The 144,179-nt window shown below is 37.7% G+C and overlaps 3 protein-coding genes across 7 annotated transcripts; 1 reads left to right on the top strand and 2 right to left on the bottom strand.

Annotated features, from left to right (window-relative positions):
* Positions 1 to 56,030: 56,030 nt before the first annotated feature.
* On the bottom strand, positions 56,031 to 77,172 carry ARMC1 (armadillo repeat containing 1). Of its 4 annotated transcripts, none has more exons than XM_070942252.1 (7): positions 76,902 to 77,172; positions 74,071 to 74,270; positions 67,419 to 67,510; positions 63,849 to 64,038; positions 58,950 to 59,066; positions 58,773 to 58,847; positions 56,031 to 58,204 (listed from the first exon to the last, which is right to left on the bottom strand). In XM_070942252.1, the coding sequence occupies exons 2-7, from the start codon at positions 74,242 to 74,244 to the stop codon at positions 58,013 to 58,015; spliced, it is 840 nt and encodes a 279-aa protein (XP_070798353.1). In that variant the 5' UTR covers positions 74,245 to 74,270; positions 76,902 to 77,172; the 3' UTR covers positions 56,031 to 58,012. The 4 variants fall into 4 exon arrangements, with proteins under 4 accessions (XP_070798353.1, XP_070798354.1, XP_070798355.1 ...); XM_070942253.1 differs by having other exon boundaries at positions 74,071 to 74,267; XM_070942254.1 differs by having other exon boundaries at positions 77,008 to 77,172.
* A 2,416-nt stretch (positions 77,173 to 79,588) lies between these two features.
* On the top strand, positions 79,589 to 99,265 carry MTFR1 (mitochondrial fission regulator 1). Its single transcript, XM_070942251.1, has 9 exons — positions 79,589 to 79,793; positions 82,874 to 82,934; positions 84,208 to 84,351; positions 84,853 to 84,951; positions 92,983 to 93,110; positions 94,910 to 95,145; positions 96,557 to 96,800; positions 97,202 to 97,352; positions 98,166 to 99,265. Exons 3-9 carry the CDS (start codon positions 84,286 to 84,288, stop codon positions 98,223 to 98,225), a joined length of 984 nt encoding a protein of 327 aa, XP_070798352.1. The 5' UTR covers positions 79,589 to 79,793; positions 82,874 to 82,934; positions 84,208 to 84,285; the 3' UTR covers positions 98,226 to 99,265.
* A 3,220-nt stretch (positions 99,266 to 102,485) lies between these two features.
* PDE7A (phosphodiesterase 7A) lies at positions 102,486 to 142,025 on the bottom strand. 2 transcript variants are annotated; one of them, XM_070942248.1, is made up of 13 exons: positions 141,471 to 142,025; positions 136,178 to 136,238; positions 127,482 to 127,565; positions 118,696 to 118,847; positions 116,775 to 116,838; positions 114,561 to 114,656; positions 112,865 to 112,965; positions 112,186 to 112,317; positions 110,723 to 110,814; positions 109,207 to 109,351; positions 108,122 to 108,218; positions 105,385 to 105,465; positions 102,486 to 104,164 (listed from the first exon to the last, which is right to left on the bottom strand). In XM_070942248.1, the coding sequence occupies exons 1-13, from the start codon at positions 141,606 to 141,608 to the stop codon at positions 103,953 to 103,955; spliced, it is 1,455 nt and encodes a 484-aa protein (XP_070798349.1). In that variant the 5' UTR covers positions 141,609 to 142,025; the 3' UTR covers positions 102,486 to 103,952. The 2 variants fall into 2 exon arrangements, with proteins under 2 accessions (XP_070798349.1, XP_070798350.1); XM_070942249.1 differs by lacking the exon at positions 127,482 to 127,565.
* Between the last annotated feature and the right edge of the window lie 2,154 nt (positions 142,026 to 144,179).

Genomic DNA, 144,179 nt, shown 5'->3' with positions numbered 1-144,179 from the left:
TTAATAGCAATAGTATTACATTCTTCAAACAGTAAGAACAAGTTGTCAGATAATTCAGTTCAGGTATTATTGATATAATTAAGTGGCATCAATAAGCAAATGCCTCAAAGAAGAATTTTATTTGCTACTATGTTTTCTAAATAAATCCTGCAATAATTATGACTAATATTAAAAGATGGTTGTCATCAGATATTCTGTTATGTTTCAATTGTTTGTTTTTACTACAAACATTATGTCCTGGCAGATCTATTACTCTAACACAAGTAATGCTTTATGTGCTCATGTTCCATTTTGGGTAGTTTCCAGATGATAAATGAGCTTCTCAGTCTTTATTTTCATTTTCAGACTGAAGTTGCTAGCATAAAGAATTAGTTATTCAGAAAGCAAATTTTCTAACACATTTTATTCAAATAAAAATATTTCTACATTATTTATGTATGAATTGGAAAAATCAGATGTTTTCCTTCTATCGCATTATCTTACACAAAAAATGAATATAAAAATTAACACACGTAGGTATTGTAATGACTATTTTTCAAATGCATGTTAATATTTATTTTATATTGGATTTCTATACTGCCCTTCTCCCTGAGGACTCAGGGCGGTGTACAGCCAGATTAAAAAACATGCAGAACAAATATTAAAAACAATTAAAAGATATATAAATTTGGCCCAATTAAAACTCATTTACCAATTAAAAACGTTTAAAACATTTAAAAAACAGTTAAAAATTTCATCTTAAGCCAGCCCGGCTTGTTTAAATAAATGGGTTTTAAGGGCGCGACGGAAGGCACTGAGGTCTTGGATTCTCCTTATCTCTGGGGGGAGCTGATTCCAGAGGGTAGGTGCCCCCACAGAGAAGGCTCTCCCCCTGGGGGTCACCAGCCTACATTGTCTGGCTGATGGCACCCCGAGGAGGCCCTCTCTGTGGGAGCGCACGGGTCGATGGGAGGTCGTTGGTAGCAGCAGGCGGTCTCGAAGATAGCTAGGCCCTATGCCATGGAGCGCTTTAAAGGTGATAACCAACACCTTGAAGCGCACCCGGAAGACAACTGGGAGCCAGTGCAGCTCGCGCAGGAGCGGTGTTACATGGCAGCGCCATGCTGCTCCCGTCACTACCCGCGCTGCTGCGTTCTGGACCAGCTGGAGCCTCCGGGTGCTCCTCAAGGGGAGCCCCATGTAGAGAGCGTTGCAATAGTCAAGGCGAGAGGTGACGAGGGCATGAGTGACTGTGCACAGGGAATCCTGATCAAGAAAGGGCCGCAACTGGCGAATCAGGCGAACCTGACAAAAGGTCCCCCTGGTTACAGCCATCAGATGTTCCTCCAAGGACAGCTGCATATCCAGGAGGACTCCCAGATTGCGAGCCCTCTCTGTGGGGGCCAATGACTCGCCCCCAATAGTCAGTGATGGAGTCAACTGACTATATCGGGATGCCGGGAGCCACAGCCACTCAGTCTTGGAAGGGTTGAGCTTGAGCCTGTTCCTCCCCATCCAGATCCGTACAGCCTCCAGGCACTGGGACATCACTTCAAGGGCATCGTTGGGGTGGCCTGGGGTGGAGATGTACAGCTGGGTGTCATCAGCGTACTGGTGGTATCTCACCCCAAAGCCACGGATGATCTCACCCAGCGGCTTCACATAAATGTTGAACAGGAGAGGCGAGAGGACTGATCCCTGCGGCACTCCACAAATGAGAGGCCTCGAGGTCGACCTCTGCCCCCCTGCCAACACAAACTGCGACCGGTCGGAGAGAAAGGAGGAGAACCACCGCAACACGGTGCCTCCCACCCCCAACTCTTCCAGCCGGTGCAGCATGATACCATGGTCGATGGTATCAAAAGCCGCTGAGAGGTCTAACAGGACCAGAACAGAGGAACAACCCCTGTCCCGAGCCCTCCAGAGATCATCAACCAACGCGACCAATGCCGTTTCTGTGCTGTGCCCAGACCTGAAACCCGACTGGAACGGATCTAGATAAGATGTTTCCTCCAGGAATTGCGGAAACTGTCGTGCGACCACACTCTCAACAACCTTCGCCATAAAGCGAAGGTTGGAGACAGGACGATAGTTGGCCAATATTGCCGGATCCAGGGATGGCTTCTTGAGGAGAGGCCTCACCACCGCCTCTTTCAAGGCGGTGGGGAAGTAACCCTCACTCAACGAAGCGTTGATAACACCCTGGAGCCAGCCTCGTGTAACCTCCCGGGAAGCCAGTACCAACCAGGAGGGACACGGGTCCAGTAAACATGTGGCCGCACTAAGTCTCCCCAAAATCCTGTCCACATCATCAGGAGTCACAGCATCAAACTCCTCCCAGATAACATTCTCAAGACTATTCCTCGTCACCCTGCCCTGATCTACCCAGTCAGAGTCCAAATCCCCCCGGATCTGGGCGATTTTGTCATACAGGTATTGTCCGAAATCCTCCGCCCTGCCTTCTAAGGGATCCTCCCGCACTTCCAGATGGAGCAGGGCGTGGGTCACCCTAAACAGGGCGGCCGGACGATTCCCTGATGACGCAATAGAGGCGGAAAAGTAGTTAGACTTTGCCGTCTCTATCGCCACTAGGTAGGCCTTAATATGCGACCTTACCAGTGTTCGATCAGATTCAGCGAGACTGGCCCTCCAACCGCTCTCCAGGCGTCTTTTCCGGCGCTTCATTTCCCTCAGCTCCTCAGTAAACCAAGGAGCCGCACGGGATCGGCATCGGGTCAGAGGCCGCAAAGGCACAACTCGGTCCAAGGCCCCACCAGCCGCCCGATCCCAGGCGGCTACCAGGTCCTCAGCCGAGTCATGTGCTAGATCCTCAGGAAATGGCCCAAGCTCCGTCTGGAACCTATCAGGATCCATCAGGCGCCTGGGGCGGATCCATCTAATTGGATCCGCCTCCCTGCGGCGAGGGGTCACGGTTCGAAGATCTAGGCGAAGGAGTGAGTGGTCAGACCATGACAAGGGTTCCATGTCTATATCCCCTATAACAAGACCACTCAACCACTGGCCAGAGACAAAAATCAGATCCAGAGTGTGACTTCCCCTGTGAGTAGGGCCATGAACTAACTGGGTCAGGTCCATGGCCGTCATGGAAGCCATGAACTCCCGAGCCACCTCAGACGTTTCACCGACGGATGGCAAGTTGAAATCACCCATGACTAAAAGCCTGGGTGTATCTACTGCCACCGTGGCTATCACGTCGAGTAGCTCAGGTAGGGCTGTTGCCACGCGGCAGGGAGCCAGGTACGTAAGCAACAAGCCCATCTGAACCCCACGGCCCCACCTCACAAGGAGGGACTCACATCCGGCTATCTGAGGCACAGTGGTCTCCCTCGGACCCAGATCCTCGTTAATAATAACCGCCACCCCCCCCGCCCCTCCCCTGAGCCCTCGGCTGATGGAATGCTCTGAAGCCTGGTGGGCACATTTCAACCAGAGGGACGCCACCCTCCGGGCCCAACCAGGTCTCCGTAATACCCGCCAGGTCCGCTCCTCCCTCTTGTATAAGATCGTGGATGAGGGGGGCCTTATTGACCACGGACCTGGCATTGCACAGCATCAGCCGAAGGCCCAGCTCCTGAGTATCTAAGCCACCTAGTATCCAAGCAGAGCCTTGGGGACCGGGGCAAGCAATTGCTCTCAGACAGCAAGTGCGAGCCCCCAGCACCTGATGTGGTCCCCAGCTCCCGCCATATCTGCCCCTCCCATTCACCATGCCGATGGTACAGCCCTCATAGATATCGTCCCCCATCCCTTTCCCAATCCCTCGTCCGGTGCCCCCCGGATCGTTACCCTGTGCCGGGCACGGCTCTGACCCTGGTGGATTTCCCCCCCAATCCGCCCTAGTCGTCTTCCCAATATCTTTAAAAGAATAATTACAACCCCCTCCCCCAGAACCCCTTAAAATCTTTAAAAATTTCCCTAAAAAGCCCCATAAATTCTTCCTTGCTCCATGCCATCTCTCCGGACTCCAAAGTCCGTCATCGAGATAGGCCCTCGATAATGTGGGGGGCCAAATCTGCGAGAGGGGAGAATCTCGCAGGGCGAGGAGTTCCGACACCGAGTACATATAGCTATCAGGGGAAACAGTCCAAGGGTTGCATGAACAACTAATCCAGTTGTTCATGCAACATGGTCCTTTCAATAGTTAAAAAAGCAGACAGAGGTGATGCTAAGATTTTCATCCATTCAGCTGATTTACCAGGACCAATTTAATTTTGAACATATTTTTCTATATTCAACCATTTTCTACATTTTAGAAATTCAATTGTTCAGTAATGGACATAATTATTTAGACTGCAGTCATTTGCACCGAGACATTAGAACGAATGTGTGATCCAGGGGTTGGTTCTAAAATTTTTTACTACCAGTTCTGTGTGTGTGGCTTATTTTGTGGGCGTGGCTTGATGGTCATGTGACAATTATTTAGGATTTAGCAGAGGTACTGGTCTACCAGGCTTTTAACTGCTTGCAGAGCTGTATCGATTTACCCATTTATTTTTGCAGGCATTGATCTACTCATGTATTTTGGCAGGCACTGGTCTACTCATGTATTTTTGCAGGCACTGGTCTACTCATGTATTTTTGCAGGCACCGGTCTACTCATTTGTTTTCTTTTAACACTGATCAGCTGTAGGGCGGCCCTTTGAAGCCCCACGGCAAGAGTTTAAACAGTTTTTTTCCCACTAGCCATCAGCTGGGACTCAGGAGGCAGCAATAGATTGGGGTTGAGGCCATAAAAGGTAAGAATAACGCAGGGGTGGGGGGGGCGGGGGCGGGGGGCAGAACCAGTTCGATGATGTCATATCGTCACCACTACCAGCTCGGGGAACCGGGTCGAACCAGGAGGAACCCACCACTGTTGTGATCCTATGAAATTGTTTAGAGCTTTAAATAATTTAGAGAGTAACTTGAAGGTCTGTCTTCAACCATGTAGCTTAGCCTTATATTATGATCAGCAAGCTTTCTTTGCTCACCTGCCCATGATAAAAATCAAGTTGGTAGGTTAGGAGAAAGTCTACTCTACAATGGTCTACTAGTCTCTATCTTTTTGTCGGAAATGTTGTCAAATGTGCTGTGAATAGAAATAAATACCTCTGATTGAAAAGTGCATCATAATAAACCAATATGTATTTGAAAATCTAACAAATTTTATAGAATACAGAACAAAGTTGGAAAGGACCTTGGAGGTCTTCTAGTCCAACCCTCTGCTCAAATAGGAGACCCTATACTATTCCTGACAAATTGCAGTGCTCAAAAAAAAACACCAGTGATGAAGCACCCTCAACTTCTGAAAGCAAGTTGTTCCACTGATTAATTGTTCTCACTGTCAGGAAATTTCTCCTTAGTTCTAGGTTGGGTGTCTCTTTGACAAGTTTCCATCCATTACTTCTTGTCTTCCCCTCAAGTGCTTTAGAGAATAGGTTGTCCCCTTCTTCTTTTTGACAGCCTCTCAAATATTGGAAGACTGCTGTCATGTAACCGTTGATCCTCCATTTTGTTAGACTATTGCATTCATTACTTTTCTTTCAGAAAGCACTTAAGGCACAGTGCAATCATTCACAACCAAAAGACACTAAAGCTGACAAATGAAACAACATTACCCATATAAATAAATGGATTTTATCTGTATTCACAAGAACTATCAACAAAACCCTTGAAGAATCATGTGAAGGTCTTTTTGTAGATAAAGACAAGATTAGTGCAGTCAGGAACTGGATGATCTAATTAAATGGCTTAAATACACTAAATAAATTCCTTAGTTAATAACTTATAAATGAAGGTTTTCTATTTGTAAGAAATATTTAATATTAAAATTCCAGTTTCCTACAAAGTAATTAAAGTCTTAAATCTTGATATGCTGCTAACCTGAAAGATAATAATTTAACTGGCAATGTATTTACGTGAGGTACTCTTCATATCTGTTTTTCTTCTAAAGCAGAGGCTTGAATTGTATGGTTATTTATATAGAAGTAAGAAAAAAGCAAAATAATTATTTCCTAAAGAAAAGAACAGCAGGTTAAGATAGGACTGAATATAGTATTCAGACATTCCAGATGTCAGGGATCCAAGTAACACCCTCAATGAAAGAAAACTCCGAGGCTAGAAGTTCCTCAAAGTTCCATTTTACTAGAGATGTCATATTGGCACATCTGGGAAAACCCAAATCTGAAAGCTTCCAGGTTTTCCCCACCCAAAAAAAAGTCCAAGTCCCATCCCCTGCACCCACATGCCCATCACATGGTCCAATCAATCCACTGTCCCAATTGAAGATTCCTCCCAGTCACGCCACTCCAGGTGCATGGCAGAATGTCCTTGACTCAGAGAAAAGAATGTTATTATGGGTAGATATCTCTCCAACTCCATACAATCCCCCCTCCCAGTTTTTCACACTGCTAAATGTGGCAGCATTGAAGATCCAAAGAAAAGATGGCTTCCAGGGCTGACACTAGAGCTTGTACATCACTCCAGGAGCAATTGAAGAATATCTCCCTTATTTTGCATTCTGCTAAGCTAAAAACTAGTTTGATCTAGAGTCGTGATGGCGAACCTATGGCACGCGTGCCCAAAGTGGCACACAAAGCTATGTCACCAGCACGCACAGCATTGCCTGTTTGTCTTCCAGATTTCTAGTGTGCGTGCGTACTTGATGATCAGCTGTCCGCGCGTGCAGCAGTGCCAAATACCAGTGTGTGCATGCACACCTGCTAGCTGATTGTTGGGTGCACATGCACGCTGGAACCCGGAAATTCAGCTTTTTCAGAATGCAATCCCTTCGCCTGTGTGGCAGTGCTGAAAACAGGCCTGCACATACGTGCCAGCCAGCTGATTGTCAGGAGCACGAATGCACGCTAGAACCCGGAAGTCTGGCTTTTTCTGAACATGGCCCTGATGAGCGTGCACGACATTTCCACGCAACCTTTTTGGCACTTGGCACTTTGGCACTTGGTGCCGAAAAAGTTCACCATCACTGGTCTAGAGGCCAAGGCACCGGACTAGAAACCAGACTAATGTGAGTTCTAGTCCCACTTTAGGCATATAAACCTGCTGGATGATTTTGGGCAGTCACCTTCTCTCATTCCATGACATCAGCCTCAAGTGAAAGCAGTTCAGTCAATTCATGTCACAACTAATGGATCAATACTCGGTTGATCTGATAAAAGTGGACCCTGTGGCATGTGGGAAAACACTAGGAAGAAAAAAAAGTTGCAGTTCACTAAACTGTGTACTTCAATGGCAAATAGTAACAGAAGCAAGGGGGGGAGGAGCAGCCAGTCTGAGAGCAAACCCATAGGCAACAACAATTAGTAGCTCTGCTTATTTGAGGCAGATGAACCAAAGGAGCATCTTAGCCAAGGATACCCACCTCAAAAAACTACCTAGAACTGACATTGAGTAGTGGTCCAACAAATTATGCGGTGGATCTCATTCTATTCTTGCTTGCACCATATGTCCATAGAAAGGCATCAAGGAGGTTTGTTCTCACATTCTCCCTCCTAGCAAATGTGACTCAAAGCTCAATATGTTACTAACAGGAATTGCCAAGAAAGGCCATTTGGAATTGTGAACAACCTGGCCATTAAATGGCAGCAGTATTTTCCATAGGTACATTTTATTAGAATAATCTTTGAACTATTCCACTACATGAACTTCAATATTACTAAAATATCTTTCCATCTGTGCGAGTACAGGTTCAGGAGAACAGGCTGGCAAGAGATGGCAGGCAGTGTTATTTTAAATAGCTGTTCAACCAAATAAATACTAAGCACATAGTTCAGCATTTCAAAAATTGTAAAATAAATCATCATCAAAAGCCTTATTTTATGAATCTATAAATCTCTGGAAAATAAACGTTTTCTTCATCTTGCTGTGTTTTAATAATGAATCCTCCCTTTTTACTCACTCAATTACAATATCACTATCAGTTCAAATTACAGGTCAGAGATACGGAGCTTAATGTATGTACAGCCAGTTCTCTCCTCCTAATAACCTGTCATTCCTGGGATTTGAATGTCAGAATGCAGCCTGCTGTGGTAATGCTCTTCGGCAGTGCTGTGATGAAAACTTTGGACAAATCATGAAGAACATTCCAGATCGAAATCATCAGAAGGTTACTGGGGAGAGCTTTTCATTCTGCTTTGACCCCTTGATCTGACAAGTGACACCTACAAAATGAACAGCCCTCCAACTTAAATTGTTTAACTGTAGCCTGATCAGTTTTATTATCTTGCTAATCCGGATATCAGCCGTTTCATCAGAATGGAAGATATGCATATCATGAATTATTTTGACACCAAGACCTTTTAATTTTTGCCAGCAATATTTCACCGCACCAATCAGGGCCTGCAGTCAGTGATGCTTCTCACCTCCTGAGATGTCAAGAGGACAGTGCACTCCTGACAGTACCAAATCATCGGGGAGCTGTAACGAGCTATTGCTGCAATTATTATTATCTCCTGTAGCCATGCATTTCATTACAGAGCAAGCAGGCAGAGGCTTCTCTCGTCTTATTGAGGAATCGCCGCTGTTTTATGTGCTGCAAGGCTCTATGGTGTAATTTCTTTTCTCCTCAGCAGACAAGGGTAGGTGAATTTCTAATAAAAACAAAACATTGGCGAGGTGAAAGGAAAAATGATCACAATACACTACATTAAGCAGCGGTGAGACTGTTTAAATGGCCCACTTCTAGTTTATGAAAGCAGTGGTTAATCAGCAATATGGTTTGCTACAGACAGAAATAAAATACAGTTTATTTGTAATACATATATTATTCCGCATATTCCTCCTTATCCTTTGGTTTAGCTTTCCGTACTTTATACTTAGAAGCCTAGAAAAACCTCTGAATATTAAAATATTAAAAATATAAAGATGAAAAGAAATTAATGTTGATTAGACAAAAAGGCTGTGGAGCAATTTGTTTATGGTGAGGGAGAGTGTTTATATATGTGGCCTAGAGAGCCTTCCATTTCATAACCATTTCATAACCAGGCTTCCCATGAAAGCTTCATTTGACTTAGGACACCCATTTCTGTCACAAAATATGCTCTTGCATTTTCTTCATTTCTTCAAATATCCTGAAGCCATCGTATCATTCCATAATCTTTGTCTATTAGACTTTTCCATTTCTAGTTTCAAGAAACCAATCTAACCATAATATCATAAGGATTAAATAAATGATATTGATCAGGGAAAACCAAAACATCTACTGCATTTGATTTCCAGGATGCAATATTCACTCTTTCATTGTTTCACAAAATGTTTCAACTTGGAGATCATTTCTATATACAGAATTATAATGTACCCTACATCAGTGGTGGGCTGCCCCCGGTTCACACCGGTTCTATAGAACCGGTAGTAAAATCGGCAGGCGGCTCCGACCACCAGTCCCAACGTCATCAAAATACTTCTGCGAAGCAAGTGCAGGCGCCCGGCCCCGTTGCAAACCGGTGGTAAAAGTAAGTAGAACCCACTCATGCCCGACATGTATATATTGAAACTGGGCGTGCTTCCAAAAATATTTAGAAAAAATGTTTTTCCTCATATGAATACAAGCATAGCATTTTCCTCTTAGAAGAAATATGTTACAATTTTAAAAGCTTCTTTAATGAATCAGTGCGCTAAAGCAGCAGCATCTTTGTTCATATTTACACAAAAGCCCACAAAGGACATTGCTGCTTTAATTAGAAGCAGAGAGGTACTGTGTTTGTTTTTATACAAGATCCAAAGATTTCTTCTGAGTTATTTTTTTAAGCATACATGATTCTAATGTACAAGATCATAAGTGACAACTACATATATTTAATTTGGTATGTATGTTCACAGAAGCTCCTCATATATGAAGCAAAATAAACATGTATGCGTTTATAACTATTGATAATACAAATACATTTGTAATTTTCTATATGGAAGTACAGTAATACTGATATAAAAAATTCATGATATGATCATTCCCAAGTAAAAGTCTATTCAACTGCTGTAAACATTGATATTTAAAATGTTGATATCTGAATACTGTCCAATGGATTATCAGAAACTTAGTGGGTTTAATTTTTATCAATTAAAGATGTTAATATTGATAAAATATAATAACCTAAAAAAAAGCAACTGCCCTTTTTTAAAAAAAATAATATTTTATATGGTTATAACATAGTTATAACCAATTGCATATTTTTTATCTGTACTTGATCTTTGACCTGAAATCATAATTTTTTCTTCCATGCATTTCAAAACAAAAACTAGATAAGTATGGATGTTCATACAATATAGCTGTATGTATGTCATTGAAAATAAATCTCTAACACAAGCACACACAGTGCATCAGTTGTTTCAATTGATCAAACAGCTGGCTTTAGTTTACTGAGCTATTTGTATAGGATTGATCTACAGCAGACAGTGAAATAACTCTGCTTGCAATATACATCTATTTGAAGTCAAGGTTGAAACTCCCACTGACTTTCATTGAGATGGATTATATTCCAAATAATTGCACAAGATCATTTTTCTCTGCAGGAGGATTTTTTTTTTTTAACCAAATATTTATCAATCACAAAATGGTCTATTCCTAAAGTATAGAATTGAAGAACATGAAGATTCTACATATGTATCTATGAAGTAGCAGACTCAAGAAGTAAATCTTTCCCTGGGCTGCATATCAGCAGGATGGAGGGATTACAGTATTTACGACTCCCATATGAGTTTTCTTCCCCAAAACGGAATGCTAGTCAAAAGAGAGAGATGTCACAGAAAGAGATTCAATTATCCTGCAATCTGAAATGGTCCAAGACAAGAAAAGCTTTTTCATCTTGTCCATGCTTGTAGGATAGATTAGACAACATTTCGACATACATTAATTTCCATCTAATGCATACAGAAAACATCTCTGTAACATTTTGCATCATTAGAGAACTCAGTCTTCAAATAATAACTCAATCTGGTCCACATTAGGGGTTAAATCCCAAGAGTTTGCATTGAGTTTGTTTTCTTTATAACAATTTATAAAATGCTTATTTCAAACAAGGTTCTAAACAGCATACAGAATAGTACAAACATCAACATTAAAAATCAGTAACATAAAAGTTATAACATAAACCAGACAAATAACATTCATCATTATCTTGCTACTCATGATAGGACCAAGGGATGATATTGTCAATAAAAGGTTATAAATGGGAGAACCTGACATTGTAGGTTCCTGTACACAAAGGCTTTCTAAAATAGCCAGTTCTTATTGCCTTTTCTCAATGCCAGCAGGGTTAATGCTGGTTTAATCCCAGATCAAGCACTCTTTCAAGAGAGATGGGCAACAACAGAAGAGGCCTTCATGGTTGCTTCAAGGATGAGAATTCCAGAGCTTCCAAAGCTTTTACACAAAAATCCACTCCTGGTTATCCTCCCCCATCCTTTCTTTTTTCATTTAACAGTATAATTTAGAGGAGGGAAAGTCCTTTTGTGCTGTCATTGCTTGATAAGTAAAAATCAGAGATCCATGTGAAGCAATGGCAACCAAAATAAAGCAACCAATTCTCAGACTCAGATATACCTTTTACATGCATGTGTGTGTGATCACACCTAAAAATGCTCTATCTTGGCTGGAAGCAGCTTTGTCACAATTATAGATATAACATTATTTTCCAGTGCAACCTGGAATTGCTGGGATTGACCCTAGAATCTAGACCACTTCCCCTTGATTGCCTCATGGAAGCTAAGGTAAAGAGATTTTTTTTACAGTTATTTTATTCTGGTGATATGACTAATTCAGTTTTCATTATTAAAGCAACATGTTCTAGTATATTTTTTATGAAGAGTAACAGCTGATACTGTTTGAAAGTTTGGCACCAAAGAAACAGGACCATATTTTGCAATCACACACACACACATACACACACACACACACACACAAACACACGTTATAATAAATTCATTTTATTTGACAAAGACAAGTTTAACAGTGTTTTTATAAGTTATTATTTAATCAAAAATTAAATAATGAATTTTATTATTAAAATGCATGTCCTGCTTTTCCTAAATATAGTCCAAAGTGCTCACAATGTAGATAATCCCCATACCATCCAGATCAAAGCTCAATTTAAGAACCACAATATTAAAAGATAGTCTGTTGTCAACCAAACAATCTTATTTGTACGTTATGACAAAAATGAGGAAACATTATCCACACTGTTCTCATAAGAAGCTTTCTTTTTGCTCAGTGAACTCTACAGTGTCATGTACGAGTCTAATTATAAATAATATTTGGAATCCGTTTCTCAGTACACTTTGATAATATTACACCTCTGAACAATTTTGAAATATATCAGTGGCTACTTCTTGACAAGCTGAGATCTTCTAGTGTTACATTGCATTTCTCAGAAATTGGGCTGTTCTAATGGGTAGAATCAGCTGCAGCCTCAAGCACCTGGTTTGAGGAAATTGTGGTGGTATTATTATTATTATTATTATTATTATTATTATTATTATTATTATTATTATTATTATTATTTATTTTGTATACCGCCTTTCTCCTGAAGGACTCGGGGCGGTGAACAGCCAGCAGATAAAATACAGAAAATACAAAAATTAAAACAATATTAAAAATGAATTAAATTAATTTGGCCCACAGTTAAAACACCCCCATATTAAAAAACCCATAATTTAGCAATTTAAAATTAAAGCAACTTAAAAAATATGGTCAGGTCAGCCCAGCTTGATGAAACAAAAGCGTCTTTAAGACATGGCAGAAAGTGCATAGATCCGGGATCCACTGGCAACTCGTTCCAGAGGGTCGGTGCCACCACAGAGAAGGCTCTCCCGCTGGGGCCACCAGCCAACATTGTTTGGCCGATGGAACCCTGAGGAGTCCCTCTCTGTGGGAGCATACTGGTCGGTGGGAGGCTACTGGCGGCAGAAGGTGATCTCGTAAATACCCGGGCCCTAAGCCATGGAGCACTCTAAAGGTGATAACCAATACCTTGAAGCGCACCCGGAAGACCACTGGGAGCCAGTGCAGCTCGCGCAGGAGAGGTGTTACATGGGAGTGCCGAGTCAACCCCATCACCACCTGCGCGGCTGCATTCTGGACCAGTTGGAGCCTCCGGGTGTTCCTCAAGGGGAGCCCCATGTAGAGAGCATTGCAGTAGTCCAAGCGGGACGTGACGAGGGCATGAGTAACCGTGCGTAAGGCATCCCGATCCAGAAAGGGACGCAACTGGTGGATCAGGCGAACCTGATAAAGAGCCCCCTGGCCACAGCCGTCATATGCTCTTCTAAAGACAGCCATGTATCCAGGAGGACACCCAAGTTGCGAGCCCTCTCTGTGGGGGCCAATGACTCATCCCCAAAAGTCAGCGATGGTACCAACTGACTATATCAGGATGCCGGAAGCCACAGCCACTCGGTCTTGGACAGGTTGAGCCTGAGCCTGTTTCTCCCCATCCAGATCCACATGGCCTCCAGGCACCGGGACATCACATCAAGGGCATCATTGGGATGGTCCGGGGTGAAGATGTACAGCTGAGTATCATCAGCGTACAGATGACACTTCACCCCGAAACCACGGATGATCTCACCCAGTGGCTTCACATAAATGTTGAACAGAAGGGGCAAGAGAACCGACCCTTGCAGCACCCCACACACAAGGCGCCTCGAGGTCGATCTCTGCCCCCCTGTCAACATGAACTGCGACTGGTCAGAGAGGACGGAGGAGAACCACTGCAACATGGTGCCCCCTATCCCCAATCCCTTCAGTTGACGCAGCATGATACCATGGTCGATGGTATCAAACGTCATCAAGAGATCTAATAGGACCAGGACAGAGGAATAACCCCTGTCCCAAGCCCTCCAGAGATCATCCACCAATGCGACCAATGCCGTTTCCGTGCTGTGCCCAGGCCTGAAACCCGACTGGAACAGATCTAGATAAACCGTTTCCTACAGGAACTGGGGAAACTGTCGCGCCACCACACTCTCAACAACCTTTGCCACAAAGCAAAGGTTGGAGACAGGACAATAATTTGCTAATACAACCGGGTCCAGGGAAGGCTTCTTAAGGAGGGGCCTCACCACCGCCTTCTTCAAGGCGGCAGGGAAGTTACCCTCACTCAGAGAAGCATTGATAATCCCCTGGAGCCAGCCTCGTGTAACCTCCTGGGAGGCCAGTACCAACCAGGAGGGACACGGGTCCAGTGAACATGTGGCCGCGCTAAGCCTGCCCAGAATCCTGTCCATGTCCTCGGGAGCCACAAGGTCAAACTCCTCCCAAATGACATTCTCAAGGCCCGTCTCCATCACCCCGCCTGAAACTACCCAGTCAGAGTCCAATCCTTCCCGAATCTGAGCGATTTTGTCATACAGATATTGCACAAAGTCCTCAGCTCTTCCGTGTAAGGGATAGTCCCTTGCTCTCTGATGAAGTAGGGAGCGGGTCACCCTATACAGGGTGGCTGGGCAATTATCTGATGATGCGATAAGAGCGGAGAAATACTCAGATTTCACCGCTTTTATCGCCATTAGGTAGGTCTTAATATGAGACCTCACCAATGTCCGGTCGGATTCGGATCAGCTGGCCCTCCAACTGCTCTCTCTGTATTATTTCCACAATTAATATAGTGCTTCATGCACACTCAGCTCCAGGAGATCAAAGACTAATACTGATATAATTTGGCTTGCTATGAATTATATGCACCTTTACTTGGGGAAAAAAGCAAGAGGCCGCGTGGCGCAGTGGTTCGAATGCAGTATTGCAGGCTAATTCTGCCCACAGTCTGGAATTCAGTCCTGACCGGGCCCAAAGTCATCCACCCTTCCAAAGTTAATAAAATGAGGACCCAGATTGTTGTGGGCAATTGCTGACATTATAAACCGCCCGCTGTGGGACAGTGTATAAATCTAAGTGCTATTGCTATTACTGTTCTTATGTTAGCAAAAAAGTTTGGGACAATCCTGGTTCAAGAGAAATTAAAACAAATCTATATATTCTTACTTCACTTGTGGAAGAAATAACCATGGCTTCCTGCCGATTGTCACCATTTAGCTCCTGGAATCAAGATAAAGAATCTATAGAGGGCATAGGGAATGACGTTGAAGGACAGGAAGAATGACCTTACCAAAGCAATGATCAGACAACTAAGCCATTCCAAGAAATTACTTTGAGTAAATGTCTCAGACAGATCTCTCCCTAGTTCATCTAAGTGAGGGAGGGGAAGCAGATTCCTATTTGCAAGGTTCTATTACTGTAGCTGTTACACTAAAAGTGGTCCTGACTTATATGGCATTAGTTTTTTGGTCTGGTCTTCTTTACAGGGATCACACAATCTCTCCTCGTGCAAGGACAGGACTCATCTGTCAGGTTAAGCTTGGCATTGTCCATTTCTATCTGCATGGTTCAAGGAGTTTCCAATTGTGGAAACATTTAACTTCTGGCTTAGTTTTAGATCTGAGAAAATGTTACAAAAACAGTTGTGCAGCCTTCCTTGAGGAGTTGACTGGAGTTCCCATCTCAACCTGGGATGGGAGTTCCTGGGATTTCCCCCTTCTAGACTGAACTTGTGCTATTGTGGTATCTCTTGAGTTGCTATATCAGATATACTTGAAGAAGTGGATTTGCTAGTCCGTCTATTCAACACCCTCTCCCCACAAAATACAGAGTGGATCTGAGTATGGGAATGGGCAGGTAGGGCACTGAGTAGCATGCTAATTTTCCCTTTGGACTGCTGGATGGCCCTTCTTCATCCATCACAGAGTATCCATGAGGATCCTTGCACTACAACAGGAAAATGGACTAAAAGGTAAAAGAAATGAGTCCAGGGCTATGTGGAAGCCATATTTGACATTATTCTCACATGTAGTTTTAATACCCTCAAAACCTCTGAAGATATCAGGCCATGAAGCTAATTTTTTGCATTATGGAGTGATGGTACAGGATGCAACAGGAATGAAAATCTTCACAAGTCTAGGTTTATTTATCAAATGTATATAGCCACCCGTCTGACCCAAGGCAACTCTGATCAGTGCAAAATGATAGATAAAAAGTAAGAATATAAAAATAGCAAATATAAATAGAATAAATCATAATAACGAATATTCTTTTTTAAAAAAAAACAACTGGAAATCCTATAGCTGGAGGAAATAAAAATGGCCTCCTTAACAAAGAAGCCATCTAAATATGTTTCCAATTCCCTAGATACCCCAGGCCTGATCACATAGCCAGGTCTTGTTTCAGAATATCAAAATGGATAGGATTAGTCTAATTTCAAGAGGAGGAATATTCCATGAGGCAGGTGCCACAGCAGAGAAGGCACATCCCTCAGGATCCTCTAAATGTAAATCCCTAGCTGAAGATAGCTATAGCATACTTCTCTATGAGATTTGATGGGCAGGCTGATATAAGCAGAGAAACGTGGTCATATAGCCCAGTCCCAGGCACAAAAGCACAGTTATTACTAATATTCATATTGTACCTATAGAAACTATAAGGAAATCAATATCACCAGTAAAATATAGGCTGGAGCTATACACTGCAATTGCCAAAATGCTACTTGTTTATTTATAGCTTACTATTGTGTGACCCCAACTATCATGGTTTATATATTTTGGTTTATGCCTTAAGCAAACGATGGGTTGTGACAAAGTGTGAAACAGCTCTAGATCAGTGATGGTGAACCTTTTCGGCACTGAGTGCCGAAACGCGCCCACATCTGAGCCGCAACCCAGAAGAGCTGCCCAGGGTGCATGCGCGTACCCAAAAAATGAACTTCTGGTTTCAGCTACTGAACTTCTAGTTTCACCCAGCTACTCTTCCAGGTTTCTGGCGCGCATGCACACGCAGCAATCAGCTGGCCAGCATGCGTGCTCACACAGGAAAATGGAAGACCAGATCTTCTAGTTTCCAGCACTGCCACATGCAAAAAGGCCAGCTGATCATCGTGGGTGCATGCACACCAGAAACCCGTAAGAGAAACGGGTAACGCCATGCATGCCAGGTGACATGGCTCCATGTGCCACTTCAGGAACACGTGCCCTAGGTTCACCATCATGGCTCTAGATATTCAATTAGCAAATTTGCCATAGGAATTAACTTGTAGGTGTTGGATAGGGCCTAATAACTGGTTTTGTCATATGCTAATGATTTTCAATTCTGTTTTCTTTCTCATCATGCTGAAGTATGATGGTGCCTTCATATTGTGACAATTGAACATTCCTGGAGCAAACTTTGGTAATTCAGTGTATAATATGGTAACAATTATAGCCCATGTACTTTGATGAATTTGATAATCCAGTGCATTTTATGAATTTAATATGCCAGTTTCCTGCAAGAATCTAGTGAACATCAATGCTGATTCAAGGATGGGATCAAATTATTGCAATGCATTTCTCCTTGGGCTGTTCTTGAAGATGATATGGAAACTTTCACTGTATGGTAATTCAATTGATTTGCCATTAATGGCTTTTGGATATGATTTGCACATAATTTTTGGCTTGAAATGTCTTCACTGGGTGACAGTATATTTTTATATTCAATTCAGAATGTTTGATTTGACCTTTAAAATTTGAGCCTGAATCTTCAGTATCTCAACGTGCCAATTTCCTGGGTCCCTTCATCACACTAAGATCTGCTAGTTCAAGATTTATTCCACATATAATCAGACAATAAACTATTTTTTAAAAAAGGCTTAACTGTGACAGGCATGAGCATGGAAGGTGGGGAGCAAATAATATATATGACTCCATCATAATTCAAATGTATGAACTTACATGAGAGTCTTTTTTTTAAAAAAAAAGTAATTTTATTATAAGAGATTTTACATAAGTTTAAAATCTTACAGAAACACAAAAGAAAAGGTAGGAAAAGAAAAAGTGGAAGATTACCAAAGAGAAAGAAAAAGAAAAGAAAGATATCTAAAGAAATAATTTCTTTGCAACAGTTACAAACATAACTGCCATCTTCACCCTCCCAAATTACATATCATTTGTGATGCAAGACCACCAGAGTAGCATTTGTGCATGACATCATTATTTTGGTGTCATGATAGTTTGTTATAGATACACTGGTGGTAAGTTTGTTACCATCAATAAATTCAGAAAGCATGATTCTTAATCCAGGCATTGGTAAAATGGCACAGGATATTTATAATAGTTTAACATCATCTGCATTTCTCCCAGATCCAGTCTTATCCAAACCTATTAATACATTCTCAAATAAGAAATGTGTTAACCTTTCAGATGCCATGAAACTTTTCCTTAGTTTTATTACAAGACACTAAACTGGCTAGCCTTCATGAAACCCTATTCAAAAATATCTTTATATCATTTCTAGAGCTATTGTACAGCAAACTTTCTTCTTTCCAAACAGGTAAACCTCTAGGAAACTTAAACACAGCCTTTAAAGTTTTACTATCCAGGCAGTCCATAAAATGTAATGAATAATAGAATAACAGAATAACAGCGTGTGAAAGGACCTTGGAGGTCTTCTAGTCCAGGAATCCTCAACCCTGGGTTGTGGACTGCTACCGGGCACCAAAATGGTGGGCAAGCACACAAAGCTTCATTTACGCATATGCAAGATTTAGGTTGTGTGCACAAAACCATTCCCCACCCACACCCGCCAAAACCATTGCCACTGATCCATGGAACGAAAAAGGGTTTGGAACCTCTGTTCTAGTCTAACCCCCTGCTCAAGCAGGAGACCCTATACCCATGATGGCGAACCTATGGCATGTGTGCCACAGGTGGCACGCGTAGCCATATCGGTGGGCACGCGAGCTCAGCTCTGGTGCGCATGCGCGCATCGGCCACCTGATTCTCGGGCGGGGGGAGTCCTGTTTTTCTCTCTCCTCAGGCTACAGAGCCTTTCTAGAGAAAAACGGGCCTACCAGGCCTACCGTGCCATCGCATGCCAGGAGCAGGGGGGAGCAGGGGGGTCGTGCATGCATGCGTGGGGGTGTGGTGTATAGAATTATGGGTGTGGGCACATGTGTGTGCGGGCCCCCCCTTCCCCCCTCCTGGCACGCGACGGCAAAAAGGTTAGCCATCACTGCCCTATACTATTTCAATCAAGTGGTTGTATCAGTGATGGAGCACCCACAACTTCTGAAGGCAAGCTGTTCCACTCATTAATTTTTCTAACTATCAGGAAATTTCTAGTTTCTAGATTGTTACTCCTTATTTCTAATGGAAACAAATTCCTTCCTGATATTTTGCAGTTCATGCATCCCTAAGCACTGTATAAGAAGAGGTCAGCAATCAGCAAAGCTAATAGAGTCTGAAACACCATTACCAAAGCTTTGAACCTTTTGCCTAAACATGACATTTTCAATCCTGTATTACAGATAGCTAAAAATACATGGCAAATTGAACTTAGGTATGTTGTACTTTTCCTTTTAATATACATAGACTCCAAGATCCAAGGTTTCCATTTGGGAACAGGAAGTCTCCAACAGCCCCACTGAAAAGGTTACCACAGGTTTGGTAACCACACTGAAAAAGATCAGTTTTGTGCTTCTTCTAATGAATTCTCAATTAGAAAAAGTTCTCAATTAGAAAAAAATCCTACAATAATATTTAATGCAATAGTCACATATAACCAAGGCTAAATGAAGACCACAATAACTCCTGCTACTAGTTTTGCAGGATGTGTTTTATAATTATCCTAAGACTGCCAGTTACTAATGTTTTATCTCACATATTGATCAGTCATTCATCTCTTTCCACTCTGTGTTGGCAATTAGTAGGCAGATGGCCCCATTCAAAGTGCCCCATTTGCCTGAGAGTCATCAGTTGCTGACTCCTCTATTAGACAAGTAAGTAGACAATTAAGTAGCGGGTACCACGTAATAGATAACACAAGGAGCAGGACTGGGAAAAATAAACGAATTGTTCCCCCTGTGGTGAGCAAAGATCTTTCAATCCATAGAATCAAAGGGACATTCAAAAGTATTCAGCATGATAGGAAAAAATGCTAAATTATTTTAGTGTAGGCAACTGTGGACCTTTCATTTCAGATAAGGCCTGAACACCATACAGGGCTCAATATTATAGGGATTCAAGTCAACTAAATTATCCTGGCCTGTCCTATTTTCTATTCTTCATTTTATTAAACATATTTCTGTGCCTCCCCCCCCAAAAAAAAGTTTTTTAGTAGTTGATATACAACATTCATAGAATATGCAATTGTTCATGAATTTTCTCATGCAATTAATTATATTGACCATTATATCATTCACAATCTTTGCATTCTAATTCATTTTTTGGATTTAAGGTTTGTTTGTTCTGTTTGTTTGTTTACAAATTTAATTAAGATGGCAGAACACCTTAAATAAGTGAACTCTGGTCAGTGAAGTAATATAAAATCAATAAAAACACAGTAAGAACAGCCAATTCAATACCTAGGTCTCACCTAGGTATTGAATTGGGATTTTTTTCCCCAACAACATAAATCAAATCACATCAATTATAGGCCTTACTAACATCCCAGTCATAATGTCTGGGAGACAAGCCAGGTCTTTTAGGCTTTCTGGAAGGCCTGCAAAACTCAGGACTGTCCAAATCTCAAGTGTTCACCATGCATGTGTGTCAGTACAATGCACAAACCTCTTAGTAGACAACAACATGTTGGCTTGCAAGGCAGTCTTTAAATTAGAGGTCCTAGCTTACATAGAATAGAAGGTTTATAGTATACGCATAGCAATGTCAATGTACTTTTATTCCATCCTTGAAATGGGAGGAAAGTATGTCAAGATAAAAAGCTCTGCCATCAGATCATACATAGAATAGAATAGAATAGAATAGAATAGAATAGAATAGAATAGAATAGAATAGAATAGAATAGAATAGAATAGAATAGAATAGAACAGTAAATCAGTGCTAAGTATTGAAGTTATTAGATCAATTGTCAGATGACTAAAACTTTTTTTTAAAAATAATCCATGATTTCAAGAATCTAGGGTAGACTGAAGAAAGCTGTTCCTTAAAGTCTGTCAAAGCAGGAAAAGCCATCCCTGAGGAAGAATCTCTACAGGGGTTACAGGAATGGCTAAGACATGGAAGCGGAGGTATTGGTGAAGAGACCTTATTCATGTAGTCATTTGCCTCACATCTTGCAAGCAGAGAAGAAGCTGGGCACTGTTTCCTCAGCTGCTGCATGTGAACAAGGACAAGGATTTCAAGTGGGACTATGGACAGCAAGAGGAGAGGAAGCCTGCATGTTGCAGAAGCCACTTTATTTCAGACTATAGTTGTGGAATAAGCAAGCTCTTACAAAGCAGTAAGATTCCATCCTGACAAAAATTAGTACAACAGAGAAGCATTAAAAACAATTTTAGAATCTGTGTAGAAACACAGTTAGGATAAATCTCCTCCACCCACCCCATCCTGCCTTTTTGAAAATACTACTGTTCTGAAAACTCATTTAACATTTTATGAACTGTATATGCTGCCCAACTCCTAGCAAACATTTAAAAGCAAGGAAACAAAAAAAAAAGACAGAAAATAATGATGACATAAATGACAATGGTAAGATGGTGACAAATAAAAAATAGTATTTATAATGTATTATTGATATTGCTGTTATTATTGTCTTATCATTTCAAGTTTGGCTTTAAAGCCTAATTAGAAAAGAAGAAACTCAGATACAAAAATAGGACAGCTGCTGAGCTTATTCTCTCTGGCAGCCACAACACAAATAGTCCTGGAGTTGCTGAGCCTAGCAGCTGGGCAGAAGAAATGTCCCATAGTAGAACTGCCAGCCAACTGGAGCCCAACAGATCATTGACCTCCAGAGGTCCATCTTCCATGTGCCATGGATTGCCCAGATGGAAGGCCTTCTGTTACAAGAAATGGGAAATCTTTACTTGTCTGCCACAATACCTTGGACTGCTTTCAGCCTACCTTAGCAGCAGACTTCCTATAGACAGGGGCTCCATTGGGAAGACATATCCTCAAGAAATAAGCAGAGCAAGGACACTGTGGGAATGAGCCAAATATGAGAAGACTTGGGGTAAAACTGGGCTTCAGTTTTGCTTGTGTCAAACTGACCAAAGTGAATCAAAGCTTCCTGTTAGCAGAGCATGCTGCATGAGATATGGATAGATACAGTGCTGAAATGTAAAATTTGTTACTACCGGTTCTGTGGGCGTGGCTTGGGGGTAATGTGACTGGGTGGGCGTGGCCAACCTTTTTTTTTTTTTACTTTTAAAACCATTTTTTCTACAATCTCTTCAGCTGAAGAGGTTGTAAAAAATGCTTTTAAAAGCCTCTGCCAATCAGGCAACTCAGCCGGGATCGTCAGAGCCTTTTAAAAGCATTTTTTCTACAACCTCTTCGGTTGTATAAAAAATGCTTTTAAAAGCCTCTGACAATCCCAGCTGAGTTGCCTGATCAGCAGAGGCTTTTTTTTTCTTTTAAAAGCCTCTGACGATCCCAGCTGAGTTGCCTGATCAGCAGAGGCTTTTTTTTCTTTTAAAAATATTTTTTCTACAACCTCTTTGGCCGAAGAGGTTGTAAAAAAAAATGCTTTTAAAAGCCTCTGACGATCCCAGATGAGCTGCACGATCATCAGAGGCTTTTTTTTTTACTTTTAAAAGCATTTTTTTCAGCTGAAGAGGTTGTAGAAAAAATGCTTTTAAAAATAAATTTAAAAAGCCTCTGATGATTGCGTGGCTCAGCTGGGCATGGGGGGGGCAGGGATGTTTGCTACCGGTTCTCCGAATCACCCGCCGCCATCGCTATCGGATCGGGTGATCCAGTCCAAATTGGAAGCATTTCACCCCTGGGTAGATAGGAGGCAAGTAGCCTACTTCACTCTTTTGCTAGCTTATTACAAAGCAAGAGGAGAGCACATAAACATTGATTGGGCCATTTAGAAGCCCCGCGATGAATGATGCTGTTGACTGGCAAGTACCTGGTTAGAAAAAGCTTTCTTTTAAATATACTGTTTAATCAAAACCTTATTCATATACACTAATATAACTCAGAAGTAGAACTGATTTGATAGTTCAAAATGAAAGGTTGAAAAAATTGTGATAAGAAGTTCTGAAAATGGACTGTCCATTATTTGATAGTGTCAGGACTGGATCAGTGATGGGTTGCCCCCGGTTTGGGACGGTTCGCAAGAACCAGTAGTAAAACCGGCGGGAGGCTCCGCCCACTGACCTGGACATCATCATAGGTGATCTGTGCATGCACAATGCGAACTGGTAATAAAAGTAAGTAGAACCCACCCCTGGACTGGATACTGGGGGAGAGAAATGGGGAAAGACATGGAAGAAAAGGAAAAATATATAATATAATATAATATAATATAATATAATATAATATAATATAATATAATATAATATAATATAATATAATATAATATAATATAATATAATATAATAATATAATAATATAATAATATAATATAATATAATATAATATAATATAATATAATATAATAATATAAAAAAGAAACAATATAAAAGTAAGATGACTATAGGAAGAGAAGTATAAGTCCTGTATGTAAAACTATTAAAAATATATTGATCTCAGAACAATATATTCTGAGAACTTCAGAAAAGAATGAATGGAAAGTGGGCATAAGGAAAATGAATGCAGAAATAAAATGTGACAAAGTGCTACAGAAGTGAGTGAGATGTGTAATGAGAAGTGTAAAAAAAGGATGCTTGATAGAATAACAGCAATAGCATTTAGACTTATATAGTGCCCCATAGCACTCTTTACAGCACTCTCTGGACAGTTTACAATCTTGAAGTATTATTGCCACCAACAATTTGGGTCCTCATTTTACTGACCTCGGAAAGATGGAAGGCTGAGTCAACCTTGAGCCCCATCAGGATTGAACTCCAAGCTGTGAGCAGAGTTTTGCCTGCAATTCTGCACTTTCACCACTGTGTTGCCAGGGCTATGTTACAAAAATGTGCAAGAGGCTATAAATGAGGAAAAAATATGCATTAGATGAATAGTACAAAAATAAAATGAGAAATCCTCTATGTGTAAGTATATGTATCTATGTGTATGCAAATGTACATGTGTGTGTGTATGCAGTATATATAATACAATGGATTCACTTTGGGGCTGATTATACAACTTGTATAACATACAGTATGGGTGAAGATTGAATCTGTATTTGGGCCTGATAATTTGAAGAATGTCATTATTAGTCCACTATACAAAAGAAAATGTAGGTACAGTTTGGTCTTGTGGTTAAGGTACCAGATTAGAAAGCAAGAAACCATGAGTTCAGGTCCAGCCTTAGCCATAAAAGCCAGTTGGATGCCTTTGGGCCAATCACTCTCCCAGCAACTCACCACTCATAGTTGTTGTTGTGGGGAAAATAGGAGGAGAGTGGTGTGTTGAATATGTTCAGCACCTTGAGTGATTTGTAAAAATTATAAAAGTGGGATATAAGCAATCAAATAGATAATAAATAAGATTAAGTGTTCCTGGGAAGACATTTGGAAGAATTCTGATGGGAAAGAAAGATACAAGAGGAGATCACAAGGAAAAAAAAATGGGAAATGCAGTGCTTGTCAAAGAAAATGGAATGTGTGATTGCAAGTTATTCATAAATAGCAAAAAAAAAATCTTAGAGCAAATAGATAATACTGTATATCTTGGTACAATATTTAACTAAAGATGAGAAAATGGATGGAAAAATTTTGAGATATTCAAATGCTGATAGAATATAATAGATAGTGTGAGGTGGAATTAATGTTTGCTTTAGTATATGTGCTGCCGAAGAAAGCACAAGTTAATGTTTGTAGAAAAAAGTGAAAATGACTGTTATAAGAACATCCTTGTCAGACTAGGGTATTTAGGAAGTGAGTGGGTACAATTAGAAGAGATAGAATCCAGGAATACATACTTAATAAATGAAATTTTACTTCCAAAGTGAATGACTAATATTAAAGAATAATGCTACAAAATAAATATATCAAGGAAGAGTGAATGGATGAAAATGAAAGGAAAAACTGTCTAACTTAGATGGATGTTGCTGCTGAGATTCCCAGAAGTACAGTATATCAAGGTCATAGAGAGGGTTAAAAGTAAAGGTTCCCCTCGCACATATGTGCTAGTCGTTCCCGACTCTAGGGGGCGGTGCTCATCTCTGTTTCAAAGCTGAAAAGCCAGCGCTGTCCAAAGATGTCTCCGTGGTCATGTGGCCAGCATGACTAAACACCAAAGGCGCATGGTACACTGTTATCTTCCCACTAAAGGTGGTCCCTATTTGTCTACTTGCATTTTTTACAGGCTTTCAAACTGCTAGCTTGGCAGAAACTGGTACAAGTAACAGGAGCTCATTCCATTACGCAACATTAGGGATTCAAACCACTGAACTGCCGACCTTTCGATTGACAAGTTCAGCATCTTAGCCACTGAGCCACTGCATCCCTTTAGAGAGGGATAGTTGATGCCAATATAAATTAGTCTTAGGTGTTCCTTTTTCTTATCTCATGCTGTTATTTCTTCACTATTTATTGCACAGTTTCAGTAGTACACAGTATACGGTAATGGTTATCCCAAAAGAAAATAGCGTAGTGGGTAAACTTGTATCCTTTTATGTGAATTCAAACATCAGGAACATAAATTGGTTTGTTCAGGTAGCCTAGTTCTACTAACTGTTCAGCCTAGCAGTGAATGTCTCACCTATCATCTGTTTTTCAGTCCATTTTTAGCAAAAGACTTCAGGATTGTAACATGGAATTTTCTCAAAGATCAAGATGGTCATTATCATAATTGCTATTGCAACTGAAGGAACACTATGCAGCTGATTTTTTTAATGATTGCTATTGTCTCTTATATTCACACAATTTGGAAAAGCTATAGATACCGACAGCCTATTTAATCTAATGTACATTTTTAATAACTATGTAACTTTACTAACTGTGTTAGAGAAAATAATATGGAAACATATCAGATGGTGAAATGGAACTATAATTATTTTAACTTTAATCCAGTCCTAAGGTTGCCACCCAGAAATATATTTTGTCCATATGGAAAAACTTGATATTTGCAACCATGTTTTTGGTCTATTTTTTTCTCAAATGCAATTTTTTTGCTTTATTAAACCCCATTTCTGACTTCAGTTCAGTTTTTCCTGCCTGGAACCAAAAACCTACAAATAGCCTAAGATGAAATTACCACATAGTTGTTTAGATATAGGGTTATTATGTTTCATTATTGTAAATCAAACTGTTATAAACAGAACAATTTTCTAACCTGGATCAAGCAATGTACTTTGAGCAATTTGCTTCCTTTTTTCCTGGCGTATAAAATGGTTTTGTTCTGTCCCCCACACAATTATGGTAAGACATTCTGCTAAACAAGTCAGCATGAAAACCAAATTAAGTCCTTTCAAAAGTAATAAATCAGTGCCTGATTTCACAGAACATTGTATGACTTTTCCACCTAGACAAAGGGATAGATTTCAAACAGATAATCCCCAACATAACTCAGATTTGAATTCCTGAATTACATAATAATATACTCTGAGCCTTTTCAAAGAAAGCTGCTGCTTTTCTCATCATGGTGTGTTTATTTCTATCAGAGTGTTAGAAATTGGATTTTTAAACAATGAGATATTTTGGTAATTTCACTATAACAGGATCCAATTTGGGTCAGTCACTCAGAACCAATAGCTGATCCTGTTTAGATCCTGCAACATTATCCTGGGACACGTATATTTGTCATGAATTTCATTATAATTATGCATTCTCTCAAATATTTCCAACATTAAATAGCAGCTTTCCTATTAATTTGAATTTCAAGAATTTTCTAAAACAATACTTTAAAAATAGTGCTTGATTTTTAGGTACTCAAGATTAGGCATAATAAGAAAACTAAATATTGTCCCTTATTTAGAAACATCAGCAGTTTGAGAAATTGAGAGCAATTAAACCCAAAAAAGTTGATTATTATATTTTCTTATAAAGGTTGAGTTTACATGACATGCTAAACCAAACAAATCACAACTTGGTTATATCTTCACATGTAGTGTGAAACCAGTTTACTGCACTTTATTCAACAAATAGTGTTAATATAGAAGCTAGCTAGACGCAGGTGTCCAATGTTGTCTTAGGATCTTGCAACAGATGAGGTTGGATATATATGGTTGCATGTTTCAATGGGAGCAGACAGTTTGATAAAGTTTGCCACATTCATACCTTCAGATGCCAACCTATAGACTTTCTCAAGAAATGCATTCTTGGCCTTTCACTATAAAAAAATTTGAAATACTCCAGGCTAGCAGGTGACTTTAATGGAATGAAACCATTGTGTTTTTCAATGAGAGGTAGAAACAGGTGTCTATAGAAATCTATGATGATATAAAAATTATGATAAGTTGCATGAGGATGCTATCCTGAAAATGCTACTATTATATACATGTATATTGATATCTAACACAAATATATAAATCATGGCACCTTTCATAATTTCCTTCCCCTTGCCTCGCCACATCTCTTCCTGTGGACTACCAGGAACAAAGGATGGAAACAAAATGGAAAAAGAGTTGAAGAGTTTGTTTGCCCCCAGTCCATCTTGGCCAGAGACCTTCAGAGAAACAACTGCTTTTAGGGGCAGATTTTTAAAAGTCCTAGAACAGCGGTTCTCAACCTGGGGGTCACGACCCCTTTGGGGGTCGAACGGCCATTTCACAGGGGTCGCCAAAGCCCTCTCTCGCCCCCCCACGCCTTCACTCACCCTCACTCTCTGCTCTGTTGGATCGCCGGCCGTTTGCTTACCCCGCCCACTCCCAATCTATTGCTGCTCCTGAGTCCCAGCTGATGGCTAGAGGAAAAAAAAACTGTTTAAATTCTTGCCGCGGGGCTTCAAAGGGCCGCCCTATAGCCAGTGGTGGGATTCTGCCGGTTCTAGGGGGTTCAGCTGAGCCGTTTGTTAAATTGCTGGCTCGCCCTGCCCCTTGCCCCGCCCCTCCGCACCACTATTTATTGCCAATAAATAGTGGTGGGCGATGGGCGGGTGAGCCAGCAATTTAACAAATGGTTCGGTGTTTTTTTGTAATTTTATTGGCCCGCAGAGCTTCAGCATAGGCTAATTAGCCCTTGATTAGATCGGCTCCTGACTCTCAGCTGATTTGCTCTCAGCTGTTTTGCTCAGGGCTCTGCTGCTTGCTGGAGCAGATTTTTGTTCCCCTAGCTATGCTGAAAAACGAAACTGAAAGTAAAGCAGGTTGTTAGCTTTGCTGTTGCTGCAACATTGGAAAATTAGGCAGGCAGATTTCTTTTCTTTTTCCTCACCAAAAAAGGTAGGTGCAAACAATACAATTTAGGGAAAAAGAGGAGAGTTCAAGATTTTAAAACACACACAAAAAAAAAGCTCTATTAGTTTTAAATTGCGGCCAAAAATATTTAATTATTTTTAAATTGTTTTTTTTAATTTTGTATGTTCTGCTTTATTCTGGCTGTTCACTGCCCTAAGTCCTGTTGGAGAAGGGCGGTATACAAATTAAAACAATAAATAAATAAATAAATAAATAAATAAATAAATAAATAAATAAATAAATAAATAAATATATATATATATATTGGTAAATATAATTAATTGATTTGTAAGAAATTGGATTGCATGGAAATAATTGGAATATTCATGTTCATATTGATTAATATACAAAAAAGATAGTTATATAACTAATTGATTTATATTAAAATGTTGAATTTATATTAAACAACTGTAATATTACATAATTAACCAATGTGAGGATGGATATAAAATAGATGACAATGGGAAGGGGTATAATATAGAATAGAAGGGAAAAATTGAATTTGATTAAGATTAGAGATGAGGATGAAGGGTAATATTGGTTTTTTACAAAAATAGATGAGGAATAAATATGGCAAAAAGGAAATATAGAAATTGTAAATTTAATTGAAATGACTAAACACCGTTTAAATTTGTGAACCGGCCAAATACTCTGTTCAAAGAAAATACATTGTATGTTTGTATGTTATTATTCTAATTATTGTTATTTATTCATATTTGTTCTCTTTTATTTTTTAAAGTTTAACAATTCATTCTTTTATCTTAATATCTTTATATTTGTTTGGGGTTGGCTTTCTTCCCTTTCATCTTTTTTATTGTACAGCAAACTTTCTCCTCAAACCTACCACCTCTCTCTTTTCTTTGCTTCTTACTTTCTCTTCCTCCCCCTCTTCTTCTCCTGCCTACTTCCTCTTCCTTTCTCCTTCTCCTCCTCTCTCTCTTACCCTCCCTCTCTTACCCTCACTCCTACTCTAATTTCCCTTCCCTTCCTTCATCCCTCTCTATTGCTGTATCCTTTTATGCATATGGACTACTCAGAGGGCTGAAAAAGTTATTTTTGACTGGTCCTCACACTTTTGACCGGTCCTCGAATTTACGACTATCCTCACATTTTACGTTTTTTGCCCTATCTTATCACCATGGTGAAAAGACGCAGTTGTGAAATGAGTGACATAGTTGTTAATAATGCTGCACGGGCATAAATGTGAGGATGGTCATAAGTGTGAGGACCAGTGAAAAGTGTGAGGACCTGTCAGAAATGACTTTTTTCAGCCCTCTGAGTAGTCCCTATACACATAGCCACGGCCACCCGGTCACATGACCAGCTAGCTACGCCCACCCAGTCACATGACCTCCAAGCCACGCCCACAAAATAAGCCACGCCCACAGAACCGGTAGTAAAAAAAATTAGAACCCACCCCTGGTTGGGGGTCACCACAACATGAGGAACTGTATTAAAGGGTCGCGGCATTAGGAAGGTTGAGGACCACTGTCCTAGAAGGACTGAATGTTAGCAAAGCTAATGTAAAGCAGTTCCATCAGCATGGGATTTATTTTGAATGCCACTTTTGCTCACTTTAAGTAATTTTACATTGGTTCCCATTCTCTATTCCTATATATCTCTGTCAACCCAATTGTAACAATTAATAATTGTTCCTTTTGCTGTGCAGATTTTACTCTCATGTGACATGTACAGCTATTTTGTTTCTCCTATTCTTCTGTTGCTTCCTTTATTAAAATAAATATTCTTTCTTAATTTTACTCCACACACTCTAAACTGCATGGGCCTAAAAGCCCTCCTTAGAAAGAAAATCTTTTTAAAAGCTTTCTCCTGGAGAAGATAGATTTCATGTTCTGTCCTATCTAAATGTATTTATTATTTGTTTTATTAAGCCTGTCCATCTATCCAATGGAGCTCTGGAGGCAAACCAGAATACATACAAAAATCTTCTATGGGGTTTGGTGAAAGAAGACATCTCAGAACATGTTGTGGCTTAACTGACCTCTGGATAGAAATCTTTCACTTGAGAAGATTGTCATATCCAACTTCCATAGAACTCATAGAGTTCCATAGAATACCTAGGAGGTTTAGAGAACCCAGAAAGGGACCTTTTAGGCACATGTTGTTATTTATGAAAAACACAGCCTTCTGTTATAATACCCTGGTCCAAGAGCTGCAAATCCAAAACAATTTTATACAGTATGTTTGTATGTTATAATCCAGTGACGGCGAACCTTTTTGGCACCGAATGCTGAAACTGGAACATATGCGCCAGAGCCCAGAAACTCAAAGACCATCTGGCCAGAGCACATGTGCGTGCCGGCCACCTGGTCTTCTGGCTTCCAGTACGTGCATGCGCGCTGGCGAGTTGGTCTTTGCGTGCGCCAGAGCACTGGAAACTGGAAGACCAGCTGGCCAGCGCATGTGTGAATCAGTCAGCTGGTCTTCCGGTTTCCAGTACGCGCATGCGCGCCAGCCAGCTGGTCTTTGGATTTCTGGCACTCCGGCACATGTGAAGACCAGCATGTGCCCAGAAAACTGGAAGAGCAGATGGCAACGGCCTACATGCCCACAGAGAGAGGTCTTTGTGCCATCTCTGGCATGTGTGCCATAGGTTCACCACCACGGTTATAATCCGAACTTCCTCTTTTCCTTGGAGAGATTCTAATACCATTTAGTCCCTTAACATAACAAGTTCTGGTCTTGCAAGTTCTTGTTGCCCTTCTCTAAACTTCTTTCAAATTCTCTTATACCTTTTTAAAGTAAGAGCATGGTACTTCTGAGGAAAGCAAAACAAAGTGGAATGATAAAATTTTATTTCTAGGGTATTAATAATCTGTCCAAAGTTGTGTTGTATGCAAACATTCAACACAAACATATGATAACATTCTTTCCAGATCATTATCCTTCATCAGTTTGATGTAAGAGTTTGACGCACAGAAAAAATTAGACCAACAATATGCTAGTTGATTGTGGAGCCATTTTTCCATACATGTTTACTCAGTAAACTTCAAATAACACTGAAGACCGAAGAAATTTGATCTGTTTATAACAAGTCTGGAATCCATCATAAAGATTTAGGATGGAATTCAGAGATTCATTAAATGGAATTTCACTGACTCTAAACACAGAGAGATACATTTTGGAGCTTTTCCTTCAATCTTCAATTTCCTCTAAACTAAAAAAGAACTATTGATGGACTTTGGAAACTCTCTAGAGAGCAAGAAACAGACTGTGGGTTTGGAAAAAAAGGGAGAATCAATAATGGTTGTCTTTCTGGTATTTTTTCCCCCACATGAACCTACTAGCTCTTTTAAACAGAACCATTTGATCCATGGAAAAGTAAGTTTAGATCCCATCCACAAATTGATGCTACAAGAACTTTAAAGCCCTTTAGGATTTGGGGCCAGGTTACTTACGGGACCATCCCTTCCCAGTTGTTTCTATCTGATCAGACTGAAGGAGCATTATTATTTTAATGTTGTAAGTTGCTCAGTCATATATTTATGATGACCAGCTATATAAATCTATTAAATAAATAAATAGTTCTTCCTTGGAGTATGACTGCTTCTGCTCCTTTTCCTATAATAATTTCCACATCCTTTCTAGAATATATTACCTCTTTTAACCTAGGCTAGCATCCTCATCAGTCTGTTTCTGCATCCTATATTTTCCCATAATATCCCATGAGAGAAACTAACCTTTTTTTAGAAAGAAATCAGCAATAACTTGTAATCTATACAGCACTACAAGATTAATAAACCCATTACCAATGTCATTTTACGCTTTATAAGGATTTCACAACCAAGGGAAAAATATCCAGGTCACAATATTCTGTCACTCATGGGAAATGTGGAAATGAGTGAACACGAGGGGATACAAATCTTTTTTCAGTCAAGATTTATATGGGGAGAAATTACCTTGTTAGCCATCTATGACTTGTTTTATTAGCATCATTTACTTCTAAGTAGATTGAGAAATGAAAAAAGAATGAATTTTCAGTTTTACCATTTTCTTCTTCAGTTCATATCCATCATGAATGGAAGCAATCAGTCACACTCCCACAATACACTTGACTTTCAAAAGCGAGGCAAATTTTGGAAATCTCTTTCTCTCTCTGTCTCTCTTTGACAGCGTGACTGACATAAGCAGCCCGGGTTTTGTATACTATATAATGTAAAAATGACATATTATTGGTTTTTAGTTGTGTGGGGCGTGAGGTTGTGCATTTTCTTGTTTATATTGAAGCTTTTTTTACAGACAGTTAATGTAAGATTCTAGTGCATCTCAACAGGTTATTAACATAGTTATTTCTACATTACTTGCTTTGTTTTGCTACTGACCACTGAAGTTGAGTTGACTCACTGGAGAAAAGCCTAATTCTGAGAACGACTGAGGGCAAAAGAAGAACGGGACGACAAGGAATGAGGTGGCTGGATGGAGTCTCTGAAGCAGTCGGCATGAGCTTAAATGGACTTCAGTGGATGGTAGAGGACAGGAACGCCTTGAGGAACATTGTCCATGGGGTCGCAATGGGTTGGACACGACTTCACGACTAACAACAGCTGAAGTTGACTAATGTTTTCTTTTATTCATATCCTTTTCATGTATTTATAATTATGTTTACACTTGTATCTGTCATAAAATAAATGTTTGACTAAATAAATAAATAAATAAATAAATAAATAAATAAATAAACAAACTTTAATATTGTAAGACTAACATAGCCAGGCTGAAAAATACTTTATTCTCATGTGCTGAAGTTTCTGATAAATGTAACACATCCTGAAGTATTAATTTGCTGGACTAGACCCTAGTTAAGTTTGAGTTAACTTTATTTTTGACTCAGGTTGAATTTGCTAAATGATTTCCATGCAACCATTTTACACCAAGAAGTGATGTAACCATTTTGACCACAATGCTTAAATGTTTAAAAGAGAACTAATTGTGTGTTTTATATAATGCTCCCATCCTAAATATATACTTTTTCCCTGTAACATCTGCAGTGATGATTTCATGATATTAACTTTGAAGAAAATAAAGTATATGATTAGATCAAAGCCGGCATGTGGCATCAGACTGTATTTGTGGATATTCTCATTGAACTGATGTATTCTAAACAGATTCTTTTGAACTGTGATGCTACAGAGTCACATAATTTCTTTGGCAACAATAGAGATGTGTCTGCCATTGCTTTATTCTAGAACCTTTTTTCCAATTTCCTAGTTCAGCCTACAGCCCTAAGATTTTTTGATGTGCTCCTATCCAAGTATTAATTAGGTCAGGGCCTGAATATTTTTCAGGAGCAACCAAGGTCAATTGTAGTCCCCCATATCTACATAAGGCTGCAAAGGATCATTCTGAAGAGAAAAAGGAAAGTTCCTTTTGACTCCTGGTGATGACAAATGCAGGAACCAGGCTCCATCAATGAATTACAACCAGGATTTTTGTGTAATCAGATTTGAAATTTTCCCTTTCAAAGTAATGGATGTAGAAGTTTACATAGAATGCAAGGCCTCTACAGTTGAATCACATCATTGATTTTGTACTGATGAGACATCAGATGGATTTCCTATTATACATCCAAAGGCTGAACATCTGTCTTACCAGAAAGCTTGTTCAGCCTCAGCCAGAGGCTCTCATATGCAGGGACACATGTCATAATTTGAGACTACTGAACTGAAGCTATGCGGGAGGAGAGACAAGCCACTAGGGAATTATTTAACATAGTAGAGATTTGTTTTACACAGAAAGGACACTGAGGAGAATTTCCCACTTTCAGCTTCATTTGTGGCTACCCCTTTATTATTTTTTTCTATTTTTCAAGGTTGTTAGTGAGTATCCAGTGAAGCCGAGAAAGTATGGCCCAGAGTCACACAGTGAATTTCCACTGCTGTGTAAAGAATTGCTTTATTTGACCTGATCTGTACTAATTTCTCTCTACAGAGAAAAGAAAGTATTTATTTGGATAGCCATAGAAATTCACAGGGTAATTTGCGGCCAGTCACTTGCTCTCAGCCCAGCATACCTCTAAGGCTGTTGTCAGAAAAATCTGGAGGAAAAACCACTGTATATGCTATAATGAGCTTCTGATGAAAATGTGGGATAGTAATCTAGCAAATGAATCAACTGTAGTGGCTTAAAATGGAGACTGAATAAATTCAGGGAGAGGAGGTCAAGCAGCATAACTGCTCAACAAAAGTCCTCAAAAAGTAGCTTTATAGAACTAATACAAATAATGCAGGAACATTATTCCTGAAACAATTAATTATTTCAAAATATTTCAGGTTTCAGAAGAACAAACAGAATGAGCGGAAATCCATTGCAACCTATGAGCATAATTTAAACTATCTGACCTTTGCAAATTTAGTAAATGGATAGATTATGCCTGGGGAGATTGTCTAATCTGTGGAATTCTAAAAAAAAATACAAAAAAACCTAACAAGTAAAGATTTATATTTAAGAGAGTTTTTGCAACTGTTGCAACTGTCTCCATAAAAGCTGTGGCTGGAGATACTATAGATTACAGTCAGGAATAAAAGCAAATGTAAGTAAGTTTAGAACAGTATGCAAACTGTGAGTTGTAAGCAAAAATGAACTATACTACAACTGTGGCAGAAGCTGATATGCGCCAATGAAGTTTTAAAAGTGAAACCTATAAAAATGTAATAAAGAGGGACAGAGACTTTCACTCAAGAAAAGCAAACAATTTGCTAAAGATAAAAAAAAAACCAAAGCCATTATTTTGAAAGAAGCATAGGAGCACATTTTGTAGATGACAAAGTTGATAAAGAAAGTGAAACAGGGTTAACTAAACTGAAAGCCTGCAGCATAAAAAATAAAACAAGACCAGGAATATGGCCCACATCAGTGGTGGGTTGCCTCCGGTTCGGACCAGTTCTATAGAACCGGTAGTAAAACTGGAGGGAGGCTCCACCCACCGACCTTGATGTAATCAGAACGCTTCTGTGCATGCGCAGAAGCTTCTGCACATGTGCAGAAGAACGTGCGCGTGCGCAAGCAAAGCAAGTACACACGGCCCTGTTGCGAACCGGTAGTAAAGGTGAGTAGAACCCACCCCTGGCCCACGTCATATGCAAATGATCATTCACAATCAAATCAATGAAACCGTATCAATGCACTTGGACACTGGATCTGCTCTATCAATTATACAGTATCACAATGCAAACTTAAGTAGTGTTTCAGAGATGGTAAAGTAAACAAATCAAAAATATAATTCAATACCTATGCAGAAAAAAGATCATACCTAATAGAATGATATCTGTACCTGTCAAAAACATAATTGGTATGGTATTTTAGATTTAGATGCTGTGAAAACAAACATAGTTATGACTGGCCGAGGAAGCTGCTGCTTTTGAGTTAAAGGTCCAATAACAAAATTCCTGTCATGGAGCACAGAGGGTAGTAAGTTATTAAAGGTATTAGATGATAATGCACCTTTGTTCAAATATGTCATCTATTCTCAAGCACCTCAAAGGGTTGTAAGAAAATGCCATATCTAAATTTCACAAAGCACATCCAGTACAATATACCAGTGGTTCTCAACATTTTCTTTAATATGGAGTCCCTTTAAATAACTTTTGTGACCACAGACCCCAAGACTTACACAAGATTTAAATCATAACATTTCTTTAAGTTTTTTTGGACCCCTGGGACAACATTGCACACCCCCCAGGGTTCCACAGACCACAGGTTGAGAATCACTGCCATATACCACACACCAAATGTAGAAACTGAACTAGACCTTACAGAGTTCTTCATGAGCTACATTTGTGGTTCCAGATCCCAAAAATAATGAAACTATCAGCATATGCGGTTATTTTAAAGTTTAATAATAATTTCAAATGGCTTGATAAAATTATACACTAAGCAACAACCCTTACCTAGAATTAAGAACATTTTGCCAACCTTATTTGGGAATGATATTTCTGCAAAATAGACGTAGCAGAAGCTTATTTAAAAATATAAGTGGAAGAAAATTCAATGGTGTTTCTCAGAAAAAAATGACACAAAATATTATGTTGTTTTTTTAAAAAAAAAATGGTTTTAGAACAGCAGGATTTCTGTAAAGAGCTACAAGGCTTTCAAAGACTCCATCTATAATTATCATCAAAATAAATGATGGGTGCCGAACCTCAAGATCGTAATGTGAAGATTAGTGGATGATATAGGCTACAAAAAATAGTTTGTTTTTTTAAATCTGGTGTTATAAACTGTGGCTCATGCAAGATGCATTGGCTTCCAGTTTATTTCCAGATGCAATTCAAAGTGCTTGTTATCATCTTTAAAGTCTTAAATGAAATAGAGCCAGGCTATTTGTAGGACTTCCTCTCCCTGAGGTTATCTATCCATTCCACCAGGTCAGATAAGGTAGATGCATTATTGGTAGATTCTTCAGATTGTTTATTCTTCAGTGAGTGGTTTAGGGGTGGGAAATTGTGATGGGTGGGAGTGTGTTTGGGGATTGTTATGTGTGTTGGACCTGGTCTTTGGGTGTTAAGTGAATTTCGTTGTATGGGTATACTGTGTATACATGTACAATGACAATAAACTTATTATTATTATTAAATAATACAAACTGCTTCCCTTTGTGTCATTATGTAATACCAAAATTCTATCTGATATTTTGGTCCCTCAAGGATCAGAGACCAACCATGTCTATGAGTAGATGCTACAAATGGACTACTTTGCTATGAATGAAGGCAATATAGGTGTCCCAGGATAACATTGCATGATCCAATCTTGGACCAGAGGTTAAGTCTTCCGAGCTTTCAGACTCATGCTGGATCCCATCCTCAGGGAACTTCTCTCTCACTAGAATCCTTTACCACGTAAGGAAGATTGAGAGTAGTGATGAGAGGAAAATTCAGGGGTGAAATGCTCCCGGTTCAGACCAGCTCGGGCGAGTAGGTAGCAATGGCGGCGGGCAGTTCGGAGAACCGGTAGCAAAAATCCATGCCCCCGCCCCCCCATGCCCAGCTGAGCCGCATGATCATCAGAGCATTTTTTTTCTTTTAAATGGCTCTGACCAGCCAAGCTTTCACGATCCCAGCTGAGTTGCCTGCTAATCAGGCAACTCAGCTTGGATCGCCAGAGCCATGTAAAAGAAAAAAACTTTTTTCCTTTTAAAAAAATTTAATTTTTTTTTATAAATCTATGTGTTTTAATATGGCTGTACAACACCACCTTGAGTCCTTCGGGAGAAGGGCAGTATAGAAATCTAATAAACTTAAACTTAAACTTAAATGGCTCGTAGCAAAAATCCCTCCCCCTCCCCCCCTCAGCTTGCTTACTTTAGCTGCTGGTCCCAACACCTTGCTGTAATCCCATTGCAAATCCATTGCATCAGCAAGCAACTGTATCTCCCTGCCTGCAATCAAGCAAGCAGGGAGTTGTGGACTTCAGCTCCCAGAATTCCTCAGCCAGCAAAGCAAAGCAAAGCTGGCTGAGGAATTCTGGGAGTTGAAGTCTACAAGTCTTAAAGTTGCCAAGGTTGGAGACCCCTGTTCTATTGGGTAAGTTTTTTCCCCCTTTGGGAGCTTTAAAATAATAGTTAATTGGGGTTTTTTTTAGTTGTTCTTTTTTTAGATCTAGCCATTTAAAGTTTAGGAAGTTTTAAATTTAGCTGCTTTTATATAAAAATAAAAATAAAATAAAATAAAATAATATTTGTGCAGCTTTCTGAGATTTAGTGTGTTTCTATAGTGTTTCACTCTAACTACACAAACACACAAAATCTCACAAAGCTGTATGTTTCTTTTTTTGTGTGTGTGGAATTTTGTGTGTGTAAAGTATGAAAGCTGGTTTTTTTGGGCTTTTTGTGGCTGTGTGAGGTTCCTGCTTGTTGCAGGGGCCATTTTGGGTCTAGCACAGCTGCTTTTATATTGTGGGTGAGCCAGTTGTGTTGTGTTGTGTTTTGTAGGTTAAAAAAGGGCAAAGAAGTGACATTGACTTGGCCATGCCCACCTGACCAACAAGCCACGCCCTCCCAGTCACCTTACCACCAAGCCATGCCCACTAATTAAGCCACGCCCACAGAATCGGTAGCAAAAATATTTAGATTTCACCCCTGGGAAAATTCCCTTCTGAACAAGCATTGGTTGAATGAGGGGGGGGGGGGAGAGAGAGAGAATGAGAATTTTAAAAATGCTAACTCACTGGCCATTGATCATAGTAATCCAAAAATAAAAAGGATTAACCATTTGCTCACGTAAGTTGTGTGCCTTGAGTTCAGCTTTTCTGAATAGATTCATCAACCAAGTTAGCATCTTAAATTATGTAATGCTGTTTGCCTAATAAGGTTGCTCCTGGCTATAATTGCTGTTCTAGGATTAGATGGTTAATCTTTTAAGTGAAGGCACTGAACTCTCCTTCTGAGAGATGAACTACAGCACCCCAATAAATCATTCATGGTTTTATGCCTCTCATACTGCACTTAAATCTATGATAACTGTTTCTAAAAGCAAAAAAAAACAAAACCATGACCTGGCCACATCTTCTACAGTGATCAGTTAATCCACTAAGTAAGAGATCAGAGATTTAAGTTCAGAAGGAGAATTCTATTTTTTTTTTTCCTTAAGGAGCAGAATGGCAAGGGAAATTTATCCCTTTAACTCAAAGGCTCTGTTTATATGACTTGTTTCGATTCATTTCTGAGGGATGCTAATTTTCTGTCAAGACAGAGAATTAGCAGAAAGTTCTGGTCCCTGAATACGTTTGAGTTCTGGGATACTTAGCTGATGACAAACTGAGTTCATCGTAGTTTTACTGATAGAAACAAATCCATCAAGCAGTGTTTTAGGGCTCTGTGAGTTTATGAGCCATCCAATTAGAGTGAACTAACAAAACAATAAGGGAGGCATAAATAAATAATAGAAGGTGCTTAGAAACAAGAAATAGAAAGTATAATTAAAGTTTTACATATTATTTCTTGGTTTGGAGGTGACAATGCCATTCATACTCTGCTTATTGATCCAAAATTTTGCAATGCATTTTGTGAGTACCAAAGTAAGTTACTAAATGCATTTTTTTTTTGCACAAAAATTAATATGAATGTTGGTGCAAGAGAGTAAAATCAACCCTCAAACTAATTTGGCCGCCTGGGATAGGGCAGCCGCCGGAGCTTTGGATTGCATTGTGCCTTTGGGGCCTCTGACCCGGTGCCGATCCCGTGTGGCTCCCTGGTTCTCCGAGGAGCTGAGGGAAATGAAGCGCCGGAAAAGACACCTAGAGAGCGGTTACAGGGCCAGCCGATCCAAATCCTACCGGACACTGGTGAGGTCTCATATTAAGACCTACCTAGTGGCGATAAAAGCAGCAAAATTTGACTATTTTTCCGCTCTTATCGCGTCAGCAGATAAGTGCCCAGCCACCCTGTTTAGGGTGACCCGTTCCCTGCTTCATCTGGGAGCGAGGGAAGACCCCTTACAGGGTAGAGCTGTGGACTTTGTGCAATATCTGCATGACAAAATCGCTCAGATTCGGGAAGGACTGGACTCTGACTGGGCAGTTTCAGGCGGGGTGACGGAGGTGGGCCTTGAGAATGTTATCTGGGAGGAGTTTGATCCAGTGGCTCCCGAGGACGTGGACAGGATTCTGGGCAGGCTTAGCGCAGCCACATGTTTATTGGACCCGTGTCCCTCCTGGTTGGTACTGGCCTCCCAAGAGGTTACACACGAGGCTGGCTCCAGGGGATTATTAATGCTTCTTTGAGTGAGGGTTACTTCCTCGCCACCTTGAAGGAGGCGGTGGTGAGGCCCCTCCTTAAGAAGCCTTCCCTGGACCCGGCTATATTAGCGAATTATCGTCAGTCTCCAATCTTCGCTTTGTGGTGAAGGTTGTTGAGAGTGTGGTGGCACGACAGCTCCCCCGGTACCTGGAGGAAACGGTCTATCTAGATTCGTTCCAGTTGGGCTTCAGGCCTGGGCACAGCACGGAAACGGCATTGGTCGCGTTGGTGGATGATCTCTGGAGGGCTCGGGACAGGGGTTGTTCCTCTGTCCTGGTCCTATTAGATCTCTCAGCGGCTTTTGATACTATCAACCATGGTATCATGCTGCACCAATTGGAGGGGTTGGGCGTAGGGGGCACCGTGTTGCGGTGGTTCTCCTCCTTCCTCTCTGACCAGTCGCAGTTCGTGTTGACGGGGGGACAGAGATCGACCTCGAGGCGCCTTGTGTGCGTTATGCCACAAGGGTCGGTTCTCTCGCCCCTTTTGTTCAACATTTATGTGAAGCCGCTGGGTGAGATCATCCATGGTTTCGGGGGGAAGTGCCATCTGTACACTGATGACACTCAGTTGTACATCTCCACCCCGGACCACCCCAACGATGCCCTTGATGTGATGTCCCGGTGCCTGGAGGCTGTGCGGATCTGGATGGGGATAAACAGGCTCAGGCTCAACCTGTCCAAGACCGAGTGGCTTTGCCTTCTGGCATCCCGATATAGTCAGTGGCGCCATCGCTGACTATTGGGGCCGAGTCGTTGGCCCCCACAGAGAGGGCTCGTGTTCTGCCCCGTCTCACACACGCACACAAGCAGACAGCCGGGGGTTAAATAAACTGGCAGACAACCAATTCTTCCAATAAGAAGCTTGGCAGCAACCCAGTAGCTGCTTGCCAAGAACTTTACTCACAAACAAAATACACACAGTCAAGAATTGTCCAGTTCGTAAAATAAATCCAAGGCCGATAATGTTGTTTCCAAAGATGCAATGTGACTCGATAGTAGTTAGTTTTGTCCATCACAGAGTCTGAATGGCCACCTCACCCCCTTTTATACCCTGTGGGGTGTGGTCCAGTGAATCAGTTTAATCATTGGCATGCCTTTTCTTCTGTTGTGCGTGCTTATCTCTGCGACGCTGCCGAGGATCCAGCCAAGTTTCATTTCCCTCATCACTGTCCACCTGTGGCTGCGTGGACATGCTTGGCCCCGGTCCTATATCTTGCCCTTCGGCGGACACCGAAGGCATTGCCAGAGAGGAGGGTCCTGGAGAGGGAGACCTTGCCAACTCCTCTCCTTCACTCTCGGAGTCCTCTCCTGCCGATGACACAGGCTCAGGTAACAGAGCCACAACAGCTTGCAACTTGGGCATCCTCCTGGATACACGGCTGTCTTTAGAAGAGCATATGATGGCTGTGGCCAGGGGGACTTTGTACCAGGTTCGCCTGATCCGCCAGTTGCGTCCCTTTCTGGATCGGGATGCCTTACGCATGCTCTCGTCACATCCCATCTGGACTACTGTAATTCTCTCTAAATGGGGCTCCCCTTGAGGAGGGTCCAGCTGGTCCAGAATGCGGCCGCACGGGTGATTATGGGGGCGACTCGGCGCTCCCATGTAACACCTCTCCTGCGCGAGCTGCACTGGCTCCCGGTGGTCTTCTGGGTGCACTTCAAGGTATTGGTTACCACCTTTAGAGTGCTCTATGGCTTAGGGCCCGGATATTTACGAGACCGCCTTCTGCCACCGATAGCCTCCCACCGACCAGTACGCTCCCACAGAGAGGGGCTCCTCAGGGTGCTGTCGGTCAAACTATGCTGACTGGTGGCCCCCAGGGGAGAGCCTTCTCTGTGGGGGCACCTACCCTCTGGAATGAGCTGCCCCCAGAGTTACGGCGGATCCCGGATCTTCGCACCTTTCGCCGTTCCCTAAGGACGTTTTTATTCCAGCAAGATGGGCTGGCCTAACTCTTTTAAATTGTTTTAATTTTTAAATTGTTTAATTATGGGTCTTAATACAGGGGTGCTTTTAATTGTGGGCCAAATTAATTTAATTGGATTTTAATACTGTTTTTAAATTTTGTAATTCTTGTGTTTTATCTGTTGGCTGTTCACCGCCCTGAATCCTTCGGGAGAAGGGCAGTATATAAATATAAACAACAACAACAACAACAACAACAACAACAACAACAACAACAATAATAATAATAATTTTACTTGTTTTTTTTACTTGTTAAGCTATCATAAAATAAAAATATAAGTACAGGTAGTCCTCAACTTACAACCATTCATTTAGTGACCATAAGTACAACAATGGCACTGAAAATGTGACTATCCCTGCACTTACAACTGATGCAGCATCCCTATGGTCATATGATTGGCATCAGGTGTGTATTTACAATGGTTGCAATATCCCAGGGTCACATGATCACTATTCACGACCTTCCCAACCAGCTTCCTCTTTTCCCATTTTAAGTTCCAGGTATACTGTTTAAATAAGTGTTGCTCTGAATGTTATAGTTTATACAATTAGCAAAGGTTCCTATTGAGGTAGTCTTGAAAACTAGGTAAATGGTGCAGATAAAGAGTCAACTCAGAGGTCTCTAACCTTGGCAACCTTGGCAACCTATGGACTTCAGCTCCCAGAATTCCTCCGCCAACCATGCTGGCTGCAGGAAATCTGGGAGTTGAAGTCCACAAGTCTTAAAATTGCCAAGGTTTATTTTTATTTTTATTAGTTTGTCAAACATGTGCAAGATAACAGGTATAAGTATAAACATGGACATGAACACAGGAAATGAGTACAAATAAATGGGGACAGTAGGACAGGGATGGTAGGCACGCTGGTGCGCTTATGCACGCCCCCTTTACGGACCTCTTAGGAATGGGGTGAGGTCCACGATAGACAGTTTAAGGTTGAAGCTGTGAGATCTCTGAACTAGATAACAAATGAATTGGTGGAGGACAATTCCAGAGCTTTAACATTTTGATCAGGATGTACTGAAATGCCTTTATGTGGAAAATACAATGGGATGAAGGGGAAAGTATTTTGAAATACTTTTGAAATACTGATAGGCATTAGTACTAGACATCTAATAAGCCAAAGATACATTTTATTGTTCCTTAAAACTACTTAAAGTACAGCTAAAAAGTTTGGGACAAGAAATCCAAATAAATTTGTAGCTTTAGAGTTCTATTGCCATTTGGATAAAGCCTGCATTCAAAGCACATGTGGCAATTCAGGACAGATTTCTGAAAGCTCAAGAGACTGTGATTTCCTACAATGTCAGTCATTGAAGTTTTAATTTTGTTCCTTTTTGCTACACATATCATTGCACAAGGCTACAGAATGATACTTATCATTTGAAGAGATTGCTCTTGCCAGTGTTAAACCAACCACTTTTGATTTGTTTGGCACAGGGATAGTCTGTCTGGTGGCTCTCACTAAACCAATACAACCCTCAACAGACTCAACCCCAATGGAAAATGGTCAGGAATTACAGAAATTGTTAACACTGAAACACTGAGAACCACACAACCTGTTTACCAGAAATCATATTGGTTTATTATGTGATTCTAAACAGTTGTGGAGCAAATGTAAAACAATTTTTAACTGCAAGTAGGTGCAGAGAAGCCATTTTTCTCCTTTTCTGGGAACGATCATACTGTAACTCATTGTATCCCAGGAAAGCAAATCTGCTGATGAGTTATACTCAGGGGTGGGTTCTACTTACCTTTACTACCGGTTCGCAATGGGGCCATGCGCGTGTGCTTGTTTCGCTTGCGCACGCACACACTCGTCTGCGCAAACACAGAAGCTTCTGCACCTGCGCAGAAGCATTTTGATGTCAGGGTCAGTGGGCGGAGCTTCCCACTGGTTTTATTACCGGTTCTATAGAACCGGTGGGAACCGGGGGCAACCCACCACTGGTTATACTAGTAGTTCATCCTAAAGGAATAAAAATAAGAAGTATATCACATTGCCAACAATTATATATTATATTTGAAGATACCACTATCTAAAAGGGATTTATCTATTGCACATGCAGATCTAATGTTTGTACTAATGCTTGTACAAATGTACATATACATACATACAGTACATACACACATACATAATATGAAAGAGAAAATAATACATGCATGGCAAAAAAAATTAAACAAGGCAGAATTCGATAGAAATAATTTCAAGAAGGGCTGCTATGGTTTATTTTGTAACTAAGGCATCTTCCTAGCCGATGAACCTTTGTGAAAGATTAATGTAGTTTAAACTTTTATAGAGGAATATCATTTGTGCACTGTCACATTTAGCACAAATGGTGCTTCAGTCACAGTTCAGTAATATTCTAGCATATTATTTCCAAGGCATTTGAGAGTTTAGAGAATTATTGAAGGGCATGCTGTACTCATTTGGTAATAAGGCAGAGTGCAGTTGCAGTCTCCATACAATTCCAACAAATGGAATCTCTGTTAATTTTGTTGCACATAGAGGATGACTATGATAATTATCCAAGTGATATAAACCTGACTCAAGAATATCAAATGTATGAAGATCTTTACAGGAGGTTTTTAAAAAGGAGGGAGCCACATAGGCATCAGAAATAGAATCTCTCAAAATCAAGGACTAGAGACCTCCCATAGTCAAAGTTAACTCAAAGTCAAAATAGGTCTATGAGAGACAAAATCTCCTTTACAGTGTAGTGAATGATGCTTTTTTATCTGGCAGAAGAAAGTGAACTCAGAACTCATCAGTTTATCTGAGGCAGAAGATACAACACATCAGTAGAGAACTGCAGAGTTCCAGATGTTATTGATTTATATTTCCCAGTCACTCTAGCCATCATAGGCCCTGATGGGGAATGCCAGGAGCTGTATTTCAACAACATCTGGAAGATCAAAAGTTCCCTCATCCTTGATAAAATGCACACAAGCCCCAAGATCATTTTTATGCAGCTTTCTTAGCTTTGAAGAGTTGTGGCTGGAGTCTATAGCCGGTCCAACTTCAATATTCAGAATAAAAAACCTTGCATTTAGACATTCGCTTCCTTTGCCCAAGTCAAAAAGACAGTCAATTTTGTATTTGAAAATTATTTTTAAAAGACATCTTTAGTATATGAGAAGACGCATGTTCCTTTGTATTTGTTATATAATAGTGTGTGCATGTGTGCACACGCACAGACTAAATGTTCTATGCCAGTGTTTCTCAACCTTGGCAACTTTGAAGATGTGTGGACTTCAACTCCCAGAATTCCCCAGCCAGCAGTTGCTGGGGAATTCTGGGAGTTGAAGTCCACACATCTTCAAAGTTGCCAAGGTTGAGAAACACTGTTCTATGCTATCCTGAGCATTTTTTCATTGTCATATCTATACATTTTAGACAGGAACTATACAAATGTGATAATGGAAGGGAAGAAAATACCATACCCTTTCTTGTCTCAGAGGACAGGATAAATTCCCACTGTGCCAACCTATTATCTAAATATGGCAGGTACTTATAAAATTCTTGAGCCAACTATAATTCTTAATCTACTTGCATTTTACCTTTGTCCTTCTGTCCCTTTTGCTTATTAATGTCAATGAAGGCCTTAAGCTAAGCTAATGAAACATAGAATATACTATGCAGAATATATTAGCCCTTGAGCTTTTGCCTTTTTACTTGTAGATATTCATCAAATCTCTCCTTCAAACTGCATTGCTGTGTGGCCACTGACAAGGGCCCTGCAGTAAAATTAGAGCAGTCAATCTTTCACATAGGAAAGCAGGAGAGGACATTTACCCAGCCAGGATCATCTTCTTTATTCCTCGTTTCTGTTTTAATTTCTAGCAAAGCCAACGTCTTTTGATCATCCAGTTCTACAGTAAATGCAGTCAGAATCAAATCAGTACTTCAGCCAATACAGAACTAATAACAGCAGATGCACTTCTGTGTTTCAAAAATCTTTCTTTGATGCCAGAAATGTTTCAGCTCACTCCTGGGGAAGAAGAAAGCTTTCTGACAGTTTGAAAAATTCAAACATTATCTGCCCTGATGACACTCCAGATTCTTAATTAAAACAATTAATCTCCAGATGCAACTTTTTTTTTATTTTTAACATTCATGAATTGCTTTTTTTGTCACAAAAAATATGAATATGCCACAAATCATCTAACATAACATTAACTAAATTTGCCTTAACCAAAGCTAAGTGTTTTTTACTAATAAAGTTAGCTTACCTATCTTGTTTATTTAAAAAAAAGCACAATACAACAACAGGTATACATAGAAAGGCTATGAATACATACAGTATGTTCTATCTGGAGGTCAAATACTATTTCTATTTTAAGATTAAGCTCTACTGAATGCTAAATGCATTAGGGATGATATCAGTTTCTTAAAGTTTATTTAAGGAGAGATACTAAGAAGAACATAGCTTTCATTATTATTTATTTTACAAATTGCAACAGTTCTTGAAAAAATTCTAGTTTTATTCTGAGTTCTTGTGGTAAGACACAAATTCATTCTTATTCATTGTTGTCAGCTATTAAGATACATCCAACAAGAAAAAGCCACAAGAACTACTGAAGCTCTGCTATATTGTTCTGGAGTACCAAGGCCTCTTATACTAAAGAGAATCATGTTGGGATAATCTTGAGTTTCTTTTTCACCTCCCTTTTCTTTCTCAGAGATGACCTAGTGTTTACAAAATTGCATTTTCATTCCTCCTTATCTCTACTATGCACAGAGATGGTATTCAGCAGGTTCTGACCAGTTCTGGAGAACCAGTAGTGGAAATTTTGAGTAGTTCAGAGAACCAGTAAATACCACCTCTGACTGGCCCCGCCCCATCTATTCTCTGCCTCCTGAGTCCCAGCTGATCAAGACGAAATGGGGATTTTACAGTATCCTTCCCCTGCCACGCCCAACAAGCCACGCCCAACAAGCCATGCCATGCCCAACAAGCCACGCCCACAGAACCGGTAGTAAAAAATTTTGAATCCCACCACTGACTATGCAACTACTTCAGACCAACTGTTACCAACTGGCTCAAACTGTATCTCCCTCCTCACAGAAATGTTATCCTGATGGAAAAGGAACAAAGATACTTACTTTGAAAAATAATGCCCTCTCAATCTCAATGAGTAGTCCACTTCCATCCAGCAGGCCATTATATGAAAACTAAAGCATTAAGAATTGTCTGATTTTTATCACCTTCTGCATCCCTTATTCTTTCTGTATCATGTCTTTGAATGTCATGAGGCTGTTGGTGGGGACTTTTTATTATTATGGAAGTTGTTCTGAGAGCATTTCAGGCTTCAATTAGGGGTTCAAATGCTATAAATAATAACTCATTTTAAAAAGAAACAAAAATTTCATAAACTCCCAAATGAAAGAAAAAAATTAAAAATCCATTTTTGATGCCTTTTCTCCCTTTTATACTCAGTTTTGTTTCAAACTTCTGCTTTGTGCCAGACCTCTTCTCTTTTTAAATAGCCTGTTTTGGAGCTCTGGGTCAAGGATAATTCTCTCTGTGTCTCTTTTTTTGCACTAGTATAACTTCACCATCCTAGTTCAATTGAGAGGGTTGACTTCTTTATCTTTTTTTAAAAAAAACTAATATGTTAGTTTGGCTGGTGTGTAGATAATTTTATTTTATTTTTTTTAAGTAAATGAATTTTAAACATTTTTGCAGGCTTCATCCAAGACCCAGATGGAAAACTGTGAAAGCTAGATTTTGAGGGCACTGAGGCTGACAGCTTCTCAAGCAGGAGGCTTCATCCAACTTGTTTGAAGCTTGTATTTGTACAGAGGTCTCTATTAAGAATCCCAAACTACTTTAATCCATCCAGGAGATCTGTTTCAACCTCTAACAATAAAGAACATGTCAGCTGCTTAACAAGGGACAGGGCAGAGTGTCGTCGTCTCTTAGAAACTGCAAGAGAAGCTTTAAAGCATAGAAAGAGGGTGGTCTCTCAAGCAAGAGCTTTAGCCAAAATGAAATCACAAATTATACCTTATCCTATGGAAAGCATAGTAGCCATTTGACTGTGATAAGAAATGCCACAAGAGTCTGCTCAGCTTTCCCAATCATTGATGAGGACAGGAGACACACACACACACACACACCCAAAAAAGGAAGAGAACCCCAGGGAAGGGGCCAAGATGAAGAGAATATAAACACAGGATACCAAGTTTCAGAAGAATTCCAGTTCTAATCCAGGTAGCCAATAAGCAAGGGAAAACTGGAGTGTTCATTTAATGCCATAATTTTTGACACTTTTGAAAGCATACATTCAGAATTGGGTAGAGTGATTTAAACCAGAGCTCCCCAACCTTTCCAGCTTTGTCAGGAAGGGAGAAGAGGGGATGGTTCTGTGTGAGTGGCAGGCATGCAAACGCGCTGTTTGAATAAATGGAGCTCGCACACACACATTCACCTGCTGCTTGCACACGTGGTGATGTGCCTTGCCTGCCACTGCACTGCCACTGCCACCAAACTGCACAAGGCCTGGTAGTGGACCATAGCCTGGGAATTGGAGATCCCTGATTTAGGCCATCAGTTCCAATCCTCTGCTAAGCAAAAGCCCACATAAAGCAACACAAGCAGATATATCCCATAACAATAAACAGTAGAAGGCTGTCCTTAAAATTCATTTTTTTGCCCTGGAAAACAAAGGCAAGACTACATCTCTTTGTCTAGCCACCTTTCTCTATCCCCCACATGCAAGACATTAAGTCATCACCATCATATAAAATGCAGTGTTGTGCCTAGCCTCACTGATTCACAGTCGGCTATACATAAGTGTCTTCTGTTATACATCTGCTGTGGTGCACATTTCTGCACTTTTATGAGTTGACTCAGTATTTGTACTGCTGCCTCATAATTGCACTGAAAACATCCCTGGCTGTACCACTCTGTAAATGGTAGCAAAATATTTGATAGCAAAATCAGCAACACCCACCACTTTCCTCTGTGCCTTCTGGCAATACGGAACTTTACTGTCTCCATAGCACTTTTGTGGGTAGCACTGGCATCCTTTTTTTAAAAAAAGACTCTTAAGGACTGAATAACCACTCTATGGGTTAGTAATGATTAGACTTAGTTACAGCTTTCACGAGCACCTAAAAACAATCAAGTTTTATAAGAAGACCGCCTTGAGGGATCCTGGTATATTCAGTAGATAGAACCTAGCAAGAGATAGGAAAAGAAACATTCACCCAAAAGGGAAAATATATTATGAGGTTGAAACAGCACTATTTTAGAAGATGAACTTTTGAGTTTTACAAAATAAAGGCTAAGTGCACTCAGTAAAACATGGTAAAAACAAATACACCTTTTTTCTGACATGTAAATCTAGTCAAAGTTAGACAGAAAAAGAGTAAGAAAAGTTGATATTGTGTATTAGCCAATCTTCCCCAAATTAAGGTGCCTCAAGATATGAGGTACTGACATACTTCAGCTTCAACCACAACAATACACGAGCACACAATAGATACAAACTTAAAGTGAACTGCTCCAAACTCGATTGCAGAAAATATGACTTCAGCAACAGAGTGGTGAATGCCTGGACTGCACTACCTGACTCTGTGGTTTCTTCCCCAAACCCCCAAAACTTTAACCTTAGACTGTCTACTGTCGACCTCACCCCATTCCTAAGAGGTCTCTAAAGGGCGTGCATAAGCGCACCAGTGTGCCTACCGTCCCTGTCTTAATGTTCCCTTTTATATGTATCTATTTCATGTATTCATCATTATGTTTATACTTATATCTGTTACCTATTACATGCTTGACGAAATGAATGAATGAATGAATGAATGAATGAATGAATGAATGAATGAATCTTCAGAAATCACCATAGAGGTTTGGGAATTCTGAGTTCACTTAACTATCTGGACCATCCCCAGTTTAGGGAAAGCTGACATTACTTCACTGACTTCCTTCAAGAATGACTCCATCTTTCTTCCACATGATTAATCCTTTTATTAATAATCAGATTAGCTTTTACATCCTTTGTGCTGTGGGGCATATTGGTTAGAAATTCTGGGAACTGCAGATCCAATAAATCTGTAATCCAATTGGATCCTATCTTACACATTTCCACATGCAAAAGAAAGCACTTGAGGATTGCCGGAAAGAGAGTAAATGCTGGGATTGTGGTGTCATTTACTGCCTCAAAAGCATGAATGTTTTTCCCATGGGTGAGTCCTTATGTTATTCCCATGCTTTTTCTGTTGCTGAAAAAACTGGATATCTAATCTGAAAATGGAAACATTACCTATTGCAAATGATTCGCTCTACTGTAACTCCAAATTGAAAGAGTAAAGGCATATTGCAACAAAGATGAAAATTTAGAGAGAAACAAGTTCACAAAGTCGATCTAATGTTAGCATATTACATAACACTTAGAACATTGGTCAAAGAGTATGTCCTTCCATATTAAAGTATATACACTAACTCGATTTTAAAAGAGTTCTCCTGTAGTGCTCTTTTTGCACTTTCATTGATGAAAGGATTATTTTTTGAAAATCAAAATCTTACCTAGTTCTCCCTGTTGTTGCAACAGAGGGATAACAAATGCAGTGTTAATGTTGCTGAACCAGGTCTCTACACTATGTGATGTTCCTAATCTCTTACACAAAGATCAATCTTATAAGCAAATAGCCACTTAATTCTTAAAAGCCTTTGTAAGCATGATTATTGGAGCTAAGTGTCATGCATTTTTGGAGTGTTGACAATTGCTTATATGTGTCCCCCCCCACACACACTGTCAAGGAACTTCTGGCACTCCAGAAACTGGATGTGATTTTGATACTGGTAAACAAGTGAAGAAAACCAAAAAAGTTATAAGGGATGGGAATTCCCGAGGGATATATTGACTTTCCCCAAATTTGTGCTTTCCAGATGTGTTGTGCTACAAGTCCCAGAATTTCATACTCTGCTCATCCTATCTGAAAATCTTGGAGATTTTGTCTGAGATGGAACATTGTTCCATATGAAATAGGAGTTGGATTTTGAAAAAAGTAAAGGTAAAGGTTCCCCTTTCACATATGTGCTAGTCGTTCCTGACACTAGGGAGCGGTCCTCATCTCCGTTTCAAAGCCGAGGAGCCAGCGCTGTCCAAAGATGTCTCCATGGTCATGTGGCTGGCATGACTAAATGCCAAAGGCACACAGAACACTGTTACCTTCCCACCAAAGGTGGTCCCTATTTTTCTACTTGCATTTTTTATGTGCTTTCAAACTGCTAGGTTGGCAGAAGCTGGGACAAGTAACGGGAACTCATCTCGTTACGCGGCACTAGGGATTCGAACCGCTGAACTGCCGACCTTTCGATTGACAAGCTCAGCATCTTAGCCACTGAGCCAAAAAACCATGTCTTTTTTGAAAACCAAAGAGAACCATTATTCACTGTGTCTATGATAATAAAGGCATATAGGAAAAAGCATATAGGAAAAGGCATTCTTATTCCATGTAAGAATCTCCTGTGGCATCCTTCAAAATGGATAGTCAACACACACCAATATAAACTGTGGCTATGCATATACCATATAAACCAAATTTGCAGAACCAAGTCTTTTTAAAGAATGTAGAATGGCTAGTATTTATGAAATCTAAACATGCAATCTCCATCTTCAGATCTAACAGGCTTTTGATATGTCCTGTGGTCCTAATCTGTCTAACAAGGAGAGACAAGAAACAGTCAGTTAGGCCAGTTCAGCATGGTAGCGGCTTACATTCTGAGCTAGTTTAACACTATCAAGCCCAGCCGAAAAGCATTTATTCTGATCCAGTATTTCATAGCCAGAAGGAAAGCCAAAACATTTTCAAAAGTCATAAAAATGGTCTCACAACATTTGATGCAAGACATTTGGCCAAAAGTAACTATTTATGGAAATCAAGCATTATGCTGGTAGATCTCAAGTTTCACAAATCATAAAATTAAGAACAATGATGCATAAAAATAAAACATAACAAAATCTGGTTTTATTACCTCTTGAGGATGAATCAGTTTCAAAAAGTATTTTGAAGTGAGATGGAAAGAAAGCTATTTTAAAAAAATAAGGCAGATGGAACTGGATCTCACTCATTTTACTGTTTTACTGATTTATAGTCAAAGACTATGGAAGGTAATTGAATGATAGTTCCTATCAAGTTTCTATGTTTTACACTTTATGATTTCATTTTTTGGAATCTTGATAAAACTAGGAATTTTAAAAAAATAGCAAAACGTAAAGATAATCAAATCAGCATCTACAAAGAGTACCTTGGCTTTCACGGAAAAAAATCTTCAAATCAAACTTCTTCCTGAAGACTGGGTGACACCAGCTGATAGTCTGGGTCACTAATACTGAACCAGGTGAGTTAGAAATTAACTTGAAGTGAGACTGTTGTCCATTTATCAAAATAAAATGAAATATTGAAACAATTTAAAAGTTTGATGGAAAAGTATTCTTCAGTATTATGTCAGGTACAATAAAGGAATTTGTCTGACTTCTTTAGGCAAAGAATTGAACTGCTTTCATTGGAAAGGCCCTGTCCTGAATGTCCACCATCACTAAGAGCTTGCAGGGGATGGGGTTGGAGCAATGTAAAGCAAGTTAAATGCTGGAATGTCACCATGCTTTTGTCTAACTCTGTGATGGCGAACCTATGGCCCACGTGCCAGAGGTGGCACACAGCGCCCTCTCTGATGGCATGTGAGTCATTGTCCCAGTTCAGCTCCACTGCGCATGCGTGCACACCTCCCACCAGCCAGCTGGTCTTCAGATCTCTGCCCACATGCACGGGGGGCAGGACGCATGCGGGGGGCGTGCACCCATGGGCAGGGCATGTCCACGGTGCTGGGCACATGCGTGGGGCCCACATGTGCATTGCATTTTGGGGGTTTGGGTGCGTGCTTTGGACGCTCGGTCCGGAAAAGATTAGCCATTACCGGTCTAACTCATCACAAAGCAGTAGCAACTCTCTTACTTTATCTTTACAAGACCAAAAACATGGTTTTCTTATCATATACTAGGTCCCTCAGTCACCAAACTGAATTATATACAATTATATTCTGAATTATATACAATTATATTCTCATCTATCCAGCTACTGCTTGTGGCAACTCCCACTAAAAGAATGTAGAGTTATGCAAAAGCAGAGCTTGATTTTGTAACATCCTATTCATTTTACACTCTACGCTGGTTCTTTATGGCATATGCCCTTTCCTGCCCATTTTCCTTTCACCTTTACTCCACTACAAATCCAAACAAAAGATATTCTGATATTTTATTCTCCTCAAAAATGTGTCAACTATGTGGGTCTAGATGTATTAAATTTTGAAATGAATTATATTTTACTATTGTTAAAGATCGTTAAAAGCTGACAAATCTTTCTGATCATTTTTTCTCTCAGTCAAGTTTATTAAAGTCAAATAAATATTGCAGAATGTTTCTGCTGAACTGAACTCTAATCCACAAAAGTGTCTGTTAATAAAGGTGTTTAAAACCTCACAAGATTCTGTTGTTTTTGCTGCAATTAATTCAGCTACTCTTATACACTAAAAAAGTTGTTAAAATAACAACCATTTTACATTAAAACAAATAGTCTACATTAGAGATTACAAATCATATGTATTGAATCAAAGTAATCTACATATTGCAAAAGACCAAGGTAAATGAACAATTCTCACCTAAGTATGAGGCCAGCATTTGCAATCAACATCTTTAATATTCAATCTCCACAATACTATCTCTGTTCTGCCATCTGGTGTTGATTTGAGAGAACAGCATCACATTTTAAAATACATGTTTAACCAGAAAGCAAATACTTCAAAAATTATTTTTTAAAAAAGCTTTGGAATCCATCCACTTTGTATATAATAAACTAAATATGAAAACTCTACCTGAGCTATAACAGGTAGTTCAAGTAACAATGATTTTAGCCCATATATACTGCACACATAACATTTTACTTTGCAAATGATGTTGTGGCTTTGAAATTTAACACTAGGGCAAATTTTACATGTCAACATGATTTCACACACCAATCACTAACTGCTACTAGCTAACAACTAATTGCAGTTTTGGCTTCAAATAATACTGAAGGAAAAGTATCCAATGTAATGACAGCTACAAAGGAAGGAAGTAAAAATGCATTCATTCATTAAGTCATCCTAGTAATGCATTGAAACCAAACATAGCCATATTGTACTTTATGCATTTTGCTATATTTGGATTTGAATTATGACTTTTGGATTTTATTGCTGTTCATCTGATAATAGCAATGCACATCTGGCTTTTTAACTATTCCGTAGGCCAAAATGTGAGCGAACTCTCGTCAGGTTATTTATTTTCCACAAACTTCAGGAAAGGGAAAATAGAAATTCAGTTAAGGCCATGAATTGAGCACGAGAATGCATTCTCATGTGGATTGGAAAGAAGATACTGGAGATTCAACCACTAAAAATGAAAAGAAATGTGAAAAATGAATCTCTTCACTCAACAGCAGTGGGAACACTCTCTACTAATCAATCATGTGTTCTTACACAATCTAAATATCTTCCTGCAAGATATGAAGATATGACCAATCTGAGAGCAGAAACAGGCATTTAAGAGCAATTTATAACACGCTTTGGAAAATTTTTATACACGTTCAGTAATTTTCATTCTTAAATATCCAGGAGACAGTATTTCTACAGAACAACGAAGGGTCACAAAAATTAAATGTTCTATTTACTAAAAATAGAAACCAAAAGGAAAGAAAAATTAAGTTTCAGAATTTTCTTAACACATTTCACCATGGTGATGGTGATATTCTTACAAAATGAAAAGTAGAGGTTCTCTCTATAATGAAAATCGGGTATTGAAAAAACCAGCAAGAATAAGATTATCCAATAGGTAGTTACGTTTTACTATGTGCTTAGTAGCATTTTCATTTGAACATAAATGCAGAGAATTGTATTGTTCGCATGACTATTTGGCCTGTGTTCTGTCCTGATGAGAAAATACTTCTTACAAAGAACTATATTTTGCTTCAGCAGTTCAGTTCACCTGGGAAATTAATATAATGGCTCCCTAATATAGACAGCAACATGCTTCAGTTGGCTCAGCAATATATAAAATATACAATGGCCTGCCAATATCTGGAGGTTTGAGTGATGTTCTTTACATAAAATTTGAAGGGACTCTGCAATCAGATCTATATCTAGAAATTAAATTAATCTTTGCATTTTATGTGGCCATTTTTCTTATATGCTTACCTAAATTATTAGATAAGGTGTGAAGCAGTTCAGTTCCTGCTGGAAAGTATATAAATGATTTCTCCAAAGAGGAAACATCCCATTGTTGCCTAAGATTTAATAGATAAGTCCAAAATATTTCAAGATTACAACCCTATCTCACCAAAATGTCTTGTTCCAACTTTACCAGTATTGGACCAGCTTTGAAATAATAGAATAATTCAATCTTGGTACTGTCAGGGTTCCAAATCCCCAACGAAAGAAAACTCTAAGGCTTGAGTTTCCTCAAAGTTCCATTTTATTAGAGATTTCATATTGGCACATCTGGCAAAACCCAAATCTGAAACGTTCCAGGTTCTCCCTACCCAAAAGAAAGTTCAAGTCCCTGCCCTACACCCATAAGTCCACCACACGGTCCAATCAAAGCACCATCTCAACTGGAGATGCCACCCACTTCCAGCCCTCCAGGTGCAGGGCAACATTTAGAAGTCAGTTTCAAGGTCATATTTCTGCCATTAAATCAGAACAGCCATTCTTACATCAAGACACTTACAGCAAGGACGGAATAGGGCACTTTGAGGTTGAAGCATTCCATATTCTCAGTTTCTGCTAATGAGCAGCGTAAATTTTATTCGTGGTCAAAATAGCTTGAATTTTGCTTCCCTGAAAAAATATCTGCTCTTTTCGTTTTTGTGAGCAACCAGTTCACCATGCAACTGCATTTACAAAAAATCCTTTTCTGCCGATGCAAACAAACCATCATCTTACGAATTCTGAACTTCGTGTTCCAAAATGCTAGAAAAATCCTTATAAAAGTAGAAGCATGCCAGTTCATTATATTACACTTTTATTTTACAGTTTTTCAAAATCTGTTTTACAGATACATTAACTGGGACAGCTGCAATACTGACCAAAAAAAAAAGCATACCTACAAACCAAATACACATTTTAATATTTACTAGTATAGAATCACTAATATCCAAAGAGATGTGTCATGTAGTAAAGAAGGTGTGCGGCAATGCAAAATGTAGAGAAAAGATGTTAAAATGAAAAGTAAACATTGCATCCATGGTTACACAGCAGAGATCTTTGCAAACACATTTGGTATTGTAACATTCTAGACAGCAATATGCTTTGTAATACATATTGATTATAATACATGCCTTTGAAAGCTTGTATTCTGTGTGTGTAAACTTTAACCAATTAAAGATATGATAAAACAGAAAATAATCTAATCTGAAATCAAGTTCTTCATCTTAAAAAGACACTGCATTCAGGTGAATTTTAAATTATTTTTGGAATATTCCTTCTCTCTTGCACATTATTTTCATTTATATGAGAATTTCATGATGCTACTTAATTGCTGCGATTGTGCAAGACAAATATACGGTCTTCCAAAGGATAAAGCTTTGCCTCAAAAAAGTCAGTATCTGTTAACAACTGTAGCACGAAATGATTTGCAAAGGACTTAATTTTGAACAGCACTGCAATTTCTCAGCTATACTCCTGTGGTGCAAAGTAGCAGTTGTTCTAACAAACTGAGAAAAATCAGAGCCAAAATTTCAATAATCTAACTGTTGTTCTCAACATCTTGCCTACTGAAACAGCACCTGTTTTATCATTATTGGGAACTAAAAGACAAGATCCAAGCACTTTAGAACTTCTTAATAATGAGCTACGATACAAGATGGTGCTCTCCGAGTATGGGGTTTTAACAGACTAGCTACAATTAACTTTTAGAGACTCTTCAGATTTTCAAAGATGCCCCTCTACCCTAGCTATCAGGCACTAGTTTTGCCCTGCTCCTGGCTCTGACATGACATAAACTATCATACAGCTCCAAATATCAGCCCTATTGACACAGGACAGCAGCTTCTTAAAAAGGCAATCGGAATAATATATGGTTTCCATAAAGCCAAAATGTTTAAAATGTAGGGGCACAATGGCATATTCAGCATCCTGTTTCTTATCCCTTCTCCATAATCTTATATTTTCAGCTCTCACTCAAAGTTTGTTTTCAATTCAGTTCCTACTACTTCCTACTACAGACAACAAATTGAAGTTTGTGAAAAGCAATGACCTACATTCCAATCAATAGTTTCTTGTCATACTTGGAAAGTCACCGCCTTCGTCAGAAGCATTTTTACAGCAGATTATTTATAATGTGTATAAATACACATGCATTTCTGTCTTAACTTCTTTTTACTAAAACTTTCATATTGAAAGTGGTTATGGGCTGACAATTAAAAGAAAAAGATAAATCCCCAAGTTTTAAGTTCAAGTCTTCTTACTTTCCTACAAATAGAGCATGACACACTGGCTCTGAAAAAAGGGTGAACAAATCTGTCTTTTTTCCTTCTAGAGCCATCTAATTGAAATATATAATCTGAAATAAGGCTAAAAAGAAAAGAAAAAAAGGCATTTCATTTTGTAAAATCAGAGCTAACAATTTCGTTGCACGTATGTCCTGACATTTGTGTTGAGTGGGCTCCGCATCTATTTATCATGAATATTAACTTAAAGCTTCATAAATTCAAAAATGTTTGGTTGATCATGGACCCACATTAAAAAGTGAGGCAATAAAACATAAAAGGGGGAAGAGAGGAAATGAACAAACGTTGATTTGAGACTTCCATCTTCTGACTGCTCAAAAGGCCAAAATGTCCAATAAAATGTAAAACACAGTATATATTTTGTGTAGTCTAAAAAATCTGTTATGATAACTTATTGCAAATTGCACTCGGCAGTTCGCCAAAATAATGGAAAAACTACCCCCCGTTGGTTGGCACAGTCCTTTAGCCTTGATTCAAAGTCACCAATAGAAGGATCTGGAAAGAAAATTTGCAGCTGTGCTCAGCCAACTGGCTGCCCCTTCTGGGTGTGACCCAACACGGGACACGGCTTTGTCTTGCTCCTTTGAAGGACTTTCATCTTCTGGCAAGTATTCAGGGAGGTCAGTATTTTGTTCCACTTCTACTGGAGTATCTTGGAAAGGAACCAACATCTGCAAAAAATGAAACACGGTATTAACATGCATCATGGAACATCACATGTTATTTTACAAAATTTGCTTTTGCTTTTCAGCTAAGCTACATTTATTTCTTCAATCGCTTTTAGATAATTTAACTTTTATTAGCAGAAAGGATAAAAATGACTTTTTAAAGGTTTTTTTAAAAAAAAAGCTAAAACACGTATCTTTTTTTTCTTCATGCTCATGAGTTCTACAAGATGGCTTTTCTTATCCACACATACTGTTGCATTATTATGCAGATATTGGTGCGCAAAGCAGATTGGAAAATTTATCTGCCTAGAATTTCATGGACATGTGATGGATATTATTGTATCGGATGAAAAGATTACAATTATTGTTGCTGCTGTTATCTTAGTGCAGGCGTGTCAAACTCACGTTGCCACATTGTCGTCATGTGACGTATCGCAACTTTTTTTCCCTTTGCTAAAACGGGGGTGAGCGTGGCCAGCATGTGACACATCTGGCCCGTGGGCCACAAGTTTGACACCCCTGTCTTAGTGTCAACACTTTTAACAATATACTTTTATTGCAGTTCTCTCACCTCTTCTCCACTTTCACTTTTTACAACTTGCTGGGCTGTCATAACTTTGGTTGATGCTATTGCTGTGCCCAATGCCTGCACAAAAATGGAAAAGGAAACAATAAGAGCAAGATTAAAAACAAAAAAACCTCTACCTGAAGCTGAAAATAATGAAAGCAAAAAATTGGGAATGCTTACCTCTGCTTTTAAATCTGATCTGATTCTGACAACACATCTTTGAATTGCCATTTGAAACGTAAAGCTGATGACCCCTTTAATTTTAAGTAAGGCTTCTTCGCACAGGTTTCTCCGTGACTGGAAATTAAAGAGATTCAGTTAATGGGTCAATGCTAAGTAAAATAACATGAAGTTAACACATAGGTGCATGTGATGCTATACCAGCAGAACAACATTTTTAAACAAAAAGAAATATTTGTTTGCATTTGGCAGTAAGGAAATAGAAAGGTAACATTTCTGCTTACATTTTGAAAGCAAACTAGGGAGAAATCAACTGTGAATAATGATGGAAAGTGCTGAAAAGCAAAGCAGCTTTTCTTTGTTATGATCAGCTAAACAGTCTCTTGTGATTTAGTCCTGACTGACTGAAATCCTCGCTGATGAGCAGTTAGTTTTAAGTTGCTATTTATCAGACATCTTGTATCCATACTGACTGAATGCATCAAAGCAGCTGTTACATCCTTCAGCTTCCTTTTCTGTGGCAGCTCATGAACATCACTGCACTACACAACTCAATTCTGATGTCAACTGACAATGTCTGCTTATAAAATCACAAGCTCATCTTATGCTTTAAGCCAATGGCAGGGCCTCTTCTATGCAACAACACAACAATAACCTATGCTAGTTTCATCAACTCTGAATTGCCCCAGCATGTTTTAATGCTTTTAGGGACTTCTGGAGAAGAAATGGCAAATTGAAGATGGCTCTGCTAAAAACAGAGCTGACGGCTACAGTGGAAAGAAGAGCCAGCAAAAGCTCTTTGTGATTCCTTCCTTGTCCTTCAGATCACCTGCAAATGCTCCAGACAGTTGCTCTTCTCTGGCAGTTTAACAGATATGGAAGATGTGAAAATAGCCATGTTGCTCAAACCACGGTTGGTACCTTCAAAAGGATACTGGTTTCACATACTTTCTTTTCGAATCACTTTCAGAAATTGTTAACTCTTTGGATTGACAAGGCTAAAAACAATGAATGAGTTTTCTTCAATACCGTGTTTCCCCAAAAATAAGACCGTCTTATATTTTTTTGAACCCCAAAATAAATGCTTGGCCTTATTTTTGGGAGATCTTATTATTTTGGGGCGCATGGAGCAAGACGGGGCTCCTCTTGCAGTCTTACCTGATATCCAGCTCTGTCTCCCTAACCCTAACCAGAGAAAATGGCGGGGACCGGCTGCACATGCATTTAAATATTTTCGGGGAGGGCTTATTTTCAGGGAGGGTTATTTTAGCGTATGGACTTAAAAGCCTGATTGGCTTATTATCCGGAGAGGTCTTATTTTCGGGAAAACAGGGTAGTTAGTGAAAAAAGTTTTAATTGGATGTTTAAGGAGGGATATGTATACAAGTGTGTAGAATAAACAGCAAAAGTGTTAGTAAAAATTTAATTTTGGAAAGTTACAAGCAGACTGATGGAACAGATGAATTTGAAGCAAGATTTTAAAATTATTATAAAAACCTTTCCAGTGAGAAAATACTTTTGTTTTGTTTGTTTGTTTTTTAAAAAAAGATAGGATGAGATTTTGAAGGTTGGACACTAGAGGGCACCAGAAGAACTAAAGATAACAATTAAAGGAGAAAACATATAAATTTCACTTACTAATAGAGAATGAAATACTGTAAAATATTTTAACATTAGACATATTGAAGGATGTTTTTGAACAATGGACCCAGAAGTTGCACAGGTACCATATATGTGGTACCTTGCTCAATAGTAGCAACTGTGAGAGGAATCTTGGAGTCCTAGTGGACACCATTTAGATATGAGCCAGCAGTGTGCAGCAGCTGCCAAAAAAGCCAACACAGTTCTGGGCTGCATAAACAGAGGGATAGAATCAAGATCATGTGGATCAAAGTAGTTAATACCACAATATATTTTATCATTATTCATTATCTCATAGAATCATGATCATGTGAAGTGTTAATACCACTTTATAATGCCTTGGTAAGGCCACACTTGGAAAACTGCATTCAGTTTTGGTCATCACGATGTAAAAAAGATGTTGAGACTCTAGAAAGATGCAGAGAAGAGCAACAAAGATGATTAGGGGACTGGAGGCTAAAACATATGAAGAACGGTTGCAGGAAATGGGTATGTCTAGTACCCATTAAAAGAAGGACTAGGGGAGACATGATAGCAGTGTTCCAATATCTCAGGGGTTGCCACAAAGAAGAAGGAGTCAAACTATTCTTCAAAGCACCTGAGGGTAGAACAAGAAGCAATGGGTGGAAACTAATGAAGGAGAGAAGCAACTTAGAACTAAGGAGAAATTTCCTGACAGTTAGAACAATTAATAAGTAAAATAACTTGCCTGCAGAAGTTGTGAATGCTCCAACACTGAAAATTTTTAAGAAGATGTTGGATAACCATTTGTCTGGAGTGGTATAGGGTTTCCTGCCTGGGCAGGGGGTTGGACTAGAAGACCTCCAAGGTACCTTCCAATTCTGTTTTCTATTTCTATAAGTTAATTTTAAAAGTATCTGCCTCTATGTGTTTAATAAATGTTATGGGAGAGGAACAGGTTTTCCCTGTCAAGATTGAGATTAATTTTAAAGTAGACTTAAAAATGACAACCTACAAAAATGATAGGAAAATATAGCAATAGCACTTAGACGTATACACCACTTCATAGTGCTTTATAGCCTCTCTAAGCGGTTTACAGAGTCAGCATATTGCCCCCAACAATCCGGATCCTGGATAATTTTCCTACATTGGATTTACAAAAGAGTCTTGTTAAAACTTCCAAGAGTTTTGTGAGAAGGGAAGAAGAAAATAATAAAAAGTACTCAAAGTGTAGAACATTATTTGAAGGGATTAACAAATTCAACTTTGTTAAAAGGACTATAAAGTTGATGTATTTGATCAAGGTTAAAACAAATATGAAGTTATCTCTGTAATGAGGAGACCTTAAGGACATTTTATTATCCATCATCAGTGACAGTGAGTTTGGGCTTTACTAGTTGGATAATGAAATGTCTGCAAGCAAATAATCAAGTCAGAGAGCACAAAGGACTCCACAGTATTTTCTTTGCTTTTAGAAACATTTAAGACACACCAATGGGCAAACAAATAAACAATCAAGTTAATTACCATAACAGGGACAAATTTAGGGGAACTAATTAGATCTGTTTTAATGAAAGAAGGAGAAAGCAAGCCAAAAGAGAAATGTTATTCTGGAAGTGTAGGCCTGACTCCCTACTGGGTCTGAGCAAATAGTTGATTTGAAGATTCAGTCAAATCACTGAATCCCCTTAGAAAGCTGAATCGTTAAATATGTGAGATGACTTTAAATCTATTAAAACAAAATTGAATGCTTCTGCAGTTGTGAAGAAATCTTTTTTGGAATCATTTGTAATTGAAATCAACTTGTTTCAACCATTTGGATCAATTCAAATCAGATTTCATCTCATTCATACTTTCCACACTGTGCATGCTGATTGTTACTCAGATTATTACCCCACCAGCTTTATTAGTGTGGATGCATCATCTGTAAATCTACTTCTCTTACAGGCTAACTTGACCAAGATGTAAGGCAATGCAACAAAAGATCAAGTTCAATAATTTATAATGGTATAGGACTGAAACTGAAACCTAAGGGGCACTGTGGACAACCTGTTCAAACAGTTTTATATTTTTCTGGGCAGCCATAAAAAGCTAGACATGGCCCTCAGATGTTTTCTACAGAGGAATGGAGGATAAATTTATAGACTCTATTTAACATTCTATAAAAGCTCCACTGAGATCTCATTTAATATCTGCTATCCAACAGTCAAGGATATATACAATGTAAAACGACTGCAACCAAAGCCTTTTTTTTTTAAACTTACAATTTTATTGGTATAGACCAAAAATTATTCTTAATTAAAAAAAAATTTAAGAAGAATTTTAAATAAAAAAGTAGCAAGAAAAATAACTGTTCCATTATTTGGTTGTAGATAACCTGTATAGCACTTGTAGTATTGATGAAAGATTGCTGTCTCCCATACTGTATTCTTTTAGAAAACGATCACCACATCTAGATGGCAGAGCTCTTAAAGAGCTCAAGATGTGACACTGCTGAACTCCCCAAAATGAGTAACTTGTTTATCAAATAGGGCTCAATGCCGGAAGACTGGAAGTTATCAAATATGACACTAATTTTTAAGAGAGACCAGGAGGGATCAGGATAATATGGTAGTCAGCTTTATTTATTCCAGATAAATTGATAGAAATGGTCTTCAAAGTTAAAATAACCAAGAATGTTGTGTGCCTAGGCAATCCTAGTAACTTTTATATGATTAATTATGTAATTAAGTAATTATGTAATTTATAGTTTTATTTTCTATGATTGTGTATTATAAACCACCAAGTTATTGGAAGTAGAGTACACGCTTATGTGTTTTGTTTGAATATATTAGTGTAGGAGAGAATGGAAATCAGAACATGGACCTGAAAAGAATATTCTGGAAGAACGTGTAGCCAGCCAGCTGACAAGATTGGTAGGCTGGTTGGACTATTTCATTATTTTCCTTTAGATTTCCATTGTAATTGCATATGCTCAATTTCTAATCCAAGTCTTTCATTTACTTCCAGGCCCTAAAGTGGCTGAACATAGATCAATAAGTTTATATATTCAGAGACATTTCTGTGGTTAGTTTCTTCGGAAATGTAAAGTTATTCCTGAATTGTTCATTACAGTTATTTGTAATAAGTCACACCCAAGGGATTTGAAAATAGACTTAACGCAGATTAATTATATTTACATTTAGTTACACGTTACATCTAATTTACATACATAAAATATGTTTACAAAAAACAATTGTTCTCATTTTCATATTTCAATGTGAGTTATAAATTCCAAAATGTATATGAATTTCTTACCGAATCATCAAGGCCATCTATGTGTAAAACTACTGTTTTAGCACGTTTATTTGTACTTCCAAGAAAAAACTGAGCTTTTCGACGTCGAGAATTCATCTCATTCACATTGTCCATGTCAGACATATTGGAAGACTGAAGAATATCATAGATTTCTGAAGCTAATAGTTTTGTTTCCCCAGGCGTTGTGGTCCTAAGGCAAAGCAAAATCAGATTTATTTATATGTATTATAGTTTTTTCTTTCTTTTTGTAAGTTTGTAATTGTAAATTTCTTTTACAATTCTCCCAGGAAAGACAGCTGTTTGTTTTTTATTTCTACAATGTAAGCAGAACTACAGATCCTAAGACTGTTTTTCAATCTTGGACCTTAGTTTTACAAAACAATCATCCCTTACAAATATTTTTCAGAAGATGACAGAGTTATTCCAGAAAGATTTTGGTGTCTTATTTTATCATTATTGTAATTTATTATGGATGTTGGGTTAAATGATTTATTGGGAGTTGAAGTCCAGATATATTAGTGCAGGAGGTTGAGAAACACTGAGCTAGTTATTGTATGTCTATAAGAAAAAATCATAGATTCATGGTAGTCACCTGACATTCTCCAGTGAATAGTAGTAATAGAAAAACCAGAGATGAATGGGGGGAGGGGGAACATGCAATATTCTAAACAAATGAAGTACAAGGAGAAAAATAGTCTGGTACCTGACATTGAATGAATAGGTGACAATCAGATGAGAGAATTCAAAAAAAGACATTGAGCCATTCAGAGCCCCAACAATGAATTAGAAATATGACTCTTTAAATAATAGCTATTTAGGGGAAAATATTTAACACAGGATTTAACCGTAAGTGTATTTATATGTACTGTACATGTGGAAAGGAATAAATCTAAATCTACATGCATGACTGACCTGATACTCTGGGGAACTTGAACATAAAGGGAAAAGATGTGGAAGTTGCTTGGAACAGAGTAGAAATATTATACGTTGTTCCCATCCAGAGTAATATCATATAACAAAATTTGAGAAAGTAGCGCTTATTCTTGGAATAAAACAATCCAACCTTACTTGGATCTCCTTTCAGAAGGTATTATATTAAAGATAGGTGAGAAATTGCTCTTAGAAGCAAAAGATGAACATTAATGAAGGATATTAGCTTTCATTAGATAGATGGTAGCTTTGAAATATGTATCTCTGTATATTTCCTGTAGGACTCTTTGTCCAACATCTAACAGATGTTTTATAGTTTCATAGACACTCTGATAAACACAAAATCTCCAGGGTAATGAATACATTTCAGCACACATACACCTCGAAAAATGGAAAAATAGCAATCCAATGTTGCTGAAAATGGGATTATAATATTTAGAGGCTATTTTAGTTTAATCAGAACAGTGCTCCTTTGATACAATAATATTTTTAATTCTTCTCCATATTTCTGGAATGCCACCTTTGTGTAACAGTTATGAAAATATTATCAGTTCCTAGAAAATTTCAGTTGGGGGGTTTTAAGTATTTTATGAGTTTTATTACTGTTAATAACTTATTTGATTATTCCCTTTTGTCAATCAAGGTATTTTGTTACTAAGCAAATAAACATTGGCTACATCATTTGTTTTATTCTCCAATATGTTAATTTTAATTGCATAACAAAACTTGAACTATATCTTCAAAAAATTATTTAGGCATGTTCCAATTAGACACAGCAGATGGCATTGTTGCCTTTTCTTTAGGAACATTAAAATTAAACTGAAGCTATATTCCTAAACTCCATACTGCACTATACAATGTGCATCCATTGCCTTTCTACCTCAATGATAATGTATAAAATGTATAAAATGTTCACAATTTCAAAGAATTCCAGAAAGTCAAAATCAAAGAATGTGCTACCTCTCTGAGTCTTCGGAGAGGGGCAGCATACAAATTGAATTAATAAATAAATAAATCTCCTGATATTGCTTACCATTAATTATATGTAAACTTATATGTAAACATAAAAGATACTTATTATTGTTCCACAAACCATAATTTTAAAAATCCAGCTTAGAACTGAGTTGAATCACACTTGTATCATATAAGAAATGTGTATATGACCATCATGAAGAAAATACAAAATCCAATTTATAGATTCAGAATAGATTCCTGCTATCCATTAGCAGTGCACTCTGCCTCATTATCCTCTATTGTATTGAATAATAGCCACAGTAGATAAAGGATTGTATTCAATTATCATCAAGGAATTCTGGATTCATAGTATTACCATATTGAAGGATATCATTCTCCCCTTGCTTCTGGCAACTTAAGATAATCAGTTTAAACTTTTCTAATGGGAACTACAAGCAATTAAAGCTGTATTAAATTAAAACTGATGGAAATGGTTAGATTTACAGAAGTGTGGGTACGGGAGATACATACCTGCAAGGGATTCTTGTGCAATTAAATGCATATTAATTTAGCTGATTATTTTAGGCAACTAATAAATTGGAAAAATCTGTGCTGGATTTAGTTCAACATATCCTGGCAAAAGTAGACTACCATGGAATAAAAAGTGCTTCTAGCTAAATAATTAGAGTTCGGCTTTCATTAATTTGCCAATCTGCATTAAAAGTTCCTAGCTATCAAAATCCCCCTAAATTATAAAATACAAAAAAAAAGGCATTGTAAAGATCCTCAGGATTATCAAACGAACTATGAATGTTAACCTTTAGCTACTCATGGATCACTGATCTAATTAACATAAAACATAAAATAAGCTAAAACAACTGCACAAAATCTGCACTTTAGTACCTTTTAGCAACATTTAGAATACTGATGTCCTTCAGATACTTTGGACTACAATCTGAGACTCCCTTAAAATTGGCAGTGCTGGGATTAGCTGATGAAACCTGTACTTACGATACAGTGGGACTAACTTTCTGTCTCTTAGGATCTTCATACAAGTAGTTTTCAGGTTATCACCAGTCATTCAGTGTCTATTCAAAGTTACATTGGCATTGAATAAATGGTACTTATGACAGGTCCTCATAGTTCCAGCCAGTGCACTGTACCTGCAGTCATATGATCACTGCTACCTTTAAAGCAAAAGGGACGTGGTGGCTTAGTGGCTAAGACGCTGAGCTTGTCAATCAAAAGGTCAGCAAGTTCAGTGGTCCGAATCCCTAGTGCCACGTAATGGGGTGAGCTCCCGTTACTTGTCCCAGCTTCTGCCAACCAGCAGTTCGAAAGCACATAAAAATGCAAATAAAAAAATAGGGACCACCTTTGGTGGGAAAGTAACAGCGTTCCATGTGCCTTTGGTGTTTAGTCATGCCGGCCACATGACCATGGAGATGACTTTGGACAGCGCTGGCTCTTCGGCTTTGAAATGGAGATGAGCACCGCCCCCTAGAGTCAGGAACAACTAGCACATATGTGCGAGGGGAACCTTTACCTTTACCTTTAAAGCAGAGATTCATTGATCACATTGTATGGAATCAGCAAAAACAAATTAACTTTGTATATAACTTGGAAAGCAATTTTAAAGGAAAAGACAATCAGGTACATTTACCACAGAAAGCATTCTATACTTACTTCTGTACAACAGTCTGTAAACTCAGCATCATTCCCAGTTCACTTTTCATCTTTTCTCTATTGGCCCGACATTCCGCCAAATAACGTAGAGCCTATTAAAAACAAATGGATCAAAGAATCAACCACAACAAAAGACATTCTCAGCATTTTCTTTCACACCTCTCAAAAATGCATTGTAGCAATTCAGAAGATTGGGAAATATGTTATTTGATGCTTACAACGTAAAGCTAAAATACTGTTTATTTATTCATCACATTTCTATATCACCTATCTCACCTGTTAGCATATATGTGCCAGGTAAATATCAAATATAATGTTTGTCTCTCTATAAAATAAGAAATTAATAATGGACAATTCTGATATGTTCGATTTCACATTTTTCAAATTTGGCTATTTCTACACTTGGGGTTTCAATAAACACATGGATATTCTGCCTAATCCATGTTTCCCCGAAAATAAGACCCTGTCTTATATTTTTTTGCACCTTGAAATAAGCGCTTGGCGTTATTGCCATGCACTCAAAAGCCCAATAGGGCTTATTATCAGGGGATGTATTATTTTGGGGAAAACAGGATACATATGCAGTTAAGAGTACAGAGTCTGTGTTTGGGAAACTGTATATTAAAAAATAACTGGGTTTTGATTTGCATATTAATTCTGGAAGGAGAAATTAGGTAAATGCAATGAAGAGTGAAATGAATAGGAATTAGAAAGAGTGCAGAGAAGAGGGCAAAAATGGAGAGAGACTTGGAGACTACCATATTTTTTGGAGTATAAGATGCACTTTTTTCCCTCCTAAAAAAGGCTGAAAATTTTGGTTCATCTTATACTCTGAATGTAGCTTTTTATTTCTTTATTTTTATTTATTTGATTTGATTTATATGCCGCCCTTCTCCGGAGACTCAGGGCGGTTTACAATACATTAAGCAATAGCCTTCATACTTTTGTATATTTATACAAAGTCAGCTTATTGCCCCCACAATCTGGGTCCTCATTTTACCTACCTTAGAAAGAATGGAAGGCTGAGTCAACCTTGAGCCTGGTGAGATTTGAACTTGCAGTAATTGCAGGCAGCTGATGTTAATAACAGTGCTTTAGTCTGCTGCGCCACCAGGGCTCCTTATTTTTCAAAGCTTTTTTACAGCCCTAACGAGGCACTAGCGAGTGAAGGGATCTACCTCCAACTCTCAGCTGTGCTTTAGAAGCTTTTTCAGTGAAGCGATCTTTCCTGCTTTGCCTGCTCCCTCCAACTCTCAGCTGTGAAGCTTTTTTTCAGCCCTAACGAGGCGCTAGCGAGTGAAGCTATCTCCGTGGTTTGCCTGCTTTTCCCATTGCTTCTCTCTCCAAAGATCAGTTGTGCTTTTGTAGCTGTTTTTTATACCCAAGTAGGGGATAAAAACCAGCAAACTAATGTGCTGAAGCTGACCAGACTAATGACGCTAGCCAGATGAATACCTGGTAGGAGGTTTTTTTCCTCTATTTTCCTCCCCAAAAACTAAGCTGTGTCTTATACTCCGGTTCGTCTTATACTCCGAAAAATACGATAAATCCTATGAAATTGATTGAAAGCAGGGTGGATAAAAATCAGTGATTTTTTTAAAAAATCAAAAAAATCAGATTTTTTTGATTTAAATCAGATTTTTTTGATTTAAATCGGATTTTTTTTATTTTTATCTAATTTATTTTAATAAAAAACTTTTGGGGTAAAAATCTATTGTAAGATAGTTTTCTATTTAAGATACATAAATAATTTAGTTTATTCAGCCTGAAACGGAGCTTAGTTATGTATATTCTGCAACACTGGGACTATCGGTGAGTCAACAGTGGGTCAAAGGAGTAACAGTTGCTCTTTAAAAATTATGATTTAAATCGAGTTGATTTAAATCAAGCCTTTTTACTAGTGATTTAAATCATGATTTAAATTTTGATTTAAATCAACTCGATTTAAATCAAATCCACCCTGATTGAAAGTGCATGGCTCTTGGAAGCCTAGACTAAAGAAAAGAAAGTTAAGGGAAATGTGATAGCAGTCTTCCAATATTTGAAAGAATGTCACAGGGCAGAGTATGTGAATTACTCTTCAGAGCAGTCAAGAGTAGTACAAGAACCAATGGGTGGAAGCTTTGTTGACTGAAAGCCATTCAGCAGTGGAACAGTCTGTTTCCTGAAGTTGTGGGTGCTCCATCATTGGAGGCTTTCAAAAAAGATTGGAAAAAAAGATTGTCTGGAAAGGATCCGTCCAACCCTTTGATTAACTTCAGCCATTATTTCCCCAAGCACATCAATATACAAATTATAATCACTTTTCTTACAAAACCAACTGATGTATATGCAAAATACATTAAAACCAAAAACATTACTTTTAAATTTATCCACTGTTTTTCCGCTCAGGCACTAAAAATCCTGCTTCAATTCAATTCAATTCTTTGTCGGTGCACAATATATGTACAATGAGATTAGTTGAGCTGCCTCAGTGCACCCCCCCTGAACAGAATACAACTCACAGTGAAGACAGAAAATCCCTAACCCAATAAATCATATAACAAAACACCCAGTCCTATTGTACCAGTGTGAACATGTTACACGTTGCGCCGGCCCTGCAGTCCATCATACTACATAGTTATGATGTTATTTCTCATTCAGGAGTCTGACAGCCCACGGATAAAAACTGTTCTTCAGCCTGTTTGTGCGGCTGGCTATGCTTCTATATCTCCTTCCCGATGGTAGGAGGGTAAAGAAGTGATGACGAGAGTGAGAGTCGTCTCTGAGAATATTCCTCACTCTTCTAAGGCAGCGAGCCTTAGCAATCTCATCTAGTGGTATCAGGGGACAGCCCACAATATTTTGTGCTGTGCTCACCACCCTCTGTAATGTTTTTCTATCCGCAGCTGTCAGACCAGCATGCCATACCGAGATGCAATAAGTGAGGATGATTTCTATTGTTGACTGGTCAATTTTGCCAGGAAGGATTTTCAGTGAGAGAACAGAGAGGCAGCTCAGTAAGATAAGGAACATGGGAAACCCCAAAGTGGAGGAGGCCTTGAAAGACCCAGCACAAGCCACGGATGAGTGTCTCTCTGCTCAAGCAGTAAAAGTCCTGCTTAGATTTCGTCAGGGAGGATTTTCAATCCCCAGAGCAAAGAAACTTGTCCACAACATCCCACAGAATTCACACACAACTGCACTGGGCCTCCCAAGGTCTCCTCCAACGAAAGGTTCACCTTTCGTGTTCCTTACTTGGGACCCTTATCTGCATAGCCACCCTTGATATCACTTAACAACTGCAACCAAGATGCCTGGATTATGGTCATTGAGCAAAGCAGTCATGTCATCTTGCCTAACAACCATTTCACTCAACAACTGAGATTCTAGTCCCAATTCTGGTCATAATTCAAGGATTACCTATACTCCATATACATTCCAAGATTCTCAATACCCCAGCCAGCCTTGAAGCTAGCTTTCAATAAATGCAAATCATAAGATCTGTAAATTTTTTGCTACTGGAGTAGTATTTTCAGTTGTTAAGAATCTGTTTATAACAGCTGAAAAAAAATATGCCTCAGATCAGAAGAGAAGATACTATAGTAAATACTATACTTACTGTACTTTTCAGCGTATAAGACACACTTTTCTCCCCCTAAAAGAGGGTGGAAATGTTGGTGCGTCTTATACACCGAATACAGCCATTTTTGGCCTCCCAAAACCCCGCCCCCCGCATCCCATTTTTGCCAAAAACAGGCCCATTTTTCGCAAAAACAGGATGCTCAGAGGGTTTGGGAGGCCTGCAGAGTGCTCCTGGGGGCCAGGGTAGGCAAAAACCAGACATGTGGAGGCCAAAAACTTTTTTTTTCTTGTTTTCCTCTTTGAAATCTTGGTGCGTCTTATACTCTGCTACACCGCCCTGAGTCCTCAGGGAGAAGGGCGGTATATAAATTGGAAATAAAATAAAATAAAAAAATAAATCTTATAGTCGGAAAAATATGGTATTTTATCAACTACTAATTTGCTTATTAAAAGTCAGTTTGGAGTTAAAGCACAGGGCTAGAAATTGGGAGACCATGAATTCTAGTCCTGCCTTAAGCATGAAGTCAACTGAGTGATTTGGGGCCAGTGCCTTTCTCTCAATCCTAAGAAAGAGAAAGTGGCAAACTACTTTCAAAATATTGCCAAGAAAACTGCAGGGATTTCTCCAGGCAGTCGCCAAGAATCAACAATGACTTGAAGGCACACAAAAAAAGTTAGTTTACTGAATATAGTTAGACTTCTCTTCTTTTTTCAATGCTAATTATATATTTTTTTCCTAGATTCTTAAAGCAATCACTGGAATTTGAAAATACCAAGAAAGCAAAGAATTTGAAAGAGGATAGTGATTTTTTCTTAATATAAAGAATGATCATTCCTAAAATATAATAAGTGTAAATAGAACTATATATCACTTCCTACAACAAAGGAAAAAGAAAAAAAATGAATTTGGTTAAGATAGTAATGTAAACTGTTTTAAATAGATTCTATTTACCGTATTTTTTGGACTATAAGACGCACCTACCTTTTTTGGTGAGGAAAAGAAAAAAAACAAATCTTCCTCTGCCTCTGAGCAATTTTGCCTCTTTGCAGCAAACAGCCTGCTTTACTTTCATTTTCGTTTCCAGCAATTTTCGTCCTTGCAGCAAGCAGCAGAGCCCTGCGCAAAACAGCTGAGAGCAAAACAGCTGAGAGTCGGGAAGCGGATCCAATCAACTTGTGCTAATTAGGCTGTGGTGAAGCTAAAAGGAGCTGTTTTTTCTTGCTGTTTGCTGTAAGGAGGTAACTGTGGGGGGCAAAGGCCAAAGGGTGGAGGTCAGTGGGTGGGCAGGGCTACATTCGGTGTATAAGATGCACCTAAATTTTCACCCCCTTTTAGGGGGGGAGAGGTGCTTCTTATTCTCCGAAAAATACAGCAGTTTGTTTCTATTGGAATACTGCTTCTGATTATTTATGCTTGAAATAGAAAAATGAAACTTAGATTTTTAAATTCTGCATATTTCGTCCCACCCCCCAGCTCTTTTTTTGCTTAATTTTTATTTTCATTACACTTTACGTTACAGTAAACCTCAATAAAACATTTGGAAACAAAATCCCAAGAAAGAGAGTAATCTTGAACAAGTTATTGAAACTTCTGAAAATGTCAGTTTAATTTGTTGATAAATTTCATTTATTTTCATTTCATGCTGGCTTCTCTCCTTCATGAACAGTATATCAAAAGACTATGATTAAACTGCATTGATTTGCTTCTACCTTCAAGGATAATCAGGACTTAAATTTATGTTCAAAGAAATACCTAAAACATATATACAAGCTGGAGCTGTCAGGTGCAAGCTCTTTCTCTAAAGAGTTTTAAAACTTCAAGTATTATTGAAAGAAAAGACCAAACACACACCATTTGGTAGCCATGAATTCAGTAGGCCATATGTATATGTTATATGTATATGTTATATTTTAAATACAAATCTATGTATTTAAAATAGCATAGGGTCCCTCATCTTGTTCAGGGATTACTATTCTATAATTCTTGTTGAGAATAATTTACACACATATACACTCGGCATACTGTTTCTTTCTGGAATGAACATTACATAAAGTGCAGAAAAAGTGGTGCTATAGATTAAAAATAAATACTAAAATGTAAGAAAAAATCTAGATGCACACTGATGTGAATAATAAATAAATAGCCCACAATGCAATACAGAAATTAGATTTCTGACATGGGCCCTAGCCCATTGGATTTTATGCTTGCAAGCTTCATTATATCACGCATTCATATTTTTCAAGTGACAGAGTCTCTTATTTTCCTAAGACACATGAAACCAACTTGTAGACCCCTGCATAGAGTAGTAGACAGCATCTGCTCAGAATTTCTGAGTTTAGAAACATGTAATAAAATGAACAGATTGTAGGGAATACCCAACACATGTACCATAATGTATATCTATTCTGGCAAAATGTGAAGGCTAGCCATCACGCAAGTCTAAAAATATCACAAAACTTCCTTGACTAAAACAGATGTCCTACAAACTTTCAAGCCAAGAAAGAAGAACTGAAGTTCACGTGATAATGAATTAAATAACTTTAGTTGCAAAATGCTGAGTAAATACAGGTTTCCAAGCACTAAGCAGATAAGATTTTTTTTGCCATTATTCCTATGACCATATAGGTAGATGAGCTCTAATCTATATTAAGTGTGCTAGAATTTTTCCCATCATTTTCATTTCAGCAATCTTTCTCTGTTTCAGTGGAATAAAGGCAGCGGTGAAATCCAGCCGGATCTATCAGGCTCACGCGAACTGATAGCGGCGGTGGGAGCCTCCTGTCACCCACCGGGATGTTATTACATCCCATTTTTGACCGCATGCGCAGAAGAGGTGCGCACGCTCCCATTCCTGAACCGGTAGCAAAGGTAAGTGGATTTCACCGCTGGATAAAGGGTTTAACTTGCTCTAATCAGGATGTTTCAACACAACTAGAGAACTCAAATTCAAGCAATTTTCCACATGTGTAGTTACAATACTTGAGTGTAATCATGGAAACACATGATAGCAAATATGCATTTAGGTTCTTATGGTTTAGCTACCCAAAACCCTTAATGCTACAAGATGAGCTATCCAATAATACTTACAAGTAATGCTGAATGGACAACCGGTGGGTTAGGATGATCCAAAAATAATATAAGGCCTGGTAGACATCCCTGGTCCTGGACAATTGCTCTTCTATTCAAAGGATCAGCTGCCAGATCTCTCAGCTGGTTTACTACAGTGAGTGCATCAGGCTCCACATTCATTGAGGTATTCATTTTTCCTTGTCATACATACGATTCTACTACAAAGAAAGTTATCAGTAACTATAGAGATATGAAGTAATTTCATAGCTGCTAAAACAAAAATGCATGCAATGGTTTAAAATAACTTGATATAATTCATTTTTTAGGAAAAAAAGATTGTACTGTTTAGATAGTGATGAAAAAAACAAGCTGTGAGGTTTTAAAATTGTGAAGTCCTGCATCGGAATTCACAGGACTACATAAACACCACAGCAAGTTAATATATGCAGAAAATAAATATTTTAGTTTTTTATTTGTTAACATTATATAAACATAGAAAGTAAATTTTGAATATTTATTAGGTATATGCTAACCATTTGTGGATTGTTTTTTTTTTCTCAAAGACTAAACAAGACTACAATTACCCATTATGTAATTGGTATATTATTTGTAATACATAATAAAGTAGGCTTCTTAATTTAATTGCAGCTTGGAGCATTTTTTAAATAAATGAAAAGCTAGAAACACAGTAAGTGTATTACATTCCCACAAATACTGGAATTCTTAAAGTTTTTTGTAAATTTCTAAGTTTCACAGTTAATTCCATATATAATGGCAATCAACATTCCCAGAAAGACCACCACTATAAATCTTACTTTGCAGTATACATACCAGCAGGGTATATTCTCAGTTCAGGTAAACCCAAAATATAGATAGTCCTCAACTTACAAGAGTTCATTTAGTGACCATTTGAAGTTAGAATGGCACTGAAAAAAATAATTTATGATCCTTTTTCACACTTGACAATTGACTCATATTTATGATGGTTGCAGTCCCAGTGTCATGTGATCCCCTTTGACAATAGGGAAGTCAGATTCACTTAACAACCATGATACTAACTTAACTGCAGTGATTCACTTAATAACTGTGGCAAGAAAGGTCATAAAATGGGGCAAAAGTCACTTAACTGTCTCGCTCAACAATAGAACTCATTTAACAAAACTCACTTAACCACTGTCTCACTCAGCAACTGAAATTTTAGGCTCAACTTGGTGGTGCAGCGGACTAAGTGCTGTTATGTAGCACTTAGCTGCCAGCTGCCTGCAATTAGTGCGAGTTCAAATCTCACCAGGCTCAAGGTTGACTCAGCCTTCCATCCTTCCGAGGTAGGTAAATTGAGGACCCGGATTGTGGGGGCAATAAGCTGACTTTGTAGAAACACCACTTATGGGGGGCCAAAAGCCCTAATAAGCAGGTATATACAAAAGAATGAAGGCTATTGCTATAAGTGCATTGTAAGCTGCCCTGAGTCTTCAGAGAAGGGCGGCATATAAATTGAACAAATAAATAAATAAACAAACAAACAAACTGTGGTCATAAGTTAAGGACTACTGCAGAACTCCCTCTAAATAAGAAGTGACTGTCCCCATTTGAATAGGCCTTCAACCCTAACCCTACAAACTGTTGATTCTTAATCGAAGGATTGCCAAGAAGGTGAAGAATTTGAAATCACTGAACTAAAATATGGATGTATTCCTCTATTTAAACCAGCCACACTACCAGCCACTATTTTATAGCATATTTTAAATTAAATACTATTTTTGCAACACAGCACTTTTACTATATGATGCATTACAAACGTTGGTATAAGGAAACACCACTGCTTTGGAAATCTATACATTGCCATGATTGTTACTTGGAAAACATGCATTTAGGATCAAACCTAAGAAATACTATGTAAATGTGCTGTTTATATAGTTGACATATGAGCAAATTGTGTTTAGTGCTACACAAATATCACAGAAGTACTCCATAGTTTCTTACTGTAACTAAATTCAAAGCCAAGTAATTTGCTCGCACAAACTTTAGAAAGATAACAATGTCTGATGAATCCCTAGGATTTAAACTACAGAAACCCCACTATGGGAAATAGTGCCTTCAAGAAAACATGTGGTAGACTGCATTTGAAGCGCTCTTCTATGGATATTTAATTGGAAGTCTAGCAATTTCACTAGCGCTTCCAAGTACACAACCACAACTTTCAGATAAAATGCCACTGCAATGTCCAAACATGCATATTCATTCGCAAGTAGCCTGCAACTTATTTCTGGGAATATACATATTTCAATTAGGACACTGGAAATTGCGGCTTTTCTTTCGCTTTCATATTTACAAAGTCAGTAACTCCACTCAACCCCTGGCAAAGCTTGCCTTGGCCTGGTCCTTGCACTTTCTTGCACTGCAATTCTTGCACTGGGAGGGAGCACATAATATTATTAATGAAATCACTAACACTGGTTTTAAGGAAGGTCAATAGGATTACAACCTCACTCATTTTTTTTTAAAAAAAAGCTAATTACCCGATCTGTGTTTCCATTTGAACGTAACAAGATTTGAGCTGACCTCTAATGCTAAACCTGACTAGCAGCCAACTTCCAAGTGTCTTGTGTGATTGCAAATCCTTAGTCTTGGACAGGAGGATAATTTGGATCTCTAAAAGAAGTCCAGGCATTGAAGAAGTAGTAGCGTTCATGATCTTCGCCATGTGTTGTTTCCCATCCACTCCCACCTCAATTCCCCATCTCTTTTCTGCCCGGCCCCCCCCACCACACACACACACACACACACACACACACACACACACACACAGCCCCTTTCCCAGGTCCAGGGATCCCCATTACCGCCCTCACTTTCATTGGACGCAGAAGGGGAGGCGCTTTGGTACTCCCGCCCCACGGAGGAAGGACCGCTCCAAATCACGTATCGGCTAATGCCGCTGCCGCCGCCTTCGCATACCCGGAGCCCCTGGCAGAGGAGCCGCTTGGAACTTCCGGCCGCCCGGCGAAGGTCAGCCGCTGAACTGGAATCGCCGACCTGCCAAGGCAGCATTCACCCAGCAAGGCGGGCGATCGCCGCTCTCCGGCACCGCTGCAATCCCCGAGACGCGATTGGCTGCAACCGAAGGCGTCTCTTCTCCATTCGTGGCTCGTCTTATTATGAGCCCCCCACTCCGATTGGCTTATTCCGGGTCAGGGATTCTGAGGCATTGTGGGTTAGAATGAAATCAATTTTAGGAGGCATTTCGACAACTACAACTCCCAAGAAGCTCTGGTTCAGTTTCTGATGGTTACAATTTACGTTGCACGTTCGCAGGCGGATGGACGTATTTCCCACATTTGCTTTGCCTGCGGACTCCCGTAGTGTGGCTTATTCGTAGTGGGGCTTATTAGGTAGTTTAGTGAATCCTAACTGTTTTAGCCAAATCAAATAACGTATAGGATTGCGATCTTAGGGTAAATATAATGTGCAGTCATTCTTTCTGCATGAGTCCTGAAAGAAAGCTCCTAAGAGCTTCCACTGCTTGGCAGTGGAATTTTATAGTGCAATTGTATATTTACTTGTCCAAGATTTTTTGAATTTTTTTTTTCCTTTGAATCAAAAGCAACTCCATACCTGGTTTCAGAGAAACATCTATGCAATTTTGTTGGCAGCTCTACAGAAATACTTTGCCTTTGCCTTCTGGCTTTTTTCTCCCAATCTAAACAACAGCCCTGGGCATTCCTAAAGTTTTTCATCTTAAGTACTAACCTGGGATGACCATGTTTACCTGGAGGTAAATTGCATAGAGTTGGTTGAACAATTGTGTTTAAATTGCAGTTTAAATTTCGTTTTCTCAAGGTTGCTATAAAATTGAAAATGACTCATTGTGGATAGTTTTCTGATAAATATATAAGTGGTTACAAAAGGGTTACATTATGGCCTGATTTACACATAACCACAGTTTTTATTATAAATCAGAGTTTGCTTAATGTATCAGCAAAGCCCAATTACTTGATGCTTATTAAGAAACCATAGATTTGTGTGATTGTTAAACCCATCAGTGGGTTTCTTGCATAGGCTTATGATACCCAGAAAATAACTTGGTTGATGTGCAACCACTACCATAAATATAATTCCAATTCTTTAATTTCCTACTCTACATCCACATGCATGATGCTTATAAATATGCCTTTGTACAGAATTAGCATCTCTGAAGACAAATGGCTGCATCTGTAAAGTTTTGCTATAATAGATAGTAAGAATATAAGTATATAGGTGTAACTATACCTTTAAAGTAGGCAAATTCATATGGTCATTAGGAAAGGCATGGATGTGGTTAAGGGTACAATCCTGTACACATTTAATTGGGAATAGACCTTTTTAAAAATCAGTAGGTTAAGCTATACATCGGGTCCCCAACGTTGGCAACTTTAAGACTTATGGACTTCAACTCCCAGAATTCTTCAGTCAGCCAGCAGGTTATCCAACCTGCAGAATGGCTGGCTGAGGAATTCTGGGAGTTGAAGTCCATAAGTCTTAAGGTTGCCAAGGTTGTGGACCTCTGCTATACATAAACATTTACAGTGTTGTTTGCAATTGTAGCAATGACTTGTTTTATTTGTGCATCAAAATCACAGAAAGCTACCCTCTCACACAATTCAGCGTGACGTGCCTTCAAGATACTAGTCTTTGCTAATCTGGTGCTCCATAGATATAGCATTGCATCCATCCTGACCCAAAATTTGAGGATTCCAATGCAAAGGATCAATTATTAAACTTTCCAACATCCTTAACCTGTTGGTATGCTGTTTGGGGTTGAGGGTGGTTATCACATCTATAGTTCAGTGTTCTCATAATTAACCTTTGGTTTGCTACAGGTTGAACTACAGTTCCCATCAGGAACAACTAATGCACTTAATGGTCAAGGATTACAGAATGAATTTGGAGAGCTACAGTTTTGTAACCCTGAATAAGACTTTTAAGTTTCAATAAGTTGGTTTTACTCTATATAAAACATTTTGTGTAGTACAACGAACAACTAGAATTGCAAAATAAAGGGATCTGAAAATATGTTGAATGTGTGCTCTTTTTTTAAGGCTTCTCTGCTAATATCCTAGAAGAGGACAACCAGCAGTAAGGTACCGTAGATGGACACTGTTGGAGTGCCGATGAGGTACCGTTGAAAGAGCTGAAGGACCAACTTGAGGACAGATCATCATGGAGAAAATGTATGGCTGTTAAGCAGATAACGATGTAATGTCAAGTCAATAGTGCCAAAATTTACCGCAGTACAGGAGAAAGTAAACTACCGCCTTTACGCAAATTTAGGTATTTGTTACAGTAAAATAGCACTAGATGGCGCTCCTACGCGATCCTTTGATACTAAAGAGCAGGACTTTCTCAGCCTTTGTCGCAAATATCTTATCCGAAACATTAGGCGGGGTTTGAACTTTCTGAAATCATCGAGATGAGAAAGGAGATCTATGGAGCGGATGTCACTCCAGAGATCATAGAGTCCTATCCTGTCTCGATGATGTTTATCGACGATGATATATCTCGTCATCTAGCCGGGAGTGCAAGACTAAGCCTCGCCTCCCTAAATGACGGACAGCGATTGGTCAGGCCAACTGCCGGCGCTCCTCAGGATTGGTCGCTGAGGGAGACGGACGAAGAGAGTCGAGGGATTGCTGGCCGGCGGGGACTCAGCGGCTCCGAGAAGAGTCCGAGCCAAGGAATAAACCCTGGAGCGGTTTGAAGAGCAGGTGAGTTCCTCCCATCTGCCTCGGGGCCTCCCGTTTGTTGTCACAGTTCAACTCTGTCGCGAAGTTTCGAGGAGGGTGTGAGGGACGTTTTGTCCGGTCGGGGCCGAGAGAGACCGCGGCGATCGTGAGTCAAGGACACGGGCCGTTGCCGCCGAAGGTCTCGTCCGACGTTGCCGGGCGCCGCTTTTTGTTTTCCCCAGTCGCGGGGCGGGAGACGAGAGTCGTGCCTTCCCGGCGACAACTGCTTTGGCTCTTCCGCCGTGTTAGCCGGCGGCTCCCGGTTCTTGCCCGGCGCTCCCTTCCCCGCCCGTTAAGGGGCAGATCCGGGTGGGAGCAATTTCGGCGAGGGGCCGAAGAGTGAGCGCAGGAGGGCCGTTTTATATCGTTCTGTCTCCGGGATGATCTGATTTTTGAGGTAGGCCTAAAACCTGGTGGATCTCAAATTACTGCTTCTGCGCCCTTTCTAAGGTCCTTGGGGCGTAGTGGTTGTTTTTTTCCCCTGCGAGGCCCCGGTGGCTGATCAGAGTAATTTCGTCTGGTTTACTTTACACCCGTTCCCTGGATTGTCTTCTCCCTTCTCTTTTGGGCTGCTCCGGAGAAGGCAGTTTATACTCTTACAATTGCTCTTAAATCTATACAGAATTTGCGCGGCCACGTCTGTCGCTTCTAATAGTGCCGGATTTTCCTTGCTTATTTCTTTGGAAATAAAAAATAATCTAGTCATGTGGAAAAGACGCAAACTGTCTTGTGAGCGATAGGCTTCAGAACTGTCTGGTGGCTCAAAATAAATAACTCGGTAAGCCTATCCAGGATTTGCCTCTAACTAATACTTAAGTGGAAAATTCAAAGTGGGGGGCACAAAATCTGGGATCTAAGGTAAGATTCCTGAACACTTAAAAAGATTCTCTCCCCCAAAAAAGATTTCAAAATCCTTCCTACATGGTTAACACATCACTCACCCACTTTGAATCATCCCCCACTGCAGTCTTTCTCTGCAAAAACTAAAAATTTGCTCAGCTCTCACATTAGCTATGTCATTACTTTCATTGTTAGAAAAATGTGTTCATGATCTGACATTTATAGTCAAAATGCTTCAGAACTTGGTGGTTAATATACTGCTCAAAAAAATAAAGGGAACACAAGCAGAAGACATCTGAGATCTGAATGAATGAAATAGCCTTATTAAATACTTTGTTCTTTACATACAGTACTTTATACACTGCTCAAACAACTAAAGAGAACACAGAACTACTGTATGTAACAAACAAAGTATTTAATAAGGCTATTTCATTCATTCAGATCTCGGATGTCTTCTGCTTGTGTTCCCTTTATTTTTTTGAGCAGTATATATTGAAGTATTAAAAAAATGTGGCATTTGGAAAATTGTGTTGTTGCATTCAACAATATTGTGGGAAATAGGGTCATGATACACACGCAGATCTCATATAGTGATAATTGGGACCACCAACTTAGTCATTAAGTGAAGTCACTAAGTAAAACCATGACTCTGCTTATGATCTTACTTCAGCTTTCCTTTGCTTTACAAACCTGAAACGTTAGAAATATGATGATTGCTCACAAAGTTACATTTTTTACCATTGTAACTGAATGGTTAGTAAATGAGGCAGTCACAAAACAAGGATTTCTGTAATCTCTGTAATCACAATATTTGGTTTCTGCAGTTAAATGGATGCAATAGGGAATGATATGAAATAACTGACATCATATAAAACTATTTTGACACTGAATTTGCAGCTAAACTGAGCTAGATAGAAAATAATCTGATTTGGCAGAATATAGCTTTTTATGTTACAAACTGATACTCACTTGACACAGGTATAATTGTATTTGCAACAGAAATGTTTTCCCATAAATTAAAATTATAGAGTTGCAATATGTGTAACAACCATATGTGCAAAACCAGTAATTTTGCATAATTAAATATTATAACCTCTGGCTCAGTCATTTGTTTGATTCTGCCACAATTAAGTTACTTCAAAGACAAATAGAAAGTTACCAAGGAATGGTCGTGTACTCATTGTATATAGAAATGGACAAAAAGGTGTTAACGGCTATATTAGTCATTTTGTTAGCAATTTATAAAATGTCTTGTGCTAGTAATAGTTGTATTAAGTGTGTATAACTAAGCTTAGTGTAAGTTAATAAAAATTAAACACAATATAAACCAAAATAATAAGTGCATTTTATAATAGAATATAGTAAATAGAAACAATTCCTAATGGATGCAATTACAATGGTGATGAGTATACCACTGGAAAACCTAAAAGACTAGATTAGGGAAAGATCATCATGGAGAAAATCTTATCGTGGTTTGCTTATAGTTGACATCAAGTTGTTGACACATAGTCAACAGACAGTACAACTTCAGTATAAATCAATAGATAGTAATCAGAGAAAGTATTTTTCTGGCTTCATAAAGATCCTATGAAAAGAAGCATTCTAATAGCTCCTTAAAGTTCAAAATATTGGATTCTAAATTTAGGAACTAAATGGAAAAAAAGTCTTAAAATTTAGGGTATATTATTCATTATTAATTCATTATTAGATAGGCTAACCTTTTACTAATTTATTTGATTCTATACTTATATACAGGCTTTCACACAACTAGATCTCCTATCAAAAATGAAACAATAACTTATTTACTTTAAATGTTATGTCCTTAGCACAAAAAATGATTTAATTGTCTGTTTCAACTTGATTTTATAACTAGTCCCAGAACTCACATACCTGCAAAGTAAAAATTAGAAATAAAAAAATAATTTAGTAAAGCAGCCAAAACAAAATAGCTGATGCTGATTGCCCTTGATCTTGTCAATGTTAAACATTACTGAACAAATCACATTTGTTTATTTTATTCTCTTTGTAAGAGAAGTATATTACTGTTCTCACATAGCTTGGTTGTATTTGTTACAAAATAATTATACAAAATAATACATTTTGGCAATGTAAGTTCTCGTTTTAATATTATTAGAATTTATAAATGTAAGAGAAATTCTAAGATCTAAGATAAATCTAGTTAATACTCCTTTTTAAGAACAAATACTATATTTTTATTTCAGGTTAAAGGAATATGTTTACAATGTCAACTGTGAAGCATATGTCATGAACTGCTATTCCCAGGTGAGAAACTGACAACTGAACAGCCAAAAAGTTAGCTTCTAAAACCTACTACAAGCAATAAAGCTAAAACTAGGAACTGCCTTTCCAAATGAATCTCTTTTTCCTTTACTAGGAGAAACTAACTATCAACTAAAACAAGTTTATAATGCAGTATTTTATGATAGCAGTTTTGCTTGAATTTCATTTCCTTTTCTTCAGTTGCATTTTTCCATTACAAAGTTCAGAAATTTGATTACTTTCCAAAATAATCATAATTATGTTCACTTGACTAAATTGTTCTTATTCGTGAGCATTGTGTACAGAAGGAATTTTATTCTTTAGGGATATGCATATTTACTGCAGAAGAAAATTCATCTTCAGGCATTAAATTTCACACTATTAAACTATATATTTTTATTAGTTGCCCAGTCAACCAGATGTTTAGTCTGGATTTGGCATTTTTATCCACCTATTGAATCCTTCCCAAGGACTTCGGATATATGTTTCATGGTGTTCAGAGGTATCATTGCAGCATATAAACTGTACCAATAAAGTTGCCTTTTGCAATTGATGGATGCTGATTTTTGTCAGTGCTGCTGAAAGTATTTAGCATTGTGTTTTAGGATTGCACCCAAGGTACTTATTACTATTGGTACTATCTTTGCTTTCTTTTGTTCCAGTCATTCTACTTCTGTTTACAGGTGTTTATATTTTGTTATTTCCTCCAGTTCTTTCTCTTCTCTTTTGCTGTCTCCAGGTAGTACCACACTCACCATACACACATTTTAATATATTATTTGCCTAAATTATACTAAATGTTTTAATGCAGTGTACTTTCAAATTATACTTGTTTTCAGTTGCTGGTACCATAGCTGGTCCTATAGACAATTTATTGTATAAATTACATTAAATAATTGAATTGGTTACCATTTTTGTACTCATTTGAAGTGTGATCTTCAACATTCCTAAGTACAATAACATTTTAATCTGAAAAAATAATAAAATATATTGTGATTGGTCTATGGGTTCTGTCTTGTGGTATACCCTATATAACTTTAAAAGTACATTTTTTCATACAATTGGTTCTTGTTTCTGTTGTTTTCTTTCGAACCTTTTTTCCTGTTTTGAATATTAAAATAACAACTATATAGTGTTTAATTAATTAAAGGTGGTGTATAATTAAAACTATCAGTTATATACTTTTGGTGAAAAATGCTGTTATTATATTTATTTTGAGATGAATTCTCACATTGAAACAGTTGCACATTCTCTAAAGTATTTTTTTTCTCTCCAGGCTGACTATGGAGCTTTTACCTCCTAGCAAGCTGAGGTTGTCAAATTACAAATTATTGAAGGCTTTACCTTATTCTATATGATCTGCTGGATTAAGCATCTATTTAGAGTGATATTTATGCAAGTTGGGTTAACTATGGAATCAGTAAGTATATCTATTATTACAGTGATATATTTGCAAAAACTGAAAATCTGAATAATGTATAGGGAATGACATGTATAAATGCCAATGACATTAAAAGGACATGAACACACAGTATAAGATTTAAATATAACTGAATTTTGGAATAGAAGTATGGCTAAACTTCTCTGGTTTCTGTTTGAGGAATAGTTCATTACATTATAAAATATAATCAAAATAATTTTGTTGGTTAAAAAAGATATTGATTGTGAGCTCATTCAAAAGTTGTTGGACAGAATATTGTGCCACTTTATCAAATTTAAATAGCCGCCCATGTCATTTGCATGATTCTGGGAAGTATACAATAAAATAAATCTTAAATTTTAAGTCTTTTTTCTGTATATACAGGCTTACAATGCAACTTGATGCATGTTTATACAAAAAATAGAGTTTTTCTGAGTTTATTTAACTGTATTTAAAACTTCAAAAATAAAGTAATATTGACACAGACTTTTTTATTTTCAGTTGCTTTGGTCAAATAAAACTTATGGCCCAAACAGAAGTATTGTAAGAAAAATTGGCTCAAACCTTTCTCTGATACAATGTCCAAGGGTTCAGTTTCAGGTAAGAACTTTACTTGTTTGTTTTGATTTACAAAAATTACTAAGACCTAAAAATCTGGGTTTGTGGTACCTGTGGATATAAGTTACTTTCTGTCAGTTTGGAACCAAAAATAGGGACACCCTCCAAATTAAATTATTTCCTTAGGCAAAAAAGTAGTGATATTAATTTTAAAGGTTAAAATTTAATTAAATGAAAATGACATGGATTGATAAATTGGATGTACTGATACCGAAGTCTTCATTGATGAGAGTAGAAAATAATTTGAATAGCTAATGAAACTAACAGAAGTTCCTCAGAACAACATACATATCTCCTTAAACAAATACACATCCTAGAGATTTCCTGAAGTTGTTGCTGAATTCTAATTTCTTTATATGATAGAAACAGATGTGACTTTATTATATAACTATAGATAATTATTATTTTTATTAAATTTTATTTTAAATGCAACTGAACTGAAATGTTATATCCTGGCCTCACTAGTTTTTGAAGTGCAACCTGTATATCCTGAATTATAAAAGAAAACTCTCTTCTCATCTGTATAGCTACTTTCTCATAAAGCCAACAAAACTGAAGTGTGAAGCTTTCCAGAGATAAGCTATGAAATTTATTTGCAAGTTCCACTGGATAGTTATTAAAACTGCTTTCATATGATACTTTAATGCAAATACTTTCCCTTCCGAGTAGACCATTAACTTGACTGGTTTGGCATGTTATTATTTCTTTAAAACTTTCCTGAATAGGTCAGTTTACTCTGAGTCTTCAGAGTAAAATATACTTTACATATATTTATATTTATTCTGCAAGATAGTGCCATTTAAAGCTTCATTGGCATCAGTCTGAAGAAAATATCAGCCTAAAAAATCCACATGAGCTCATTTGATAATTGTGAAGTTTTTTGATACAATGCTTATTTTGAAATAGTAAGCAAAGTATGACTAAGTTATGGGCTATATTTTTATACAATAAAGCTTACAAAGTCAAAGACAAAACTGTACATAGGCAAATAATGTGTGTCTCAGATTAGAGACACAGGATTCTTCTTGTAGTAGAGTATTCCAGCCTGTATTAACTTTAAGATAATTGCTATATAACAGCATGGTCTCATTACAATTTTTGCAGTTAGTGGTTGGCTCTAAATTTCTGTAAATTATTGTAGAAACAGGACTCCTTTTGTCTACAGCTTAAGGAATTACATCTGTGAATGTAATCTTGTGGAGTAAATGGCAATTAGATGTTTTTCTCTTTCTTAGATGTTTAATATTTACTTGGACATTTTTCACTGCACCCCCAGGTTCCTATTTATACTTTTCCAAAAAAAACTGGCAGAAATGTGCAAGAAAATTGTATAGCCAGAAAATTGTAAAAAATGATAATTGGGTTTAGGGCACTGCTGATGTACACACATTTGCATCAAGAAGGAACAAAACTTACCGTATTTTCCGGCGTATAAGACGACTTTTTAACCCAGGAAAATCATCTCAAAAGTCGGGGGTCGTCTTATACGCCGGGTACCCGAATCTGAGTTGCTGGCGCTGACCGATGACACTTTGGGAGCGCCGGCAACATTGAGGGGAAGCTGTACTCCGAATTAGTTCCAACCTACAAGAGGTGCCAGGCAGTGCGCGGCCCACGAGAAAGGAACGCGTCCCCACTCTACCCCGGAATTCGGGTCACCTTCCTTCCTTTCCCAGCAGTCCACGGTGAAAGCGGCGGCGCGGTCAACCTGGGCCAGCACCTTGCACACCTGGCTCTGAGTCTCCATTATGAGAAGCTCCATGCGACTTCGCATGTCTCCGCCCCAGTCGCGCAGCTCTCGCAATCCGCTCACCGGAGGAGCCATGAAGTGCTCGCACCGCCTTGCCAGATCTTCCTCGTCCTCCTTTCCCCATGGCTTTTCCCGTTGTAATTGCTGCTGCTGCTGCCGCCGAGGCTGCTCCTTCATCTCCGTCCACCGCACCAGACCCAGCCCGGCCAGCACCGCCGTGGCTCCCGCAGTCCAAGCGGATCGGCACCCGGGCTCGCAGGCGAAGGGTGGGAGTGCGCAGCGATCGACGTCGATCGCTGCCACCCACCATCGCCCCAACGGGAAGAACCGCCCGGCAGCGATTCCAAGGAGCCCGAAGCGAACATCCTGGAGCAGCACGGGCTGGCCCAGAGGCTTAAACCCCGGGAGCCCAGGTGCCGAACCCCGCACAGCAGAAAAGACATGACAGCCGGTGCCCAGTTCGTTCTGCAGTCGTCCGGATTGGCGCCAAGCCAGGAAAATGCGCTGTGCACTCCCACCCTTTGCCTGCGAGCCCGGACGCTGATCCGGATGGCTGCAGAAGGAACTGGGCACCGGCTGTCATGTCTTTTCTGCTGTGCGGAGTTCGGCAGCGATCGGCGTCGCTTGGATTGCGGGAGCCACGGCGGACTCCTTCCCCACGAGGTATTGCTCTGCATTTCACCACCTCTTCCAGGCTCGCAGCCACCCACCATCGCCCCAACGGGAAGAACCACCCAGCAGCGATTCCAAGGAGCCCGAAGCTAACATCCTGGAGCAGCACGGGCTGGCCCAGAGGCTTAAACCCTGGGAGCCCAGGTGCCGAACCCCGCACAGCAGAAAAGACATGACAGCCGGTGCCCAGTTCCTTCTGCAGCCATCCGGATCAGCGTCTGGGCTCGCAGGCAAAGGGTGGGAGTGCGCAGCGCATTTTCCTGGCTTGCTTACCTTAGCTCAGTGGTTGGGGGTCAAACAACCCTTTCACAGGGGTTTTGATGGTGGTGCAATACAGAAAAACGAGCACAGCCCTCGCCATCCGGAATGAATGGTGCTGTTGTGGCGGTGGGGGAGGGGGCGGCAGAAGCGGGAAGAAGCGGCGTTTGCGATGGCTGGAAGCTGTGGGAGTGAAGCACTGCTTCCATTTGTACGGCAGCAGCATTCCGCCTTGGTATATTTGTGTCAGGAGTGGCGCAAGGCAGCCTTTGTTTCCTGCTGCCTGGGACTCAGAGTGGTAAATGGCGTCTGATCCGGAGAGCTGCTGGATTTTGCTCTCTAATCCGGATGCCAAATCGGCCCCCTGCAAACTCTCGTCTCTCAAGGAGCGCTCCCTGAAGCAGGGCTGGAAACTTTGGTTGGACTGCTTGAGAGAGGAGAGCTTGCAGGGGGGCGATCTGGTGTCTGCAACGGAGAGCGGCATCCAGCTTTTTCTCTCCGCTATAAGAGCGCTGTAAGAGCGGCAGCCCTCATCTCCTAATGTTTGGGACTCGGAGCGGTAAATGGTGACTGGTCCGGGGAGCAGCTGGATTTTGCAGTCCCAAGCATTAGGAGATGAGGGCTGCCGCTCTTACAGCGCTCTTACAGCGGAGGGAAAAAGCCGGATGCCGCTCTCCGTTGCAGACACCAGATCGCCCCCCTGCAAGCTCTCCTCTCTCAAGCAGTCCAACCAAAGTTTCCAGCCCTGCTTCAGGGAGCGCTCCTCGAGAGACGAGAGTTTGCAGGGGGCCGATCTGGCATCCGGATTAGAGAGCAAAATCCAGCTGCTCTCCGGATCAGACGCTATTTACCGCTCTGAGTCCCAAGCAGCAGGAAACAAAGGCTGCCTTGCGCCGCAAATATAGCAAGGCAGAATCCTGATGCTGCACTTTCAGCAGACAGATGAGGGCTGCCTTGGCCATCGGCTGGCGCAAATATACCAAGGCGAATGCTCATGCCGCACAAGTTCAAGTAGTGCTTCGCTCCCATACTTCTTCCGGCCCTCAGTCTCTCAGGGAGATGCTTGACTTCCTCTCAGCCCCAAGACACTGGCTGGCCCATGAGATGAGAGAGAGAGAGAAAGAGAGAGAATCAGAATGAGACAGAGAGAGAAAGAGACAAAGAATGAAAGAGAGAATGAGAGAGAGAATCAGAATGAGACAGAGAGAGAAAGAGACAAAGAATGAAAGAGAGAATGAGAGAGAATCAGAATGAGACAGAGAGAAAGAGACAAAGAATGAAAGAGAGAAAGAATGAAAGAGAATGAGAGAAAGAGACAGAGAGAATCAGAGAGAGAGAGTGAGAGAGAGAGAATGAGAGAGAGGGAGAGAAAATGAAAGAATCAGAATGAGAGAATCAGAATGAGAGGGAGAGAGTGGGGAGAGAGAGAAAGAGGGGGAGAGAGAAAGAGAATGAGAGAGAAAGAGTGGGAGAGAGAGAAAGAGAAAGGGGGAGGGAGAAAGAGAAAGTGGGGGGAGAGAAGGGACAGAGAGAAAGAGAAAGAGAGAGTGGGGGGGGAGAGAAAGAGAGAAAGAGAGTGGGAGAAAGAAGGGGGAGAAAGAATGAGAGAGAAAGAGTGGGAGAGAGAGAAAGAATGAGAAAGGGGAGAGAAAGGGAAAGAGTGGGGGAAAGAAAGAATGAGAAAGAGGGGGAGAGAGAAAGAGAATGAGAGAGGGGGGAGAGAAAGAGAGAATGAGAAAGAGTGGGAGAGAAAGAAAGAGAGGGAGAGAGAGAGAAAGCGAAAATGAGAGAGAGAGAAAGAGAGAATGAGAGAGAAAGAGTGGGAGACAGAGAGAGAGAGAGGATGGAGAGTGCCTGAAGGACCCCATCCCGTACTGGGAGTCCAGGTGCTTCAGCAAGCGGGGCACTGGATTCATATTAGTGGTCTGCGAAATTTAAAATTATGAAGTTGGTGGTCCCTGAGGTCCAAAAGGTTGGGGACCCCTGGCCTAAGACCATCGGAAAACACATATTTTTGATGGTTTTAGGAATAACTTTATCGTTGGGGGTCACCACAACATGAGGAACTGTATTAAAGGGTCGCGGCATTAGGAAGGTTGAGAACCACTGCCTTAGCTGCTTGCCTTGCTTCGCTTGCCTGAATCCATTCCATCAGCAAGCAACTCCCTGCCTGCAACCAAGCAGGCAGGGAGTTGTGGACTTCAACTCCCAGAATTCCTCAGCCAGCAAAACAAAGCTGGCTGAGGAATTTTGGGAGTTGAAGTCTACAAGTCTTAAAGTTGCCAAGGTTGGAGACCCCTGTTCTATTGGGTACCGTAAGTTTTTTTCCCCTTTGGGATCTTTAAAAAAAAATAGTTAATTGGGGTTTTTTTTAGTTCTTTTTTAGACCTAGCCATTTAAAGTTTAGGAAGTTTTAAATTTAGCTTTCATATAAAAATAAAAATAAAATAATATTTGTGCAGCTTTCTGAGATTTAGTGTGTTTCTGTAGTGTTTCACTCTAACTACACAAACACACAAAATCTCACAAAGCTGTATGTGGAATTTTGTGTGTGTAAAGTGTGAAAGTTGGGTTTTGTGGCTTTTTGTGGCTGTGTGAGGTTCCTGCTTGTTTCAGGGGCCATTTTGGGTCTAGCACAGCTACTTTTACATTGTGGATGAGCCAGTTGTGTTGTGTTGTGTTGTGTTGTGTGTGTGTAAAGCGTGAAAGTTGTTTTTTGGGGCTTTTTGTGGCTGTGTGAGGTTCCTGCTTGTTTCAGGGGCCATTTTGGGTCTAGCACAGCTGCTTTTACATTGTGGGTGAGCCAGTTGATGTTTTTTTAATTTTTATTTGGTGTGCGTTGGAAGAGGGGTAGTCTTATACGGCGAGTATAGCCCAAACCCTATATTTTAACAGGAAAAGTAGGGGGTCGTCTTATACGCCCAGTCGTCTTATACGCCGGAAAATACGGTATGTAAGAGGAATGTCAACATATTTAAAAGGTGAAAAAAATGGTATTTTCTGATTTAAAAATAGTTCCTTCAAAATAAGAATGTTCTAAAATCATTTTGTAATTAGGTTGAAAATGGCAAACTATGAATACCATTGATTACACAAAGGTCAAATTCAGTATATTTTTAATTTTAGGTTTATTTTCTGATCACAACACCATGTATTTTAAACAGAACTTACTTTTCAGTTCTAAGTAATGAATTCTGAAAATACTTTTTGGTAATTGTGATTTATAGTAAAACTAATCTGTTATATATGAAAATTGGAGAGAGAACATATTTTTGGAAAGATTGGTCATGATTTATTTATTTCTATTGCACTCAAATGTCAATAACATTGAATTTTATAGAACTCTTGTGACTCAGTTTTTGAGTGGAAAAGGCATTCAAGGATAAAATCATATATTTACACATAATAAATTCAGCAGTTTAGAAAAATTTTATAAGATATGTGAATATCATCATGTCCTTTTTTTCTTGGATAAAATATTGGATATTTCTTTCCTTATTTTACCTGTAGCTATATTTATTTCATTATATTACTGGTCTAAGCTGTCAGTGACTTCTGCATATTTTTTATAAAACCTGGGCAGAAATTGATTCAAAATTATGGAATAAAAGAATAACAAATAATACCTTCTATCTTAATCAATACTTTTCTCTGGAAAGCCTTCACCAATTCATTCACCAAAGAGAAATGCCAAATTTAATGGCGGACACAAATTCAGTTTAAAACCAAGCCCAAGAGAGTAGAAAGATACAAGTGTGTTCTTGAGTTGTCACGTGCTTGATATTTAAAATAATTGTTAGACCAAAAAAGTTCTCTGTCCCTGTGCTTTTCTAAAAAGTACTATCGTTTTCTGAATGATGGCAGAATAAACTCTGCTGTTTATTTTAAAATAAATAAATAAATAACCTAATAATATCACGGCTGTCTTCATGCTTTCTTGAAACTTTTCTATAGCATTCTCTTTTTCCCTTTTTTCTTCCTTTCTTGCTCTCTAGCTGTTATATCACAGGATCGTGCACTGAGACTACTGTAAGTCAGTCTTCTCTTTTTTCACTAAAGTTCACTTTAACTATTCGTATTCACTTACATACAAATCTGGTTGTTAACTTCTGTATTCCTTATTTTCTTGTGCATGGAAAATGAGCTAAAGATCTTTAATAGCAGTGACCATTGTTTTGTCGTTTTTGGAAGTCTAACAGCAAAATCTTGCTGAAAACTTAAACTTTTCTTCAAGACAAATATGCTTTGGATTTCTACTTTAATAGGGCATATGAGACTTAATTGGTATAATTAGCCAGGTATTTTAAGTGTTGATGGGATATTTAGATACTTATTTTGCTGACCCAAGTTTAATCTTTTCACAATGCTTGGGTTTAGTTGCCTATCTAATTTAAAGCCTGACAAAAGGCAAATCTTGAGTTTCTCCTATAGCAGATCTCCAAAAAAGCAAGTGAAGTCTGAAATAATAATCAATCAAGAAGTTCTAATCCACTTGCATATATAAATGTATATGGATATATAAAGTATATGGATATACTTGCATATATAAATGTTCTAGTTTCACATGACCATGAAATGTTCTCTGAATAAAGTGTTAAACAATTAAAAGACATGGTGATATGCTTTTCGTCCTTTTTGGAAATTATGTCACAATGATCCAATATCGGCCAGAGTAGTCACAGTGACAATACTGTTAAACGCTGTAGAATAGCAAACAGGCTTGATTTTCGATAGATATAACCTTACAGTATCAAGAATTTTAACTTCAGCTGTTTCTAGAAAGTAGTTCTTACCCTTTAAGTACTTTTGATGCCTCCTTAGCTGGGCTGGCAAATCTGGAAACAAGTATAGTAATATAACATTTGCAAACAATTAGTGTAAGATTTGGAGTTTCTTTCTCTGAAACTAATTTCTGTCTTTCATTGTCATCCAAATATAATGCAATATGTATGAGTTTGAAATTGATCAGATTATTCACCTATGTAACTTTAGTATATGTACATTTCCTAATCTGCAGCTAGATATTTGCTATGTAGTACCCAATTTGTGTGTCATGCCATGCATTAGGAAACAACAGTGGAAATGCTAATGCTGTACTATGTAATCTAATGTAATCTACATTCCTTAGATTTCTTAGATTGGATTCATACTAAGTTTGAAACCTTGCCTAAATGAAAAAAAAAAACACTAGTGTTTTAACTCTAGTATAAACTTGTTCTCCCTTCCATTTATTCATGATTGCACTATGTATTTTATCTTCATGTTACCTTTATAGTGATATCATACTGATCCAGGCAGTTGTTCTAATATCTAACATTATCCAATCAATCTAGCTTACTTCTCAGCCTGCAGAAAGCACTCAATCTAACCAACTAAAAGAAGATGCAGTAGTCTCCCTTGTAGATGTAGGGTGGGTTGCTGAAGAAGATAATGAAGGAGACAAAGTATTTCCACGGTTCCGGTATGTTTCTCAAAGCTTATCCTCTATTACTGGTTCTTTAAGTTTTCATAGATAACCTGTTGACCAAGGCCACTAACCAATTTCTATGAGGTTACAGTTTGACGATCAGGTTTTCTGATAACATGAAAACTGGACAATATTATTGATCAAGGAAGAAAATCTTAACAAGCTTTAGGGGTTATTTTAAAAATGTAATATGTTTTATTATCTAGCCTTTCTGTTTATGCAATAACCTCATGCTTATATAAGCATATATTTTTATAGTATGTTCCTATTTTAGTACCAAAATATCTGGGTAGTAGACAACAAATAGATGTCCAGTATTATTTTAGCCAGAATGAGTTATGAGAAAGAATGAGAATGCTATTTGCAACTCTAAGAAAGGAAAATCCATTTTAAAGAAATAGATTACAGGTAGTCCTCGACTTACAACCACAATTAAGCTCAAAATTTCTGATGCTAAGCAAGGCAGTTGTTAAGTGAATGTTAAGTTTTTAATGACCAATTTAATGACCGTTTTTGCCATGGTTATTAAGCAGATCACTAGTTGTTAAATGAATCATGTGGTCATTAAGTGAATTTGGCTTCCCCATTAACTTTGCTTGTCAGAAGCTCCCTAGAAAGGCTGCAAATGACAATCCCAGGATTCCCGGATGCTACAACCATTCTAAATGCATGTCAGTTGCCAAGCAGTCGAAGTTTGATCGCATGACTTATAGGGATGCTGCAGTGGTCATAATTGTGAGAACTGGTCATAAATACTTTGCCATTATAACTTTGAATGGTCAAATGGTTGTAAGTGGAAGACTTCCTGTATCTAGATTCTTTCCAGTTATTTTCAACTGTTTTTGGCATAATGATGACCTTTGTTGCCTTTTTACATGTAAAAGGATGGGGAAAAATATTCTATTGATATTCCAGTATTAACAACATGTGAATTTATGTATTGGCTAGATTTGTAATACTCTAACTCTATCCAGAGAAGTTCACGACTAATTTTAAAAATAACAAAGCAAAAGAAATACGAAAATGATAGTGCTGATAAAATACTATTTGATTTTCTCCTACTTTTAGTTACTGTGAAGTAGGTTTATGTAAATTCATGTACAGTGAAAGCCCTTGAAAGGGGAAAAAAAAAACCTTGACTGACGGCAGTTCTAGTACAAAAGGAAAAGTGTTTACACAAGAACTTTAGAAGCTTTAGCAGTTGCTGCAGTTATGAAGGTAGAAGAAACTACAGAACAGTCAGCAAAGCAAAATTATAAAAAGTCTTGTGACATTTTAAGCATCTGAGTACAAGACATCTTTTAAAGCTCACATAGACCCAAGAAATTATAATACAATTTAGACATTAAAAGAAAAGCTGTTAAAAATGTCATTATATTAATATCTGTATAGATGATTTTTTCTGCACTGTTTGCAGATACAGTAATTGAAAAACAGTGGTTGTGTTTAATTTCTAAACCATCTGTTCATGAAAGCATTTTATTATTAAAATACAATTTATATTTCTGTAAATGCTATTAGATTTCTAACTTTTCTGTGCTGAAGGCCAAGGAACAAAAACAAACTCTTTGCCTTTACCTTCTTTCCAACAGAACACAGTATAGTTTAATAATCTTTATAGGAACTTCCTAAATACTGTTGTATCTTAAATATAGACATGGCAAAGACAGTATTCTACATTTGCAGAAAATAAGTTATTTGGTTTAAGAGACAGAACTTTAACTTGACTCCCTTTGATCAAGAGATTTATGCTACATGATGAAAAAAATTGAAACTATTTTTTTTTATTATAGATCAGAAGGCTGGTCAAAATCCCAACCATTCTTTAAAAGTGAAGGCTCCACAGGAAGAGACTCAAGTACCGAAGAATTGTTGCCCAAGAAATCACAAGAAGTGGAAGACTCCAAAACTGCAGTAGCTAAAAATGACGAAGCATTGCAGAAAATAAATGCATTGGAAAATGAGCTTGCTAATTTAAGAGCACAAATAGCCAAAATTGTAAGCCTACAAGAACAAAATTTAGCAGCAGGTATTAAATTGTCCTTTCCTCAATGTTAGTAAGTTTTAAGTGTTATGCCTTTAGTCAAAAAATACTAGATTCAGATGTAAATATCCTTGCGTATAAATTATGACATTTAGAAAATTAGTTGTGGTAGTCTTTCTTTTCACCTTGACATGAAAGATCTGGAATGGCATACTTCTCTATTGGTTTCCCTCTGCATATATGATCTTGAGCCTGCCTTCCACAACCTGTTGCTTTCCCTTTGTGGTAGATGATAGCACACATGATTGTAAACCAGCATACTTTGCTGAGTGCATGTGATGAAAAGGGTAATCTGGTACACTGGAAAGAGTAATAGTAGTAACACTAGTAATAGATTGGGCAATGTTACATTAGACTCTTGTAGAAATCTGAATCAAGGTGATCTTGGGATTTGTATTACAAACTTTTGCTAATCGTAAAGATTTTGATTGGAAGTTCTTAAAATGAGACTTATTGTGTGACTGTTCTTATAAAATATCTAAAAACAACTTTATGAAAGGTTCACTTGACACGTGATAATTTTTTACCTGTGTTTCCAATTTTCCTTTTTCCCAACAATGTAATGTTATTTTCCTAGGGAATAATATACAAACACTGTTTCGTTCTATAATTGCTGACTGAATAGCAGTAAGTTCAAAGTGCTGGGGGAGGGAGCGTGTTAACCTATAGAGCCATATATGCTTTGGCAGCAAGATACTTTTAAAAAACCACCTTTTCCCTATAGAAGTGAAATTGATCAACCTGTTCATTGTGAAATTCTCCCAGTATCTTTTAATGGTCTACCATGTGTATAAAGTAAAAAGGACCAGGACTTGCGGGTCTTGGTTTTCAATTTTACAGCCCTCATAGTATAGAATGGTTTCCCTTTTGAGATTAGGCTGGCACCCTCATTCGTCTTTAGAAACTTAAAAATACAACTATTCCTAAATAGTTATCATTTTCTCCATTGCTTTATGACATTCTGTGTTTTAATGTTGTTTTTATATTTAGTTAACAAATTCATACAGCTATCAATCTTAATCCCTATATCTCTAGGCAGGAAACAGGAATAGAAAACACAATAAACTATGTTTATCTGTAAACAGAAGTCATTTTTTTTGTTCAGCACTATAGAAAAGTAATAAACAAATTCCATACACTAGAAAGCTGCTTCAGTACTGAGATCAGTATAACCATTTACAGCCAAGCTATATATTTCCTTAAAAGAATCATCACCTTTTTCATAATATTTTGTGTTTAAAAATGGAAACTTTCAGGGAACAGGGAGGGAATATAGTAGTGTTACATGATAGCAATCCAGTTCAGTGCTGATTCTATTTGATAATCAATAATGGGTCATTTTTAACCAAAAATTAAAGATATTTGCAGCATGTTTAAATGTATGTTGTTCTTACAGCTGGAATAGGTTCTTCTGCATCCCTTTCTGTCCTGCCGCCACCACCACCACCGCCACCACCCCTGCCTCCTCCACCGCCACTTCAGCAGAATGTTTCTGCCATTGACCTTATTAAAGAGCGCAAAGGCAAAAGAATAAATTCTGGCACATCTCTGATAGATGCTGATCCAAAGAAGCTTGAAATGCCAAATATGCTAGATATTCTAAAAGACATGAACAATGTAAAGCTGCGCTCAGTGAAAAGGTACATTTTCCCTTTCCTTATTAGAGAAAGGGTTGCAGGGAATAAGTGCAATATTTTGATTATTGCTAAGCAGATATAGATTCACATGATTAAAGTTCATAGTTTGGTTTTCAAACAGTAGCTTGTAATTTTGATGAGTACAAATAGACCCACTTAATGAGCAGAATTGGGACCCGTAACCACATAGCTAACTGACTGTCGTCAAGTGAGATATCACATGACTGTGATGGATTTACAGTGTTGATTTTCTTGGGGTTGTTAATCAAATTACTAGAATCCTTAAGAAAGAAATTGAAGTGTGAAAGCAAAAAAAAAGATAGGCAAATCATTGGTGAAAATGGCGCATGTATTTGCATCATTTGAAATCAGTGGTCATAAAGCCTTACCTTATTCTTTTGAAGGTCGGAGGAAAGCACAATAAGGAAAACTGCTGATCCAACAGATCCTGCTGCAGTAATAGCTGAAGCTCTTAAAAAGAAATTTGCATATCGATACCGTAGTGACAGTTCAAGTGAAAGTGATAAACAGATTTCAACTTCTGAAACAAATCTGGTAAGTGCTTGGTCCAAAGTTTGTATGTTGTGCTGAGCCATGGTGTGGAATGGTTGTACTAATGTCAGGAGTCAGCCGGTTTACAAGCAACGAAGGCTGGGTTCATACTTTAGGCCCGTGATGGCTAATCTTTTCTGGACCGAGTGGCCAAAGCGCAGGAACCCCTAAAGTGCAAGGGGCATCTGCGCCCCTGTATGCACCTCTGCATGCGCATGTGGCCCCCTGCGCATGCGCGGCAGAGACCTGAAGACCAGCTGGCCAGCAGGAGGCGTGCCCACATGTGCAGCGGGGCTGAACTGGAACGACAGCTCACGTGCCATCAGAGAGGGTGCTGCGTGCCACCTCTGGCATGTGTGCCATAGATTCACCATCACGGCTTTAGGCTAAGCCAAGCTACATTTGAATTGACATAAATTAAGGCTAGAGATCTCCAGAATGCCTCATCTCAAGAGATTGGCAAACTATCCTCCACTCATATTTTTAACATGGCTTATTATCAGTCCCTTATTATTTATGATTGGTTTTCCATTCCTTGAGTTAAAGGAGCAACATGTCCGGAACGTTTGTTTCCTTTCATTCTGGTGGATTTAGTGCTCCCACTAATAGAATCTAAAGCAGTGTATTTCAACTTGGCATGTTTAAAAGGCGTAGACTTAAAATTGTAGAATTCCCTAACTGTTGATCTAGGTGTTTTTAGTAGTAGGCATGAACTCTGCTGGTCAATAAAAATTCCAACTTACTGTATACAAACATTGCAAGCGGGAAAATACATGAATTTTTTTCTTTAGTTTTATACACTTTTTCTTTCCACAGTTTGGGCCACACCTGCTGAAACCTACAGGAAAAATGAAGAATCTAATTGAAAATTGTTAAGTGGAAAAATCATGCTTCAGTATAAAAGGACTGTCTCAACTGTTTTGAGAATTAGATTTATAATTTTACAATACTGAGTTATGTGCCTTGCTTCCATGAACAAGTTTAAAAACGAAAATTCTACTGTGTTCTATCACACGTTTTAGTATTTATGTACATGCTGCATTGGGCTAACACTAAGTTATAAATGTTACTCTTAAACGTATGTGAATGCAATTATAGTTTAAATTATAGCTTTGATGTAATATTTGGAATATAATAGTAGGTTATATTTAGCCTGTATTGACATCTCATTTTGAACTTGAAGTACAGACTTCACTGGAACCTCTTTTCTTTCTATAGGGTGAAAAGTGATAAGACCTAAGAATTTTATTATTCAGCAAAATTTGCTAAATTTAAAGCAAATGCTGAATTGGAGGTATATTTATATGGAAGAAACTAGCCAAAGCTTGATCATATTTTTAGATAGGATGAAACTTTATAATTGCAACTTCATTCTAGTGATAATGCACATATAATGAGCATATCAACAGCTACTATGAAACTTAATATCTAATTAGCATTGTTGACCTCCTTCATAGACCTTCAGACCTGCTTACTCACAAGTTCCTGTTGAACTGAATTGCAGATAATAACTGTCAAATAAGTCAGAAAATAATTTGAGATTGGGGGGAAAAAAAACAAATTGAAGACCAGCTTTCTTGCTGAGTAAAATATTTTACTTCTTGAACAGAATATTTTGTCACTATTTTGTCATCAGTATTTGCAAACTGCTGAATTGATTTGGTGCAACAAGGAAAAGTGGTATATCTACGAATGAGATAAGAGCAAATTTAAGCTAAATTTGATATAAATTAATTTTTTTTAAAAATGTCATGAAATGCTTAAAAGCTTTCACTTTGAAATTTGTTCAAATATGAAAATGTTTGTAATTTGATCATGTAAAATTGTTCCCAGATAGTTTGTTTATTATCAAATAGTTACACAAGTATTTTTAAACTTTTCCAACAGTGTTCAAAATTAAAAAATAGTATAATATATATTCAATTAGTCTGGTCATTTTTTGATGCTTGAACAAAGGATATTGCACAACGGGGTCTAAGAACATCTAAAGTAAATAAAATTTGAACAAAATTCATGCATTAAAAGGATTGGATATATTTAAAGATACAACCTGTATCTGATGAGTCCTAAATCATGTTTGCTTTAGACTGGAAAAGATAGTTTTAAAAATAGGGGATATGGAAAGTGTTTTAACCTTGGAACAGCTGCTTCTAATGTTCCAGCAGCTGGAAATGCCAAATTATGGCTGATTTATTATTTGTGAATAAAATATATTTTCAAACTGTCCGGCCTGACTTAAATAGCAACAGAGATGAATCATGTCCCTGCTAATAATTATTTAGATAAAATGGGATGATGTGGGAACAGAGCAATGAGAGGAAAATACAGTTAAGCATACTATCAGTCAAAAGATTTTCAACTTCACAGTGTAATCTATTACTGCTATTTTGTGCTGTTTAAGAGAACTTAACCTTCATGTATGTATATCGGTAGGTTCCATATGGGTTGTGCTGTAAAATAATTCTTTGTGTGAATACAGATAGTCCGCAATTTATAACTGTTCAACTACTATTCAAAGTTAAGTTGGCCTCAAGGGGCCATCACAAAATGTTGCATTGCTCCCAACCCATGGTCACGTGATCATATTTCAGGCAATTGGCAACTGGCTCGCATTTATGATTGCATTTTGCAACTTTTTTTGCCATTTTCTGGCAAAAACACCAGTGATTTAAGCATCACATTTACTACTAAATGGTGCACTTAATGATCATGATGACTCACTTAACAACTACCCTGACTTACATTCTCAAATTGCCATACATTGAGGACTATCTGTATGCATTACAGTGGTATGGTGTAACCAGTGCTGAAGGTATGTAAATACAAAGATTCCTGGTACAACTGTTAATGTTATAGTAAAAAGAACAGAGTATTTGCTATGGATTGGACTACTGATAACATGATTTAGATTAGTGGTAACAATAGAACCAAAAAAGTTACTAATCTTGATCTAGGTAGAGCTCAAGTAGAAAATGTTAGCAACTATCGTCTTATTCTCTAGTAAATTTGGAAATTTACTAAATTTAAATTAATAAATTGGTCCATGAGTTGCAGTAGTAGTTGAGGTAGCCTGTAAGCTGATTAAATAAACAATTTCACAAAGAAACTATACAAGCCTAGCAATATTCTTTCAAGGAATAATATTAGAGTCCCCAATAATTAAGAGTTTGAAGAGAGGCACTGAAAAAAAAAAGAGACAGGGTATCTTATTTCCATAATCAGTATTTTGCATATTTAAATCGCATTAATAGCTGTAGCAATGTCAGCATATTTCGATAGAATTAGTGATTTTGAGTAAACAAAGACTGGTGAATCTCAAAACATAATGTTTAATGTATGAAAAATCTGTTCTGCATAAATTGCATTTTATTCAGAAAAAGAATGGTCATACCCTAGATGACTGGAAGCAGGGAAAAGGTGGTTTCTGAAGCAGATTTATCCAATTATGATTGATAATTGATGTATTCAAGACGGGATAGATGTTGGGTCTCTAAAAGATCCTGCACTATAGAGATGGTACTTTTAATATTATACAACAGCAAAGCAAGGGACGGATTACATTAAAAGACTGGAATGAAATCCATATCAAGATTGCTGAATAGTGCTGAGGTTTTGCTCAAGACCACAAGTAAACCACAAGGTTTCTGTGCTCTGATGGCTGATACAACTTGGAAGAATCATTGTGTCAAGACTTGTTAGCAAGTTTCACAAGTGAAATCAGAAACACTTAAGACTGAAGAAAATAAGAACCCCCAGAAACACCAGAAAGGAGGTAGTTGCTAATGAGATAGCAGTTATAGTAGGAATCTATGGTCACAAGATTTGGAATCTGCCAAAAGGTTGTGGAAATTAAAACAGTGCCAAGAATAAAAATCTGAACAACAGAAAGCCAGATTTTGGACATCGTCTACATGCAATTGAAGAGTCTATAAGCTCTTTTTCAAAGACCAGGCAAAGCACAAAATTTTAGCAATGTATTAAATGAAGAGAAAGAGACCAAAAGAGATGGCTGCATTTCAACCAATAGGAGTTATGGGACACTCAAAGTTGAACCCACCAAAGAGTTAAAGCTGTTTTTATCCCTTCTTTCTAACCAGATGTTTTGTGCACAGTGCCAAGTTTCATAGTTTGGAACTGAAGAAACAAAGTGGAACTACAGTTGTTGATAGCAATTTTTTTTATTATTTTTGTATATCTACTGTATGTCTGGATTGGATGAAGAGAACAATGACCCTGCAATTGAGGGTTCCCATACTAGCATAAGTCTTAGCAGCCTCAGCTTTGGTGGGCCTGATTTGTGGGCAAATAATGCCAACGTACCATTTCCTAAGGCATATGAGACAAGGAACACCCATCAGTGGATAGGATTTTGCCACCATATTAATATATTTGCAAAAAGGTTATTTCACTGCCTTAGTGTTATGCTCCCCAAGAAAAGGCCATAGAATTATCAAATGAGCATTATGGCCTCAACTTCTAATCAAAGTCCATAACTACAAAGATACTAAAGAAATTAATTTGTGATTAGAAAAACAAACTAAGAGATAGAAAGAAAAATGAAGGGAAAAAAACCCTCAAGACAAACCACTGGTAGCTTTTTATAGGGTTATAGCTTGTTACAATATAAGACTTCTTAGTTTCCCATAACAGCAATCCTCTGAGGAAGTTTGGGCTGATGAAGAGTGACTGTCCCAAAATCACCTAGTGAGTTTCCATGGCTAATGATGGCCTAAAATCTTCCCCCCTCATATTCCTACCTGAGTTTATAAGAGAAAAGGCTCCTGGCACTGATTCTGTAATTGAAGAGAGTCTGAGGAGATAACTGAACCCACACCCAGGAATTTGGGCCCTAGGATATGCTTCCCACTAAAGATTTTCCTTGAACAGTTTGGTTTAAGTGCTGTATATTTCCTGCACCACAAAGAAAACATCTACAACATAAGCTCTTGTAGAGTCCAAAGCCACTAAGAAAGAAATTATCTGATTAACGTGATCTTGATTATTTCTCCACCTTTTAAACTAGACTCCAGATAATGTGAAAAGTTTTTATTATTAATCAAAGATTGACAGCAACAGGCACATTAACATGAGGATGGCAAAGCCTTTAAGAAATGGCTTTACACTGAAGCTCTCTCCCAAAAATGGCTGTTGCAAATTGTAAACAGAACAAAACAGTCTTTACAGTAAAAACAAGGAAAATACAAATGAACAAAATTAAAGCACCAGTTTCTCAAAATAGATTACAGTTGTGCTTACAGTACTTCAAACTTAAAACTTACAAAAAAAGGAATGCTTGAAGATTAAAAATTAGTCCTTAAAATTTGTCCTTAAAAACATTTCTCCTTTTCACATCAAAAAAACCCAGGATGGGTAACATTTCAGTAGAGGGAGGGAATAAGTAAACAATGCACTTTTTCAATCAACAAAATTTGGTCACTTAGCTTTGTGCATAGTTTAAGGCAGCTGTAACAACCTATCAGTTCCCCTCCCCCCTGTGGCTGCTCATGAAAATATCACATTCTAAAAAGAATAAATTAAAAAATGCCTTTTGACTTCTTTCCATTTCCTCCTTTGTTTCCCAATCCCACTAAGTACTCATTCACACTTTCACACTCACTCACTCATATTTTCTCTCTCTCTCTCTTTCTCTCTCTTTCTCTCTCACACACACACACACACACTGCAGCGTAAGGGGCATTTTGTACCCTTGTTATGAAGGACATGCTTTCCATCCCACTTTATTTTTGACTGGCAATACCCTGAGCTGTTTCTGGTAGTCATTCCACCTTTTTTGTTGCATGTGCAGTTCAAGTGTACAACAGCAAAAACAACATGCAAATGTTTTCACCATAGAATCTTAACATAATTTGAAGATCTTCCTCTCCTCCATCCCACCTCCCTTCCCAAAATTCAGAAGTATTTCTGCTTGCTATATTGCATTCCCATACTCTGGAGTAAAACATGGCTGTGCTTTATGTTAAATGTTCAATTCCCAATGTACAGCCAAATTTGTAACCCACGGCGGACTTCTCTTACTAAGAGAAAAATGAGCTGCAGTTTCAGATTTGATAATTAAAAAAAAAACAGTGGTTTTTTCACAGCCATGCAGAAAGGTTATTTTTGAATCTACAGTTTCCAAGTCTGTGTGTAAACATCAGTTCTTGCCCAAGGCAGCCAAATATGGGCGCTTCACATTTCCACATTTTGGACAAGGATTGAATGGAGTCCTGCTAAATTCCAGGAAAAGAGAATCATCCATGTCATGTGGCAGTTTTGAAGGCCGTATGTCAAATCTCCTTAAAAAAAAAAACCCAAATAATGTGGCACATAACAAATCTTGAACTTTCCCTGTCAGGACTTGTATTCTTCTCAGGGTTGCATATTCAAGGTTCCATGCAGAAGCCAACCGAGGCATATGCATATTGCTCTGTATTCAGGTCTTGTAACTGAAAACCAGTTTCAAATGATTTCTCAAAGGAAACATTTGGAAATAAATAGTGCTGGCATTGTTTACACTGAAACCTTGGCAGTCAGACAGAATTTATCCTCCAACACTGGTCTGTAGGTACCAAGCAAGAGCAGTTTGTTAAGCAGATCCTGGGGTCAGGATAATCGGTGTTCCTGAGGTACTACATCAGAGTCTGTTTCCTCACATGCAGGATCAGCATCATCACCACTGCTAGATTGTTCTCTCTGAATACCTTTCCAACTAGCTTTATTCAGTCCCATGTGGCCAAGCATAGTTTGAGACAGCTTGGTGTTTGAAAAACGAGCCCATTCTGCAAATAATGGTTCCACCAAATAGGTCATGAAACCTAGAAAGAAAAAATAAGTTATCATTTGAACATCAAAAAACCCTACCCCACACATTTTAAGAATAGTTCAGTATTTCATGGTTTTTATTGTACTGCACAGCATCTGCATATTACTGAGCACAGGAAATGTATACAGTGAATAAAATAAATTTCTAAATATAACGATATAGTCCTTGAGAAACAGTTTTATCATTCTTTCTATGAATTTAGTTTTACTTTACAACATCCCATATTGTACAAACTGGCCACAGATTGCATACATTCAGATCAATAGGTACACCCAATATTTAGACTAAAGCGGAGCCTTGATGTGGCTCTTCCCAAAGATCTAGCACAAGTTCAAAGGCATCATGATCCCAAGCAGCAGCTGCTGTAGTACTTGAGTAGGAGGGTAATATGGCATTCCTGCCCTGCTAATGGGCTTCCCCAAGGATCCAACTGACCACTATAGAAACAGGATGCATCAGGTAAGTTTTGGGTTTTATTAAGTTCTTATGTCTTTGTGGACAGTCTGTTTTTAAGATTGAGGCAGATAAATATTAATTGCAAATAACAGTCATTCTCCAACTATGTAACTAGAAAGGAGTTTCCAATTTATGGCTGGAATCTAAATATAACTGCAGTATTTATCACAGTATGTTGAATTTGGGCACCAACACATATTATGATTAATTTAAACCTTGAAGCTCAGAATGGAGCATGCAAACTTACCAAAACATTTCTTTTCCCTTCCTCCTACTTTCCTTCCCCTCCCTTTTATCCATTGTCTTTATTTCTATTTGTATTTTATATTAGGGGGAAAAAACTTTTAATAAAAATATTTCCATAACACGAATGTAAAGTATTAACGAAGAAACTGGTTTAAATTTGGATGAGCTGTTACTTGTAAAGTTTTGTTTTCTTGTTTATAAATTTAAAACTTTACTATAAATATGTATCAAATCAAAATTAGACTGAAATTTTAAGCTCATTTCAAAAAGCAATTTAACAGTATTTCAGGCAAATTATAAGAGATAGATAAAAGAAATCCTGTTTCATGAACACAGAAACTTTAAAGTCAATGAGCAAAATTCAAGCAACATTAATACACTGTAATAAAAGAAAAAAAACTTGTTTGCAATCTGCTAAAGACATTTTAAATTATTCAGACAGTTCATTTCTAGCTCTGTATTATATATTAATAAAAATTATGACAATTTTCCATATAAATCAGTAATTACCAATCTGGATGTTGGCAACGGTTTCTGTCTGTCGATCACATAGTGGACTCACACCTAAGCAGTATTTTTTCTCAATGTCTCCTATAACAGAATATTGTTTTAATCATTTATTATCCACAATGTCAGTAAATATGCCCCCCCACCTCCAAAATCTGCAGCAGACACTTGGGGACTCACAGCGCAGAATGAGCAACTGAAAGCAATGAATGAAGAAAACAAAGTTCTACTGTGAAAGTGAAACCAGCTGTTCAGTGCTCAATGTTTCATTATGCTGCAACAGCTGGAGCTTTGAGAACCAGTTATAAGTACCCTCATTGAGTGCCATTGTAACTTTGAACAGTCACTGAATGAGTAGTTGTAACCCAAAGACTACCTGTATACGGCACCTAATACAACTGTTATTATAAATTCAGCCCTATCAGTTAGGTGAAATCCATGGAACCCCAGACCCATTCTCACCAAAAATTAGCTGAAGGATTACTCAGTGTTTAGAGAAGGAGGATACACACATACTGCTGTTTGCACTCGTAAAATAAACTTTTACAATTTATTAAAAAAAAATTCCCATGAAAACAAAAAACAATGCAGTTGTCTCAAGTCACATGCATGAATACTTTGTGCTGCCTAATGTAATTTGGCGGGGTGGGGGGTGGTATACATGATCTATCCGTACATGTTATTTTAATTGCCAAACTGAAAAAAAGAAAAAATCACTATTTTCCAAGGAAAATATCACACAAAATTTGAGGTAATAAGTAATAATGAATTCCTAGACATGATTTGGATTGCAAAGAATTTGGCTACTAAGGTTTCTAAAGTAGAGACACTACTAAAGAATCCCTTGACTCATAATCCTGTGAGGTTTGTTTATAAAAGGAAATCTAGTTTTTAGATGGAGACTACAGATAACCAACGTACGACCACAACAGGGACTGGAATTTCTATTTTTTTAGAGGCTATCATTAATTCGAATTGTCATTAAGCAAATGGTCCTAAATTGAAGACTACCTATAAATGAAATGTACTAAGAAGAAAATAATGGTGGACGGTTGTAATTTTTTTTTTAATAATTTCAATAAGGGTACTAATTTAAGAATGGTTTGAGACACAGATAAACCTTTTATTAAAGGTTATTTTAGAGAACATAATAGTGAATTCAAAAAAAGTCAAAACACAAGCAATTTTGGATGAGCTAAACAGAAGAAATGAAGAAATTTCCAAAAAAGATAAATATTTCTCAACAAATTAAGCTTTTACAATGACAATTATATTAACATAAGAGAAACTGAAATAAAAATGAACTGTAAAGGAAAAACATGGTGAGTTTGCAAACAAACCAGAGAAATGCTTGGCATATAAATTACAAAAAGAAAAAGAGAAGAAAATTATTTTGAAATTACAAGAGGGAGATTCCTCATTAGTGGACATCACTAATACAAAAAAGCCTACACAAAAAGCATTTCATCAATATTATTCCAACTTTGTATAAAAGGAATGACTTCTAACTGAAAAAAATAAAGGAATATCTAAAGAAAGAAAATTTTCCAAGAGATTAACATAACATTGAGACCAAAGGCCTTTCTTTTGGGGATGATAGACAAACAATTGCAAAAAAAATCATCAAGATCTATTTTTGTATATGATAACTGCAGTAAGATTATTTTATGTGCAAAGATAGAAAGATTTCGCATTGTCCACAACTGAGAATAATTGGTGAACATGGAACTTGCTAAGATAACCAAATTGACTTCTTTCTTCAGAGAAAAGACACAATGTTTATTGTTCAGTGAAAAACCCTTATAGACTTTTTGCATAAAACACAAAAACTGAACTAATGATTTATGGTTTTCATGATTATGCAGGACAGACATAGAAATAGAAGAGTCATGAAGTAACTTACATTATACTGATGACACTAACCTAATATCCCAGATGCAAGGGATTTGCAAGCCTCAATATTAAAGGTCAAAGAGGACAGTGAAAAAAGTAGACTGAAATTAAATATAAAGAACGTCAAATTAATGGTAACAGCTAGATCAGCTTTAGAACTGAGAATGAAGATATTGAAAAAGGAATAGCATCTGCCTTGGAAAAGAAATTCAAATGCCATGAAGTCTCTATACCTACAAAGATCAGAATTATACAAGTCATGACATTCCATATGACACTGTATGGAAGCGAAACTTGGACTTAAAAAAAACAGGATAGAAAGAATATTGAATTTAGGTGTTTAACTTAAGAAAACTCCTGAAAATATCATATACAGCCATGAAAACAAATCAATGGATCATCAAACAAATCAACCCATAGTTCTGACTTGAAGAATAAATAACCAGGGTGAAATTATCCTCCTTTGGACAAGATCCAGCTATCTGGAAAACATTCTAATGCTAGGAAAGACAGAAGGAAAGAGAACAATAGGATGACTAGCAGCAAGTGGATGTTTTCAGTTACAATTACGACAAGTGCATCATTAGGAGATTTGAAAGAACAGATTAGGGATACATCACCATGGAGAAAATCTATATATATGGTTGCTAGGATTGAAAATGACCTGATGGGAGATAACCAAACAATAAACCAAAAAATAGTAATTTATTATCCCAGCAACAGTAATTTAATGAAACCATTCCAACTCCATAGAACCTCTTGCAAATAGCTCAGGTTGCTTTGCAATCACCAAAGCCATCAATGTTTCACAATCTATGGTAATAATTCTTCACTTCTCACTACTTGCCTTGATTAAAAAATTCTTCAGTTACTTTTTCACTCCACTGTTTGCTTAGCTCCCAGGTCCGACAGGGATTACAAATATCAGCACATTTCAATGCCATCTAGCAAACAAATAAACACATTATTTAGTTCTAGTTTGTCTTAGCATTCATGTTTAAATTTATAGTTATCATGTAATATTCTAAAATCAAGGTAACAATAAAAGATAAAGTAAACAATGAGTAATGAGAAGTATAGGCCACATAAAATGAGGGGTACCACTAAATTTAACAGTTTGAATTTAACTACACTTGAGTATGGAAAAAGAAAACTTTAGTATAAATGAGAGTGATTATCATTCATTACTTCAGTACTTCTGATAATAAATTAGAATTTATTATTTTGATAAAACATAGCAATCCCTAAAATATTTTAAATATTGTATCATTTTAAGGCATCATTTTTTAGATCAATCATATCACCTGATTGGATTTTCTTACCTGAAATGTTAGATGTTGCCATCATGTAATAATTATATTATTTGAAAGAAAAAAGTGGCAGCCATCTTGCCTATTAACTTATAATTACACTATTTTGCCTTTACGAGTTCAAAATACGTACATCAAGTCAAATCAATTTCTGTAGCAATACACATTAAATTCAGAAGAGGAACTGTGATCTCTGATTCTATATAATTGCTTCCCTGTTGAATCCATGCTAAATCATTAAGACTGAAAAGATATTGGTTTGTTCCTACAAAATTTTATAAAAAAAGGTTAAAGGTAAAGCCTTTTTTAAAAAAATTCAATCACAACGTTTATTGTTTTGAAAAATATAGATTCTTGTTGATATCTGCATAATAATTTCAGAACATTCAAGAAACTGAGGAGATATCAGTTTCCATCAAATGGTCCAGCCAGAAGAGGAAAACATATACTGTTGTATTACGTTTGCAATAGGAACAAATAGGAGACCTTAACTTTCAGCCCCAGCAAAAGTTTTTATAGTTTATAAAAACTATAAGTAAAGAACCAGGACTTTTTCAAACCATATATTACAAGGATACTGTTTACCATAATTTCTTTTCCACCTAAGATTCATGCAAATTACCTGAAGGACAAGATGCCGATGATCTTCCTCTAATAAGCATAAGTCTTCTTTGTCCAAATGGGTACGAAACAGGGATAGATATTCATTCTGACGGCTAATATCAGTGGCGAGAATCAATGCCCCTATTTGGCTTTCCATCAGCTGCCTGAAATTGGAGATAATAGGAAGAAATCCAAAGCAATAATTAGTAGGTAAATGTAAACATGAATCATTACACAATATTCAGCTCAACACTGATTATAAATTTGCAATGTTTAGAAAACATGGAGTTTAAATTTAGTAATTCAAAGATGTAACTCAGATCTTTAGGTTCATTCCAGTCCGCCTCCAACCCACCCATTGTCCTTGACGAAAAATATAGGAAAACCCATATGAAATCGGATACTGCCATTGTGATATGGGTGCCACAGAAACTACAGCCCAGGTTCTTCTATATTGCCAGTTCTATAGGAACATATGCCACCAGTTGATTACCCCTCTTTTATTTAAATTTCCAGGACACTCTTGCAGCTTTATCTGTACTATTTGTTAAATAATCAAGATAAATTTATTTCTCTAAAGTAGCAAGATTTCACTACATTACATGTAAGTTTTGGTTGCTAATAATTCTTTTTATTGGGAGACAGTTTTGTGTTGTTCATTTTACTGATTGTATTCTATTGATCAATCAAGTTCTGTCTATCTACAGGTATCTTCCAGATGTTTGGGATTATCTATGGTGTTTGGGAAAGTCAATCCAAATTATCTAAGACATCTGGACTATAACTTTCTACATCATTAAAAATGATGGTAGTAGCCAACAAAAAGACAAAGTCATGGAGAAAACACCGAGATGTCGCATGGAAGGAATGACTGATGTATTAAATGTTTGTGTATAAAATAAAATAAAAAATTTATTTAAAAAAATGATGGTAGTATACATGAAAGCACCATGAATCAAGAATGACTGTTCATTCATTTTTCTTATAGTCCTCAGCTAACAACAGCAATTTGGACTGGAATTGCTGTTTCAAGTGAGACATCACATGTCACATCACTTATCAACAGCAGTTCCAGCACTTTCGGTTGCCACTGTCAAGCACATCCTACATGATTGTTTCGCATTTGTGACATCATGCCAAATTCTCCATTGACACTGCTTGTGCAAAGCAAGCACTGAAAGTCACAAATGGCAGTCACATGATCATGGGACACTGTACTTGTGAGTGAGTTGCTGAGCAGCTGGATTGCAATGATGTGACTAGAGGGATGCTGTGACAGCTGGAACTTTTGAGAAATCAGTCCTAAGTACCATTAGTTCAATGCAAATTTCAACAGTCTCTGAATGAGTGATCATTGTGAAAGCCACCTGTATTTAACTTTATTTATAGGAATGTAAAACTGCATTTGGAATTATAATGCATTTTAGAAAAGTACAACTACCTTTTATTATTATTTTATCCATTTTAAATCATTTATTCTGTAATGTATTCTTCATTCTATAAAAATTACAGGTTTTTGCAAATCTGATAAATACCTGCTTTCTAGTGACATATGTGCAAATAATCCAGATTCTCTCAATAACCCCACTGCAGATCGCCAGTGGTGATTTTCTAATACTGAGGTATTCTGAAATTAAATAAAAGGTTATTGGTATTATAGTGTCTTTGAATCCTGAACTACATATAACAAGCAACATATTATACTGATTTTTAAAGAAGGGAACACAATCCTATTAATTTTCCTGGATAAATCAGCCACTTTTACCTTCCCTGACTTCTCTTTATTGGCTTCACCAATTACTCAAATTCAGCTGATTTTGAACTTGAAGAATAGCAGTTCCCCCATAGCCCAGATGAGAACCACAGCCAGTGTAAATATGCTTTCCTGGGTCTTGCTAACAGCTGAAAAGTCAGGCAACTGTTCAGATGTGAGATCTTCTTATGTAAAGTTTAGGATTATCAAAACATCTTCTCTGCTCATTTTTAAATAATGGTGAAGACTATTTTATTCAAGTAGGGATTTTTTTAAAGTATCCAGACTGAGTATATATCTGCTACTATCATCTCGTGCAGGAACTTTTAGCCACTATTTTTTGTACTTGAGATTTTTAAAAAAAAATATATTTTCCGCAGAAATGATCACTTCTTTAAAAAAATGTCTATGATGCGTTCCTCACTTTTATTAACGCTTTAATACTTTTGAATAGAACATAAAAAGGTTATTAGATCAGTCCATAAGTTGATCCACTTCAGCATTCTGTCTCACCAACCCCGGACTGTATGCAACACACCTCCTCCCCTCTCATCCCCCAATAGCCAGTATGTAAGACATTGTGCCCTTGATTCAAGAGTAATAAACATTAATCAGTATTAATAGCGACTGACAATATTGTTTCTCCATAAATCTATCCGGGCTCCTTTTAAAACAATCCAAATGGGCTGCTTTTAAAAACAGGTATCACAAACTCCTTCTGTCAGTCCAAACTCCCTGTATTTAGTTTCAGTAGATGGTCTAAGCTTCTAACACTGAATGAGAAAATGTTCTTTCTCTTCATGTTAACTATGCCATAATGATTTTATGTACTTTTTATCATGTTTCCCCTTAATCTTTATATTCCAAGCTGAATGACCCCGTTGCTAATTTTTCCTTGCACTGTGCTACACTAACATTAATTATTTTGGTTGCTCTTTTTTGCATTTTTTCTTAAGATGCAGTGATTAGAACTATACAATACACTGCCACATAAGATGCAATAATCAAAATTATATAAAACAAGTGCAACCTCAATCTAATTTTTAAGGGTAGGATTATATCCACAGTTCTATTTTTAGTTCCCTTCCTAATAATTCGAAACAGGGACTTCCTTTTTTTAACAGCAACTGCCTGCTGATTTGACATTTTCCTCAAGCTGTGTACTATGACATCAAGATTCTTTTCCTGATCAATCACCGCTAGTCAGATCCCATTAAAGGACAGAAGTCTTCATCTTCTACTTACCTTGTATAAAGTTGCTAAATAATGGTTTGTTTTAATAAGAAAAGGCTGATTAACACCTGGATGATCCAAATCATGAGTGGCAGCTGCAATTAAACTAAGCAGAATATCCCATGGAGTTAGAGATTGGAAAAGCTGTAATATATAAATTATGACCATATGAATATCTATTAGTGATACGTCCCAAAAATGTGGCTAGCATTTCCAACAGAGTTTAACTATGGCATCAAGTTATTTCTCACTTCGATTGCATTTTAGTTAGTCCACAGAATTCTTTTTTTTTTTTTTTTTTTTTGGGGGGGGGGCTAGCAATTCTAGGACTAGCAATATTGAAACAATAAGTATCATTAGTTTTTTCTTTACAAATATGCAATCTTCCATAATTGATACAATCCTGATTTCTACATTCTTAAAAGTTTCAAAAGTATTGCAAGAACTTTCCCCAATTGGAGCCCTTCCAATTTGTACTGAAAAAATTCCAAAAACTTCAACCAGTATACTCAATATATCTGGAGGAAATTATATCAAAAAATAATCTATGGTATAAAACAAGCTCTTAAAAAAAACATTTAAATTCTATATTAACTTTGCTTAATGTCACTAGTCATCAATTTCTTTTGTAATAGCAATTTTGTTATAAATACATGAAAATAATTAATGATAAGACTGTTTTTTCTTTTACCTTGGGTTCGTTTAAATAACAGTGCATGGCCTGAGTCACATCAGCAGCATGAACTGCATTGTGGTATGGGTTGTGGCTGTGATAATCTTCTTGAACCATTACTACAAATGAAAGTAAGTATTAATGTGTGGAGGAAAAGGAGAAAGACATAACCCCAAAATATTCCCTTCTGTTCTTGATTCATATCAATTAAAATGACAATAGGGTTATTTATTATTATAAGGTTATTTAGCAGAAAAAATCAAATGAAGGCAACCTCCTTTAAAATATTCAGAGATTTCTAAACATGCTGTCATCTCTAGAAAATAATTCATTTTAAATATTAATTTTAAAAAATTCAAATTGGAAAAAAATCAGAAAATTGCCTGGCATATTAATGTTTCTAAGCCTGTAACAAATATGGAAAAGTTCTTATATCTCATTAGCTATTGACCTTTGTAGTATAAACATGAAAAACTCCAATACTGTCCAAATAAAACCGAACAGCAGAAAATTCAGAAAAGCATTGCCAATATCAATCTAAAATGATAATATCTAAGATAAAACGAAGACTGATTATTGAAAATGCTGCCCTATTGACTTTATGCCCATAAAAGCAAGCAGGTTTTTCTCCTTACAGCAAGTAAGTAATCACAGAACATTTCATTAGGGATTGTTTTTGGGGGGTTAGGTTAGGAGGGGAGGATGGGGAAAATAATTTCACATTCAGGGGATGCACACTGACAATAAATGCACCAAAACATCTTTTTAACTTGTTATAATCAAGAATGTATTGTTTTGTTGTACTTGGCATCTAACCAAAATCTGATCTAAAAACCAGATCATGAGCCATGATTAAATCTTCAGACAAGGAAATCTCAACGTATTCCAAAAGACAAGTTATATCCCAGAAGGCAGTAAAAAACAGCTGTTTCCATATTGCTGCAAATATTTCATGTAATCACCAAGTACAGTATCTACCTCAAGGATGTTTTTGCCTTAATAAGTTACCTAATTAATTTGACTTGTATAATCCTGCATTTTTCAGTGACTAATTTACCAGAGAATGCCAGTATACAACATACATTTATATGCAGATTTAAGTGCAACATTAGCACAAAGGCCTTTCTAGCAAAGTGTTTCATTTTGAAATATGTAGCACAACTGCTGCAAAACATCCAGATTTCTTCAGTTGTGGGTGTTACTGTTTTTCTAATCACTTCAGCTTCAGTATTACAGTACTGGAAAATGCCTGTCACCACCCTTAATGTACCTGCAGTAATTTGAATTGCTCTGCAGTTAAGGCAGAAGAAAGGTAATCTGCTTGCCAGTATTATTAACAACCACTAAAGACAAGGTATACATTCTGCCTTCCAATTCCTCAGTAATATTTTGCAAACGACTTTTTTTTAAAAACACTCACTTTTTTTTAATCTTCATAGGATGAGTTTACCTGTAAAATCTGCCAAATATATTGGCACACATCTAGGAAAATCACTATATAGAAATATCCAGGACTACATAATCATTTCATTGTCTGGTTTACTTTCCCTATTTTCAAAGGGTTTTTTTCTTTTTTTATGTTCAACAATATTCATGAAGAGTTATCAATTCATAATATAGATATTTTTCTCATTTTATAAGGATTGCCGCAAAGTAGTGAAATGCATTTAAAGAAAAGGTTTAATGGGAATGTTTGAATTTAGGAAGTTTTTACCTAAAAATCTGCGTAGCTTCATTGTATCTAGTTGGAAGTATTCTATAAGTCCATGAAGATTAAACAGGTGAAACGTTAATGTGACCAAACTGTTTCCTAAAAATACACATACACAAAGAAACTATGTTTAATAGGAAATAGACAAGTTTATTTAAATAATTCTATTATACATAACATACATATTTCTTCTTCGTATCTGTAACTAGAATATAGTTCTCAATGTTTTAATTAAGACTTCTAATTTTTAGTGCTTTCATATCATCAAGTGATTCAATAATCTATCACCCAGTATTATAAAATGAAGCCATTAATTTTCAACAATCCTTTTACAGATAGCCCTTGTTTACCAACCATAACTGGGATAAGCAACTCTGTTGCTATGTGCTGCAGTTGCTAGATGAAAAATCACATTGACAATAATCATGTGACCACAATTTTCAATTTCACTTCTGCATTCATCATTAATTCTGCTATTGGAAGCCAGTTCTGAAGCTTGCCAATAGTGATCACATGGCTGCAGGACACTGCAAAGATTGGTCACAAAGCTTTTCAACTTAAAATGGTTTCATTTAGTGACCATTTGAAGTTACAAGGCCCTGAAAAAAGGGACTTATGACCATTTTTCACACTTATAACCATTGCAGTATCCCCATAGTCAGGTGATCAAAATTCAGTTGCTTGGCAACTGGTTCATATTTGTGACTGTTATCCCAGGGTTACATGATCCCCTTTTGGGTCCTTCTGACAAGCCAAGTCAGTGGGGAAGCCAAATTCACTTATCAACCGGGTTATTAAATTAACAACTGCAGTGTTTCAATTAACAATTGTGGCAAGAAAGAAATGAAGCAAAACTCACTTAACAAATGTTTCACTTAGCAATTTGGGCTTAATTATGGTCGTAAATTGAGGACTATCTATAACACAGTTGTTACGTGAATCTGGCTTCCCCATTGATTTTGCTTGTCAGAAGATCGCAAAAGGTGATTGTATAACCCCAGGACACTGCAGCCACCATAAATACATGCCAGTTGTCAAGCACCTAAATTTTGATCACGTGATCATGGGAATGCTCAACAGTTGTGTGAAAAAAGTCATAAATCACATTTTTCAGTGCCATTGTAACTAAATGAATGGTTGTACATCAAGGACTACCTATAAATGATAGTTTGGGTCACTAATACTAAACCAGGTGAGTTAACAGTTAACTTGATGTGAGACTGTTGTCCATTTAGCAAAATAAAATTAGGAAATATTGAAACAAATTAAAATTTTGATGGGAAAATATTCTTCCCTATTATCTCAAGTACAAAAAGGGAATTAGTCTAACTTACAAATGGTTGTAAGTCAAGAATTATCTTCGAAGATGAAATTGGAAGTTCTATCTGATTCCTCTCTCAATAGTTAAGGGTTTACTTATTTACTCGCTAACCACAAAACAGGCAGTCCCCTATACATATTTTCTACTATTCTGAAATTATCTATTCTAACCAATTTTCAGAACTCACCCATCCCAATTTGTTTATCTTAAAGTTGCCAACTTTGAAAATCACTGATACAGAACATCCTGCCTAAAGCAAACAATATATTTATACAAAGTAGTTCTTCTGTAAATCTGAATGTAAGCTCAACTTTCTGCCTTACCACATTCTGCACAGGTCCTTAATACATGATTGTCTTAAAAAGTATGGAATCAGAATTTTAAAAAGTGAAGGAACTGGCAGTTTCAAGTCTCTTGAGCCACAGACTTCTTACCATAAAATCTCTACAGAGATATTCCTCTGCTCATTAGGCTAAAGCATAACTGGAGCAATGAGCACACTTTCTAGACTTCCCTTTAACTTAACAGCCTATTGAATTGTTTTATAAATGTTAAACTGAATATGCTTTTACACTCCCTTAGCATTTTCCCATTATGCATATGAACACCTTTTCAACAGCCTGTCCCACACAAAGACATGGAGGCAATCATGGGTGCAAACTCCCTTATCAACCCTGCATGTAAACTGAAAAATGCCAACATACATTTAAAAAGAAAACTTATTTTCAACTCTATAAGCCCAATACTTAACTAATTACCAGGTTACCAGATTTCATGTTAAGTATAATATCAGTCAATTTATTTTGGTAGCCCAACAATCTAAATGAGTTTTATACACATACAGCAATTGCTCAGTTTTTAAAGTAGTATCTTCAAAGAAACAAATGGAATCTTACCATTTGTTAGCCTGTCAAAAAGGAAGATATCAAAATTCCAGTTCCCAACTTTTTCTAGCATACACTGAAAAGCAAAAGAAAACAACATTTTATTTGGGAATAAAAACCACTTCTTTCCAAATGTTATATATCTGAATCATCCTTGCTGCAATTTTATAAATCTATACAGACTAGCTGGATACCCGTGCTTCGCTAGGAAACTATGTGATGGGGCTTGATAAATTGACACTTAAAGCTTGAAAAGTAATGAGTAGTTACAAAAGTGACTGTATTATTTCGTTAGAGACGGTAAGAGGTTCATATTGAAAAACAGACAAATACTTATTAGTTCAAGGCATTGATCTCATTTATGACTGATTAACGTAGGGGTTATTAGATGTATACTTTTTTACAGCCTATCTACTGACTTGGGGATGAGTTTGATGATACGATCTTTTTCTGCATTTTTTGCCTCTTTTCCCTTTAACTGGTGTTACAGTAGAAGGAACAGATTTGTCTGAACTGAGAAGGGAAAATAAGGGGGGGAAATTCTGCCTTTGCCTACCAGCATCCATCGGTATTCCTCTGGCTAGCATCCTGTCAGTTTGTGATAGTTGATGGGTGTCTGGAAACTCAAACAGTATTTGCTGTGTAAGCAAGGAGGAGACAGGAAGGAGGCTGGGCGTGGCTTAGCTCAACTGCTTGCAGCTGTGAAAGTAAAACTGAAATGGAAACTCCTCTCCTCTGCTTGTGTTTTGCATTTGGAACAGATTTCTTTTCAGATGGGGAGGGGGAGTAGATCCTTAGCATCAGAGGGCTGTTTGGAAAGTGAAACAGTATTTGCTGTGTGAGCAAGAAAGAGACAGGAAGGAGGCTGGGCATGGCTTAGCTCAACTGTTCTGTAGTAAAGCTGCTTGCTGCTGTGAAAGAAAAGCTGAAACTGAAACTTCTCTCCTCTGCTTGTGTTTTGCATTTGGAACAGATTTCTTTTCGGGTGGGGAGGGGGAGTAAAACTCCTTAGCATCAGAGTGTGTTAATAATAATATAGGAAATACTAATGGTCATTTCAAAAAATCTTTTCTTAGTGAGCACCTAGAAGCCAAGAGGAACATACGTGGCAAATTTCAAGGCTTTACGGTTCTGGAGATTTTGTGATGATGTGTGAGTGGTATTTCGCTTCTATATATATATAGATTCTGAAAGGAATAGTAGTCAGAAGAAAAAAGCGACAATATCCCTGATCTGAGACCACATCATTGTTTTGACTTGAGAAGTTCTAGAAAGAATCATATTCTTCACTAATGGATCAGCTGTGTTGCAACTAACTTCTTACGTCAACAGCTTTCTCTCATAGAAACAAAACATCTTTTTTTTTTTTACCTAAGTAGTTCAATATTAAGATGATCAACTATTTCTAAAACAAAGCAGACTCATCTGAACCTTACTATGGACAAAGCTTTTGCCCACTGCTCTCCATGTGCCACCTAGTTAGATCTATTTCTATGTGGACATTTTTCTAGGCACAGCTAGAAGAGGAAGGTGCTGCTTCTCTGTTGCAGTGGCTGTGCTTTAGAATAGCCTGACAGCAATTAGGCTTGCTGGTCCTCAGGAAAATATTTAAACATGGTTTTCTGGGCAGCTTTCTCCTAAGTTGCATTATGCATATTTTATTATATTGATTTGTTGTTAGTGCTGACTTTCAGTGTTTTAGTTACAATTACTTGTTTTTAATTATAGATTTTTTTAAAAAAAATACAATGTATATTATATAAATTGATGAAAGCTGGCAAATTGAAGAGGGAGAAGATAAACAGAAATTTCACTTCTACAAGTCTGGAACAGATACATTATCAACTGTTAATAAAAATTATTTATTTACTTGCACACCTAAAAATTACTATTTTTTTTAGAGCAATGTTACAAGATAGCTAGAAAAACAAACCTTAGCTTGTCCATTGTAATCATCATCTAAAATGTTTGAAGAATTTGGAAGAGTAATACCACGGAAGAAACGGGAAGATCTCAAGTACCGCTGGAAACTCAGTAACCTTCGGATATTTCTTGCTGACACAGAAACTTCAAATTCAGAATTTGCTAGATGGGAGGGAAATAGTAAGATTTAAGTTGTAAAATCCGTTCCTAAAATGTCAAAAGCTGAATCTATAAAGACAATATTTATTTATGGAAGAATAGACGAACATATCCCCCCCCCCAAGATGTTAATTTTCATCATTGCTGATCCCTGATCAGACTGACTGGGACTGATGAGAACTGGTGGATCAAAAGTTCTCATCTGGACTTAACTATTTCAATTTTGTTCGGTGATCAAATAAGTCATCTCATTTATTAAAAAAAGAAAAAACACAATATAGTTTAATGCAGAATGGTTAGGGTTTAACTGTAAAATAACCTATTTATATCTAGGGAAAGGCAATTTTCTCTTCTTCAGCATTCCCTTGCCAGCCCTACAAAGTACATATGGATCAGATTTTCAGGAAGGAACTAATGTAAACAGGCTTTAATTCCCAGTCTAATTAGCAAAGTGTCAGGAACATGTCTTTTATGAGCAAATTTTACTTGATGGATTTTAAGGTGCAGCATTTAAATCCCAAACAGGACAAAGCAATAGAAAGTATTATTTAGATATCTGGATCACTTTATGCTACAATTCTCATTCAACTGTATTTATACATACATGTATAAAACCCAATTTATTGTTTGAAATCTATTTCACATCTCTGAAGCTGAATTCAATATAGTGATATATCAGTTCTTCTAGTTACTGGGTAGAGTGAATGAATACATTCCAAGACTTTTAGCAGATAAACTATTGCTATTTAAATACTGTGAGTGGACTAATCCTAAACCTTATAAGAACAATGGTTCAGGCTAGGTTCTGAAAATAACCTTAAGCTTGGCCACACGATAACAAACATTATCGACATACTCAGCCAACAACCTTGACAGTTTAGAATTCACACAATAAAACCTATGTATAATGCTGTGTAATCTGACAGTTTTATTATCTGCAAAAAGATTCAGCCACAGAAAACCCTTATTTCTAAAATGTATATCTTGCATTTTCTATTTGTATTCCTATATTTATTTGTGAGTTTTATAGCCGCTGCAGCCTCTAACACAAAAACATTCCTGATACTAATGAAATAAAGAGTATCTAGCTATTAAGATCTTTAAACTCTTGTTTTCAGATATTACTAAGCTTGTTTTGATACTTTTGTAACATAAAAGTTATAATACCCAAATTTTTCTTGCATTTTCCAGACAACATGAGAAACTGGGCCATTTTTAGAAAAGCCCACTCTGTAGATCCTTCAACACTTTTAGGAACTAGCCATCCACAAAGCCATAATCTTCTTATGTTGCCTGAACAAAATGTTAAATGGTGACTTTGTAAATAAAACTTTGGGGGAAGGGGAGGGAAACTAGAGATAGCTCTCATTTAGCTACCATAATTGGGACTAGCAACTAAGTCATAAAATAATTGATAAGTGAAACAATGAATGTGTTTATATATTAAATTTATGATGCCGCCCCTTTTGTTATCCAAAGCAACTTATGGTCTTACTTCAGCTTTCCTTTGCTTTACGGACCTGTGAAGGTTGCAAATGCAAAGATTGGTCATAAAGTTACTTTTTCATCACAGTTGTAACTGCGGATGAACAAGGCAGTTGCTAAATGAGGAATATCTGTACTACTTTTAAGTTCCCTGAATTAAGTTTCTTACTAAATAATTTAACCCTATGACATAATTACACATTTCAGAAGCACATTCAATATGATTTAATGCATTATCCTATACTATATTTAATTGTACTCAAATAGAAGTGAATACAAAATAAATATAAAATTACCATTCTTAAGAAAAATTGAGGTATTTTTCATCCAATATATCAAACTCCTACACCTCAAAATAAATACACTCATCAAACACTGTATAATGGCTTGGATATCAAAAGCATAATCCTGTAAATAAAGACATTAATTGTAAGCAAGACAGGTCTCTTCACAAGATAAGTTCGCATTCCTTTTCCAATAGCACTTTAAAGAGAAATCCTGATACTTCCCCAAAAATGAAAAAGTTCACCTCTCTTTAAAGAAGCCATGAACTGAATAAGGAGAAAGACAGTTTGTGTTTTTAGAATATCTTTTTATTCTAGAACATGTTTTTAAAAGATCCACAGAAGAGAAGGGAAAATTCATTTTTCCAAACTAATAACAATAATGAATTTCCAAGGTTGTTTCTGATCAAATTCACCAATTTTTCTCAGATTTCAAACTGGGAAAGAGAGGAAGAAAGTACATGATAGCAAGAAAAGAACACTGTTGACCAAGCTGAAGTATATCGATTAAAAGGAAAAGGAATACTAGAAAAAAAATAGATGTCCACATAAAAAGCTAATAATTCTAAAAGTTTATTTTTGAAAGTGGAAAATCATTTCTCCATACAGACAAAACTACTTTCAAATTTTCACACATACTTGTCCATTACTGTACAATAAATATTTCGGAAGTGAAAAGTGTGCATTTGTTTTAGCACACTTGGGTGCATTTATTTATATATGTATGTATCATCTTTCTTCTGAGCTTTGGGATCAGCTTATGAAAGGATTTCTCTCCATTTTATCCCTGTCCTGAGGTAACCTGAATGGGAGAAAGTCATTGGACCAGGGTCACACAGTGGGTTTTTGTGACTGAAGGTGGGCGTAAACCTGGTTTCCCCCAAACCTGTTTCAACATCTTAGCACTGGATTATATTGACTCCCCTTCCTTAATGCTACTTCCTTAACCTTAGCAGTTTTTACTGTACACTGGTATATCCATGGAATTGTTATCAGGAAAAAAAGAAGTGCTATGGTGAACACCATATCTAACCACCACCAACCCTTTACTCTCCCTGACCCAATAATTTGCAAACAAGAAAGCAGAGTAAAAGCAGTGAAACTAAAATTTTATTCCAAGGACCCAAACCAGCTGGCCAGAATTTGAAGTGCAAGAAACGTAACATTACTTTCCAAAATTACTAGCATATAATCCATGTATAAGTGTGGGTTTTCTTTCTTTTGAGTTTAGGCAGGAAGGCTTGGCATACTATAATCTATGACAGGGTGGTCAAACCCATGGCCCATGGGCCGGATTCATCACACACTGGCCACGTTCATCCCCGGTTTACTAAAGGGGAAAAAAGTTGTGATACGTCATGTGACACGTCGTCGCGAGTTTGACACCCCTGACTATGAATAGAATAGAATAACAGAGTTGGAAGGGACTTCTGAAAGCAAGCTGTTCCACTGATTAATTGTTCTGTCAGGAAATTTCTCCTTAGTTCTAAGTTGCTTCTCTCCTTGATTAGTGTCCACCCATTGCTTTGTTGGATAAATATTTGTCTGAAGTGGTGTAGGGTTTCCTGCCTAAGCAGGGGATTGGACTAGATGACCTCCAAGGTACCTTCCAATTCTATTCTATTCTATTCTATTCTATTCTATTCTATTCTATTCTATTCTATTCTATTCTATTCTATTCTATTCTATTCTATTCTATTCTTGTCCTACCCTCAGGTGCTTTGAAGAATAGCTTGACTCCCTCTTCTTTGTGGCAGCCTCCGAGATATTGGAATACTGCTATCATGTCTCCCCTAGCCCTTCTTTTCATTATACTAGACATATCAGTTCCTGCAACCGTTCTTATGTTTTACCCTCCAGTCCCCTAATCATCTTTGTTCCTCTTCTCTGCACTCTTTCTAGATATTTCTAGAGTCTCAACATCTTTTTTACATCGTGGCGACAAAAACTGAATGTAGTATTCCAAATGTGGCCTTACCAAGGCATTATAAAGTGGTCTTAACACTTCACGTGATCTTGATTCTATCCCTCCGTTTATGCAGCCTAGAACTGTGTTGGCTTTTTTGGCAGCTGCTGCACACTGCTGGCTCATATTTAAATGGTTGTCCACTAGGACTCCAAGATCCCTCTCACAGTTATTACTATTGTATTTTTCTATGAGGTTGTGAAAAGTTGGACACAACTTAAGGAATGAATACATTTTTTCTTTAAATTCTATATAATTCAGCTACCTGTATCAGTTTTTACATTATGACTTAAGAATTATGTGTCAATTTCTAAGTAAGGCAGACTGGCCATCCAAATGGCCAGGTTCACAAATTAGCTATATAAGAATCATAGAGCTAAATAAGGGTTTGATCAGAATTTTCAAACTTGCTAATATCAAATGGATATACAATCCCTTTCAATTTCCTTTTCATTTAAAAAAAAATCTGAAATAGAAGATTGGGGAATCTCACAGATAGAGGTGATATAGAGAGATGGTAAGGAGCATTTGAATTCCACAAAAAAATTGTCCACCTGTAAACAGAGATCTCAAGTAGGTTAAGACTCTATTCTTCAAGCATTTTTATGGACAACTCTGCAGCTAACAAACAATAGTATTAAACTACAATAGAATGTAGCTTAAAATAGTCTGTCTTTTAACATTTAGAAACATTTTACAAAGCATATGATATGGCAGATTATATCTTGACATGAAGCACACAAAGCTTAAATAATGTGTGTATTTTGTAACGATAATAACTGAAAGTACCAATTTTCAATTAACATTCAGATAACTATATCATGATAGTTTAAGCTATCTAGGCTACAATTTTATATACACATATAGAATGACAATAAATCCCACAAATATTAGTGGGATTAATTTCTGATTATATGTATGTGTATATGTAGAAGTATATATTTACTATTAAATTGAAAGAATTCAGAGATTAGCAATACTGTGAAGTTAAGACCAATATTGGTCTTCACTAGATTTTTTGAAATCCTTGTCAAGTTATTGGTAATGAGAAAGTACAGGGTGCAGGAAAAACATTAGAATGTTTTGGCTTTATTTTAATATACTAAAAATAACTAAATTATAAGTTTCAAACCTTTGGTTGCAATCTCATTTCAAGCATGTGCATATATACTGGTAAGTATAGCTTTACACTACAGTTTTACTCCTTGTCAAGATATTTCAGGTAATTTTCAAAACTCAAGATATAACAATTTCATCTGAAAAGCACACACATTAAACTCTACTATAATGCCAATATTTCTAAAATCCAATCTAATATAGAGCTATCAGAGACAAACAATGTACAAGTAGGTATGGATTCAGTCTGATAACAAATTCACATGTATATGGATGGTGACTGACAAAAGGCTACAGCAACAGTAGGAATCAAAACATGCTCTAACAAGTTACAATTACGGGATGATGTATATAGCTACTTTCCAAACAGTATTAATCTTTGAAATACTTAAAGTTCATCAAGGTACATATTCAAAAATTCTGTGTAGATGTATAAAATGTGTATATTAGTCACATGGCTTCATGTTCTTTATTGCCCATTTTAATCTAACCCAAAAGATACAGTGAAAATATAAAACCAACAGAATTATACTCCAGGTAAAAAGCTCATATATGTTAGTCTAAATATCATTATCTGTCCTGTCTTTTTGCTATTCACAAGTTAACTAGCATTGCTAGACTGAAATTTATTAATCTTTGTTAATAGAGCAATCAGCTACAGATACTTCCTTCGTTTAAATGTGCTATCACAGTAATATTCCTGCCAAACAAGAACAAATGAAAAAGCTTATTTTTTCCATCTTAACAATAAACTAAAAATGTAAAGATGAGTGACTTAATATACTGTCCTGGGGTTATCATTCACAAGATCAACCGTCAATGGTACAGCACATACTTTGCACATAAGACTCTAAATTTAACCCCCAGACTCTCAAGATAAAAATAAGAAAGATCACTATCTGAAACCTAGAAAAATTGTATGAATCTTCCTAGATATAAGATAGTATCAACTGGTTTTTTTTTTATCAGTTTAATGAAGCTTCACATAACCAGTTAACTAGCATAATTTTCACATTAATGCACTTAGTGTAAGTAATTGGGAGTTTAGACCTTCCAACTTGGTACAGAAAATACAAGCAAATCTTACTCCCTGTGATGTATTTCAATTGAATGATTTCCTTCTCTTTCTTTTAGGGCTCTTTAACCTCTTTATTTCTAGTGCAAATAAAGGTTGTCCTTTAAACATTTCAACAATGCCTCTGAAAGTGCTTGCCCTCTAAACCAGAGTTCCCCAATCTTTCCAGCTTTCCGAACTCGGGGGGGGGGGGGGAGGAGTTGGTTCCGGGCCAGTGCCCGACAAGTGTGTGTGCTCAGTTCATTTGCACAAGCAGCGGGCATGTGTGCCCAACACTTGCACAAATGGAGTACACGCACAATCACTCACGCAAGTGGGAATGTGCCCACCATTTCCATAGCCTGGTTCTGAATGGCTCACGAAGGAAGGAAGGAAAGAAGGAAGGAAGGAAGGAAGGAAGGAAGGAAGGAAGGAAGGAAGGAAGGAAGGAAGGAAGGAAGCTCAGACTAAGATTGTCACCAGTGATAAAATACCTGACCAAGTTTATTTGCTGTCAAACACTATTTTAATGTTTTTCTACCAAAAGATATACCCTTTAACAGTAGTGAGCAGGCATTGTCAAGATGCTAGAGGGCAATTGTGGTTCCAATCGCATGCTCTTTTTCCCTCTCTTTTTACTTGACAGCACATTATTTCTGTATTAGGACTAGAAAATAGGATGGATCAAAATGATACATTAAATACCCACTTCAATCAATGATTCCAACACAATCTTGGACAATTCTAACTATAGTAAGATTAATGCAGATAATGGTCACTCAATTTACCTGAATCAGAAAAGTATGTCAAGCAACCTTATTAAGCCAGAATCTTAATTCAGTGCCATATGGTGTTACATATTGTGTACCTTGTTGAAGGCTGGCAACTAGAGTTTCACAGTTCAAACAAAAAGAAAAAGGAAGCCATTGTTACTTCCTGCTTTTTTTCTAGTACCATGAGCACAGAAGGAGTGACTGCAAGATTTAAAGAAACATACACTCAGTCTCTGACTAATAGTCTATGAATGATCCCACACTTTGGATTCTCCAAGCAGCGCGCTGGAGAATGGACCAATGAGTAATCCCCATGAGAGATCTACATAGAGTTAATATTCCCAATAAGTAAACTAGTTTCAGGAAAAAAAGGAAACTTTACAAGAGTGTTAAAAACATCTCTATGTAAAACAGTCCATTTTGAAAGCAACATACAAGTAGTCCTCAATTTATGACCACAACTGTATCCAGAATTTTGGCTGCTAAGATGATTGTTAAGTCAGTCACACCTGATTTTAAAACCTTTTTTTGCCACAATTAAGTGATTCACTGCAGCTGTTAAATAAATCATGTTTTTGTTAAGCAAAACCAGCTTCTCCAATAAATTTTGCTTTTGGAAGCTGGCTAGAGTGGCTACAAATGGCAATTATACAACCTCAGAACACTGCAACCACTGTGAATAAATACCAGTTGCCAAGCCCCCACATTTTGATCATGTGATCATGGGGATACGGTGACAGTTTTAAGTGTGAGGAGCAGTGGTGGGATTCAGCCAGTTCGCACCACTTTGGGATAACCGGTTGTTAACTTTCTGAGCAGTTTGGCAAACTGGTTGTTGGAAGAAACCATTAGGGCAGAGAACCGGTTGTTAAATTACTTGAATCCCACCACTGGTGAGGAGGACTGGTTGTAAGTCACTTTTTTCAGTGCCACTGTAACTTTGAACAGTCACTAAACAAATGGTTGTAACTTGAGGGCAACCTGAACCGAGCATCTGCGAGATGTTTCAAAATTCAAAGAGCTGAACTTAAAATACTTCCAAAATATTCAAAACATCCCACTTTATACACAAAGAAAATGATCCAAATTAAAGATAATTCAAATGAAAATATGGGGAAATCATCTCACAAACGAATATACAGTAAAGCCAAAATCTCCCTGGAATAGCAGAACTTCTTTATAACACATTCATATGTAGCTGAACTATACAAATCTTCAGCGTTCTGTCAAGAAGCATCTTTCAGATTAATCCAAGCATTTAAAACATTCCCAGAAGATAGTATTTTAAAAATAGAGATAATTGCATCCAGTATGTCATGATTTGCTCAAACCTATCATTTTGCAACTACAGTCTGTCTTTCAGTAGAATCTTATGAATTTTATCATTAAAATTTCAAGCCACATTCACAGTGAAAAATATTTGCACTGCTATCTTATCATCATGGCTACCTAAACAGACAAAGATTGGTTATCCTTTGCCATCAGAGTCTTTAATTCTTAAAGTCTGGGTGAGGTAAGAGGAGTTTTACATTCCTATAGAATATTGTCTCTTTGCCAATGGAATTAGTAAATTTACACAATAATGAGATTCTCTAATTATGCCCTAATATGTGAAGATAGAGAATTATATTTTTTTCAAAAGATCATTCAATTACCCTCTGCAGTTACTGCATTACACTAGGGAAAGACATATTTGAATTTAAAGATCTGGAGACAACTCCTATGTTTGTATCCTCCACACTCAAAAGCCTGAATTCATTGTGCATTTTTTTCATCTTGGTATAATATAGCTTAAGAAACAATACTGCAATATTCTGTATAGAGTGTGTTCATAACTTCTCAAATAGAAATTATTTTCATAAATGAGAAATATTACTTAATAAAACCTGGCATGACTATACGCGCAGCAGCCAAACACAAATGGAATTCTTCATTACTGTACTGCTATTAAATACTTACAGTGAAAAATACGGAAATCAATGTATGGATGAGAACCTCTTCTCTCTCTTTCAAATCCTGCCCGACTTCTTACTCGTACATCTCCTGGAAATAGGGTCAAGAGTGAAATATACCATGTCGAAGAGCTACAGAGAAAAATGCAACTGACTACAGTTGCAAGGTGTAGACGTTCTGTGGATGTAGGGTAACAATAATACAGCACCTTTACCTTAGATGCAATTTCACAAGTTTGAAGTTTTTTTCAAATATCCAATTCCCTGCTTGTCATAAATTCCTTTCCTACCTTCTCATACACAATTCACTACATATATATTTACATTTAATATATATGCTAAATTACCATAATAAATGACAAAAATATAATAAAGAAAAATGTCAAAATACTTTTTTTCTCTTCAGTATCAAATCATTTTTCTAAAATATATCAGTTGAGTATATTTGTAATGTATACAATCCTACATTTATAATTTTCAAAATTATACTAATTGCCATTACAATTTATTTAAGTTCAACTTGATTATATCAGTCATTAAAATATCAAAATGTAGTATTAACATGAAAATTACTGCAAGTATTTCCCCCTTCAACAAAAATAAACATCTTCTGTAATAATGTTACTATTTATACTGGCAAAACAATAATTATTTTTTTCTTCCATTCACTCATATCTCATTTTCAGAGACTGCCTAGATAAGCCCCTGCAATTTTCTTGACAAAGTTTTTCAGAAGCAGTTGCCATTACCTCCTACCTAAGCCTGAGAAAAAAGTGACTAACCCAAGGTCACCCAACTGTGTGACCTTGGGTTAGTCACTTTTAAATTTATTGGGGTTTTAAATCTGAGCCACTTTATTTAATTATTTTAAATTTTATATTGTTGTTTTGTCTGTGTTTTTAAATAGGCTGTACACCGCCCTGAGTCCTTCGGGAGAAGGGCGGTATAGAAATAAAATTATTATTATTATTATTATTATTATTATTATTATTATTATTATTATTATTATTATTATTATTATTATTATTATTATTCTCATGTCAAAGATGGAACTAGAACTGTGTCCCACTTTCTAGTTTGATGCCTTAACCATTTACACCAGGGGTGTCAAACTCAAGACCTGCAGGCCACATCCGTCCGGCCCACGGGGTGCTTAGATCTGGCCCATGGGGCCAGCCTGGAAATAGCAAAGGACTGGCCCGCAGTGCCTCTACTAGTGAAAACGAGGTGCGGAAGGACTATGCACACCTCCCTGTGCCCCGTTTTCAGCCTGGACAAGAACAAATGAAAAAGCTTATTTTTTCCATCTTAACAATAAACTAAAAATGTAAAGATGAGTGACTTAATATACTGTCCTGGGGTTATCATTCACAAGATCAACCGTCAATGGTACAGCACATACTTTGCACATAAGACTCTAAATTTAACCCCCAGACTCTCAAGATAAAAATAAGAAAGATCACTATCTGAAACCTAGAAAAATTGTATGAATCTTCCTAGATATAAGACAGTATCAACTGGTTTTTTTGAATCAGTTTAATGAAGCGTCACATAACCAGTTAACTAGCATAATTTTCACATTAATGCACTTAGTGTAAGTAATTGGGAGTTTAGACCTTCCAACTTGGTACAGAAAATACAAGCAAATCTTACTCCCTGTGATGTATTTCAATTGAATGATTTCCTTCCCTTTCTTTTAGGGCTCTTTAACCTCTTTATTTCTAGTGCGAATAAAGGTTGTCCTTTAAACATTTCAGCAATGCCTCTGAAAGTGGTTGCCCTCTAAACCAGAGTTCCCCAACCTTTTCAGCTTTCTGAACTCGGGGGAGGGGGGGAGGAGTTGGTTCCAGGCCAGTGCCCGACAAGTGTGCGTGCTCAGTTCATTTGCACAAGCAGATGTGCAAATGAACTGTTCATTTGGCCAGCAGAGTGCTGGAGGCCATCCAAGCCATAAACGGGGCGCAGGGGGGCGTGTATAGCCCCCCTGCACCATGTTTTGGCCAGCAGGGTATTGCAGGAGGCATCCATCCTGTCTGCTGTCCGTCCCATCTCCCCCCCACCCCAGGCCAGCCCACGGAGGACAACTACAATGCTGATCCAGCCCTCGATGAAATCCAGTTTGACACCTTTGACCTACACCAAAAGCTCTCTATCAGTATTTACCAATGCCTTTTTTTATTTTAAAATTTTTATAACCTTTTTCCTCAATAGGTCCAAATTTTATATTATGATGAATCACATAGTCAGCCAGGATTTTGATTGAATTTGTCATTTTTGTCCATTTATGAAGTCTTTCCCAAAGACCTGGGATAGGCAATTGTTGTTTAATAATATTAAAGATTCTGTTGCAGGATGTAAACTGTATAAAGTTGCATTTAGCAAAAGCAATAGCAATAATATACTGCTTCACAGTGCTTTACAGCTCTCTCTAAGCAGTTTACAGAATCAGGATATTTCCCCCAATAATCTGGGACCTCATTTTACCGACCTAAGAATGATGGAAGGCTAAGTCAACCTTGAGCCAGTCAGGATCAAACTGATGGCAGTGGGCAGAGTCAGCCTGCAATACTGCATTCTAATCACTGCGCTGGAAAACAGGGTTCTGGTACCCTGTTTCCCCCAAAATAAGACATCCCCTGATAATAAACCAATCAGGTTTTTGAGCGCATGGCAATAAGGCCAAGCACTTATTTCAGGGTTCAAAAAAATATAAGACAGGGTCTTATTTTGGGGGAAACCCGGTATTTGATGATGTTTTTATTATTATTATTGGATGTTTTTCAAAATATTGCTGCAAGTCTGCTTATGTCTAAGATAAGATTTCAGTTTATTTTGTATTATATATTATGTCAACTTTTGCAGAAAATATTTCATATGTCCTAATTGTGTTAGTCTTACGATGAGAGCTTTTCTTCTAAAACAATGAGCTTATCTATAAACTAATTTGGCTTTTCTAATAAAGAATCTACTTATGGCTATTAAAAATGCATAAGCACTGAAGTATAAGAAATGTTTCCGGTGGTAATAGAAGCAAGTTTGAAGAAAATCATGTTATCCTGTGGTATTTCTATGCAACGGAATAAATAAAAAATGTATTCACATATAGTAGTTTTTCAGTTTTACTAAGTCCTTCCTTCTATAGAAGCTACAAATGGAAAGCTGTTAATTGTTTTTACAAAGGTTTTTTTTTTTTTACAAAAATCCTAACCAAAAAGAAGTGAAAGTCACTTTCAATGTAACTTTCACTGTCAAGCACTAATCACAAGCAGCAATCACACAATTTTCTCAGAATGAATCTATCAGGACCATTATAGTTGAAGTTCCCTAAATTCTCTAAATATGAGGATTTGTCACCTTTCCCTGATTTCTCAAGAATTCTTATAATGGTAATGTTAACTAAGGAATCTGGAATTTGAAGTCCATGGGTGCCAGAGCCTCAGCAGGTATATTTGTTTGTTTGTTTGTTTATTATTAAACAAATGTACAAAGGTAAAGGTTCCCCTCGCACATATGTGCTAGTCGTTCCTGACTCTAGGGGGCAGTGCTCATCTCCGTTTCAAAGTCGAAGTGACAGCGCTGTCCAAAGACGTTTCCGTGGTCATATGGCCACAGAACGCCAAAGGTGGACAGAACACTGTTACCTTCCCACCAAAGGTGGTCCCTATTTTTCTACTTGCATTTTTTACATGCTTTCGAACTGCTAGGTTGGCAGAAGCTGGGACAAGTAATGGGAGCTCACCCCGTTATGCGGCACTAGGGATTCGAATCGCTGAATTGCCGACCTTTCGATCGACAAGCTCAGCATCTTAGCCACTAAGCCACCACGTCCCTTAAACAAATGTATACAGCCATCCAATTCGCGACAAAGAGCTACCAGTTAGCTGAAAGATGAAAAGAGAGATCAAAGTCAGTTAAAGAAACAGAAAATGTAAGGAATTGACTTCCCCATACCTCTAAATGAAATAATCCCTTGATCAATTGCTTTAGGAGTGCAGAACCAAAGCAGCTACAACCTGCCACTGGAAAGGAAGGGAATAGCAGCAGGGAGTGGCATAAATATGGCTGTTCCCATCAGTCAAAAAAGAAGTAGTTGTTTTCATTTTGCAATTCTTAGTCTTAGTACTTACACAGTGCTTAGGAAAGTAAACAGGATTGGCTTCAACAGCAGCATCTTATTTTAGAATGGCAGTTTGGGAAATTCAAATCCAATCCTGCATCTAAATCAGTCCCAACCACTTGCAGCAGCCTACATGTGAATGTACCTAACCATTATTATCTAATATTAAAACAGCAAATCTCACTAAGCCTCAACATTATGCTTTTCTCATAATCTATCTTTCAACCCAAAAGTGAGGAAATCAGAACTTTTATTTTAAATTAACCATAGCTTTGGATACCATTCTAAACTGGGTTTAAATGAATTACGATTAACTGAAATAAGCCATCTTCAAATACCATGATTTGAAGCATAATTAACAGTTATTCTTTGAATTTTTTCTCCAACAATAGGTAAGATAAATAACACATTGTGTTATAATTTGTAACACAATCTTTCCTGAACTTGGAATATGCTGGAGCAGTGGGGCCAGTACAAAATCTACATTTATTTCATTTATATTTAAATGTAGTTAAAATACAGTTATGTATTAAATTTTCTCCAATACATTACAAATATTATTTGGTAACAACTTTCAGAAATGTCTTAGACTACACCAAGACTTTAGGAACAGCACATATAGCCCTGGATCTCAGGCTATACACATCTGGATAAACATAAATTCATCTATTAATAATAAAAAATAATTTGAAACCTCAAGACTTAGTTTTAAACTTTTTATTTTTAATCCTTTCTTAATTTCATAGTTATAGGATTAATTTAGAATATAAGAATTTTTCTATGTATTTTGATCTTTTAGAAAGCATCTTGACAAAATAACTAACAGGTCTTCTGGTCCAACCCACTGCTCAAGCAGGAAACCCTGTAAATAAAAAGGAGCAGAAAGCAGAAATGATTAAAGAATTATGCATTGCCAAATGTTTCAGTGAACATCTTCCTCAGGGGATATTAAACTTAACAAATGCAGAATAAAATCAGTGTGAAAGCAATGCCAACCTTTTAAAAAAATCAGGCTCAATGCGAATAGAAAAAATATTTCTTTTCAAAAGGATTCTTTGCAATAGAATAGACAAGTACTTTAAAACCTTATCATCTTTATCTGCTTTTGATACTGGTACTTTCAAAAGTAGGATCTGTTCCAAAGAAAGACATTCGTCACAATGTGTTGGGCACCTTTGCTTTATTTAATTGAATCAATAATAGTTTGTTTCAGGCATATTGCTATTTTTTTCTCTAAATTAAATATTCCACATTCAAATACTGTACAAAATTATATCCAATAACAACTACTGTGGCCACTTGGCAACAAAATGGACCCAATTGCCAGAATGCATTCCTTTCTCCATTATGTAGGATGGAAGATTTATGCAAAATGCAGTGGGAGATTCTTGAATATAATCAGTCATTTGTATTCTATATGGAAAAACTAAAAAAAAAAAAATCAAGATCCATTCCTGATTTCACTCCTTAAATCCCTTCTGAGAAGAGATCAGACTAAACAAAACCTTAATTTAGCAGCATTTTATAAATCATACTGGGTTTCTGCTGAAAACAGAGTAGGCAAGTTGCAATATCTCAAAACAGAGGGTTAAAATGAGGCAAAGTATGTTACTATTTTATGAAACTAACAATCCACTCTTTTGCCAGTTGCCTGAATTGGGTATATTGGATGGGAAAATGAAATTATACAAATTGACTTTTCTTAGACTGTCATAATTGTTTTGTCACCAATACAGTTATATGTATACTGATTTAAGGTAGGAATACATGATGACCTAGGTCCTAGGAGTTCAACAAAAACTCTATGCGGCCCAGATTATCTAAACATCACTAGGCATAGATAACAACTATCTTGCTAATAAACAAGCAGAAAAATAAGAGCTCCTTACTTTACTGCTTTTTGATCAGTAGCTGATTCAAGATGACTCTCAACTTATATATATAAGCCTCATAGAGGAAAGTGTGATTCCATCCGAGGCCAAATATGAAAACATCTTGGGGTGCGGGGTGGGGAATAACCACAGCCAGTCAGGTTTCTCTCAGGGTTGCCTATTTCTCTCCATTCAAATCTAAACAGCCTCCAGAAGCCATTGACAGTTTCATAGCCCAAGGCTGGTGCATAGCCCATGCATACTGATGATACTGGCCTCCAAACTGATTGGCAATGGCACCCAACATGTAGGTTCATGTAGGTGTTAAACAGGGGAAGTGAGAGCATTGAGCCCTGAGGCACAATGCACTGAGGGGCTGCAGATGCAACCTCTCCCCTCTGTCAATACCTATTAGGACTAATCACTGAAGGAGGAGGCAAACCACTGGAACATAGTATTTCAAACTCCTAGCTTCTGCAACAGTCAAAAAGATATCAATAGTCAATGGTACTGAAAATAGCTGAGATATCAAGAAGCACAAGGATGGACATACCACCCCCATCCCATCTTCACCAAAGGTCATCAAGAAGTGTGACCAATGTTGTTTCAGTGCAATATCCTAGCCTGAAGTGGATTCAAATTATCTGCTTCCTTCAAGCCTCTTTACAAGAACTATCCAACCACTTTTTCAACAACCTATATTACAAAGGGAAGGTTAAAAACCGGACAATAACTATCCAGAAGAAAAGAGTCCAGCAATGGTCTCTTACAAAGGAGCTATACTACCTCCTTCTTCAAGCCAGAAAGATCACCCTCTCCCTCAAAGATGTCAATACCACCGCATGGATCCAACCAAAAGACCCAGGAGGACACTGGACCTAGCAAATAGGTGACCAAATTCATAGTTCAGGAAGGTGTCAACCTCACTGGGAGTCACAGAATCAATTTCAGTCTAGGCTGTGCTTAGGCAACTCAATAGATCTACCCAGAGTCCAAATCTATATGATTTACCCACCAGGTAGTATGAATATTCAGCTCTATACCATTATTAAACTGGACTTTTACATGGATTCACATCTGATGGTATCATAAAGTCTTTGCATTGAGAACAACCTGGTAAAACTGTGACTCAATTGAGATCTGGATGGCGTGAGTGCAGTCCCCATGCCTTTGGCACTAGTTAGTATATTATCTTTTATCTTGCTCATTTTGGTTTGGGAGCTACATACTGTATTATAGTAGCACTGTTACTTTTTCTGAACAATCAGAAGGTATCTTGTAGCAATCATAATGTAATTCTAAATTAGCTGGGTTCAACACCATTGCTTTTGGCTTTCAGAATGGTCCCAGTTAAACTGGATGATGTCTGTACTGAAACACTCAGATTCGGAAATTAGATAAGCTTAATAATGGTACAAAACTACTTTCATTTTAAGTTTCACTTTCATGGAAGGGACCAGATGAACAGAGAGGAATGCCTCTGGATTTGTTGCCTTATCTGGCAAAGTGCTGGAAGTGCTTTTTAATCAACTAAGGCTTGTTAACTTAAATGAAACAATGAAAATAAATACTTTCCTAGTGTTGCCAAATGCCAACAAATACCACAGAAGGAAATTAAAACAAGCAGGGAGGTTAGTGTCTGTGGTACAGCAGTAAACAGGGATGAATGAAATTTGCCAAATTAGTCTGAACTTGTCTATATGATAAACAGAGAATAATTGTGTAGATACCAGAAAGGAAATCTAGAATTAATATATTGTAATTATTTTTAAGGAATCATTTACTTTCAATTTCACATCCTTTCGCAACAGGATTACAATTTTTTTTAAATCTGGGGATGCATAAACATTCTACTATGATTTACCAGGTACTAAAGGAGAATTGGCAGATACACCATCCAACACTTACTGTCTGCTGATTGTTCAGTATTAACACCTGAACTTACTTCAGGGTTCAGTACTCTAAAAGCCACCACCAACGCATTTCTGCAAATTTTATAATAATGAATAACCTAAACAGAAGTTACTGTAAAAGGGTGCAACAAGTAAATCTCTTATGATGATGTATTTCTCCTTATGTCTGTGGAACTAATCTGAATAATTTACATTAAAATTCCTTCCACATTTTTTTCTCTGTTTTGAAGTTGCATGATTTCAAAATTGCTAGCACATAACAATATTTAGTTTACAACTTAAGCTGAAACTTATTCCTATACAAATATTTATTCATGAGTCATTCCAACTATCTTTAAACATAACAAATTCTCAATCTTATATGTATTTGGCATTTGCAGTAATCTCTACATGTTCAACGCAAGAATTATAACTACAAGAGCTAACCTTTAACACAAGTAACAGACATTAAAAATAAATATATGTATACAATTTATATATAAACGTAAATGCAAGGCACTTCAGTATCATATATTTAATATCTGGCATGTTCTTCAGTATTTCTCTTATGTATTTGCATCTCCACTCCCATATTTTCTTCTGAAATCTGAATTACAGGACAGCCCATATTTTCCTTTTTTTTGAAATCATCTTCAGATGTATTTTTAGTGTCTGACTCAACATGAAAATAGTACCAAATTAAATGTAAATAATTAGAAGCATTTGAAAGTAATGGACCAAAAAGAACCAAAGTTATTAAAGTGCATTCTGCATATTGTCTACTTGACAGAGATCTCGTATCTCAATAAGCAACCACACTTACCTAACATGCGAATGTACAATGCAGTTTGATCAGAACTGTCATAGGAAATTGCTCCACGTCTCTGAAAATTAAAAACATATGTTATTTCTATTTTTTAAAAGTGTCTTAATTTCTAATTTTATTTAAAAACCATTGTAAATAAACATTCCAGTAAAGGACATAAGTTCAAACTTTAATCATGTTTAACAAAACTAGCCGTGGATGGCATACTTTTCTTCAGACTCCACTCATCTTAACTCTCTAAAATCAATTCTAAAATGACGCTTCTTAGTTAAAAAGTCAGTGGCATATCTTTTGGCTACATCCAATCATATTTTATAGAGAACTTACAGTCTATCTCTGCACAGAACAAACAATTCACTCAAGGGGTTTTAAATGCTAAACATACTAGAACTAGTTCCTTCCTATATCCCCTGACTCCTCAAAATGGCTGGTTATTAGTAAGCCTCCTCTTCTATGATAATTACTCTAATAACAATTCAAGATTGGGAACCTCTGTTTTAGGCAGTAAAACTAAACTGATCTTTTGCCAATAGTTGAAAAAAAAGAGTGGAATAGTAACAATAATCCACAATGGGGATAAAACAGATTTGTAAATATAAGGAAGGTGAATACTTAGAAGAAATTCCAGTATCAAATGTGAAGGAAGGTACTAACAAACCATTTCTGTATTACAAAGATAAGTGCATTTAAATGTGTGTAATATTAATTGAGCATGAGTGCCAGATGACAGACACTACCCAGTCAGAAAGCACCATTCTAATTATGACAGAAGAATGTAGAACTTCGAAGAACAGATCTGGAAGCAGTGGCATGATCATGCCAAAGTCATAAGTGTCTGATAATTGACAGTGCCAGTACTGAAAAAAATCTCACTACTTTCTGAGGATACATACAAACAAAACAGGAAAAGTGAAGAAGACATGAAACTGTAAAAGCCTGATTAAACAGCACTTCAGTTGTATACAAAAGTTTAGACACCTTGTCCAATTATATATTTCAATAAATCCCTAAATAAAATGAAATTGTCACAATCTATACGTGGTACAAAGTTAATGACAACATATTTATGCCATGTTTCTGTATATTCGAATGTATGTTTACAATTGTTTGCAGATTCATAAGAAAAAAGTAGTGAATATGGCAGATGAAGCTTAGAGACCCCTTCAGAATTCTGTAATTTTTCATCAACTGAAAAATATCTACCATCTGAAAATGAAAATGGCTTTCTGAGGAAACAAGAGGTATAGCTGCATATGCAGGTTTAAATTCAGACTTCCTGTCCACATTTATAAACCACCAGCCCCTTTAAAATGAGTATTTAGATGACGTAAGAAACTGATTTTCTGATGGCCCCTGAAGAAAAAGGATGGATTGAAAAATAAGATTTAGACAACAAAAGATATATATAATAGCTAAAACTTTTCACATAACCTGAAAAATGTAAATCTTCAAAACTTTTGTTCATGGATATATAAAATATTTTGAATTCAAAGTACTCTGTTCACATTCAAACCAGACTGTTATGAATTTATGGGTTGAGTTCCAATCTTACTGAAGTATTTGGAGCTTAAAATAGGTTTGTTTCAAGTTCAGAGCAAGTTGCTTATTAAAATACCCTGAAATATAGAAGAGAAAAAACAAAAGATAACTGATGCACCCATAAGTAAGACACTAATCAAAATGTCTTCAACTGAGTCAACATTATCATCTATTTACATTTTTATAAAATAACCTGAGTGTACTATTTCCAAGGATATTGAACCTTAGAATTCATTCACTAGTGAGTTATTGGGCTTTGTAGAGGGGATTTTACACTCTCATTTCTGTTTTTGGTATTCTGTAAGGAAACAAATTAGATGAAGAATGTTAATAGTATTAATATAGTAATATATCTGTTCATTTTTTTTAAAAAAAAGTTGGACCTTGCTCACCATAATTTTGAATCATGGGTTATGGTTATATATTAGAGCTGTTAATTTTCAATTGTTGCATCTCATTTTCTAAAACTTTGTTTTTAAATGCTGGTAGCAGTTATCTTCCCCCCCCCCCAATGTACTCTGCATGGGACTACTCTTGGAAGAGCATTTGGAAGCTACAGCTGGTACAGAATGCAGCTGCACAGATAGTTCTAGGAGCTCCTAGAGCAACCCATGTAACACCACTGTTGCATAAACTGCACTGGTTACCAGTGTGCTTTCATGTCCAATTCAGTGTGTTGCTTTATGACCTTAAAGCCCTTTACTGCATGAGTCCAGGCTACCTGAGCAAGCAAGCCAATGGGATTGACCCAGCCACTCGTTCTTGCAGAAAGGGGTATGCTGAGAACCCTGTCAGTCAAGGAATTCTGGCTGGCAGCATCCAGGAGAAAGGCTTTTTCTGCCAAGGCTCCCACCCTCTGAAACATCATGCTTCCCAAGCTGAGATGGGCCCCCTTCTCTTGATCTTTCATAAGAACTTCAAATCTGGTTCTGCCAACTGACCTGGCACCTCAATCGGGGCATTCCATGTTGGAGGTGGTTATTATCCTAAGATCACATCACCACATCATGGTATTCTGCATTTTTAACTATTTTAGTCTCTTATTTAATATTCAATATTTTAATATTTTGTACCTTTGTTTTTATGATGTTTATAAGTCATCCAGAGTCACTTGACAGCGACCTGGGTGGCATATAAATTTAATCAATAAAATAAGTGAGAACATCTACAATTATAATTTACTGTCAGCAACAGAGACTTAAGTCTTTCAGTATTTTCTGTGAATTGCTCTACTTAAAAGTTGTACTAATATAGTTGTAACTAAATATTGTAAGAAACAACTTAGCATCCTAATAACTGAAATAAAATATACTCTTTTATATATTCCATTATTAATTACATTATCCAAATGGTTTGTCCTTAAGAACAGTCATTTTGTATAAACACAATCAAATTATTTACTGAGCACTGAGACTTTAAAACTAACATTAAACATTCTTCAGTACAAATAATTGTAGAAAGAAAATATTAAATTAACTTTAAATTATAAATTCCTCGTAAGAATGACTGTTTGCAAAAGAAATAGCAATGCCTACAATCATTTAATTTATAAGGTGTCAACAATTGTAAACAAAAGCTATCAATCTTCCTTTCAAAGTTAATACCATTCTGCATAGCAGTTCCTATTGATAATATCCTAGCATATGATTTATAGCAAAAAGCTATAATTGCTAAGCAATAAACATACAAAAAACTTTTTCTTTTATGTATTTCCTATTCCCAAAGGATATAATTACCGTGTTTCCCTGAAAATAAGACCCTGGCTCATATTTTTTTGAACCCTGAAATAAGCACTTGGCCTTATTGCCATGCACTCAAAAGCCTAATTGGGCTTATTATCAGGGGATGTCTTATTTGGGGGGAAACAGGGTAACAGAACATGAATTCCACTGTCAGCCAACTTAACTATGTTAACTACTCAGGTAACCAAATGCGTAAGAATCAATTGGAAGTAATTTCTACTATTACATAAAGGTAGAATTTTGATCCAAAGTCCCTTGCTTCAAATCTGGTTTTACTAAATCAGTTCAATTGGAAGCATATTTAATGTCTGAGATTAAAGGATATTATTGCCTAAAGTCCCAACGCTAATGCCTTAATCTCAATTCAAGAATATCTGTGGGATGGCTCAAAAACTGCAGCTATGTTTTGTTATGGATGAATCCATCATCACACAAACAGAAGTCTACATGTTTAAAGGGATTTCTATTTTCCATACACCAAACACCCACATCTTCCTATCCTCAGATTTTGAGAATACATGACAGGACTACTTCAGTCAGCATTCTTTCAATACACTATTGACATTATATTCCACCTATGCGCCTCTGAATTCTTTAAAACAAGCACAAACATATTCCTTCTGAATAATTTGCAATCTTGTATTTCAGATAAATTTGGAGTCAATATAGTTTCTATCTGTGATATTTTCTTTAGACGCAACCCTAATAAATTTAAGTTTGACTCTCTTATCAAACTAATTTTTTTTATAATCCACATTCTGTAGCATATTTTGTTTTGCTATTAAACTCAAAAAAGAAACCAAAGAATAACCGACTTCCTCTTCATTTGCAAATAGTATTAGCCAAGACTATTTCAAAATTTGAAACACCCTTTCCATAAAATTATGGTTTGCCCAATTACATGGAGTACTGCAAAAATAAAGCAAAGAAATCATTCTAATTCTGGGCAAATGCCTTAAGATTCAGAGATTTGTTATCATTCACAGGGAAATCTCAGCAGACTGCATCAGGGCAATAACAGATGGGTAACCCAATCCTCAAAACATTTGAAGAGCGCCAAAAATGGCAACAGAATCTATTTTCTCACATTTTGCCACCTACCTACATTTGTTATGGTTAAATTTATTACTGGTATCATTCACATTGGACTCATAGTATATTTACTTTAAAAACCTATAAGAGACGTATTTAAAGTGCCTGAAAAAGGCAGAATAGATATATATGTGGCAATCTTTTGCAAAATATTTTAAAGGATGAGCATGATTCAGCTGAAGTGAAAAGCAAAAGCCTCCTCACTAAAACCTGAAGCGGTTATAACAGTTTCATTATATCCTAGTAACTCTCACAACTGCTATAAAAATCAAGGAGAAAAAGAATGAACACCTCTAAAGTTATCACTTCACCTACCTAATCAAATAAGCAATTTCATCCTCTCCCTCTTTTCTAGCCTTATGACCAGGAGAAAATTACATGTCTCTAGTCCGTTCGGGGGAGAGGGAGGATATCAACAAAAACTCACGAAAGGCAATCTTGGCGATCTACTACAGCATTACTACCCAGTTACAAGTGACCCAAAAAAAAAAAAAAAGCGAGAGTTAACAAAAATAAAAACGGGCGACGAGCTGAGACCGACAGAGGGCAATTCCGCAGAGTCCAGCGGTGGCTCCGGTGCGTCTTTCGCGTGTTCCGAGCTTTGCCTGCCTTGTGCCGCTAACTGAAAACCTCATCTGCTGCACGCTATCTGGCCTAATCTTCCTACCTACCTCCCGCTTTTGTTCCCTCTCGCCTGACCGAACAGTGCCCGAGGACTCGAAGCCTTTGCACGTTGCATCCTCCGGGTTGTTGTTGTTGTTTTGTTTTTGTTTTGTTTCTCAAAGCCATCCCTTTTTCCCCCTCGGGGTCCCGCATGGATATTCTTGGGTTTTTTGTTTTTTTTTTCCTGTCCCTCCTTCCAAGATCTCTCCCTTCCCACCTCCGCCTCGGGGAAGAAGAGCGAGGGGGGCCCTCACCTGAGAAAGCTGCCTGGGGTTGGGGCAGCCGAAAAGCGCAGAACTGGAGCTGAAGCTGATGGCCCCCCGGCGACTGAGGACGTGCTGCGGGACCGGCCTGTCCAGAGGCAGCACCGGCAGTTGATAGCATACTTCCATTGAAAACGGGGGCAGCACCGCCGCCGCCGCCACTTCTTCTTCTTCTTCTTCTTCTTCTTCTTCTTCTTCTTCTTCTGGGGTGCCAATCCAAGCCAGGCCCGGCTCGGGGATCAAGGCAGGCCCGGCTCGGGGATCAAGGCAGGCCCGGCTCACCGCTTTCACCTGCCCCACGCAAAACCCGGGCAGCGGTAGAAACGACTTCTTTCTAACCGTCCGAGCAGGGGAAGCAGAGAGGCAGCCTTCGAGGATGATCCGGAAGAAACCAACATCAAGCCTCCCCCCCCCTCCGGCTCGAATAGACGAGAGTCCCTCGGTCAGCTCCGCAGCCGGGACGGCGGCATCCCCGCCGCTAGTTCAGGTCGTAGCGGCCGGGCCCGGCGGCTGCTTGTAACTGCGGCACTCCCGGCCTGATTTGGAGGACACACAAACTCGGCTGCGGCAACGCCGCTATTGTCCAGCACGAGGCGCGGCCCCGCGCACGAGGGGCGGGGCCAGGTGCTGGCTGGAGAGTGATGGCGGTAGTGGCGCCGGAAGCTAACGGAGTGGGGGGGGGAGGGAGAGAGAGGGAGAGAAGAGTTGCGCGTGCAGCAACCCGTCCTCCTCGCCCACACTGAGCACGTTCTCCTCCCTCGGTGTCACGCGAGTGCACCGCCTCTCCAGAGGAAACCTCGTCCTGGAGTGAGCTGCGGGCGCGACGATCCCCCGGCGGGAACGTCTTACGCCGTGACGTCATTACCCTGGCTGATGGCCCCCTTTCTCCCCCCCACTTTTTTTCCTTTTTTTTTTAACCCTTTTCGCTCGCCAGTTTTATTTTTGTTTTCTTCGGGGAGTTGTGTAAGGAAGGAGGTGCCCGATCTATCTCCACTAGGTTGTGAGGTCCGTTGTTTTTCTTTATTTTTAGATAAGGGCAAAGGACAGGGTGTACGAAGTGTTTGAAGGCTTCGTAAAACTTTTTTTTATGCTCAGACCTTGACCTTAAACCACCTCAGCCTCTCTGAAGAAGCAGTTGAAATCACTTCCTCCTTATCCCCTAACCTGTCCTAGCATGAGTTTGTCTTTAAGGGCCCTCTTCTCTAGCTATGATGCTGGAAACACTATATGTGTGTGTGTGTGTGTGTGTGTGTGTGTATGTATGTGTATGTTGTGGGTGGCGTGATAAAGGGATTGATTGACTCATGTATTCACTTACGGGTCTGTGGTTACAATTTTTTTAATACTGTTTTGGTAACCTACAAAACCTGCTTGGTAAAAAAAAAAAAAAAAGGATTAGCGTTGGGAAAGGTGTTGTAAGCTACATAAAATAACGCTCCACACAGTAATACTACCTACAGGTGTTAAAACTGATAATCTGCCTACAGTTTTGCATAGAAAAATGTAAGCCTCATGGGAAGAAACTGCATCACTTCTGGGCTGTTCTTTTGCTCCAAGGAAAGCAAATGCAGTCAGATGGGCCTTAAGGAGAATGATGCTACTGTGCACCCGCACTGTTGATATAAGATATTAGCTCTCAGCCTTTCTTTGGTCACTTTTAGTTGATAATATCTCAGACAGTGGTTTCCTTGTACTTCCTTAACAATTCCCAAGTTACATGAACTAAATCTGACCTCAAAGACTAAAGTAACCTTAGATTTACAGAAAGATACCACTGATGAATTCACAAGATTACGCCAGTAAATAAAATGCCAATAAATAAATACTGCAAGGACTATGTCCCTCCCATACCCAAGGTTTTAATTTCCCCATTATGATTTGAGGCTTCCTAGAGTTCTTTGCAAGCTGAACTGATGAAGAATGAAGGTATTTCTTCTTGGCTATGCAGTGGAAACTCCCATGGTATAAAATCCCTTGTTATAGATCCTAGAACTTGCCCAATATCTTGAGTTGTATAACTGTTTCCCTTTTCTGGAATGCTTGAAGCACATCACTTTTTCACCATACTGAAAAAGCAGTAATGAAGAAATGATAAAACAGGAAGGGACACTGGCCGGATTGCCAATTTTTGAACTCCCCTTTTAGTCAGTAGAATGATTTATTTTCCCCAGGAAGCAATACTGAGGGACAATCACCATGGTGAAAACTGCTCTACAGGGCTGAGAGCAATGGTTTTATGGTCTTACAAAATAATTTGGATGAATCATAATTCTTTCGTGGGAACCAAATCCCAACAGGGTTACAAGTCAATTACTATATTGCAATGAATATACTATAATTAGTCATAGTATATTCACTGAAATCAAGTGTGACACTGAAATCAAGTCAGCATCCAGTTTACTGCATATTGAGAATTTATTTTTTGCTTTAATGTACAATAATATTTGACACAATAATATTTGATCATATATGAATGAGAAAATTGTGTTTCAGTAGAAGATAAATATGAGAATGTTCTAAAATTATGTTAAAAGTATAAACTTCTTTAGCTAGTTTCAGAAAAGACTGTACAATAAGAAACATTCCTGATGCACAGTGAATTATTGAGAAAGCCAAAGAATGCTAAAAAGAAATCAGTATGTACTACATTGAATATAGAGAGGTCTTTGACTGTCAACTATATCAAACTGTGAGATATGC

This window comes from Pituophis catenifer, unplaced genomic scaffold (assembly GCF_029215685.1).
Source record: "Pituophis catenifer annectens isolate HBS135680 unplaced genomic scaffold, rPitCat1.0.hap2 SCAF_3, whole genome shotgun sequence".
In the NCBI taxonomy this organism is placed as follows: Eukaryota; Metazoa; Chordata; class Lepidosauria; order Squamata; family Colubridae; genus Pituophis; species Pituophis catenifer.
The sequence above is the reverse complement of the archived record's forward strand: the minus strand, read 5'-3'. Positions and strand labels throughout refer to the sequence as shown.

Bases quoted from the DNA above. Each gene is read 5' to 3' on its own strand.
- ARMC1 (XM_070942252.1), bottom strand. From the start codon at position 74,244: ATGAATACCTCAATGAATGTGGAGCCTGATGCACTCACTGTAGTAAAC. The intron at 67,511-74,070 runs GTAAGTATTATT...TGTTTTTAATAG, and splicing joins TTGTCCATTCAGCATTACTT to GCTCTACGTTATTTGGCGGA. The intron at 59,067-63,848 runs GTAAGAAATTCA...TTTAATTTCCAG, and splicing joins TAGATGGCCTTGATGATTCG to TCACGGAGAAACCTGTGCGA.
- MTFR1 (XM_070942251.1), top strand. From the start codon at position 84,286: ATGATCTGCTGGATTAAGCATCTATTTAGAGTGATATTTATGCAAGTT. The intron at 84,352-84,852 runs GTAAGTATATCT...TTTTATTTTCAG, and splicing joins TTGGGTTAACTATGGAATCA to TTGCTTTGGTCAAATAAAAC. The intron at 84,952-92,982 runs GTAAGAACTTTA...CAATCAATCTAG, and splicing joins GTCCAAGGGTTCAGTTTCAG to CTTACTTCTCAGCCTGCAGA.
- PDE7A (XM_070942248.1), bottom strand. From the start codon at position 141,608: ATGGAAGTATGCTATCAACTGCCGGTGCTGCCTCTGGACAGGCCGGTC. The intron at 127,566-136,177 runs GTAAGTGTGGTT...CCCTATTTCCAG, and splicing joins ATTGTACATTCGCATGTTAG to GAGATGTACGAGTAAGAAGT. The intron at 108,219-109,206 runs GTAATTTGCATG...TTTGTTTGCTAG, and splicing joins ATCGGCATCTTGTCCTTCAG to ATGGCATTGAAATGTGCTGA.